Source organism: Leiobunum rupestre, chromosome 5 (assembly GCF_980474605.1).
Source record: "Leiobunum rupestre chromosome 5, qqLeiRupe1.1.hap1, whole genome shotgun sequence".
In the NCBI taxonomy this organism is placed as follows: Eukaryota; Metazoa; Arthropoda; class Arachnida; order Opiliones; family Sclerosomatidae; genus Leiobunum; species Leiobunum rupestre.
This window is the reverse complement of record NC_143388.1, coordinates 36,298,818-36,409,228: the sequence shown is the minus strand read 5'-3', so window position 1 is coordinate 36,409,228 and position 110,411 is coordinate 36,298,818. Positions and strand designations below refer to the sequence as shown.

The 110,411-nt window shown below is 35.8% G+C and overlaps 1 protein-coding gene and 1 long non-coding RNA gene across 2 annotated transcripts; one reads left to right on the top strand and one right to left on the bottom strand.

Moving 5' to 3' along the window:
- Positions 1 to 6,351: 6,351 nt before the first annotated feature.
- Fatp1 (Fatty acid transport protein 1) lies at positions 6,352 to 80,442 on the top strand. The gene is made up of 11 exons (XM_090174468.1): positions 6,352 to 6,890; positions 57,136 to 57,286; positions 58,111 to 58,348; positions 59,628 to 59,789; positions 59,849 to 59,918; positions 69,087 to 69,288; positions 75,999 to 76,191; positions 76,592 to 76,735; positions 78,432 to 78,569; positions 78,633 to 78,797; positions 79,676 to 80,442. Exons 1-11 carry the CDS (start codon positions 6,649 to 6,651, stop codon positions 79,984 to 79,986), a joined length of 2,016 nt encoding a protein of 671 aa, XP_090030594.1. The 5' UTR covers positions 6,352 to 6,648; the 3' UTR covers positions 79,987 to 80,442.
- Positions 80,443 to 97,957: 17,515 nt separating this feature from the next.
- LOC149944374 (uncharacterized) lies at positions 97,958 to 107,119 on the bottom strand. Its single transcript, XR_016480842.1, has 6 exons — positions 106,915 to 107,119; positions 105,896 to 106,001; positions 104,100 to 104,189; positions 101,026 to 101,074; positions 98,864 to 98,901; positions 97,958 to 98,114 (listed from the first exon to the last, which is right to left on the bottom strand). It is a non-coding gene; the product is annotated as an uncharacterized LOC149944374 (long non-coding RNA).
- Between the last annotated feature and the right edge of the window lie 3,292 nt (positions 107,120 to 110,411).

Below are 110,411 nucleotides of genomic sequence, written 5' to 3'. Positions count from 1 at the left end.
ATCAAAAAATCTTGTCTCTCAGATGGTTTTTTTGATGAGCATCGGATGCCCATCGTGACACAAATCGGAAAATGGTACGTGAAACAAATAAGCGCCCCTCTCGTAAACACGGCCAAAGTTGTGGGGCTCACAGCCGAAAATTTGATATGCATACCAATAGTTTGATAAATTGGGTTCAGATTTGACAAAATCAAAAAATCCAAATTTATAAATAGAATACTCAGATTTTTCAAATTAATTATTTGTTATTCTAGAATATTAATAACAAAAATTCGATTCGTTGGTGTGAATAGTAAACCTGAAATGCATCCAAATAATTTGTTCGAATTTAATAGGCTTTGAGCTTGGAAAATATAGCGCCATCTACCTTAATAGCTGTCAACTAAATGTGTGAAGAAAGAGCAGACGACTTTTGAATATTAATGTTCTTTAACTATTTCTCTTATATTTTAATAACACCTTTACATTTTAAAAGCGTCTTTATATTTTAAAAACGCCTTTATATTTTAAAAAAATTCCCCTATATTTACAAAAAAATATATATATCTATTTTTTTATTGAGTTTGTCCTGAACAGCGTGCCATAGGAACTCTTATTTATTTACATCTAGTTAAGTTAAATGGAACCACTTATGGACTGCATTGTAAAGGATGATGAAATTAGCGAATAAGTCGATTAGTCCATTATAAAAAGGGATAATAAACCCTAATAAAATTTTAAGAAATTTAAAAACTTACTAATAGCTCGTACCGAATAAAGCTAAACTATTAGATCCATGATGAAAGTTGGGGGGCCGAAAATTAACATTTTTACCTGGCAACTCATCATTTGGACGGAACATCCGTTTCCTTACTTCCGCCTGTATATTTCAATGGCGGTCACGTTGTTCAAAACGTCACAAAGGGGATGCTCAGCAGTGTTTCCACTTTGCGGCGAAAAGGGGCGTTTTCGGCGAAAACTGTCTTGGTGAGCACCAGAAATTTTAAAACCGGCGAAAACCGTTGAAAACGGCGAAATTTGCGGCGATAATATTTTCAGTCATAAAAACTTAAAAATCATCGTCTCTGTAGTCCCCCTACTGTGCCCATAGAAATCTCATAGGTAACTAGAATGCTGCCGTGTAATTGGTAAATGGGCCAAACGCCGTGGCAGACGATAGCCAGATCTCAGCCAATCAGAGCTCAAAGAGTGGTTCTGCCAAGAATTTAATGTCACCAGAGAGAATGACGTCACCTATCTCCCGCTTTAGTAGCGGATCCAAGGAGGATTATTATCCTCCTTGGCGGAACCACTCTACGGCCTCTCATTTGCTGAAGGTTCAAGGCGAACTGGCGTCAAGCTCGGCCGTAGGCGGCAGCATTCTAGTTACCTATGAGATTTCTATGACTGTGCCCATAATGGCAACTCATTCAATTTTTTGGCAGAGATAAACTTTATCTAAAATGTTTTTTTTATTTAAAAAACAAATAGTTTACTTTTGTAAAAAATAAATATATTGCCTAAATCTAAGATTAGAAATAAAGAGAAGAAATATATGCAGTAACAATAAAGGAAATTAAGGTAAAACTATGGGGGAAATCGTGGCGAAAACGGCGGCGAAAATCGACTATATAACCGGCGAAAACTGGTAAAATTTCCTCTAAAATAGGCGAAAATCTCAACCGCAGAGTGGAAACACTGATGCTCAGTCCAGAGGTCTCACTTAAGCCTCGTCTGCGGCCCCTCTTTTGTTATGGGTCTATTTTTCACTCGAAGATCTATTTGGTCCGAGTTTCGCGTCTTTTTGTTTGCTAGAAGACCTATCGGTACGAGCTATTAGTAAGTTTTTAAACTTCTTCTAAACTTCTACTGTAGCGTCTGCTTCATCCACGCACAGCTTTGCCATAAACTTGCCAATGGGTTTCGTTAAACCAGAGCCATAACCGCTAATTACCATTCCTTTAGGAGCTTCCTCAACATCTAACTCAAGTCGTTTAGCGTTAGTTTCTCTAATTAACACGCATTTGCTTCCTAAATCGACGTATGATTTAATTGATTTGCCGTTAATTTTCGCTTCCATAAAATACTTGAAATTTCGATCTGTCTTAAGGTCCTGCTCTTCTATGCAAAGATTCTCTTTGACGTCAGTCGATTTATTTGTGCATTTACTGGTTTCGTGTCCAACCCGCTTACAAGTGTCACATCTTGGTTTCTTTTGAGGTTTCGGGCACTCTTTTCCCATGTGCCCATACGTGGAGCAATTAAAACAAAGTGGCTCTCCCTTTTCGTTAAACTTGGGTTTCCTTGTCGACTTAGAGTGGTTAGAATTCTTAGACTGAGAACTTGCGCCTGACCCGGAACTTTGGGTTTCTTTCAGTTGACCTTCACTTGAATTCCGTGACGAGTGTTTTAATATGGACTAAATCCAAAAATAGTTCTCAAGTACAGAAATATTTATCACACAGGCATGTAAAATGATAAAACACCTTTCAATTAAATTATTAATACTAGTTAAGTGACACCTTTCAATATTTTTAACGCTTTTAATATTTCTCCAATCAACTTTATACGTTCAGTAATTATATAACGTAATGTGATGCCTTTAGATACAGTTGTTAACAATTATCCAATAGCAGTAATTAATCAAATTATAGATTTATAAAAAGGCGGACGCAGCTTGCCGGCCGAAGAGGAATGTTTACGGTCAGCAGCTCTCCCGCTCGGCTGTCTTCCCACCGCGGAGTTTCTGAGATACGCGACGCCTGTTTATTTTCGTTGTAGATCGTTCGCTGGATTCCAGCTACGTCACACACCGGGAAACACCGTGTTTTCCTCCCGTTTTTTCTCAGGCAGATATCTCTATTCCCGACCCCGCGTTATAAGCTAACCTTATTATACGCAGTATTTTTATTTTTACCAACCTTGGGAATATCCCACTTCGACGACTTGTTCCATTTTCAGAAAGTGATCTCTGAACCGAACCGTATTGGTCATTTTCCCCAAGTTTTCTTTTTCTAAACTACTCATTATTTAACTTCATCCGCACAAACCGTGCGAGTTTATAAATTTCAATAAAGCTACATTGGGCGGACTAGCGTTTTCCATTGGGATCGCTCGGAGACCGCTCGGGATTTTACGATGACGTCAGGACTCTTACTCCATAGAGATAGAAAATAAATAGATGGAAGATTAACGCGTTAAGGCACCCCTGTTTTTGACCGGGAAAATGCATCCCCCCGCGCATGTATGAAAGTGGAGATGGGCAGAATTTGCAACGCCATCTATCCTTCTTTTGTTTATATCAAATGAGAGATGATTTTCAAAAAGGCATAATATATTTCCAACATAGAGGAATAGCCCTGGAGTGGTTGGGCTAAGCACTGACATTCCTCTTCAGAAATCGCGTAAAGGGGGATGTAGAATCGGGGGGGTATGTCGAGGTAGACTTTTATCTATTCATACATTCCAACAAAGGCAGCGCGATCATGGTGCGATCTACCGGTTAGGGTTTGAATTCTTTAAAAAGTCTACCTCGACTTTCCCCTCTTTTTTTTCCCCGCCTCGAACTGGCACTATACGCTGTCGGATTTAGCGCCTTCTTTCCTTTCCCCTCCTCTACTATTCCTCCATGATTTCCAAGAATGTATTTATTTTCTAGGTATAAATAAATACATTCTTGGTATTTCATTTCACCGCGCGTCGATGGCGCCACGTAATCTGCCCATCTCATGGCTTCCTACATTGGCGAAAAGGGGGTCGGCACTCGCGGTCAACTTTGACAGATACAATAGTGCCTCTATTTCTTTTCTATCTCTATGTCTTACTCGGACCGACGCCAGTGGCGTAGCTAGGAAAATTTTAACTATGCAAACAATAGAAATTGCGCCCCTTCCCAGGTGGTCAGAATTATAGGAAATGGAATATAAGTGAAACCATAAGTGGATCATTCTCTCTAAGTATACAAATTCCGGGTCTCGGTCGGGTATCTTAGTCTGGGTTTCGTGACGTCAGAGCTTGTATAGGGAGCAAACTCCAGAGATTAATTTTTTGAAAATATTTCGGCGGTGGCGCCACCGAGTGGTCAAGACGGCAACTAAAGGGGCGTTTATTGAACAAAACTCTACACTTGGATCTGAAACTGACCTTGAACAAATATGGTACAGTTTTTTTGGGGGGAGAAATTCAAAGAGCCAACCCCGAAATTTCTCTCTCACGGGCACTCGAGGCACGTTTCAGACGTGAGACGTACCATAAGAGATGTATGAAACGTTAGATTCGGCAGTATAAAGAAGTTGAGGTGATACACAGTATAGGGTGGTTGTAAAGGGCTGCCAGACCGACCCTGACAAAGACTCTAGTCATAGGTAGCATAGCGTTTTGTCTACTTAGAGAGAATGATCCACTTATGGTGAAACTTTAGTTATTTTTTAATAACTATAATCTTTTATTGTACAATAAATATTGTGTAATTCGAAACCAACTTTATAGTGTTACCTTCCTTGCTTTGATTCACGAAAATTTGTCAATAATATCGTTTAAGTTGTTTTTTTCGTTTGTTCTCTCTCGATAACTTAGCAAAGCAAGTTCTCACAACCTTCCTTGGTCCCAGACATTTTTCCAGGAAGTAACCTGAATTTAATCTCAACTTAGAGATATATATAATGGAAATATAAACATTAAAAAAAACCTAAAACACAACACCAAAGCAGACCGCCAAAAAAATTTAAAACATAATTTGGCGCCCCCCGTCGAGTTGCGCCCATGGCACGCGCCATGACTGCCATACCCTAGATACGCCTCTGACCGACGCGAAATCCTTGTGAGAGCAAAAAAAGTTGCTCCGTAACATTGTTACTGAAGACAGACTTGTTTTGAGTGGTCCGCGAGCAAGTGATTCCGCCAATGGAGGACGTAACTCGCCCTCGGAGCAGGTTTTTTCTACCCAATGGAAGACGAAAAATAATTACGAGCAGTCCGCGATCGCTCGGAGCAGGCCAATGGAAAACGCTATAAAATTCCCACGCAAAAAATTCCTTCTCAATTTATAGGTTTTCCATTGGCTTAAATAAATATGTTAGTAGCCAATAGTGTGACTCCCAAAATTACTAGGATGAATAAAAAGGTTAAAATCTAACGTAATCCACCTTTTTAATGGTTGGTGGTGAAACAAACCGTTAGTGAAGATTTTTGAATGGAATAATTACTTATGAGTAATTATGTTACATATGGTCATACCATAGAAATCTCACAGGTAACTAGAATGCTGCCGCCTACGGCCGAGCCTGACGCCAGTTCGCCTTGAACCTTCAGCCAATGAGAGGCCGTAGAGTGGTTCCGCCAAGGAGGATAATAATCCTCCTTGGATCCGCTACTATAGCGGGAGATAGGTGACGTCATTCTCTCTGGTGACATTAAATTCTTGGCAGAACCACTCTTTGAGCTCTGATTGGCTGAGATCTGGCTATCGTCTGCCACGGCGTTTGGCCCATTTGCCAGTTACACGACAGCATTCTAGTTACCTATGAGATTTCTATGGGTCATACCATATAGCAAAGTTGAATGGGAAAGCAGACGAATTTAAGGTACAAAGGCTGCGAGGATGGGAACCCAAATCCTGTAGTCCAATATTCTTAGTAACTTCAATACATTCTTGGTATTATAAAATATTACATGAACAAGGCTTTAAAGCAAGTGTCGGCTCTATCGTTGCCCTCTGTATTTTTGATTGGGTCTATGTAACGAAGATGGCTATGATTGCTTAGATCGCCGGGAAGGTGCTTCCATCTATTATCGACTTTCAAAAACGTTTTGTCATTTATTTGAAAGTCGAAGATTACGTGATTGAAACACGTGGTTGTGGAAAAGCCAATCCAAGCTAAGTTAACTGCGCACGTGATTACGCAAAGCCAATTAAAGGAAGAGGTACGTCGAGGCACCTACTTTTGAGGGAATAATTTGCTTGCTCAACTTGTTTCAATTTCCACTAAACTCTACGTTAGTGACATCTTTCGCTCGCCAATGATACTAACCTTAAAATAGGAGCCGACACTTGCTTTAAGACTCGTGATGGGAGGATTCAAATGTACAGGACATTGAAAAATTCCCGCTTTTAAACAACGCAACTAGCGACATGTAGTAGATGAATTACTTGTGAACTTTCATACTGTCCAAACTTAAATTATAGGACTAGTTCAAAGAACCATCACTAGATTATGGTAAAATTATGTTAAATATTGAAAAGAAAATTTTAACAACAAATCTCATAGACTGCCGGCAGATGCCAGGTCTCACTGCAAGAAACTGAATCGCGGAGATAACCGCATCAGTGGGAAACTTTCCTTATTATCGGTCTAGCGCTTCGCTCGTACAAAGGTCGCCGTACCCGGCGTGTTAGCGGCGGAGAGCTTTTTTCCCGGGACAATATTTTACTTACTGGGCGTGAAACCCCGGAAGGTTTTATCCAATCACGCCGAAGAAGGACTCGTAAACTCTTGACTTCGTTTGTGAGTCAACCCCCTGCTTTTTGAAAGCTTAGATCGGCGGAATTTTTTGGACGAACGATTCGGATATAAGACCAGTTAGGCCTCTGCTCCCCCCGAAAGTTTTTTTGTAAACGGAAGTATTTCATTTCCCCCCTCTGTATAATAACCCAAAACAAGTTATATCAAAATGAAAATTAGGAAGGAGTCCGATTCAGCTCCAGATTCCGATCGATCTCCGGTCGCAACAGTACAAATAGTGAGCTGGTTTCTTGGTAGATTAGCAGTTATGGCCAAGTCGCTGTTCTGTAGCAGAATGTTTGTTAACATGGGACAAATATGCGTGAATATTGTGCTATCGATATGGACCTTTTTGAAAGACGTTTGGGAATATCTAGTGGTTGCGTATCTGACAGGAGATCGTGACATGAAGTGAGTTTTAAATTTTTTTTTATTTAAACCGCGCTATTTTTAGCAATACGATTTTGAAGGTTATTCACTCTGTAAGGAAAGTAGTTCAATATTTCTGTAATCAGCTGTGACACGCTGCAGTCCTGTTTACAGGACGTCGAAGTTTAAGTACAGCATTGTAGAACTAGCAAAAACCAACTTTACCACGAAGATTGTAGGTTAAAGTTGGGTGCGAAAATAGCTAGGAATATTTTTAAATAAAAAAATATTATTTGAGGTGCTTTTCCAATCATACAAGTTAATTAAGATACTATTTTAACCTTGATATTATGTCGTTATCGTGTAACGGGTTTATCGCCACATTTCGTTTGTCCGTTAATATTTATCGGTTATCTTTCTGTACTCCGCTGATTACATAATAATACGTATTTAATATGATTTTGTAACGGGTTTAATTGAGTTGTAATATAGGGTAGTCTTAATTGGCAAATACCAATTATGTTTCTGTCACAGATATATACTTAAGCAGAATATTTCATTTATGTTCAAGACGCTTATTTTAATAACAAATCTAACAGTTTCTGAACTTCTCACGTGACTTGGTACAAACTAATTTTAGGCAAATCGACGTAATAGGTTAAAACTATTAAGTCTTATCCTAAGCCTTCTGGTATTACACTACTACCAACTATCAGAGTAGTAGTCCCAGTAAAAGTGTCGCTCGAAATTGGCCACCGAAACCAAATAAAGAATTGTAGTCGGTAGAAACAGTAAGTTATTTAAAATAAAGGTCAATTTGAGCCAGAGATTCGAACAATAAACCGGTCCATTGTTGAAAGCTCCGACTGAAACTGTTTTTAGTGTTTCCTTAATGCATTAAAGTACATTGTATTATCATAAGTTTACAATTTATGTAAGTGTGTTAGCCCCTATCTTTCGCGTGTAAAACGTTTCCTGAGAGCCATTTCTATGACGACACATTTAAGGTGTTCTAGGCCTAATATGTGCTCTGTTCGAATCTTCATCGTCACAGTGAGCGCGTGCAGGAAGCCGTGCCAAGGCGTAAGCACAGTTTCGTGATAATTGGTTCTTTAGTTACTCATTTGTCTCGCTAGAGGCGCTTGTTCGTTTTTTTTAGTAAGAGTTTAATTTTCCGTGAATCGACACAAATATCAATAATTATTGTGACCAACTGACACACTTATGAAAGTGTATTATACGCTTATGGTAGTAGCTGATGTGAAAAAAATGAAATTTATGAATCGACCAGAGAATGAGGTATCAGGGCCCCCAGAGGTCCTTTAATTCCTATAAAATCCTATATTTTCAAAAAAGGCCTATAACATCCTATATTTTTAGCAAAATCCCCAAAAAGTCCTATAAAATCCTATATTTTCAAAAATGTCCTATAACATCCTATATTTTTAGCTAAATCCCCAAAAAGTCCTATAAAATCCTATAATGTATAGATGTTGTTTTTAAATGCATAAAGTTAGTAAATTAAATAACATATATAGTCCTATAAAATCCTATAATTTTGAAAAATAGTCCTATAAAGTCCTATATTTTTAGAAATATAATCCTATTTTCCCTATAAAAAAAATTGATAGATTTGAGTGATTATAGCTACCCTCAAATTTTTAATGATTTTGCCAAGAAACAAAATTAATAATATCAATAAAATCGAGAAATTCATTAAAGGGAATATAACCTCAGGTTTTTTGGTGTGGAACACCAACACTTCGTTCAATTCCCACTCCCTCCTATGGCTTCAGATATTTTTGGCGCTGGTTAGTGATTTCCCGCCAAAATTGTTAACATAAAAAACCTTAAAAAAGACTTGATGTTATATTCCCTTTAAATCAAATAAACAACAACCTAGCCACCAAAATCGTACCAAATTAGCTCAAAAATTTAAAATAAGCGAAACCTTTAAAGGTTAAACTTAATAATTCCTTAAAATTCTTCAGAAAATTATTACTGGGAGTTAGAAATAAAAATTTTCAGTATAAATTACCATGCTTTGCTTGCTTTAAGAAATGAAATACTGCCCAAAATCCGGGCGCCGCGAAATATTTCCAATCTCGACTAAAATTTATATGTTCGATTTTTAAAAAAAAATCCCTTATTTTTGGGGCTATTTTAAAACCACCCTCCTCCAATCAGATTTCCTCGCAAGAAATTCGTGTGTAATAATTTAGAGGTTACGTTTCGAAAGACGACTGGGACACGAAACCGCGAAGTGTAAAAGTGGTACTACTGAATCCCTTGCGATGTGGTTCACCTAGTTTGTGAAAACTAACGGTCGAATACGTGTAGGAAAAAAGTATTCCGGTTTTAGCGACTTTACCTACGCAAGATACTGTAGCTGTACGAGGCCGTTATTTTGAAATCATACAGAGGCAGAGCTCGACAACATAACGACGCATTCAACACCCAATTTTAAAACCATTTTATTTTAATATCATCAATTAAACAAGACATTAAACGGTTCGTCTAATATCCCGGCATTTTTAATGTTCAATTTATCGATAAAAAAATTCAACAGTTAGTCTAATAAAAAATTCAACAGTTCGTTTAATTTCCCGTCATTTATACTGTTTAATTTATCGATAAAAAGTTCAGTAGTTCGGGTAATTTCCCGATAATTTTAATATTAAATTTATCGAAACAAAATTATACTGCTCGACTAATATCCCGACATTTTTAATGTTAAATTTATCGATAAAAAAATTGAACAGTTCGTCTAATTTCCCGTCATTTTTACTGTTGAATTTATCGATAAAAAGTTCTGTAGTTAGGCTAATGTCCCGATAATTTTAATATTAAATTTATCGAAACAAAATTATACTGTTCGATTAATATCCCGACATTTTTAATGTTAAATTTAGCGATAAAAAATTCAACAGTTCGTCTAATTACCAGGCAATTTCAATATTAAATTTATCGAAACCAAATGATACTGTTCGACTAAAATTCCAATTTTAGTTTACATTATCGATAACATCAAATTACAAATTCTAGTCAAACAATTTTGGTACTTGTACAAAAATTAATAATCTGCTCAAGTTCATTTTTTTAAACAACATAATCAATTCATTTAATCTTAGATTTTTATGTTAATTAATTTTTAACCCTTTTCTGACGGTCTTGACAAATTGATAAATAATTTCCGTGTAGCGGTTATGTTTAGTAAAACTGAAATTAATCTTAGTTAAATTTAACAACTACTCGTAATTTATTCAGTTTTGAATTGGCATCGTATCGTGAAACCAACGAGTTTTTTAAATATAACTTTGTGAAAATCTTGTATGCAAGTAAAACATCCAATTAATTCTATTATTATTAGACAGGTTAGAGAGCTAGGATCATTGAGTTGGGAATATTAATCTAGAGATCCAATCAAATCTGCTCCCCGCGAAACAAGTTTTAGAAAATTACGAATGTGTCGTCTCCTCTAAAATGACGAGAAAACGGTATCATATGACCTTTGGCGCCATCCATTATTTTTGAAAAACAAAATCTTTTTGCCGGAAAACGCGTCTTATTTGAACGAACCATCGAGAGATAGACGGCGCCACGGGTAGAATGATAACGTTTTCTCGTCATTTGGGACGCCGATGGGAGCAGACGACAGTATTCTTATTTTTAAAAACTTGTTTCGCGAAATACTGAAATCCGACGTTTTGATTGGACCTCTAGATTAATATTCCCAACTCAATGGCTAGGATAAGGGGGTGGAATTTACCGGAAGAGGTTTTAACACGCACCGCTACACTCAGTTGTGGGAGCGACGCTATCAGTTTATCTACGTGTCACATAACAAGTCGTACAGTGAAAGAGTTTAGTAACCCATTTTCACTTGAATTTTGTCTTTCCAAATGACTGTAGAATTTTAGAGATTTTTTCCAGGGTATCTTAACAAAACCCGCTATGTTTAATTAGGACAGAAGAATTTTAATTATTATACCCAGTCGCGGGCTATCTATAATCGACTACAAGTTATTTTCTTTATTTTTGGGTCTTACCCGTTGAAGATTTTCCAATTTTTCCAAGGGGGCTCTCTTTCTACAAATACACGAAAATATATTATTTAAAACATTTACAATGAATAATTTTTGGCCGCGAATTTAACATTTATTTTTAAACACATTTTTATAAACTTATTTTGTACAATAATTAATTTTAATTATTATACTAATTTTTAAGTTTAAACTATTAATTAATTATATTTTAATTTAAATTCAAACGCGTTTTTCAACTTAGCTTTTTCGAGCATTTTTAATTAGAACTAATTCAAAATTAATAATGCTATTGGATACTTAATTTTTGAATATTAATACGAAATTAATACTGCTATGTAGGAAGATTAATTCGAAATTAATACTGCTATGTAGGAAGATTAATTCGAAATTAATACTTCTATATAGGAAGATAAATTCGAAATTAATACATATATAGGAAGGTTAATTCGAGATTAATACTGCTGTATAGGAATTTTAATTTTAGATTAATACTGCTGTATAGGAATTTTAATTTAATACTGTTGTCAGAAGATTAATTCCAAATTTAAATCTGGAGCCCGAAACTGAAGTGAACCGACGATATTTCGACATTGCTATTCTAAAAATCTATCAATAAAATTTCAAATAATCTTAAAGTGATGAAACGGCTATCTCCGCTGTTTGACCTCCGTTTTCAGTAAATAAATCTCTTCGTGAACGTACTTGAAAGGAAATGCTACTCGTGTTCCATGGCGTTAAAAATTAATAAGACACTTTCTAAGTTTCGAGTATTTTACTTAAAGGAAATTTACAAGAATTGTTTAAGGTAGAAAAAAATATAATTGAACCGTGTGGAATAAGGTTTTTCGACCTTGAATTTCTAGAAACAACAGGCAGGTATGAAAACGTTAAGATTAATTGGCGCTCTTCATTGGTATTAAAGTTATAATTGTTAGACGAGCAGCATCGTCCAGTTCCATCCGGTTTTACTCGTTTCAGTAGGGGCTTTATTCATTTTAATTAATTTTTAGTTCGATCGGATTTTTATTCATTTTAATTAATTTTTAGTTCGATCGGATTTTTATTCATTTTAATTAATTTTTAGTTCGATCGGATTTTTATTCATTTTAATTATTTTTTAGTTCGATCGGATTTTTATTCAATTATTTTTTTAGTTCGATCGGATTTTTATTCATTTTAATTATTTTTTATTTCGATCGGATTTTTATTCATTTTAATTATTTTTAGTTAGTTCGATCGGATTTTTATTCATTTTAATTATTTTTTAGTTAGTTCGATCGGATTTTTATTCATTTTAATTAATTTTTAGTTCGATCGGATTTTTATTCATTTTAATTAATTTTTAGTTTGATCGGATTTTTATTCATTTTAATTAATTTTTAGTTTGATCGGATTTTTATTCATTTTAATTAATTTTTAGTTTGATCGGATTTTTATTCATTTTAATTAATTTTTAGTTCGATCGCATTTTTATTCATTTTAATTATTTTTTAGTTAGTTCGATCGGATTTTTATTCATTTTAATTGTTAGTTCGATCGGATTTTTATTCATTTTAATTATTTTTTATTTAAAAGATCGGATTTGTTATTTTATTATTTTTTTGATATAAATAGTATATATTTTTTCAACTCCAATTATTAATTTTAATTGATTTTCTAATCTGAATTTTAGTTGATTTTGAAATTGATTATTAATTTTAGTTGATTATCAAATTGATTATTAATTTTAGTTGATTATCAAATTGATTATTAATTTTAGTTGATTATCAAATTGATTATTAATTTTAGTTGATTATCAAATTGATTGTTAATTTTAGTTGATTATCAAATTGATTGTTAATTTTAGTTGATTATCAAATTGATTGTTAATTTTAGTTGATTATCAAATTGATTATTAATTTTAGTTGATTATCAAATTGATTATTAATTTTAGTTGATTATCAAATTGATTATTAATTTTAGTTGATTATCAAATTGATTATTAATTTTAGTTGATTATCAAATTGATTATTAATTTTAGTTGATTATCAAATTTGATTATTAATTTTAGTTGATTTTGAAATTTGATTATTAATTTTAGTTGATTTTGAAATTTGATTATTAATTTTAGTTGATTTTGAAATTTGATTATTAATTTTAATTGATTTTGAAATTTGATTATTAATTTTAATTGATTTTGAAATTTGATTATTAATTTTAATTGATTTTGAAATTTTATTATTAATTTTAATTGATTTGGAAAGTTTATTATTAATTTTAATTGATTTGGAAAGTTTATTATTAATTTTAATTGATTTGGAAAGTTTATTATTAATTTTAATTGATTTGGAAAGTTTATTATTAATTTTAATTGATTTGGAAAGTTTATTATTAATTTTAATTGATTTGGAAAGTTTATTATTAATTTTAATTGATTTGGAAAGTTTATTATTAATTTTAATTGATTTGGAAAGTTTATTATTAATTTTAATTGATTTGGAAAGTTTATTATTAATTTTAATTGATTTGGAAAGTTTATTATTAATTTTAATTGATTTGGAAAGTTTATTATTAATTTTAATTGATTTGGAAAGTTTATTATTAATTTTAATTGATTTGGAAAGTTTATTATTAATTTTAATTGATTTGGAAAGTTTATTATTAATTTTAGTTGATTTGGAAAGTTTATTATTAATTTTAATTGATTTGGAAAGTTTATTATTAATTTTAATTGATTTGGAAAGTTTATTATTAATTTTAATTGATTTGGAAAGTTTATTATTAATTTTAATTGATTTGGAAAGTTTATTATTAATTTTAATTGATTTGGAAAGTTTATTATTAATTTTAATTGATTTGGAAAGTTTATTATTAATTTTAATTGATTTGGAAAGTTTATTATTAATTTTAATTGATTTGGAAAGTTTATTATTAATTTTAATTGATTTGGAAAGTTTATTATTAATTTTAATTGATTTGGAAAGTTTATTATTAATTTTAATTGATTTGGAAAGTTTATTATTAATTTTAATTGATTTGGAAAGTTTATTATTAATTTTAATTGATTTGGAAAGTTTATTATTAATCAAAGAGTCAAAGAAGTGTTAGTTCTTCAAGTATAGTCACAGAAAATAAAAAGTTAATCTTTTAATCTGGACATCTAATTTTGGTACTTTAATTTTTGTAACTCAAAATTAAATTTTAGTTAATTAGAAACAGTATGTATAGTTAAAAAGAATTAACACAAGCGAAAAACAGTTTAAAAAATAATATATAAACCAGTGTCTTAAAAAAACCTGGTTAAAACCGATTTTTCAACATTGTCATTATCCCTAAGTGTAAAGTAATATATTCTGGTTTCAAGGTAATATTAGCTTTAATATTTATGTGAACACAAATGTTTCGAATATTATCCGCTTCCTCTTATGGCTTTTGATATTATCGACGCTGCTTAGTGGTTTGTTGCGAAGATGTTGGGGGGTCTCTTTAAGTTGCGTAATTTTTCGGTAGAGGCACTCATGACGTTAATATTTTGTCTCTTCACGCAGTAATGATTTCAGCTAACTGTTATGGAGCCGAATAACATACTTATTCTAGCAGGTTTTGATTTTTACCAAACGAAATAAGGTTTAATAGTAAACAGTGTTCGTAAGGGGTAAATGGCAGGTGTCAAATATTGGTAAATATGTGACCAAATATACCTTTACTGGCTAATATCGCAAATCATTTTATCCCAAACGAATTGTGATTTAAAAAGAAACCAAGATTTGGGTTACTTTTGGCAAATATTTTTACGCGAGTTGCCAGAATATGGAATCCATACTTCTACTTGGAATGCTTATCCTACCGTATCGCGTATGGTAAGATCACTCTGACGGCTTTGGCCCACCTACGAGATAAACAAATCTCCTTCAGCTACTCTAATACCCAAGGCACCAACTTAGACCCAAGTCATCAAGCGACTTTTAAAACCATTAATTCAGGTGGCCGGGTTACAATGCGTAGGTTGGTGGTGGCAAGCCCTGCATGCCAACAGCTCCCTACACTATTACCGTTAACCTCAACAAGTTTTTATGGAAGGGGAAACCGAAGAGCTCTGGCGAAAACCCCTTAAACAAGTGGGGAGAGAAGTTCCAAACTCAACGCAGAAGGAGTTGTTCCGAGTTTTCACACCCACTTATTCTCGCTCTCCCTTCTCAGTCTCTCACGTAGTTGTTTGTTAAGTTAACAAAGTGACGTCAAAAAAACCGTCAGCCACATCGAGACGAAAATCTGTCGCTATAAGCATTCCAAGTATAGGTATGAATTCCTGACTACATGTATAGCTTAATCTAGGTATTTCCGGCTATTTTTAAAGAAATAACAATTTTTCTGGTTATTTGCATCATTTTAATGCAATATATTATTATTAACCACTATTTGCTGGTTAATTATTCTAAATTAATTAATTTAAATGCTAAAATGGTATTATAGCTTTTTGGTGGTCATTTTGAATTCAATGGTGACGTCAGTCTCCGGAAGTGGTCTTTGGTTGCTATAGCAACGTCATCCATTCAAAGGCAAATGTCCTTGTAAGCGTGATTCAATGAAAAGTTATTGAAGCATCAATGTTTCCATCCGTTTTCGAAGTTTTCGCTTTCTAATATTTGGGGAAATAATGTCAAGGTTGTATTTGTACAGTCGTTACGCAAATTTAAAAAATACTTTTTTTCCTTTTTCCCTATAAAAAGCACTCGACCTAATATTTTTTATATTTTCATTTTTCGTAAATTTATGTAATTGAAATTGGTTTTATTAGATTTAAATCGTAAAAAATTCATTTTATTGATTTTTAAATGTTAAATCTTTTTTCTAGACAAATGGTTTAATAATTGATGGTCAAATATATTTAATTAAGGTTAATTTAAATTTTAGTTAATTACTAATTTTGGTAATTTGGTTGGCTCCGAATTGGCATTGCTACAGACTCCTTTTTAATTAAAAATTTTTATTAAATTTTAATTTTGATTGAATTCATTTTTTAAATCATTCGATTGAAATACCAGATTTAAATTATCAATATCGAAATTCTTATTATTATTTTTAATAAATTTAACGAACCATAAATTATTTTACTTCGAATATTTTTTCGTAACATTCAATATAGAATTACTGTCATTGCAAGAAATTTCACTTCTGAAAAAGTGCCAAAAATTGAGCCTGAATTTTGGTTTTTGAATATCGTGATTTCGTAAAGTCATACGAAATGTATGTTGCGGTTTGGGAGAGCTAATTGTCTTTGAGAAAATGTATATATATCTCCACCGTACTGAAACAGTGGGTATATATAGGTAGTTGTTGCGGTCTTGAAGTGAAGGAAACGGTCTGGAAGCTAGGTGATGGTAATTGGTGATTGGTAACGTGTTAGTAGGTTAAATCATGCGTTGGAATTAGAAAATATGAAAACTGCATTTATTTACACGAAAAAATCAAAGTTTAAATTTGGAAGGAGAACTTCTCTGGTTAGCGGGCTCGAGAGATCTGCCCAGCGTAGGACCCTGGGGACCGTCGAAAGCTTTGTTCTCCCCCTTCTTACGCCCCCGGGTAGATCCCCCTTACAGCCATCCGTTGGCACGCGGCATCCCAAAGAAGTCAAATAGTTGATTTTATAAAATGTCTTTACGCTTGCCCAACTTGTTGAAATGTTGCCCTGGAATAGTTCAGCCAATGCCTAAGAATGAGTTCATAAGCTCTTTAGTGGGAGAGAAAACGGATCCACAGCTGAAGCGGGGAGGCAACATTTCAACAAGATGGCCAAGGTTTATTTTATAAAAAGGACTATTGCTTGAGAAGTGCTTTTTACGACTCTCGGGGATGGCGGGGATGGGACGGCGGACAATCAGAAAAACTATCCCTTTTCGCGAATTGGCGAGTTTCTTGGAAATTCGACCGTTGCCCCTGCCCTACACTTTATTGGCAATGGATCATCGGTAACGGCTCCCAAAGGTTGACAGTTCATTTCAGGAGGAAAGTTGGGAGAAAATACCCTTAAAAGCTTGGAATACAATAATACAATGAAATAGAAAGTAACACTGGTTATTTTTGGCGCGAAAACAGGTAGTTATATTTTTTAGAGTTAAGCTATACCATGGCTATACGTTATTTAAGGTACAAAATGAAAATTACAAGTTTAAATAGATTTCAAAGAAAAGCGCTTTATTTGTAATACGCTTTCGCAACACTGTATAACAATTCCATAATAACTATTTCGGCTAGGAGCAACAACACAAGGAGACAGGGGCGGATCCATAGGGGATGGGGGCGATCGCCCCCCTTAGAATACTTGAAAAATCATAACAATTTTTGAAGTTATTGAAATATATTTAGACACTAGAGTATACTAGACTTTCTAGTTGTAGAAAGTACTTCGTTTAAGCAAACGAAAATGAGAGCTCCACGTTACATTTTCACGCTCCATATTGGCTTCGAGCTTAGAAACGATAGCGCCATCTACTTTAATACCTGCCAACTAAATTTGTGAAGAAATAGCAGACGACTTTTGAATGCCCATGATCGCCCCCAGGGTTGGCCAAAAACCGGCTTTTTTTGAAATTGAAAAATCCAGTATGGTTAAAACTGGCTGTAACCGGTGGTTTAAACCGGTTAAAACCATTAATAAAAAATGATCAAATTGCTTAAATCAAGCCCTCATTGCTCAAATTTCCCGATTTAAAAATTACGTTTTTGCGCGTGACAGTACCTTTACATTGTGAGGTATAGCAGACTTATTTACCCGCTTTTATACCCTAACATGACAGCGTATTTTCACGCGCAAAATTAATTTTAAGATACCCTAATTGCTTATATGTTAGCTCTCATTACTTGCGACAAAAAGTGAAGGTTAAGTTTTGTCAATGTTTCTAATTAATTTCTCAATTTTTTTTTTATAAAAAAGTGGTTTTAACCATGGATTTTATTTGGTGGTTAAATCCGGCTTAAACCAGGGTGGTTTAATCTAGTCTGGCTGGCTTTTGCCAACCCTGATCGCCCCTCCTTACTTGATGGCCTGGATCCGCTCCTGCAAGGAGAACGCAGCTAGCCTTTAAACACGCTAACGCAGTGTCACAAGTGTACAAATTTCATTGGATGAACCTTCACGGTAAACGTTTTACGGAATGGGGGATGACAATTTCCGAATTTTCCCCTTTCGACGCGACGGCAGCAGGCGCTATTAAAACGTCTAACCAATTAAATATGTACGCAAGAAGATACACGACTTTTGACGGGTGCGGTCTCCTTGTGTGGGGTGCTATGTTTCTTGCTCTTAGATTTCAGCGGGACTAAAAATGAAAAATTCTTATTCCTCGTGCTATTGAAAAGGGTACTATGGAAACAAAATATCGTGGTCGCGAGGCACGAGCTCTGTATAGATCGTCGAAGCCAGCAATGCCCGAGGAATTCTCACAGCGATAAATTGGACGCGATTTTCGTCACTGAGTTGAAAGCGACGTTATTTACGTCATATCCAGTGAACAAGGTTTCATCATGGACCGAAAATTTGTGGGGGCTCACTTTTCCAGATATTTTGACATGGTAGGTGTGGCCTAAATCGGAAGGCTTACTGAGGTACATCAGCCGCTTCGAAGCGCCTCAAGAATTCTGTTGAACTATCACTGCGAGTTGAAATGAAATTGATTCGAATAATGCAAGCAGCAGGGAAATGCGAACGTTAAGGTTTGGGTTCGTGTGATAAATAAAAAAGGACTTTGTAAACAAATCGAGGTAACCAGCGTAAAAAAGTGAACTTAAACAGTATTTAATGTCCATGCTTGTCAGGGTTGGCAATTTTTTGATTTTTTAAAAAAAAATCAAATAAATCGATTTATTTGATTTAAATCAGATTTTTATTGATTTTTTTGATTTTTTGATTTTAATTAAAATTTCAAAGTTTTATATAATTAAGTATCATAATTTTACCTAAAACCACTGTTTTAATTTTTAAAGACTAAATCTATATATATGTATAATGAATTTTGGTACTTTACAAAAACAATTCGGCAGAATCTTCACCCACAGGTAGAATCCAATGCAACATTAGGGGGAAGTACAAGAAAGATGATATTTAAACCTAAATTATAGCAATTGGCCATGTTTTTCTTTTTCAAAAATACTATATAAAAATTGATTTAAATCAACGATTTTTTTGAAAAAAATCATTGATTAAAATCGCGATTTAAATCGTGATTTAAATCAAGTTGATTTAGATCGGCCAACCCTGATGCTTGTTGCAGCCTACTTCCAGGGGCTAGTAGGCCACACATTGAAGCTCTCTGGCGCTGTTTTAACGCATCGTAGGAGAATGGGGGGAAAACAGGCATACTTCTCAACTCGCCCACCAGCAGCGTTGCCAGATTTTTCTGCCCGAATTATTGTACAAAGAGTAAAAAATTAAAGTACAAAAATGGAAATAATGGTACCAATATAAAATAGTTTTAATTACTTTTAATTTAAAGTGTTTGTTGCATAACATGCGGATAACTGTTCTCGTGACGTTTCTTTGTGTGGAGTTGATGTAGTCAGTATCGACCATAGAAATCGGAATAACTAACTAGAACGATTTTTGAAATATTGCCGCGCGCGACGAGTAGAAATTCCGATTTCTATGGTATTGACTATCGAATGATCTGGCAACACTTGAATGTGGGCTTAATATTTAACTATACTTTTAATTAGTATAAAGTTACGTGGTTTTTGCTTTCAGGTGACGATTTTATGTATAGCTAATAAGAGATTCTTATTATTTTAGTAGTAGAAATAATGTAAATATCAAAATAGTACCATTGTAGTACAATAGGTTGGAAATATGGTACATTTTGGTACTATGTAGTACGCTCTCAAAATTATAGTACCATTTATAATATGATGCAAAATTATGTTATTTGTACCATAATTATAGTACGTATGGCAACGCTGGCCACCAGTGGCAAAGCCAGAAATTCGTCAAGGGGGGGGGGTCGAAGTACGTGAATGTTAAGAGGGGGTCGAAGGGGGTGGAAATTTAGTACAGTCAAAGGTAGGCCCAAGGGGGTCTAGACCACGACCCCCCCTTTGTCTACGCCACTATCACCCACTACAACTCCTTAAAATTTTTGCATAACCATTTGAAACACCCTGTATAATTCATAAATACCCGAGAATTTCTGAGGATAAATAACCTACTCGGACTCCGCTATATAGGCTATTTTATACAATACGGGAGGTTTATGTTAGTTTTATTGTACTTTTAAAGATATGAGTGCGTTATACGTTAAATTTAAGAGACCGCGTGCGAAATTGCGCGGGTAAATGTATATTAAAGAGTTGAACCACCGAGAGCACCACAGGAGCGATGAACCACGCTATTTGCGATAATGAGACGCTTAAGACGGCAGCGCAAAGCTAGTGTTGTTGTTCTTGGGCACGTTGGTCATCGACGTACTCCACTCGAATCCAACGCTGGTCGCGTGGATGGGGCCGTAGAGTACTCCAAGATTGGGAGGGGGAGGTCGTAGGTTCTAACGACTTCGTCGCCAAGGAGCAGTGGGACAAGTGTCGGCGGATGAAATCCAGGGCCCTAACGGTTTTGGGCAATGACGCGGTTGATGTGGTTGGACCAATCCAGGGTGTCTGTTAGGGTCACTCCGAGATATTATTGAGAGGAGATCGTGCGCGAGTCAGTGCCTTGAAGGACATGGTAGACCTTCGTGTACCTTGAAAGCTCCTAAAGGGAAAAGTTTCGTTGGCAGTGGCGGCGCCAGGAATTTTCGCAAACCAAATAAATGGGCCCCCGACCCGGGACCCCCTTTTCTCAACGAAATGCTTCAGTAAAATAAAGTAGTGATGTACATGACGAACAAAAAAGTTCTAACAACAGTAAAACCAATCCAAATATAACAGAACTGGGTTTATTTACTAGAAGATACCTAAAAAATTTCTAAATACATTATCGACAATTGTTTCATTGTTATTTATAAATAATTTTATCTCTTGGGACAATTTTGAGACCCTTTCTAGATCAATTTGGGGCCCCTTATAGGTTGATTTTGGGGCCCCTCAAAATTTTAAGGTAGGCAGTGGCCTACCTGGCCTACCCCCTAGCGCCGCCACTGTTCGTTGGCCATTCGTTTTGCCATAGCAACCAAAAATGTTTTTCACAACTCAAGTTTTAACTTTCTCCGTAAAATAGCATGGCAAAATCAGATTTCGCCTTTAACTATTTCCATATGAAAAATTTGTCTACTTCGGCGGAAAGACTTATGTTGAGGATTTAAAACTAGACCACGAAACACGTGAATCTTCTGAAAATAGTAATTTTCTCTAGTTATAAATAAATAGTATTGCGATAAATTAAGGTTGAACAGCTCTTTCGAAAAACGACAAAAATTTACGAATTGCTTAAATCGAGTTAACTGGTTTCGGAACCTACTTTTCACAACGTTACCTTAGTGTAAAAACATCGTAACGTGGCCTACATTGAAGCTAGCGTTAAGACGTTTTTACACCAAGGTAACGTTTACTAGCGAATTTTTACTTCCGCGTGCTGGCTCGTGCTCGTCGCCATGACAACAACGATTGTGTGGCAAGTGAAAAGTCTTAGAAATGAAAAGAAAAGTTTTCGTTCGTTTATTATAAAAAATTTCCCTGTTTTGATGGTGGCAAGCCGACCGTATTTCCAAACACAAAAGGTGCCATTTTTTGGGCTTTTCCGGAACTGAATTTCCTTGCTTTTCTCGGCGATTTAAGATCTGTAGACACGCTTCGATAAATTGGAAGAATTAAAGGCTGATAACGCGCCGATGTTGCTGCGGGTGTTAGTTGGTATGCCTGTGATGTTGACGACAGAACAGCTTTGCCAGGTCGCAAGCAAGAATCTAAAAATTATCTAAGACTTAAAAAATTGCGGTTAAATGTAAAATTTTGGGGAATATTTATGTAAAAATTTACACTAAACCATGTTTATGAGAAATTACATTTAATTAACATCTAAAATGAGTTTGACTTATTGAATTTTTCGTTAATAAAATGAAATATTGAGTTATTTATATACATAATGTTTAATTTTTGGTTTAATTAAATTTAAAGCATAAAATAACGAAATTTAATTAAAACAAATTAAATATTTAATATAAAAATAACGAAATTTAATTAAAACAATTGAAATATTTAATATAAAAATAACGAAATTTAATTAAAACAATTGAAATATTTAATATAAAAATAACGAAATTTAATTAAAACAATTGAAATATTTAATATAAAAATAACGAAATTTAATTAAAACAAATTAAATATTTAATATAAAAATAACGAAATTTAATTAAAACAATTGAAATATTTAATATAAAAATAACGAAATTTAATTAAAACAATTGAAATATTTAATATAAAAATAACGAAATTTAATTAAAACAAATGAAATATTTAATATAAAAATAACGAAATTTAATTAAAACAAATAAAAATAACAATTTTATTTTTACTTAAATTTTGATGCAGATATTAAATAATGTAAAAAAAAATAGTTTTGGTTTAATAATACTCAAGGTACCACCTTAGGCCCAAGTAATTTAGCGACTTCTACTGCCTTTCAATCAGGTGGCAAGGCTTTCTTTATTTTACTTTAATTTAATTAAATTTAAAGTATAAAAATAACTTTAATTTTAATTCAATTCAATTAATTTCAAATGGTGTTTATTGCCTTAAAATAACTTGTTTGCACACTTTTTACAACTTTACAGGTACGAAAGAAAAATATAAAACTACGTCAAAAACCAAAATACATTATTCAACAACATTGTCAGCCAAAATTAAAGAAAATACTAATGAGTCGGAATAAAATAAATTTATAAAATTTGTCGTCTCATTCTACAATTACTTTAGACAACGATTTTAACGAGATTTGACCTCTGGATTAATTTCATGACTTAAAACTTAAAATTAATTATATTACAGTTCTTATTTTGAACTCGTTTAACTAAGATTTACGGAATTTTAGTTGATTTGGTTCAAATATATCCAAATGTTTAGAGTTAAAGTTGAATGTTTTTTTGAGTTCTTTTAATGGGGTTATTACAAATATCAGGGACATGAAAAGTTTCCTTTGATCCTGTATTAGTATTGAGCACGCGGGAGAGCAGGTCCTTACATAATTTCATGGTAATTAGTTCGATTACATAATGTTGGTAGTTTACATTTTTCTATAATGGTTTTGTATCTGTTAATTTTGCACAGGATAGAAATTTAGAGAGTAAAGTCTGGCGAATTTGTTTTGAATGCCTTCTATAATATTACGGAGATATATGCTACAGCCAGATCAGACCTGGGAGCAATATTCAATTTTAAACCAAATTAATATGAATTATTTTCACATTTAATTTTTGTTTTAATTAAAATGTAAAAACAACTTCATATTAATTTTTGTTTTAATTAAAATGTAAAAACAACTTTATATTAATTTTTGTTTTAATTAAAATGTAAAAACATCTTAATGTTAATTTTTGTTTTAATTAAAATTTAAAAAAACCACTAAATATTAATTTTTGTTTTAATTAAAATTTAAAACCACTAAATATTAATTTTTGTTTTAATTAAAATGTAAAAAACAACTTAATATTAATTTTTGTTTTAATTAAAATGTAAAAAACAACTTAATATTAATTTTTGTTTTAATTAAAATGTAAAAAACAACTTAATGTTAATTTTTGTTTTAATTAAAATGTTAAAAACACTAAATATTAATTTTTGTTTTAATTAAAATGTGAAAAACAACTTAATATTAATTTTTGTTTTAATTAAAATGTAAAAAACAACTTAATATTAATTTTTGTTTTAATTAAAATGTAAAAAACAACTTAATATTAATTTTTGTTTTAATTAAAATGTAAAAAACAACTTAATGTTAATTTTTGTTTTAATTAAAATGTATAAAACAACTTAATGTTAATTTTTGTTTTAATTAAAATGTATAAAACATCTTAATGTTAATTTTTGTTTTAATTAAAATGTTAAAAACACTAAATATTAATTTTTGTTTTAATTAAAATGTGAAAAACAACTTAATATTAATTTTTGTTTTAATTAAAATGTAAAAAACATCTTAATATTAATTTTTGTTTTAATTAAAATGTGAAAAACAACTTAATATTAATTTTTGTTTTAAAATTAAGGGAAACTTCGCAGTTGCGCGTTTCAATCGCTGTCGAAAAGTAATTATTTTCGGCGTGACGTATTTCGCGAGGAGCCGCTAATCTCAAGCGCGTAGATCTCCAAAAAATGGTGTGGGTTTAAAGGAAATGCTTTAGCACGAATAAAGATATTTAACTTTCGGCCTTGGTGAATTTTTATTCGAGTAAAGTTGATTTCGTCATTTTAAGAAAGAGCGTTAAAAATATTATGAAAGTGCTAAAACGCAATTTTGAGAATTCGTCGTTTTGTGAAATAATTTCTGAAATTGTAAGAACCCCGTTTTAAACTAATTTTATTCGAGGTTTCATTTCCATTCCACTAAAGTTTTGTATTTTTCCAGCCCTGACAGAAATAAAAACGTTATATATTAAAAATAGAAAATTTGTCTTTAGTTAAATTTACGTGCAAAATTTTGGTCCATTTTTACTTATATTAAATTTTTGGTTAATTGAAAATGGGTTTTAATAACGACAATTAATTTAAAACAAAATTAAAATTTGACTATTATTAAAATAGTAAAATTCTCAAAGAACGTAAATAAATTTTGCAGGGGGATCGATATGTGAGATTTTTAAAAATTTTAACACTAGCAATTTAATTGTTTCTTCTCATTTATATTAGTATGATTAGTTTTCTAGGAATAAAACCATGAATAAATTGGACTTCATTTTGAAATAATTTTTTAATTTTCAGGTTTATGATCGTAATTTAAATAGTGTTTAAATATTTGTATACGGAATTTAGGTTTGGAGTCTTTCTAAAAGTTACTCCCCGTCAGTTTTTGCCTTTCTTTTTGACCAAAATCTGGTTGATTTCAATCCAACAAATAAGTAATTTTAGCCCTATAATTTATATTTTAGGGTAGGGCAGTAGTTTTTTTTTAATATTTGAAAAATTGTAAAAAATTATTTGATTTAAAAAGTATTTTAATGTCGAGCAGTCTACTTTCGTACATTTTCATAAATACTTCGATTTCAATCGCCTATTTTACTTAAATTTGTTTTTTAATCGCTTGATTTAAATCGAAATCAGACAACCCAGCTGTTAGAGACTATTGACTAGTCCTAGGAGGAAATGATTACCCCAAAATATTCAGTTTATCATCTCTATTGTAAATCATTCAATAGATAATTTAAATTGAATCTATTCAAGGTTTATTCATCTTTGACTATATATAGCAATAAGTGACTTCTCCATACGTTTCGTAAACTGCGAAACAACAAATGAAGTGTATTTTCCTTTTTATACAAATCGACGGAGAATAGCTCTTTCCCCCATCGGACCCTTTTAGAACTTCGCAATCTGACAAATGGGTTTGCTCTGTCGAAATAGGGAAAAATTCCACTGAACTAGATTGGTTTTCTCGCGCAGAGATGTATCTGAAATACCCTTGTATAAACAGGAGTTTATAATATATTTCTGGCGTGAGAAGTATGTCTAAAAAGTTTGGGATTGGTCAGTGAATTTTAGGAATTTCTAATAAGTCTTAACTTTCAGAAATTCGAAAAAGTCAGGGTAAGGAAGGCTCAGGCAATTTTAAGAATTTCGAAAAAGTCAGGGAATTGAATCTTGTCTTGAAACATTTTCAAAAGTAATTTTAATGTAGTTCTGTGACCTATTCTGCGATCCATATTTAGTTCCTTGAAAGCTCTGTTAATATTTGAACTGGGAAGAATTCGAATACAATCCCGGCAGAGATATCGTTACGTTTTCTGGAATTTCGAATTTGAGGGGCTAAAGTTTCTGATTATCAGTACCTCGACTCTTGTTATCTCGATTGTGCTGCATATTATTAAAAGTATATATTTTTTCAATTTGTACTAATGCTTGAAATCAAACTGAAGACTCTCATGGTATAAACAATTTTATTTATTGGATTTATCAAACCATTATTATCATCTAACGACTTAAAATGCTTTTAATTCAGGTGGCCGGGTTACATACAACGCGTACGTGGGTGGTGGGCAAGCGCATCGAGCCACGTGAGCCAACAGCTCCCTACACTTACTATTATCCATTAACTTCGACAAGTTTTTATGGAAGGGAAACCGAAGAACTCGGGGGGGGGGGACTCTTTAACCAGAGGGGAGATAACCTGTAAACTCAACCCGAGAGACAATAAAATTTATAAATGAATAATATTTCCACTAATTAGTCCAATTTTTTTTAAAAAAAACTCAACGCGAGAGGTGTTAGGATCGAACCCGGTTACTCAAGCTGCTAAGGGAAAATGCTATCCTATGACGTCATTTTACACCAATTCTGCGGTGGCGCATAGTTAGTTGGGTTAAACATTTTCCCTTTGGTCATTTTCGCAGAGAAATTCTGGATAAGCAAATGATTTCATTCTCTTAACTCTCGTTTTTGAGGAAGAGTAGAAGTTGTGGACCAAAGGTCGCTAGCTGACTAAGCCTAAGGTGGTTTCTTGGGTCTAGTCTAACCCAAGATAATATAAACCTCGTCAGAGGCGTACCGAGGGTATACGGCACCCGGTTCCAAAAAATTCGAAATGGTACCCCCTATATACAAAACAATTATTTTAAAGATAAGGGTTTTTGGCCCCTCCTTAAAGGAGTTTGGCGTCCGTTTCAAAAGTCATGGTCAAACTAGAGCTTAAAACACAGTTTAGGTCGGTTTGTATGCCAGTTTTGACCACCGGCGATAATTCTTGGTTCGCACGTGCGAAATCGCTTCACCCCGGTTCGTTTATAGACAAGGCTTAAGGCCATTTCAAATTATGACCAGAATTTTTAAAATACTATAGTGTATCCGAAAACAATTAGTTAATCATGTTTACTATACATACAGTAATATTATTTGACGTTATTTATAATTTTATTCCCATTATTTTTAAAAATACGAGCAATTTTACTTCCCCGCCTGGTCGTTTTGGAAGCGATTCTAAGCGAACCGACTTGGACAAGTTGCTTCCCGAACCAACACGAAGCGATTTCTCACGCTGGTTTTAAAAACCAGTTATCTAAACGAAGCGATTTTAGGGGTAAGTGTGAACCTGGCTAAAATGTACCCCATGAGCCCGGGTCGGTATGCCCCTGAACCTCTTAACCTAGATTCAAAATAACTGTCCCACGCGTAGTCAATAGCGTTTACCCACTTCCATCCGGAACTCCGGAAACATTACCTCCATAGTTACCATGGTCACCAACTATAGATAAGACCATGTCAGGTCAACTTCGATAGCGCTCTGTTGCGTGAATCGCGTCATCAAAGTTGACCGTGATAGGACTATGGCAGCCAGGGTTGGACATAAGGCATAAATGCTCTGACTACTAAAATTAATCGGAATCTGCGGGCTCACTAGTCAATTTGACTACTGAAAAATGTACCTAAATAAAAAAAAATAATCAGCCAAAGCCATGTAACTCAAGTGATAATAAATTCCTATTTTAATTCTGACGGGTAAAGCAAAATGTTGGCTGTCCTTCTGGTTTTATACCCCTATTTTAACCCCCACTAGTCAGTAACTACTATAGGATAAATATTCTTATGACCAACCCTGAAGGCAGCGACCCATGTGGGCCGAATTTTCGGAGGGCGGGCGCTGGAAGTGGGTAAACGCTTCGTTCCGAAACAGTCAATCATATAACTCCCTGAATTCGAATCTAAGGTCCGATTCATTTTGATGACTTCGAGGTGGTACGTCTCAATGAAGTATATGCGCTTGTGGCATTATTTAACGTCGATTTAGAATTCCTTTAGAAATTTACTGAGGTGGTAGTCTTTGCATCTAAAGCTATGATCTTAGCTGCCCCGTCTCGCGTAACCTTGATTATAAATTCACTAGCACGAATCGCTGACGATGTCTGGGTTTTTTCAAAGGATTTAACAAACGCTAATAAATTATTTCGTATTAGTCCTGTCAGACTTCAAATTAACGACTTTCTTACGTTTTCTTTCGTCAGCGTTTAGTTGTTTTTTTTTTGGTAAGATTTTTAGCGCATAGGCCTAAAGAAATATTTAAACGAAATTAAAAGTTTATCGCGAGTGCGCGTGTACTTGTAACCGTATATCTCCCATTGAAGAAGTTTGGCCGCAAGATAACACTCCCAGGGGATGGGCTGTGTGATCCAAATGCACTCGATGACCGTAGGAAGCTGTAGTTTTGAGAGCAGTGACCGAGAGGACATGATAAGAAACCTTCTGGAATTCTTCTAGATTGACGGCTGAGATATTGGTATTTATCGCGCGGCCAAAAGGTTCTCTCTGTGCCAATATCACTCTTGGGGCTTCGAGTTTCAATTGGAAAGTTACTATCTCGTCCTTCTTCTGCTCAGTTGGGATGGGCGATTGGAAAGGTCAAGGCCTTAGTTCCGACTTGTAACCATTCAGAGAAATGGTGGCGCCATCTGCTGAGACTTCGGGTATTTAAAAATGGGTCTCTCATGGCGGTACCCCTGTGAAAAGACCTCCTTTGTCAAAGCAGTGGGCGAATCCATTGTATAATGGTTTCCTCCGTGATATAAAACGGATTTGTACCCCAAAAGGAAGATAGATGGATAGATGGATAGATGGATAGATAAGTCAGTCGAAGATATTGGACATCTCCTAGTTGAATGCCCGAAATTCGAATACGTTGAAAAATAATAAATTTACGCGAACGAACTGGACAAGACGGTATGGTATCTCTTGGGCTTAGGATCGGGGAGTGCGGAATGGAAAGATCTGGTCGTGACGAATTCTGGGTTTAAATTTTTGTAGTTATTGCCAAATCTAAAATATTTTTCCCTCTTTCAAATGCATTCATAATTGAGCTGTACATATTGTAAATAACTTTATTAATTGTCCTATTCATCCTTTTATTTTATTCTTCTAAATTTCTATAGTTGTTTGCCAAACTTATTTTGTCGAAATTATTGTATATAATATGTTTTGGGCAATGGCCAATATATTTATGCAACTACGTAAGCTACCTTAGCTATATTTTGGAAATCGACCTTATGGGTGACGCTTCAGAATGTACCAATCAAATAGGAATGAGCATAAGCAAAGTTTTTAAACCAAGTTTAAAAATCTGATTTTGCTATCTGTTTGTATTTGGATTTTTCGCCATTTCTATCTGGGTTGAAAAGGAGCGAGTGGGCTCGAAAAGCTTCCCCAATATTCTTTTTAATAAAAGTTAATTTTAAACCATGAAGTATCTGTCTCTATAGTATATTACTTACTATTTACTAGTTTAAACTATCCATGGTTAAATTGTGCATTTATGATTAAAAATCTGATGTTTGTATGTTTGTTACCTTCTATGCACGCCCAAGATAATAGTCCAATTCGCACGAAATTTGGCCTGTGGCATTGTGGCCCCTGTCGTCAGGTTTAAGGGGCGTCTTGAGATTGCTAACCTTCGTAGTTTTTGACCACGGGACCAATAACCGGTGACCAGCGTTGCCAGATCAAAAATCTGAAATTATCGTATCTAGGCCAAGAAATTATCGATTTTCCTGGAAAATTATCGTACATTTCTTTTTGGCGATAAATTTTAATTCATACATAAATGCGTTGAATTTAGATGATTTTTTAAAGCACTACAGGAGTTTTATTTCAGGGAAATAAACAAAATGTCTATTATCATTATTAACTGAACTTAATGTTTAAAAATGCGGTAATAGCTAGGAGTAATAAACTCACACTCTGGACTACGCGTACAGAAAATGTATATCATTCATTTTAAGTAGAAAAGTTATATAAATTAATAATAAAATATAAATCGTTCGTAGGTTTTTAAAAAAATCTAAAGATTATCGTACATTATAGTACGTTGAGGAAGAATTATCGAAATAATGGTACGATATCGTACGCCATGAAAATTATAGTACGCCCTAAGAAGTTTGATTAAATTATCGCACTGTGCGATAATTATCGTACGTCTGGCAACGCTGCCGGTGACTCCAAGACCGAAACCCCTGACCTCGCGCTCTCAAGAGACGCTGTCATTCAGACGCTGTCTCGAAAGAGACACGTGAGTTTATCTCTCTCTGTTTGCCTCACTTAGCTGCTGCACGGCACGACCTTCGACCCTTTTCGCTTGCGTTCGTTCTCTTTTCGCAGCCCCCCCCCCCCCTCCCTCTCTCTCTCTCTATCTGTGTCACTTAAAAGTAAAACTGCGGGAATTAATTCAGAAAACCCATGCGAACGGAGAAACTAAAAATATTGTACAAAAACGCTTTATCGTAATTACATCTTAATCTAATCAAAGAAAACAAATATATGTTAATATTAATAGAGATGATATTTTGCACCGAGGGGTCGGACACTTGCCATTATTTTGTACGGGATTTCGGGATTTCATAGAGATTTTGGCGATTTTATCATTACTTTTTGAAGTGATTTTGGGATTTCAAGGTTAATTTACCATAGAGAGAGTTTAAAGATTTCGCGATTTTAGACAAAGTGTACGGGATTTTGGTAAATGTCCGACCCCTCGTTTTGCACTATTAAACGTTTGCAATTTAGTAGCTAGTAATAAATAAGTTAGCCAGTCCTACTGAAGTAGCGTTATGTTATCTTTGTGAAAGTGTTTGACCTGATTAGCTAGGAATTTATAGAAAAAAGGTCTATTGCGATATCTGTAGCATCAATCTAATTACACTAACTCATAAGTCATTTCGTTAATTAATTATTGTAAATATAATTTTTCGTTAATTTTTGTCTCAAAGTATAACGGATGAACCAAACGAATCGACGGTTCTTGGACTATCTTTTCATTTTCGTGTTCCGGGATTTATTCTGGCTTTGGCTTGTTTTGGAGTAGTATTTGTTCTGTTTTCACTCCTTAAAAGTGGGAGTACAGAGTAAAATAGTCTGCTTATCCAATGTTTATGTGCTAGAATGATCACAGGCAGCAATTTTGGAAAAATATTTTCCCCCGAAACAAAGTATTTGCCACCTCTATATCTGAATTAAATCCGGTTACTTTTCTTACCCTACTCCGAAGCTCAAGTAGACAACCCCGTGGTGTTAGCCAACCCGTTTTCGGTGTAGTTTCTACTTCCTTTAAACTAAAACTTGTTTTTAACTTAACTAGCGCCAATCACCCCTAGTGGCAATAGTTTGAAATATGTTGACCCACCACAAACATGCAATTTCATACTCTCCTTATAATCTTCGTAATGAACATATATTTCCATTCTCAATTATCCATTGTGTTTGAAGAATAAATATAAAAAAACCATATTTAAGAGGCACTGTTTGGGGTTGTCGTAAGTTAAATCTGTTTTTTATTACACATTTTGTTGAATGTTAAACCATCAAATGAAATATTTATATTTTCTTATATTTTTAACACAAAGCTTCGGAAATTAGTCATTAGAACTATTATTTCGAAACAGCAATCGTAAAAATGTTAATTTAAGATGTTGAATATACCGGTTTTGCGAGGTCTCGTGCTAAAATAAAACTAGAGGGTTTCGCCTGGACTGCGTAACCAATAAGTTATTAACTTAAACTTCTTAAATTTTCTTTGTTTGTGTTATGGTGTGTTAGGCGTATTATGAAACTACTAAAGTTAAATATACTTATACCGAGTTTAAAGGGAATTAAATTTTCAATGAATTTATTTACAGTATTTGGTAAGTCTATAATTACTGTTCATAAGTGTGCCAGTGATAATAAGCAATAATCTGCTAGGCTAATACCCTTGGCACCACCTTAGACCTAAGTCATAAAGCAACTTTTAAAGCCATTAATTCAGGTGGCCGGGTTACAATGCGTAGGAGGGTGGTGGCAAGCCCTGCAAGCCAGCAGCTAACTACACTAACTACTACCGTTAGCCTCAACAAGTTTTTATGGAAATGGAAACCGAAGAGCTGGGGAAAAAACTCCTGAAATAAGGGCGGAAAGAACTTGCAAACTCTTGCTGCGAGGTGAAAGTGCTAACCACTCCGCCACCCCACCATAACTGATAACTGATTTAGAAGTGACGTAGACTTGAGTGTCGAACCAAAGAATATAAAGCTTTATATTCTTTGGTCGAACGCAAAAGTATAACCCGTCCACCTACTGCTCGCTGACTTGTTATCTTAGCTGATTATTAGCATTATTTTTATTAGATAAGTGACTGTAGTACACAAATTACCAATCGGTTTTACACCTCGGCGTGGCGAGTAATGGCACTGTGACGTCCTAGTACGTCACCCATGTTCTTTCTTATAGATAAAAAATTCGCGACCAAAATGGCGGCCATGGCCAAAGCTACGGAGTGCTACTACTCTATATAGAATTTTAGTATTTTCTTCCAGGGTATCTAACAAAATCCACCGTACTTAATTAAATTACACTGAAGGGTTTTGATTATTACTAGGAAACTGTATCTATATATCAAGTCGCGTTCTATGTCTATCTATAACTATTTTTTGTCCCATACTATTGAATTTTAATTTTGCGTGGGTAAGAGATATATCCTCTTAATCAGCGTTATTGAATTCTTGGCCACTAGCATTATGTATAGGCTTGTTTCGAGAATTTTACGAGTTTTTAAAAATTAAAAGTTACTTTTAAAGATCAAACCACCAAAAATTGCCGTGGTAGAAGTCTATATTTAATTTATACAAAGGTGATTACAAACCTTTTTTGGGTTGAACATGAGCTCAAACTTGAAAATGTTAATTGGTTCAAATAATATTGACTATATGGTAAATTCTATTGACAGAATTATGTAAAATATGGTACGGTCTAATAAAATTATTGCAAAAAGTCGTACCGTATGGCACTCCAAATTCCTAACTAGAATTATTGAATTGTACCATAATCGTCTGGCAACGCTGCTCTTAAGGAGAGTTCCCTTCAAGGGGAGGTCTAAATTTGGTCTTTGGTATGTGAAAACTCTCATATTAAATGCTTTATAATTATTATTAAAAAAATTTGCTCGTGTAAAATTATAAAATAAATAAAACGCTTAATTTCATTCAAAGTTTAAACTGAATACTAAAATGTTAAATATAAATTTAAAACTAAATAAGATTGTATAAAGTTAAATGTAAATGCGTGTAATTGTGAAAATACGGTAAACCTATTTCAGTGTACAAAATATAAGGGGGAAACGATTGTAAAGAGAGAATGCTTAATCTTGAACGCCGTGCCCCTGGACACATTCCTTGACCCGAGGGGGTCCTAAGCTGGACGGGCTGTCGCTAACTTTCTTTCTGTATGCCCGTATATGGAAGATGGTGATTGGTCAAAGACTATTTCACCATCTATTGAAATTGGTATCGTTAATCCTGTCAAAGGAACTTTGAATGGGGTTTTTCGGCAGCAGCTATCGGTAGTTACTATCGACGCTTTCATAACAATGCGGACTTTTGGACCTCCGCAGCGCTCTGATGTTTTCATTGAAAGAAATTTCGGATTTCCCCAAACGGGAAAAACCCTGTTTTGGGTAAATCCCAACTAGTTACTTTGATGGCACCAGAGTTGGCTGATTTAAATCATAATTAAAATCAAGATTTTTTAAAAACATGGATTAAATATCAAGATTTAAATCTACCTTCTTTTTAAAAAAAACATTGATTAAATATCAAGATTTAAATCTACCTTCTTTTTAAAAAAAACATGGATTAAATATCGAGATTTAAATCGACCTTTTTTAAAAAAACATGGATTAAATATCGAAATTTAAATCGACCTTTTTTAAAAAACATGGATTAAATATCAAGATTTAAATCTACCTCCTTTTTTAAAAAAACATGGATTAAATATCAAGATTTAAATCTACCTTTTTTTTAAAAAAAACATTGATTAAATATCAAGATTTAAATCGACCTTTTTTTAAAAAAAAAACATTGATTAAATATCGAGATTTAAATCGACCTTTTTTAAAAAAAACATTGATTAAATATCGAGATTTAAATCGACCTTTTTTAAATAAAAAACATTTATTAAATATCAAGATTTAAATCGATTTAAAAAAAAACAAATATTAAATAGTAATTAATTTAATTTAGTTTTCATTTAATTACACAATATTAAAAACAATAAAATGCAAAAAATCCATTTGATTTTTATTAAAAAATAGTACCAAGACTCGTTATCATTGACATTGAGAATTCAGAATCGCCACGTAATTTATGGCCGTTCCCTTTCTCAAATCGGGAAATAAATGTTTCGTCTTGACATCAAATCACTTCAGCATCAAGGATGAATGAACTACCTTTGAAGGCTACTTCTTCTTCGTCATTTTCATCAGAATATTTCTTCCCGTTCCATTCGTAAAAACTGTGATCAAACTCGTTTGAAGTTTAACCTTTATTACCCAGATATATCTTTGTTTATATTGACGAGTAAGGTGTTATTTCTTAGATGTTTTTCTTATTTTATTTACTCGGCTGCATCCGATCAACGTTTTAACAATTGAGAGGTTCATCAAGGCACGCTCCACAATGGTTCCAAAATCTTCTCACAACCCTAAACAATTTTTTCGTGCGCGACCTTAGTAATATACTAATCTAAATGGACTTAACCTAACTTAAAAGCTAGTTTAACGTAACTTTACCTTACATAATGTAATCTTTACTTAACCTAACCTAACCTAATCTTATGTAATCTTAACGTAACCTACATGTAACCTTTGGTCATCTTAACGTAACCTAACCTAGTGTAAACCTAATCTTCAGTTCATTTTATTGTGATTAATCCTAACCTTAAGTTAACTTTTTATTTAACCTAACCAAACCTTTAATTTGTAATCGTTCGATATTATAGACATGATACTCACATTGTCAGTTTTAACCAGAACCTCTGAATAAATTCCCTGATAGCACTGGCAATTAGTTAGCTTGTCCCATTCTGCTCAATCCAGTCACAAGCTCTTTAGTGGCGGAGAGTAGCTGGGTTTGACTATTTATCTAGGCTCACTGATTAAATTTAATTGAATTATCTATTTAAACTTCACCAGTGCTGAGTCATTTAAGTCAAGTATATTTAAATTACGTAATGTACTCCAATGGAGAAATAATGTATAAAACATTTTTAATAACAATTAATTTAATTTTCGAATATTTAACCGACAGAAGCAAAACAATAACTAACCATACTGTAAAAGTCCATTAATAGTTAAAAAATAAATTCAATACTAATAAATATTGATTAGGGCATGCATAATGTGTTTGGTCACAGTTTGAATGATTGGTTTCGTTTTCGTGAAGAAATCTGTTAGTCCGGGTATCCAGAACGCTGTTTACCCGAAGCAGTGAGCCGATTTGAAATTCGTTTGGATTGATTTCCGTTTCAGGAAACAATTCGACGTGTTCATAATTCTCTTAATTTAACGCTTGTGCTCATATAACGCTTTTTAATTAAACTGGTTCGTAATTAAAATAATTATTTACTTGTGTCTCTCAGTATTCCAAACTGCTCTGCGGCCCTACGAAAGGCGAAACTATAAAGTAAATAGCCAACTTGTTAAAATGGGAAAACAAAATCACGTGACTACCATTTACAGCCAACTTGTCGTTTTCATAGTTGGCCGTGCGACGGAAAAGAAAAAAATTATTCCTTCCACATAATCCCGACAGCTACAAAATGTTTTAAATAATAATAATAATAATAATTATAAGATAATTTAGATGAATCGATCAAAATTTAAACCGCCATTAGCAAAATAAAATGAATAATAGTTCGTATTTCTTAGGATAGATGGCGCTGCAGTTCTCCACAAAGTCACGTGACTACCATCTTTTCATCCCCCCATAGACTTTATAGTTTCGCCTATTCCTATGAAATCCTGTATTGATGAACGTATCCTATTCTCCTTTAACTCTGGAAATGTCATTTGAAGTCCTATAAGTTGGAGTTATTTGCATTTCAAAGTGATTTTAGAAAGTAAAACATATTTTTTACTGATAATGGAGCGCCTAGATTTCAGGGTTTTCAAGTGGATTTTCAGATTTCTATAATCATTTGCTCTAGTGTACGGGATTTGAATTAATATCGGGACCCCTCCGAGTATGTTTCTGAAATATTTGTTTAGCTTCATCATTCATCGATTGCAGACGACAATTTAAAGGTCAGTTCCACCTATGCCCGTTTAGATCACTAAAATCACTTAATATAAATGTTTCTTAAATGAAGTATGAACTCCTTCTGCGTTGAGTTTGCAAGTTATCTCCCCACTGGTTAAGGGGTTCCCCACGAGTTCTTCGGTTTCCCCTTCCATAAAAACTTGCTGAGGTTAACGGTAATAGTTAGTGTAGGGAGTTGTTGGCTCGCGTGGCATGCCCACCTACGCATTGTAACCCGGCCACCTGAATTAATGGCTTTAAAAGTCGCTTGATGACTTAGGCCTAAGGTGGTGTCACGATGCTATAGACAAGGCCTGTGCAGTAGATTCGACGTACATGCGCACCTAGCGGGAATTTGCGGTGAATTTAAAAAAACAGTAAATGTTTTTTTTTTTTTTTCAAAGAATGCACGGGCCTTGATTAATTACGTAGGTAGTGAACAGAATCTAGAGATAATTAGTAATAGTTACCTTAACAACCAATTGTAGTGCGTGCGATGTAGTTCATACTCCCTTTAAATGTTATTGAAAGTATTATGGCGTTTTTAAACTAAATTATCCCTATAATAAATGATCCTATGGAAGTGTATGTTTTTTACCTGTACTATTTTATAAATGGTCAAAACATATCTTATTTTCCCTATAAGGAATTTAACTTTTTGGTTATTTTGGTGTAACGTTTGCGGATAATTCTGATTCTGTTGCACCAAGGATCCTATATGTTAACATATAGGATCCTTGATTCGTGTATATTTTAAATAGGAATAAAACTGACCTATTTCGATATGGGTATTTGTAACATAAATCTTACCTAAAGAAATGGGGAATTTAGAAAATGATATAGTATACCGAATGTGGTTGACCTAAGATGAATACTGTAGATTCTTATAGCGTACAAACATATATACAAACACTCGTCTTTATATATTAGTATTCAAGAAGTACGTAAGGGAATTTCACCAAAAACTATACAGCAAAGTAAAGTATGGCTAAAATTGGAACCTTTTTGGATGAATCTATCGCCAGTACTTGACACAAATATTTCCATCAGTTGGGTAAACATGTCGATGTGGGTAGAAAAGTAGGCTAAACCCCTGATCTCGATGCCCCGCGGACTTCCTGTCGCTTTTTTCATCTTCTTCCGGCCATTCTTCCGATCTCTTGTGGAAGGGGGTCACTCTAATCGAAAGCGCAACCTTCCGATGGGCCGACACCACTTTCTCCCCCTCCCCACACTTCGGGATATCAAACGCACTCACCGAAACTAAATGTGCCACTTCTCACTTGCGCGCCGTAATAAATTTAGGATGGAGCTATTGTTTTGCGCCATGTGTGGTTTGGCTGTTGTTGTCTTGGCCGCCGCCGCCGTAGTCCTAGGTTCCAATTAATTGGGTGCTTGCTCGAAGCGTTGTGACTAAGCCCCGCCTTTAAACGGCCGCCATGTCATTAATTTGACACGATCCTGCGAATAAATCACTTAACCACCAGGGGCGTCTTAATGTCGTGCCCGACCTATATGCGTTACCATGCCAACGAACACACACAAGCCACGCCCACAAGCAAGCTACGAAATGTTGGAAAAGTCGGATAATTTGGAAATATGCCTACTAAGTCAGCGAAGGGTTGGATTATTTTTAAAATTTGTAATACGTCAGGGGAATAGGTGTTTCTATAAAATACGGGAGGTCACGTATAAATGTTTTTTTCTACGTCACTAGCTATAGATATTGAAGATAATGAGCGCGCGCTCGAGTCCATAAAGATTTTGTAACTTTCACGTGCGAAACGCGCGCGCCAATAAAGTACTGAAAAGCTTAAGCTCGTGACGTAATGAAAAACATTTTATACATTAAATTTTAATTGTTTTATTTTATGGAAACACCTATTAAGTTGATCTTCAACTAATTTCATTAATTTCTAAAATATGTAAAATATGAATTTTGCAGGGTTGCTACACGTATGGGAAAAGTCGGGGAATTTAAAAATCTGCCTTTAAAGTCGGGGAAAGGTCATGAAATTTTAAGAATTTGTAAAAATAGAGGGGAAAGTCGGGGAATTAAATTTCATATCGACACTTAATGAAGGTAATTTTACTTGTTACGACAAATTCTGTGTTTATCTTTTATTTCCTTGAATGTTTGGCTACTTTTTCAACATTGCAATGACCTTTTTACTGAAATAAGTCCATTTTGGCCTTAAAAAGTCAGGGAAAATACCTTTGAATGGCCAGGGAATTTGAACCTCAAAATTTGGTGTCAACCCTGGACTAGAGCAGGATGCCTGCGCACAACTCAATATGGTCATTCTCTTGAATATAAATTAGTCTCCTGTGTGAATGTAAGATTGTGGCTGGGCCGGCTTGTTTTACCAGGTTCCCGTAATGAAAGTAGGAAGCAGGAAATGTTTTCGCATTGAGGACGCTATAATCAACCTTCTTTTTTTCTTTTCTCTAAAGTTGAATAAAAAAATGGAGAGCTCGTGCTCCTTCGCCTTTCGCACGCGCTCTCCATTTTATTCTAATGCAAATGCGCAGGTGGGATGTATTTACCGGCAAACAAGATGGCCGACGCCATATTGATCGCTTTACCTTACTTCATATTAATCATTTCAGCTTTGTTATAGAAAATATTTTCTAGTTTAACAAAAATTATAATTTAATCACTGTCGTATCCGTAAACTATTTTTCGATTTAGTTCAATGATGTTAAATCATTTTTTTTAATCCTCGATTTAAATTGACTATTATCCATCAGTGTATTTATAAAAATATTCTGTAGCAATAGCAACTGGAATAAATCTAAATTAATAAAAAGAAATTTAATTTAATTAAGATTAATTTAAATCAAAAAATATAAAATTAACTGAAATTTCAGTTGATTTTAAAAATTTCGAAGTATTTTAAAATTAGTACTTTTTAGTGCGCTGATTCGTTCATTTTATAATCAACTTTAATCTCAGGTTTTCCGGTCAAAAAGAGTTGTTGATTGTGTCTATTTTAAAAAATAGATTAAATTTTTCATTTAGATGGTTTTTATTATAGATTTTCATACTTCGTTTAACGGGAGTATAAATGTGATTGAAAAACAAGTTTTCTATCACGTATTACGACGTGTTTCTTTACTTAATTAGCGCCAATTAACACTAGCTTTTGTTACACTTGGTGGTAAACTGCTCTTTAGTAAATTATTAATGTTGGTTTGATTTGCCGAAACTTTTTATTTTAATTTGTAACCGTGACGTTCAACGCCGTACGAAGTTGAATGAACTCCTGATAACACAATACAACGCTAGATCGTTGCACATTCCTTAAACATTTCTCATAAACAAAGTATTTATTTATCTGCCTGCCTCTACTCAATAATGAATATTTATTAACTCGAAATCCCTTTTGAATCGGAGATGAACCATATTTCGTAAAGTTCGCGAGTTATTCAATATTCAAGATATTTAAAGGGGAACGGTCAAGCTTTAACCAGTTAGATAGCCTTATAGCCCATTAAAAACTAAAATTTATGGCGAAAACCGCATCAAAAAATATTGAGTGGTTAATTTTTAATAAAGAAATTTCGGGAAATCGAAAAGCGCGCGTCCGCCGCGACACCTGGTGAGAAACCGGTGAGACACTCCCGTCTCAATTAAAATTGATAAAAAAAAAAGCTCGCGCTGCTGTAGATGCGAAAGATTTTAGTTTTTTTTTAATTTGCACGCGCGGCGCTTTCCAGTTTTAAGAGACCTAAGCCTAAATTGAGCGATTTCAAAAGTTACGTTTCAACTTTTTGGGCCAAAAGCTATTTTTTCAAGACAAAAAAGGGTACGTGTTAGTATATTGAACGTCTTGTTGATCTTTTGATATGGAAATAAGGCCATATTTGGAAAAGCTTGGCCGTTCCTCTTTAATACTCGCATAAATAATGACGAAAAATATACAAGCACTTAAAAATTTAAAATAACCAATTTAAAATATAAAATTTAAAATCAAATTTCACAGGGCTAACGCCATTCGAGGACGATTTTTAAATACAAGAAATTTTACTAGATGGCGCTTACAGGCTGAAACGCGAAAACGCGGAAAATAGGAATATCAGTTTCGTAAAATATTGCTCTAAATATTATAATTTTATTTTTTGTAATAAATAATTTTTACTTGGAATTAGTTTAAAAGTCATTCAAAATGAAATGAACTCCATCTATTATGTAAAAGCATAAAAATGGAATTTCTAATGGCTTCTGAATGATTTGTTTTCCTGCGAGCAATCTCTTTCTCTTCTCGAGCCATCTTCCGGAAATTCGCGTTTTAAAAAAGATCCGGCGGAAATTGAAATGAAGGAGATTATCGGGTTAGTTGCCCTCGGGTCATCCAAGACTAGAAATCGTGGAAAGTGGTTCGTTTGTCGGTGTGCCAGACACTTCCGCTATACCGCATATCGATTGATTTTTTTTTGTTGACTCTCGGCGCTGTTCTGTTTGGAAAACCTGGAAATCTCCGATAATTAAATTGGCGACAGAGAAGACCAGGAAATTTCATTATTTTTACAGGAAGTATCCTAGACATTTTTGAAGGTTGAGAAAGTTTGCCCTAAAGAGTACGAATTTCAGTCAAAAAAATGTATTATTCAATATTAACCTTTATTGTTTCTCTTCTTATAATAATTATTTTAGATTAAAGGTCAATCACGAAATTAACCTCTTAGTAAAAAGATTGGTTAAGTTAGCCCTGACAAGGGGAGTTACACTACGTAAGTGCTGGCAATATTACCTCGATAAAAACTAAGGTTTTACCTTAGAACATTGCTTGCGAAGGGCACCTGAAATTAGGGATGCAGCCGATATAACGGCTATTCGTGACCGATAATATCGGCGGTAATATCAGCCGATATTAACAAAGTTACCTAAGATAGAGCTCTACGTAACAGATAAATTAACTGACAAAATTTAGATTAATTGAAAATATTTTGGCTAACTGTTTATTTATGGATAAACAACGATTTAACATTAGTGTATATGTTCAAATAATTGTAAAAAATGGTTCAGTGCACTGTCATACCCTTTTATTATAATTTTTCGTGTAAAAAAGTTTGTAAGAGCATATCCAAATGTTTCTTTTCATTTTACGTGATACATATTTTCTATCACAAATCAAATATCGTACTTATTATTGCTTTACACTCGTAACCCTTTGTCTTAATAAAAGGCACGATCTAGCTTCTGAAGTCTGGCGTCCGTGGCGCGGACAATCAAATAAAATATTATCATTAGTTAATCGAGAATTTTCTTATTTTTAAATGTTTTTCTAAAATATTTTTCTAATACCGGTATCGGCCAATATCGGCTTCGCTTAAGCCGATATATCGGTGCTTCCCTACCTGAAGTAAATTCAGAGAAACATCGGGGGGAAAATCTGGTGTAAATTTAGTTTAACATAAATCCTTACACTACATCATGAAGTGATAGTTTCAAGTTAACCATGACATGGGGAGTTAAACTATAGGTAAGTGGTAGCGACATTATATGATAAAACCTTAGTTTTTAATGAGGTTATCTGGGGAATATCAGATTACTAGAAAAGAGACCAGAACGGATTTCGAAAACAAGGTTAATAAATATATTGGCGTATTTAAGATAACCAACTAAACACTAACTTAACCCAATTCTTCATTAAGAACACTATTTCAATCACTCTGTCCTGCAAAATATCGCACTCACTTAACAGTAATTTTACCAAAAAGATAAACATATTGCAGAACTTCATCAAACACCTTGTCCATTAATTAGGAACAATATTTCAGTCATCTTATACATTTAATATAAGTAAGCTGTTTGCGAAGAAAAAATGTTTACGTCACTCTTTTATAATAACATGAATCCATACCTCTACTTGGAATGCTTATCGCGGCAGATTTTCTTCTCCATAAGGTTGACGGTTTTTTTGACATCACTGGCTGCGTTCAACAACTCTAAAAAAGCTCAGCGCTGCGCTAAACGGTCAGCGGTTTTTTGCTGAACGGTTTGACTTCCGGTTTTGACGTTACGTTGATCATTGGAAACATCGGCTGAGCGAGATGGTTTTTCCGTTGCTCATCGGTGTCGTGACGTCATTCGATAATGTTAAAGGAGGGGTAGCAGACGATATTTTGTTCGTTAAGTCGGAGAACTATAAATCGTACAACAACTTTTAGATTTTTGTGACGCAGGCACTATGTTAACTTAACAAAAAACAACGTGAGAAGGGGACGCGTGCAGAGGGGTTTTTTCTCTTGTAGGCGGGGCCAAAGCCGTCAGTGTTCTTACCATACGCGATACGCCAGGATAAGCATTCCAAGTAGAAGTATGGATTCCTGTAATATTAATAATCAGTTGGGCCTAAGGTGGTGCTTTTGGTATTAATGCCTTTTAACAGGTGCCCTGGTTTAACACTAACTTTCTAAAATGTTCTTGTTAGTGTTTTATTAAAATAATAATTAAGAGGCTGTTTAAGGCCCAACAATTGTTTTATGAAACTAGACTGGATGACGAGTCGCGAATCATTTAGTATTTTAATATACTAATCGGTAGTATCGTTCAATCAAATTTTTCATCTTCGTGTATCCTGGTTTATCACGCGAGTCAGGATGCGAGTTCCATGGTCAGAACTTACTTAGCAACCTGTTTTGTTACCATGGTGACAAAGTCGCAGCGCTTGTTAGAAGATCCGTTTTTCTTTTTAAAATATGCTCCTTTTCATGAGCTTCAATATCCGAAAAAGATTTCAATTTCAGACACCCAGCGCCATCTCTAAGCTAGAAATGACAATTTCCATTTTTTTAAACTAATGATTAAAAAAACTTTACATATATTTTCACTTAGTTCGATATACTTGACATGTTTCTAGAGGTAAACAAATCGTTAGACAAGTTTGCCAAAAGGCCAAATGTAGTCCGGCGCTTAAGTCACTAGACAACGTACATGGGTCAAGAATATTTTATGTAAATTTAATTTTCTCAGTTAATATTAATTTAATTTTCTCAGTTAATATTAATTTAATTTTCTCAGTTAATATTAATTTAATTTTCTCAGTTAATATTAATTTAATTTTCTCAGTTAATATTAATTTAATTTTCTCAGTTAATATTAATTTAATTTTCTCAGTTAATATTAATTTAATTTTCTCAGTTAATATTAATTTAATTTTCTCAGTTAATATTAATTTAATTTTCTCAGTTAATATTAATTTAATTTTCTCAGTTAATATTAATTTAATTTTCTCAGTTAATATTAATTTAATTTTCTCAGTTAATATTAATTTAATTTTCTCAGTTAATATTAATTTAATTTTCTCAGTTAATATTAATTTAATTTTCTCAGTTAATATTAATTTAATTTTCTCAGTTAATATTAATTTAATTTTCTCAGTTAATATTAATTTAATTTTCTCAGTTAATATTAATTTAATTTTCTCAGTTAATATTAATTTAATTTTCTCAGTTAATATTAATTTAATTTTCTCAGTTAATATTAATTTAATTTTCTCAGTTAATATTAATTTAATTTTCTCAGTTAATATTAATTTAATTTTCTCAGTTAATATTAATTTAATTTTCTCAGTTAATATTAATTTAATTTTCTCAGTTAATATTAATTTAATTTTGTCAGTTAATATTAATTTAATTTTGTCAGTTAATATTAATTTAATTTTGTCAGTTAATATTAATTTAATTTTGTCAGTTAATATTAATTTAATTTTGTCAGTTAATATTAATTTAATTTTGTCAGTTAATATTAATTTAATTTTGTCAGTTAATATTAATTTAATTTTGTCAGTTAATATTAATTTAATTTTGTCAGTTAATATTAATTTAATTTTGTCAGTTAATATTAATTTAATTTTGTCAGTTAATATTAATTTAATTTTGTCAGTTAATATTAATTTAATTTTGTCAGTTAATATTAATTTAATTTTGTCAGTTAATATTAATTTAATTTTGTCAGTTAATATTAATTTAATTTTGTCAGTTAATATTAATTTAATTTTCTCCGTTAATATTAATTTAATTTTCTCAGTTAATATTAATTTAATTTTCTCAGTTAATATTAATTTAATTTTCTCAGTTAATATTAATTTAATTTTCTCAGTTAATATTAATTTAATTTTCTCAGTTAATATTAATTTAATTTTCTCAGTTAATATTAATTTAATTTTCTCAGTTAATATTAATTTAATTTTCTCAGTTAATATTAATTTAATTTTCTCAGTTAATATTAATTTAATTTTCTCAGTTAATATTAATTTAATTTTCTCAGTTAATATTAATTTAATTTTGTCAGTTAATATTAATTTAATTTTGTCAGTTAATATTAATTTAATTTTGTCAGTTAATATTAATTTAATTTTGTCAGTTAATATTAATTTAATTTTGTCAGTTAATATTAATTTAATTTTGTCAGTTAATATTAATTTAATTTTGTCAGTTAATATTAATTTAATTTTGTCAGTTAATATTAATTTAATTTTGTCAGTTAATATTAATTTAATTTTGTCAGTTAATATTAATTTAATTTTGTCAGTTAATATTAATTTAATTTTGTCAGTTAATATTAATTTAATTTTGTCAGTTAATATTAATTTAATTTTGTCCGTTAATATTAATTTAATTTTCTCCGTTAATATTAATTTAATTTTCTCCGTTAATATTAATTTAATTTTCTCCGTTAATATTAATTTAATTTTCTCCGTTAATATTAATTTAATTTTCTCAGTTAATATTAATTTAATTTTCTCAGTTAATATTAATTTAATTTTCTCGGTTTATATTATTTTAAATTTTCTCGGTTTATATTATTTTAAATTTTCTCGGTTTATATTATTTTAAATTTTTTCGGTTTATATTATTTTAAATTTTCTCGGTTTATATTATTTTAAATTTTTTCGGTTTATATTATTTTAAATTTTTTCGGTTTATATTTTAAATTTTTTCGGTTTATATTAAACTATGAATATATTTTTTGTCAAGAGTATAATTCTGGCGGTATAAATGATGACGCTGCGCTTGGACGTTCGGTCGCAGCGGGCTGCGGAGGAGCAACGCTTTGTCGCTCTCGCCGGAATCGCGGCTTTCTATTTTGGCAACGCTTCACTGCTGCCAGTTGGAACTTAATTACCGTGTTTGAAAAGCAGGCCTGTCTACCACTACCGACGTCGAATGTTTTCTTTTTGTTGGAGCGTTGTCCGTGACGTGTTATCATACCACATTCTCTACGTTAAATCCATTGTTTTGCCTCAAATTTACATCATATTTTCCAAAAATTATAGAATATTATAATTTAAAAGAATTACGAGCGGTACATACCAAGAAATTAGTTCTTCGCGTCACCCGTAAATTTCTTAATAACCTGAGTTATATTGTGGCTGATAAAATTAGCGAATAAGTAGATTAGTCCTTTTTATAATGGACTAATCTACTTATTCGGTAATTTTATCTTCCTTTGCAAAGCAGTCCATAGGTGGTTCCTTTTAAATTTACATTTGGTATATACCAAAAGTAGCATGGGTCTTATGCTACTTTTGTATATACTTATGTCCACCACTCTACCCCTATTCGGCTTTCCGTTGCTCGCAACGCGTTTTGAAATTTTTAATGTTTAGGCTTAGTTTCTCTTTTCGGTGTTATAGTCGCGAGCCAGATTTCCCGCACGGTACTGACGAGTCCCAAATAGGACGAACCGATCTACCGTTGGATTTACTTGATTTAAATCACTTTTTTCTAAAAACATTTAATCTTGAAGCCCGTTTTTCTTGACAAATTGATAATTAATTTGAGCGCGACGATAGTTTTAAATTAATCTTTATTAAATTTAATTATTAATCAATAATAAAGTTGAATTGCAGTTCCTCTAAATTGAAATTTCTACAGTTTAATTTATCATAATACGTGATTTAAATCTAATGTTTTTTAAATTAAATTGATTTAAATCAGGCTCAGACAATCCTAATGGTTGCCACAGTACATGGGAAAACTGGAATTCCTGGAAATGTCTGAATTTTAATACGGGTTTAAAAGAAAGGGAATTTAAATTAATTTGTAATTAAGGGAAATGTCGAGGAATTTAATCTTGGACCAAGATGCCTGCGCCCGTATTGGGGGAAAGCATAGGGGAAACACTTTCTTCACTTCACTTTAATGTTAATAAAAGAGAAAATGTTAGAATTATGGTCTGTGTTCAATACATAAATTTCAATTTAGTTAGCTAAGCACATAAAATAATTTCCCTCAAAATTTCATATTTTGTTGACGGTCAAACGTCAATCAAACCCCTCTACGTCCAGTCGTATTTTCTTTTGCAACTTAAATGAGAATCATTCGTGGAGTACAACCGGTTTTTGCTCTAGTGGATACTTCAATTTGTTACCTTAAGCGTGTTTACAATGTATTCATTTCAACTTATCTTCTGCGCCCACGATCGAAGAAAAATTGCACTTTCTGTCAGGGTTTTGTGATTAAATCAAAGATGGATTTCTCGGTGATATTAAGCACGTACGAAATAACGTAAAGGAAAAACGTGTGTTCTTGTAGACGTCACTTTATCTTACACAGTGTGTGTACTATCAAAGGTATGTTAAATAGCGAAAAGTGTGTCATCTCCCAAATTATCATTACACACAGTACGTCTTCAACAATTAGGTCTAGAAGGGTCAGTGATATGGTAATCGAAAAAAAATATCAAGTACTCGCTAGCCCATTTTTAATATTCGAATCGGATCACAAGAAGTTTATAATTTTTCATTTTAGTGATTTTGGGCGATTTTAGACTTGAAATATACATTTTTTTTAATTCAAACTGACTTGGTTGACAATTATATTTTAAGTTCGTACCAATTATTTGTTAACTACGTTTTTGGTTGAATTAAAAAATTTTAATTTTAAGTGATATTTCTGGCAAATTTGCGGGACGAAACAACCCGCGTACGCACTATTGTGATATCTGAATTTCGTACCAATTGATACAGGCGCCATCTAACTCCCAAAATAAATTATTTCCGAAACTAGGCAACTCTAAAAATTTATTTTCGATCAAATTCCTCTAGGGTACATCAAGTTAATGTACAAGATGATTGGAAATTGGTTCAAATTTAAATTTAATATTTGAAATAATTTAATACATCGGGGGGGGGGGATTTTGTGTATTTAAAATGTCCGTGACATCTTGTTTCATTCAAAACCAATTTGTTTTTTAAACCTTCGTTTAAGCCGATATATCGGTGCATCCCAAGTTTTTACATTTTCATGGTTTACGTATAACGTAGGAAACATTATAATTTCTAATTTTAAGAAAATCGGCCTTTTTTTTGACCGAACCAACTTTATGGGTACGTGTTCAAGAATGATCTACAACTTTCATATCACCTAACGGTCAAAAAAGTAAATTGTTTAAAAAAGAAATCTATATTGAATTTTCTGAAAATTAGAAATTAGAATGTTCCCTACGTCATACGTAAACCGTGAAAATTTAAAAACTCTACCTATTATAGATTTTGAGAAAAATACGCTGTCAGAACAAAATCAGACACCCAGCATTTACGTTTAAAAAACCTCAACGAAATTAGTATTTTAAAAGTGTGCAGTTTTTGGTTAAAAATGTCGTTTTATACTATTTCTATAAAAAACCTGAACGTAATTTCTATTAAACAAGTGTGCCGTTTTGTGAAAGTTGGTGACGAAGCGTCCACCGGCAAAAGGCGGTTCTGGAAAAACCCCAGAAAGGATCATTGGCCGGGCAAGGCCACGAAGAATTGTAAGAGTTGAGAGACTGCGGCAGAGTTGCCAGACGTACGATAATTATCGTGCACGTCGATAATTTCGAGATAATTTTGGGGACCAACTTTCTATCCTCGTTTCTATCTCTAATGGTTCTCAAGATAAATTATTAATGACCCCCTGCACGTTCTAAATGTCCTGGAAATTTACAATTCCTAGGTAAAACACATTTTGAGTTATTGGCCCGGTATCGTTTTTTTAGTTAATACCCTGTATAGTACGCAATTTTAGATAACTCAGCTCACGCGTACGATAATGTACGATAACTTTTTCAATTGGCTGAAAACCAGTTAAAACTACGATTTCTAAACATAAGTTTTCAATCGGTCGAACTTTAAGGGTTATTAGAAATTTTGAGTTTAAGTTTAACGTTACTATTTCACACGCAATTTTGATCTACCACCAATTTTCACGTTACCACACTTGCCCGGTCATAAAGGCTGTCAAGAGTGTTTCAGTCCGCTTTGATAACTAATGCTAATAGTGCCGTTTTTAAGACCTTCTTGGCCCTAGGAACTCGAGGCTACTGGTGGGCACTAAGACCTTTGTAGATCTTATTTCTAAGAAGAAATTTTAATGGTGGGCACTAAGACCTTTGTAGGCCTTATTTCTAAGAAGAAATTTTACTGGTGGGCACTAAGACCTTTTGTAGGCCTTATTTCTAAGAAGAAATTTTACTGGTGGGCACTAAGACCTTTGTAGGCCTTATTTCTAAGAAATTTTACTGGTGGGCACTAAGACCTTTTGTGGGCCTTATTTCTAAGAAGAAATTTTACTGATGGGCACTAAGACCTTTTGTAGGCCTTATTTCTAAGAATAAATTTTACTGGTGGGCACTAAGACCTTTTGTAGGCCCTATTTCTAAGAATAAATTTAACTGGTGGGCACTAAGACCTTTTGTAGGCCTTATTTCTAAGAAGAAATTTTACTGGTGGGCACTAAGACCTTTGTAGGCCTTATTTCTAAGAAGAAATTTTAATGGTGGGCACTAAGACCTTTGTAGGCCTTATTTCTAAGAAGAAATTTTACTGGTGGGCACTAAGACCTTTTGTAGGCCTTATTTCTAAGAAGAAATTTTACTGGTGGGCACTAAGACCTTTGTAGGCCTTATTTCTAAGAAATTTTACTGGTGGGCACTAAGACCTTTTGTGGGCCTTATTTCTAAGAAGAAATTTTACTGATGGGCACTAAGACCTTTTGTAGGCCTTATTTCTAAGAATAAATTTTACTGGTGGACACTAAGACCTTTTGTAGGCCCTATTTCTAAGAATAAATTTAACTGGTGGGCACTAAGACCTTTTGTAGGCCCTATTTCTAAGAATAAATTTTACTGGTGGGCACTAAGACCTTTGTAGGCCTTATTTCTAAGAAGAAATTTTTTGCTTGAATTTTATACTCTTAAACTTTCGTAGGCCCTGGGCACATTGCCCATTGTGCCCATTGGATAAAACGGCCCTGCTAATAATCCAAGCTCTCCCAAAGTTTATCGCGCCAGTCGAGATGGTCGTCCAAGACTCAAAGCTAAAACGTTTCGTTAATTTCCCAATTCTTGGCGTTCACCCCACGCGGTTCCTTCTACGGTTTTTAATCTCTCTTGTATACGCCCTTGAAAGTAGCCCAATTTCCCAGATTACGCGGGTTAATTTCGAAAAATGTCCTTAAAAATACGGCTGTTATTAATCCGAAAAATCCTCGAAACTTGAAATAAGGTTACTCGTCTAATTGGATCGATGTTTCGAAATTCCAAATAACGCAACGCACTTACGCGTGTTAGGCTAGGCGCCCACTGGCTCTCCGTTTCGTATCCGTTCTGCCTTCCACAAGGCATTGTCTCCGTTACGAAGCAAAGGCTTGTGGAAGGTAGTACGTAGACGTTACGAAGAGCAGTGAGCGCTTGGCCTTAGACTCCCTTTCCCCACGCTTGACTAAATGTTACAGGTGGCAACGCAGATTTGTGACGTCACAATATCAATTATTTTCAGGTACGCTATAGCAATAGGTATTTCCATAAAAAAACGTTAATGTATAAAGTATTTTTATTGCGTCACGAGCTTAAGCTTTTGACTACTTTATTGGCACGCGCGTTTCGCACGTGGACTTCAAATTCCGAAATCTTTATCGAATCCGGCGCGTGCTCTCAATAATAAAAACTGGTCTAGGTTAACGGTAATAGTTAGTGTAGGGAGCTGTTGGCTCGATCTCGTGGCATGCAGGGCTTGCCACCACCCTCCTACGCATTGTAACCCGGCCACTTGAATTAAAAGGCTTCAAAAGTCGCATGATGACTTAGGCCTAAGGTGGTGCCTTGGGTATTAGCCTAGCTGATTATTAAGATTTATTATTTTATTATTAATCTTCAATAACTATAGCTAGTGACATTTACAACAGCCCTCCTGTATTTTATAAAAACACCTACTTAACACTTGTTTCCCATTCAATAAATTATTATAGCAAGAAAGAAATTAATTTAATAATTATTTAGAGACTATTTTGAGATGAGTCTAATTTTGCCCTTTGCTTGAGTGGGGAAAAGTCTACATTTGATTTTTACCACCGAAGTTGAAATCCCGATTTTCAGAAACAACCTTGACTCTAATTTTGACCTTCAGCGTGTGTCTACGAAAGGAACTTCATTGCCTGCAATTTCGTCCAGGTTTTCTTCGTTTTGACCCTTTACCCTTTAAATTTAGGTCGTAAAATCAACTTGGGAATTTTACGTTTTCGATGTGAAACTTGTATTACGGCTTGCGGTGGCGTATTTCGCGGGGGCAAAATTCGGAAAATTATTATTTATTTATTATTTTATATTTAACCCCGAACTTTAAGAAGATCAAAATTATAAAACAAAATATTTTCGACTTCAAAACGCATTTCACTTTAATCTGGAGGTCTTTTTAAAATAAACCCTGAAATAATTTTTACTCAGTAATAAAAATTACTTTTAAAGCCGTGAAAGCCAGGGACAAAGATTAACATGAAAATTCAATTTAGTAATGACTTGCTATTACCTGATATGGAATACATAATTTCGCCATATTTTTAATTCGTATGCGAGACAAAACTTTTACCGGTAATCGCATATTGTAAAATGGGACGGTAGATTTCATTAATAATTAAGTTACTTGTTTTTAAAAATATCATTATTACTTTTTAAAGCTAAGCTATTATTTATTTGTAAAATTTTATATTAACTCAAACTACGCTATATTTGAATAAAAGTTTATAATTGTAAATATCTTTAACTCTTCCTTATTTTATTTAATCTATTATAACTTGATTTTACGTGTTTTTGTAAGCAGGGTTCGAAAAACCCGGGATTTTTTCAAAAAGCCCAACCCAGTGGGTTTTTTCATTTGGGTGGGTTTCTTATTTCAGTATACTATTTCTAATATTTGTATTATACGATATGTAAAAGTATACAGATACTGAAAAGCTGAACCAAAACACTGGTAGAAGTAACAAGATATAAGTTTAACCAGCCAGTTAACTTGGTAAAGTTTGTTTTAAAATCTGAGATTTGAAACTGGGGTTTTTGAGTTGGGTGGGTCCAAAACAACCTACTAGGTTTTTTGTTTTCGAACCCTGTTTTTAAGTAAATAGAAATTGTTTATTATTTCTTTTAAACATTTAAAACGATTTTCAAAAATTAAATGGGGCGTGAGTCGTGAAAAGGCTTCGAAACTTCAACGTTGATGTTCTCAAGATTTTCGACTCCTTTTTTAAAGGGAATATAACACCAACGGTTGCAGGTTATATTCCCTTTAATGGTGTCCCGGGCGATTTTTGGAACATTTTCCCCAATCACGAAACGTACTTTTCCGTAAATTAAATTTTAAATAAAATCTTGCGCACAAGACAAAATCGTTGTCTAAACTCTCTTTAAGTGGGAATTTGAATATCGGTCTAAAAATAAGGGAAAAGTCGGGGAATTTAAAAATTAGTCTAAAAATAAGGGAAAAGTCGGGGAATTTAAAACTTAGTCTAAAAATAAGGGAAAAGTCGGGGAATTTAATTTCGGTTGCAAATAGGAAACATTTTCTAAAATATAGGTTAAAAAATAAAAAATATTTGCGCAAAAGGCAGGGAAAATCTTCGGAGATGGTTAGTTAAAACCTAGAAAAGTCAGACAATTTGATTGTGAAAAAACTGTGGCAACCCTGATATTCGAATATGCTCTTACATAAAAATTTCCATAAAAAAAATAGAATAAAATGGTATGACCGTGCACTGAACCGTCTTTTACAATGGTTTTATCATATACACTACTGTTATGATAGATAACTTTGTTAACATCGGCTGATATACCGTCCGATATTATCGGCCACGAATAGCCGATATATCGGCTGTACGGTCCTGTACCCATATCGGTGCATCCCTTAAACGTATTTTCGTACTACAAAATCCGAAACTTACTAAAAAATACAATTGTACCACCCGGAACACCACCCCAGCCTCTTATAGTAAGCACTAACCTCCACCCTAAACTATAGAGGGGTGGAGGAGTGGTTAGCACTTTCGTCTCGCAGCAAGAGGAGCCGGGTTCGATCCCAGCTTGTGGCACTGGATGAAGACTCGGAACAACTCCTTCTGCGTCGAGTTTGCAAGTTCTCTCCTCACTGATTTAAGGGGTTTTCCCCACGAGTTCTTCGGTTTCCCCTTCCATTAAAACTTGTAGAAGTTATCGGTAACAGTTAGTGTAGGGAGTTGTTGGCTCGCGTGGCATGCAGGGCTTGCCACCACCCTCCTACGCATTGTAACCCGGCCACCTGAATTAATGGCTTCAAAAGTCGCTCGATGACTTAGGCCTAAGGTGGTGCCTTGGGTACTAGACTAGAAAAAAAAAGAATCCAATGAGCCCGGTTTCCCATTGGCTACTTAAGTCGTACGATATTGAAGCACAGGCCTGTGACATTTTTCCATCCCCCCTCGTGCACGGGGAAATTTCGAACATGACGTCAGCGAATCATGGTAATAATAATCATTCTCCCTGACTATAAATAAATTTTTAGTAAAACAAATGAACGATTCTTTGTTTATTGAGGAAGAATATTTTATTATTTTAACAAACACGCGGGACAAGAAGGTTTCACTTTTAAGCACTTACTAAAAGGTTTAGTTCCAAGCTCACATTTAATGAGTAAACCCTGGGGCTTTGGGCGCTTGAATGTTTTTCGTAATAGAATTTTGAAAGCTTTAACGACGTGACCAGAATAATTAAAAGCTATTCTCAAAATTTCAATGTTAACTACTTCGAGATTAATTGGACTTTTTCCTCGAAACGTTTTGTCCTCGGGCCTATATTTCTATTTTAAAATCGAAAAGGTTATCGGAGTAAGCAATAAGCCGGCGTGAAAGGCTTCTACGAAAATTTATCTCATCCTTTTCAGCTCTGCAGGGTTGCATAATTACAATCCAGCGATTGGTTTTAAAAGAACACATTTTGTAAAAATTCCGGCTTATACTAATAATTTTTGGGTGGCTGTACATTTTGTGAGCAAATTCAGACCTAAATAATCGTAAGACGTTGTTTAAATGTTTTTTAGAGATATTTATGCGTAATTAACTCTTACCGAAATGGACTATTTTACTTTAAACCAATAATATAAAATTTTGATAAATAAGTGTTCGTACACGACCTGGAAAAGTCAGGGAATTTGAAAATAATTCCAAAAGGTCGGGGAGTTTGAAAATAATTCCAAAAGGTCGGGGAGTTTGAAAATAATTCCAAAAGGTCGGGGAATTTGAAAATAATTCCAAAAGGTCGGGGAGTTTGAAAATAATTCCAAAAGGTCGGGGAATTTGAAAATAATTCCAAAAGGTCGGGGAATTTGAAAATAATTCCAAAAGGTCGGGGAATTTGAAAATAATTCCAAAAGGTCGGGGAGTTTGAAAATAATTCCAAAAGGTCGGGGAGTTTGAAAATAATTCCAAAAGGTCGGGGAAAAGTCGAGGAGTTTGAAAATAATTCCAAAAGGTCGGGGAAAAGTCGAGGAGTTTGAAAATAATTCCAAAAGGTCGGGGAAAAGTCGAGGAGTTTGAAAATAATTCCAAAAGGTCGGGGAAAAGTCGAGGAGTTTGAAAATAATTCCAAAAGGTCGGGGAAAAGTCGAGGAGTTTGAAAATAATTCCAAAAGGTCGGGGAAAAGTCGAGGAGTTTGAAAATAATTCCAAAAGGTCGGGGAAAAGTCGAGGAGTTTGAAAATAATTCCAAAAGGTCGGGGAAAAGTCGAGGAATTTGAAAATAATTCCAAAAGGTCGGGGAAAAGTCGAGGAATTTGAAAATAATTTCAAAAGGTCGGGGAAAAGTCGAGGAATTTGAAAATAATTCCAAAAGGTCGGGGAAAAGTCGAGGAATTTGAAAATAATTCCAAAAGGTCGGGGAAAAGTCGAGGAATTTGAAAATAATTCCAAAAGGTCGGGGAAAAGTCGAGGAATTTGAAAATAATTCCAAAAGGTCGGGGAAAAGTCGAGGAATTTGAAAATAATTCCAAAAGGTCGGGGAAAAGTCGAGGAATTTGAAAATAATTCCAAAAGGTCGGGGAAAAGTCGAGGAATTTGAAAATAATTCCAAAAGGTCGGGGAAAAGTCGAGGAATTTGAAAATAATTCCAAAAGGTCGGGGAAAAGTCGAGGAATTTGAAAATAATTCCAAAAGGTCGGGGAAAAGTCGAGGAATTTGAAAATAATTCCAAAAGGTCGGGGAAAAGTCGAGGAATTTGAAAATAATTCCAAAAGGTCGGGGAAAAGTCGAGGAATTTGAAAATAATACCAAAAGGTCGGGGAAAAGTCGAGGAATTTGAAAATAATTCCAAAAGGTCGGGGAAAAGTCGAGGAATTTGAAAATAATTCCAAAAGGTCGGGGAAAAGTCGAGGAATTTGAAAATAATTCCAAAAGGTCGGGGAAAAGTCGAGGAATTTGAAAATAATTCCAAAAGGTCAGGGAAAAGTCGAGGAATTTGAAAATAATTCCAAAAGGTCAGGGAAAAGTCGAGGAATTTGAAAATAATTCCAAAAGGTCAGGGAAAAGTCGAGGAATTTGAAAATAATTCCAAAAGGTCAGGGAAAAGTCGAGGCATTTGAAAATAATTCCAAAAGGTCAGGGAAAAGTCGAGGAATTTGAAAATAATTCCAAAAGGTCAGGGAAAAGTCGAGGAATTTGAAAATAATTCCAAAAGGTCAGGGAAAAGTCGAGGAATTTGAAAATAATTCCAAAAGGTCAGGGAAAAGTCGAGGAATTTGAAAATAATTCCAAAAGGTCAGGGAAAAGTCGAGGAATTTGAAAATAATTCCAAAAGGTCAGGGAAAAGTCGAGGAATTTGAAAATAATTCCAAAAGGTCAGGGAAAAGTCGAGGAATTTGAAAATAATTCCAAAAGGTCAGGGAAAAGTCGAGGAATTTGAAAATAATTCCAAAAGGTCAGGGAAAAGTCGAGGAATTTGAAAATAATTCCAAAAGGTCAGGGAAAAGTCGAGGAATTTGAAAATAATTCCAAAAGGTCAGGGAATTTGAAAGTTATTCTAAAATTAACGTCAGGGAAAAGTCGAGGAATTTGTAAATGTTTCCAAAAGGTCAGGGAATTTGAAAGTTATTCTAAAATTAACGTCAGGGAAAAGTCGAGGAATTTGTAAATGTTTCCAAAAGGTCCAGGGAATTTGAAAATGATTCCAAAATTAAGATCAGGGAAAAGTCGAGGAATTTGAAAATGGTTCAAAAAAGTAAGGGAATTGTAAGGGAATTTGAAAATGGTTCAAAAAAGTAAGGGAATTGTAAGGGAATTTTAAAATGGTTCAAAAAAGTAAGGGAATTGTAAGGGAATTTTAAAATGGTTCAAAAAAGTAAGGGAATTGTAAGGGAATTTTAAAATGGTCCAAAAAAGTAAGGTAATTTTAAAATGGTCCAATAAAGTAAGGGAATTGTAAGGGAATTTTAAAATGGTCCAAAAAAGTAAGGGCATTTTAAAATGGTCCAAAAAAGGGAATTGTAAGGGAATTTTAAAATGGTCCAAAAAAGGGAATTGTAAGGGAATTTTAAAATGGTCCAAAAAAGGGAATTGTAAGGGAATTTTAAAATGGTCCAAAAAAGGGAATTGTAAGGGAATTTTAAAATGGTCCAAAAAAGGGAATTGTAAGGGAATTTTAAAATGGTCCAAAAAAGGGAATTGTAAGGGAATTTTAAAATGGTCCAAAAAAGGGAATTGTAAGGGAATTTTAAAATGACCCCTAAAAAAATCGGTCAAATCTTTGAAAGATGTATTAAAAATACATATGAAATATTTTTTAAAGATTTTACCTCAAACCATTCATTTATTCTACAAAAATGGGTTGGGAAAATTCGGCAAAAAGGTCAGGGAAAACCTGGAAATGTCAGGGAATTTAATTCCGGAAATTTTGTGTGAAACCTGATTTTTTTTATTAATCTCAAGGTTGGTTGAAAAAAAAAAGCATGGATTCCAATCATAATATAATCTCCCACTCTATGCAGGTTAACCACTTCCTACATTTTAATAATTTTTCCTAATTGTTTTTCGTACTTAACCGGTTGCAATAACGTGTTTTGCTATAGATGGCAATCTAAAATTACAAACGTAGGCGATAATTTTGTTCAGAATGTTTTCTAATGAAAAATCGGTGGTCCTTGAGCTAGTTACTAAACAAAATTTTGTGGTCAGCTTGCGTTACTTCACGACAATGACACTCACTAACCCCATCTCGTATTATCCACTAACTTTAAAACCAAGCAAATTTGGGCAAAATAAAATATGAAATAGTAATTAAATTTAAGTTAAAATTTTTTTAGATTAGTTAACGGTAGTGTTGTTAATTTTCCGGAAAAAATAAAATGCGGAAAATTTGATTCCGAAAACTTGGTACGCAGGGGCGGATTTAGGCATGGTCTTTAAGGGCTGCAGCCCAGGGCCCCGTTCAATCAAAGGACCCCCTTCGTGATCAGATATTAAATAAAAACCTTTTAAATTAAAAATTAAAAAGTGGTATAAAAATAATTTTTACCATGTCGAATGAATCGCCACAACTTGCCCAAAGTTGGGTAGGCCCCAAACATTGTTAGTCCAGGGCCCCCAAAGTTAACGGTCCGCCCCTGTTTGTACGAACCCTGTTATAGAAAGGCCTATTTTGGTACTCAATCTTCTGTACTGGTATCTACTGATATCGAAGGGAATTTTAAAATAGGGTTAACTAATTAATTTTAGAGTAAACGCGGATTAAAATGTATGATTTCTGACGTATTTGATTTTCCTTCGCAGGGGATTAACAAGGCTGCTGAAGTCCAAGTACTTAATTTGGCAATGCAAAAGGAATAATTATCGCATCAGCGACCTCTTCTCCATCAGAGCCAAGAAGCACCCCGACAAGTTGTGCCTCATCAACGACGACACGAAATGGACCTACGCTCAGGTATCACTCGAATCCGGAATCCACACCTCTACTTGGAATTTTTATCGCGGCAGATTTTTGTCTCTATGTTACTGACGGTTTTTTTGACATCACTATGTTAACTTAACAAACAACAACGTGAGAGGGGAGCGCACCAAAGCCGTCCGTGTGATCTTACCATACGCGATACGGCATAATAAACATTCCAAGTAGAGGTATGGATTCAGGCTCGAATAAATAAAATAGACCTGCGTGTAAATTCCTCAGCTAAACCGGCCCAACTCTTCGCAAAGGCTATATAGTGCTACCAAAAGCGACTTAGACCAATACTAATTATTGGAGTTTATTGTACAGGAAATACAAAGTGTACACTTATTGAACCCTGTGTCTGGTGCAATAATAAAATTTAAAACGAAAAAGTTAAGAATCGCTTGGAAATTCTCAGAAGAACTCCACTTTTAAAAGAATCAATGAAATTTGAAAATACTGCATATTGAATTTTTGATAAACAATCAAATTTGAGGAATTTCAAAATAATTGCATTTAAATTTCAACACGTGAGAAACCTAGAGCAATTTAATTTGAATTAAATTTCAAGAACCATTGTGTTCACCAGTTCTTATATTTGTCCAGACGCGCTTTAAAATTATCGATCGCTGACTTAGCTGTAATATTAGAGGTTAAAGAGTTCAACGCATCGACAATCGAGGATGCCCCCGGATCGTTTCTTTACATAGCAATTCGCCCTAAGTATAGAAATACATACATTGTTGGTCATTCTCCCTTAATAAATCCATTCTTGGTCTAGTCGAACAGTACTTATATCTGTGTTTTTTGTGGCGCAGGTCGAAGAATACTCGAATCGGGTGGCCAATTGCTTCTCGGAGCTGGGCTTCATGCCCGGCGAAGAAGTGGCCATCTTCATGGAAGGCCGTCCGGAGTACGTGGCCCTTTGGTTGGGGCTCTCCAAGTTGGGAGTCATCCCCGCTCTAGTCAACACCAACCAACGCCTCGAGCCTCTGGTGCACTCCATCACCGTCGTCAACAGCAAAGCCGTCATCTTCGGAAGCGAACTCACTGACGGCAAGTCTCATTTACAAATCTCTATCTGGGAGCGAAAGTAAAGCGACTCTTAAAACCCAATTTTCTAATCTACAATTATGACCCTATTGGTGACCCAAGTAAACTGTGGGGTCATCAATTGGTAACTCTCAATTTACTTTGATTAAATGGCGTATTATCGCGGTCTTTTTTATATTACCTACTTAACCGCCGCGCCGGTAACTTAAGTGCCGATTAATTATTAATTAATTAATCTTTTGTGTTTTTGACGTTGTTGTGTTACATCGTCATAATTGGGCGATAATCTCATACACGGTACGCGATAAAATACACTTGTCGATAAAAAATTTCGCAATAGAAAAGCTACAGCGATAAAGCCACCCGCGCTGAAATAGGTTGTCCTTACGGGTTAATTATCTTAGCTAAATGATGTACCTCAAGTGTTTTTGGTTCCACATTTCTCCGTGGTACGCTGTACCCAGCAGAAAGTGTTTTTCAAGAAATAACCTTGTTCGTAACCAAGGTGATGGTTCTGTTGAGACGGCTAGGTGGCGTTCGAATCATTAATCTAACGCTTTTCCGCATTGAAATGCATCCTTCAGCAAAGGTAGTTAACCAACCCATGTCTCGATCACTTTCAAATCCACTATTTATTTTGGATCTGAGAACTGGGACGTAAGTCCAGTACAGGGGTGTAGGAACTAAGAACTTTACCTATCTCAACAGGAATCCTTACCTCTACTTGGAATGCTTAACCTGCCGTATCGCCTATGGTAAGATCACTCTGACGGCTTTAGCCCCGCCTAAGAGGGAAAAAATCCCCCCTACGCGCGCTCCCCTCTCACGTTGTTGTCTGTTAAGTTAACATCGTGACTTCCAAAAAACCGCCTGCCAGTGCCACATCGAGAAGAAAATCTGCCGCGATAAGCATTCCAAGTAGAGGTATGGATTCCTGAGCTCAAAGATTTTGTGACAGGGCAAATTTTATTGCCCCACCCTCCAACGTTGTGAACTTTTGGTTGTCTTAAAACTTAAAACCTGACAATTGAAAAATCGTTACCTTAGTTTAAAAAACTCTTAAACTCTAACTTCATTATAGCCCAACAAAATATAGTTGTCTAAAAACATTTGTTATTGTAATTATAGAGAAATTATTTGAGCGGTAATTCGTGCTACTTTAAAAGTTTCTACCCCCTTTCTTGAATATTAGTTTTTAAAATGTGCCCCTTTCTTCGAAGAAGACAATGAGGCTTTTAGTAGTTGATGACAGTGTATTTACGTTATATTATTTGCTGGGCAGCCATGCGGGACGTCTTGCCTCTGATCAAAGAGAAATCGAACATCAAGTTCTTCTGCGTGGGCGATTTCGACGCGGCCGCCTTCCCCGTCCAATCGCTGGACCTGCTGCTCCAAGACTCGTCGTCCGACAAGCCGTGCAACGGACACGAGGGGAACTACACGGGTAAGACATCCACGAACCCATTTGGTGAGCCTTCATTGGATGTATTTTATCTCCCGCAGATCGACTGTTTTACGTGTACACATCCGGAACGACCGGCTTACCCAAAGCCGCCATCATTACTCAAAGCAGGTATGCGTTGAATTAGGAAATCTGTTTTTAAATGACTTGCATAAGCGCTCTTACTATTATGAGTACAACATTCGATATAACAATTGTAAGTGAATTAAATTCGATATAACAATTGGGTAATTCCACGTCAAATCGCCCGATTTTGGAAAAAGTTCCCCACGGCACCATAACCAATTTTGATGAAAATTTACAGGTTATTAACATATATAGTTTTGGTGGGAAAACTAAATTTTTAGCTCTTAATTCCTTGTAGTTTTTAAAATATGATTTTTTTAAAAAAAGCATGTGCAAGGAACGACAATTTTCTTTAATCGAAAAAGCCATATTTAGGTCTAAATAACTCGAAAACAAATAAAGACAGTCCCGTGAAGTTAACCACAGGTAAAACATATGTGATCGAGAGTCCTCGTGTGAAGTTTGAGCCAAAACAAATAAACAGGTAATTAATTATACAATTTTGAAAATGGAGATTTTCGCTCAATTTTAGTTTCGCGAGGTAAATTCCACGGTATGCGTTTCCAAAACTATTGATTAGACATAAGATATAGGATTATTTATGGGGTAAAACATACCCAATTAACACGAAAATACCAATAAAAATATCTTGAAAGGGTAGTTTCTGGGTTATAGTTGCGTGAATCGACCCGTTTTTGTGAAAAATTAGAATACATGGTACTATTTCAAGCGAAATTACGGTATGGCGCCAAATGATACTCATGTGAAACGTAATATAATTTAAAAGCTAATATTCCAAGCTACAATACGGATAAATAAAAAAGTTGAGTATGGAAGAGCCCCAACTTTAAAATTAAGATTGAATTTTACGAAACTTTGACGCTTTCTCTTCGACAATTGTGTAAGTGAGGTTTACTATACCTGCCTGTAGATGACGCCACGAGTCGTTCTGATGATTACTCACCTCTCCTTTTCTTGGTGTACCTCTGCTGTGATAGCCGACGAGTACAATATCTCTCGCTTCTCTTGGGTTAAGGGAACTTATGAACCACAAAGTTACTTATACGCGGGGGCTTATTTCCTGGGCTGAAAAACATCAATGTACGCTAGTTTCAAGCGAAGTTTATTACGGCGCCAAATGATAATTAAATTATACATATTATATTTTGAAAGCTTATATATTATATTTTATAATCTACAATATGGTAAATTAAAAAAGTGAGTATTAAGACTGATTCCCACTTAGCGCGAAATTTGATTTTCGTGAGACGAATTGAAGGTCGCGAATCAAATTTACTATAGAGCCAAGCTATACGGCGAAAACTAAATTCGTCGCGAAAATATCGAAAAAAAATTATCTCTAAAATGAAAATTGATCTTAAGGCATTTAACTGTTCATTTAATTGCTCAAACAAAACAAATACTTCTTAATTTTGGACAAAAATGTAATTATTTTCCAATCTAAAGTGCTGAGTATGTTTTTCCATCGGAAATAATATTCCGCAAAGGTACCCAACATAGGTCTTCTCTCCTGGGCTTATAGAGCTTTAAATGTTGTCTACGAAGAAAGCTAACGGAGACGTCTTTCTCCTCTTCGCGTCGTGCTACAATATTTCCTACGTACCATTCTTCATTGTATGTACACGTAATAAATGTACCTGGCACGCGCTCTTCCCAAACTAAACCTTCCATATTATTTGGTTGGAATAAAATCATTTTCGTCGAGAGTTGATCATCTGATACTCTCATTATATTACGTTCGTTTTCATTTTCGGGAATGTAAGAGTGGCGTGATCGAGTTCCAGCGATTGTTTTTATCCCGACATATCTCTCGTTTAGCGAATATATTTCGACGTGATTTCAACGTCTCTTTTAGCGATGTATCCAAAATCTATGTTTTTAATATTTTGTATACACCACGTATACATCTCCTCTGGTTTTTGTATTTGGGAAGTCTTGGCAGCCTACAAACTCGCTTTGGCCACGAGCTTTTCACAGTGCCACTAAGTCCATCGCGGGGACTTTTGCCATGTGAGTTGGCGAAAAAGTGCCATTCCGCTTTAATCTTAAAATCATTTTCGTGGGAGCATAAATTTACCATATTGTAGATTATAAAATATAATATATAAGCTTTCAAAATATAATATGTATAATTTAATTATCATTTGGCGCCGTAATAAATTTCGCTTGAAACTAGCGTACATTGATGTTTTTCAGCCCAGGAAATAAGCCCCCGCGTATAAGTAACTTTGTGGTTCATAAGTTCCCTTAACCCAAGAGAAGCGAGAGATATTGTACTCGTCGGCTATCACAGCAGAGGTACACCAAGAAAAGGAGAGGTGAGTAATCATCAGAACGACTCGTGGCGTCATCTACAGGCAGGTATAGTAAACCTCACTTACACAATTGTCGAAGAGAAAGCGTCAAAGTTTCGTAAAATTCAATCTTAATTTTAAAGTTGGGGCTCTTCCATACTCAACAATTGAAGTAAATTAGTTTGTCAATGGTGGTGGGAAGTTTTCGCATGATATCAGCAATCATTTTGGTCAAAAATGAATGAACTGTATTGGAGTTGTGTGCGAGACAATCCGAAATTAATTAGCTATAATGTTCAAGCGTCTCTTCTGATAATAAGGGTTTATAATACACGACGAATGGATGGTTGCCTGTGTATTGGTTCAGTGGTGACCTTGTATAGCGTCTTGAACAATGAAACTGAAGTTGAGACTCGTGGCGTCATCAACAGGTAGGTATAGTAAACCTCACTTACACAATTGTCGAAAAAGAAAGCGCCAAAGTTTCGTAAAATTCAATCTTAATTTTAAAGTTAGCGCTCTTCCATACTTTTTTATTTATTCGTATTGTAGCTTGGAATATTAGCTTTTAAATTATAGTACGTTTCAGATGAGTATCATTTGGCGCCATACCGCAATTTCGCTTGAAATAGTACCATGTATTCGAATTTTTCACAAAAACGGGTCGATTCACGCAACTATAACCCAGAAACTACACTTTCAAGATATTTTTTATTGGTATTTTCGTGTTAATTGGGTATGTTTTACCCCATAAATAATCCAATATCTTATGTCTAATCAATAGTTTTGGAAACGCATACCGTGGAATTTACCTCGCGAAACTAAAATTGAGCGAAAATCTCCATTTTCAAAATTGTATAATTAATTACCTGTTTATTTGTTTTGGCTCAAACTTCACACGAGGACTCTCGATCACATATGTTTTACCTGTGTTTAACTTCACGGGACTGTCTTTATTTTTTCTCGAGTTATTTAGACCTAAATATGGCTTTTTCGATTAAAGAAAATTGTCGTTCCTTGCACATGCTTTTTTTTAAAAAACATATTTTAAAAACTACAAGGAATTAAGAGCTAAAAATTTAGTTTTCCCACTAAAACTATATATGTTAATAACCTGTAAATTTTCATCAAAATTGGTTATGGTGCCGTGGGGAACTTTTTCCAAAATCGGGCGATTTGACGTGGAATTACCCAATTGTAAGTGAATCAAATTCGAGGGGTTCGGTGGGTTGGATCGGTTCCTAAGTGTTGAGTGGGTTTGTTTTTTCATTTTTGAAAAAGAACTCGAAACCTTTTCCCAGCCAATTTAATAATAATAATCAGCTAAGCCCAAGTCATCTTGGCGACTTTTTAATGACTATAAACAGGTGTCCGGGTTGCAATGCGTAGGAGGGTGGTGGCAAGCCCTTCATACCACGCGTTAATTAACCAAACGCGGTGGTCGAGGAATCTATGGGGATTCTCCACTCTAGCTCGAAAAGCACGGGGAAATTGAAAAGTAACTGCAAATCTTAGTTAATTTCGAACAATCTGGCAGTCGAGTTCCGAACAAGCTGGGGTAACTATAGTTAATTTCAATACTTTCGGAATCAACGAAACACGGTGAATGATACTTGGTTCAACGATAGCCTTAAAATACATAAATTCTTGTCGACTGGCCCGTGGAACTAATAAATAGCTACGCTGACTGGCCTATGATTTCTAATGCAAAACCCTATAGGAATTTGTATGTATTAAAGGGGAACGGCCAAGCTTTTCCAAATATGGCCTTATTTCCGTATCAAAAGATTAACAAGACGTTCAATATACTAACACGTGCCTTTTTTTGTCTAGCAAAAATAGCTTATCCCAATATCGTTTTCGGCTATCAGGGATTCAATACTTTGTCCTTTAACGATTTTAGTGTTTTTAGTATTTCTCGTTTACTAATCTATGTAGATTTAATAAAGTTTGATTTGAAGGAAAAATATATTTCGGCGCCGTTAAAACAAAACCACGTAACTTGAAATACGTGGTTTTGTCAAAATTGACATATTTAGATTCTACACCCCAATTTACGTATATAACATTAAAAACATTAATAGGTTGCAATTGAATTTCATTTTTTAAATCGAGAAAACATTTAAACGTATCTTTCATATTCACAACGCATTTCGCGCAAAAGCACGTATCTTGCTTATTTTCAGCTCCTACCTCGCTTCATGACGCAAAACCACGTATCTCTAAAAATTCCCCTTTAGCAAAATATTTTTAAATTAAAATCCTCGTAAATTCAAAATTGAAACGAAATTATTTAACTATAAAATTAACTCGCATGTAAAAACCTAACACGCGATTTCACAAGCCCCTGCAAAATTAAAAATCCATTTTTCTCAAAAAGGCCACTGAAAAGATACGTGGTTTTGTTTTACGGCGACGTTTTGTGGTTAAGCTTTGATACTTAAGACCCTATTTTCCCGATTATTTTTCTCGACATCCTGGATTGTGTGTACTCAAATGTCCGTGACATCTTGTTTGAGCTATCAGATATCGACGTGTCTTAATTGATATTTGGTTTTGACCAGTGGCAACCTTCAAAAGAGAAACCGCGTAGTTACCCCAATTGAAGCCTAATGTGGTTCCTTGGGTATTAGCCTTGCTGATAATTATTATTAACTCGAGCAAGTGCACTGATAAACAACACTAAAACCAGGCAAATTTCGCCAATAACACATTTACCTAAATTGGGAGTTGAATTTTTCTAAGGTTGCAAGTGGGTGTCGCCAGATTAAATGGATAATATTTCCTCCATCAACAAATCGTTCGGGAAAATGCGAATGATTCTCTCAGACTTTCCTTCTGTTAATAGCGTACGATATTCAAGGTTTCTCTTGACATATATACATCACCAGAGCACTAAGCCTTTCATCAAAATAACATTACCGCAGTAAATTAACGTTGTTTTCATACCTACACGCAATATCCTGTTAGACGGCATTCAAACATTAATTACGTTAGCACGAATTTACACGGGTATAATGATTAATAACTTTATGGTTTTAAATGGGAAAAGTGGTAGATAACGGTAAATTATAAATTTCCGTGAATTATTTCCAATGTTTTTAATTCAGATCTAGAACTGAAATGTTTTAAAACAGTGCAAAGTAAATAAAAGTTTAAGAACTTCAATGTTGATAGATTTTGTTTGTATAATTTTATCGATTTCACATATCTTACACTATAAACTAATATTTACCATAATTTATTATTTTCGTGGTAAGCACATTATTTGGAGAAGTGGCATTTTTGGGACGGAGTAACGATCACATATAATAATAATAATCAGCTAGGCTAAAATACCCAAGGCACCACTTTAGGTATAAGTTATCAAGCGACTTTTAAAGCCATTTACTCAGGTGGTCGGGTTACAATGCGTAGGAGGGTGGTGGCAAGCCCTGCATGCCACGCGAGCCAACAGCTCCCTACACTAACTATTACCCTTAACCTCGCCGCCTACCGACAGTTTTAAATTTAATACGTGAAAGCTGTCTGCTCGTTCAAAATTATCTCTACACAACAGCTGAAAGTTTGAACCGAAGAATATTGAAATTGAAAATTCGTCATTTAGTTGACAGATATTAAGGCAGATGGCGCTATATTTCCTAAGCGCCTATAGCCTTCCGTCAAGTGACTCGGACATACAGAATTACGCGTTTGGAAAGCAGGATCTTTTGAACGTAAATAGATCGACCGACAGCCTACATTTTAAATATCCATCCGTGATCTGAGATATTCGAGGGTAAAATTTCTACCATATTAATCTACGACCGTTACGAAAGAAAACTAGGTTTGCCAAAAGTGTGCGTAGAATGCATACGTTAATTTCCCTAGATTTAATGTAAATCTGACACGAGGCGTAAGACACTCTGCGAACTCGGTGTACACTGCCGTACCTTTGACAGTGCGAATTGGAACTCGCGAACTCTTGAAAATATGTACCTTTAACAGTGCTAAATGCACGAACTCTGTGTACAGATTATCTGAGACTGTCTTACCCCTCGATCTGACACGCATACTTTGGTTTTTATATCTGTTCCATTACGTGGAAAAGTGGTTTAGCGAATGATTCTTGATCGTCGAATATCTAGAGACAACCTAGCATCAAGGATCTAAACCCTGTTAAATTTTAAATGAAATAATTTTATTGCTGTAAAGCGACTTCATAACGAAAATGACAGTGTCCCTGCGCGTGAAATCGGTAATTAAAGCGTGTTTGCAAATCGAGCTTTCCAAGAACCCGGCCACCTGTTTAAAGGCTTTAGAAGTCGCTAGATGGCTTGGGCCTAAGGTAGTGCCTTGGGTATTAGCCTAGCTGATTATTATTATTATTATTATATTCTTAACGACATTATTCCTAAATTATCTAAAGGAAGTAAGCGCGTGGCAGGATTTACGGGCTTGAACACGCTTAGGAAAATATATACGCATACACTAATAGTAATTATCGCCAGACGGTAAATATTAAGTACTTTAATTTGACACCAAATATTATATGAATCGTGGACCAGTTTGACAGAAATGACTTTGTCTTCGAGTCTTATAATATTCCACTTATAGGTGTTTCAAAAATGACCGCTTCCCCCTATGGCTCATGAAATTAACTGCGCCGCTGAGTGGTTTGTTGCGGAGATAGTGTTATTGAAGGGTGTCCAAAAGTATGTTTTTTTAGGGAATCTGTCTTTCGAATCGCAGCAACAGGAGACAGGTTCGATCCCAGTTTCTGCCACTGGGTGCAAAACTCGGAGCTACTCCTCCCGCTTTGAGTTCGCATGTTCTCTCTACTGGATTTTCGGTTTCTCTTTCCTTAAATATTAGTTGATGTTAACGTTTAGTGAGTGTAGGGGCACATGGTATGAAGGGCTTTCCACCACCCTCCTACGCATTGTAACCCGGCCACCTGAATTAAAGTCAATAAAAGTTGCTAGATGACTTGGACCTGAGGTGGTGCCTTGGGAATTAGCCTAGCTGATTATTTCCAATTGTTTCTCTCGGTACGATTTTCCTAAAATGTCGAAGACCTCTAATTCCGTCACGCCATGAGTGGCGAAAGTTTCTTGAATTAAATATATAACCTCGTCAAATTACGCGAAAAGGTAGAAAAGGAACAAATAAAGCTAAACACTAAGCTAATCACTCACCGATTTATTAGTGTTTAGCTTTTTTGTCCCATTTTTATTATGGACATTTCTACCGTTTCGCCTAATTTAACTGCGTTATAGTCCAAAGGTGGTTTTTAACTTCAACTACTCAATGTCCATCAGGACATAATGATTGTAGACCATTGGACCGAAATCCCATTCGTCCGAATGTACCATTCAACCGAATTCCAATCGACCGAAAACCGCGTTTTGCGTGGTTTTCATTCAATATACCGTTAGTGATACATATTTATATATCGTAGGTTACGTGACGATAGTATATCTAATTTGGACTAAACTATGTCTTAAATATTTATTATTTCGTACCGACGTGTATTTTTAGACCTTTTTCCCTTGAAATTTGATATTTTCCGGGTTTAATTTTGGAAAATAACCTTGATAAGACCCGACATGAAATAGTTGCCTACCATATCTAACCTAACCGAACCCAACCCAACCTGAACTAACCTAACCTAACCCAACCGGAACTAACCTAACCCAACCTAACCCAACCTGAACTAACCTACCCGAAGTGAAAACGAACCAGATTTAAATTTCCCATTGAACTGAATCCCGCCATGTTGGGCTATAAACGAAAATACTTTTCGGTTCAATGGGATTCGGTCAAACGGGATTCGGTCCAATAGTATACAACCGGACATAATTATTATTCCATTACCTGTCTTGATAACAAATAAAAAATCAAATTAAATTTCAATTTTTTTATTAAATATTTCATTTGAAGTAACAATTGCTGTAGGGCTAAGTCATGTCTGACTTGTAAGCCCTTGCTTCTAATTCGGTGTTTTACAATACAAGCTCAATTAAGGAAGAAACAAATGAAATAGATTTTAAACGGAACCTTGGCTATTTTACTAATTATTTACGAATAAATTCGCAAGTTGACTAATTGTTCTTTGGCTTCATCGATTAGGTTTATTTAGAGGTCGGCGTTTGGATAAGAATTAATCAGTGTTGGGCATTTTCGTCAAAGAGCCGCTCACGCTTACGTCTTTTTGAGCGGTGATATTTTCGATCCTCCGCTCTTTTTTTTTGAGCGGTATAATTTTTGCTCTTCTCTTTCCACTCTTTTTGAGCGATAATATTAGCGCTCCTCTCCGCTCTTTTCTAGCATACAATTAATTTAAGTAGCTTTAACTACATCTTCATCTACTTTCTACACACAATCCCTAGTTATATAGGGCCCCTATAATAGGGATTGTCGTGTACTAGTTTAACGTATCGAAAACCCTCATCACCATTGTTAATTATTTTGAAATCGGACACCCAGAAGACAGAAGCTTGAGCGGCAAAATTTTCGCTCCTCTCTTTCCGCTCTTTTTTTTGAGCGGCAAAATTTTCGCTCCTCTTTCCGCTCTTTTTTGAGCGGTTAAATCGGCGCTCCTCTCTTTCCGCTCGTTTTTGAGCGGTAAAATCGGCGCTCCTCTCATTTTTGTTTTGCGCTCTTTTAAAAAGATATTTTACCGCTCATTTTCGCTCATAATAACAAATTCGCTCACAATGAGATGAGCGACGCCCAACCCTGGAATTAATAACTTTATCTTTTTTTATCCACAACCGACGATTATCCGAAAAATAAAATTATTTTTGGCATATTAAATCCCTTTCTATCCGTGGATAATATAAATAAACAATTAAACGCAATTTTTATGGTTAATCGATATTTTGGTAGTTAATTTATCTGTTTTGCCCACCTCTAGGTTTATTTGGATGGGCTCGGCTATTCACAACATGCTGGACATCCGGGACGACGACGTGCTGTACACCTGCCTGCCTCTGTACCACACGGCGGCCGGAATCCTGTCCGTCTGCCAGGCGCTCGTCTTCGGGAACACCCTGGCCATCCGGAAGAGGTTCTCAGCTTCCAAATTCTGGGAAGACTGCATCAAATACAACGCAACCGTGAGATAACAATTGACCCGACAATTATTGCATCTTGTTCGTTTTGTCCTCTTGGATTCGTTACGCCCTTTGTCCGTGGTCTTACCAAGAATGTATTTACTTATACCAGAAGTAGATAATATATCTCTTACGAGAGAAGTAGTTAACTACCTACCTTGTAACCCGGCCACCTGAATTAATGGCTTCAAAAGTCGCTTGATGACTTAGGCTTAAGGTGGTGCCTTGGGTATTAGCATAAGTGGATCATTCTCTCTACACAAATTCCGGGTCTCGGTCGGTTATCTCAGTCTGGGTTTCGTGACGTCAGAGCTTGTATAGAGAGCAAACTCCAGAGAGAAAACCTTTGCGGAGGCGCCACCGAGTGGTCAAGACAGTAACTAAAGGGGCGTTTATTGAACAAAACTCTACCCTTGTATTTGAAACTGACCTTGAACAAATATGGTATAGGTTTTTTGTGGGGGGGGGGGGAATTCGAGGAGCCAACCTCCAAAATTTATCTCTCTCGGCACTCGAGACACGTTTCAGACGTGAAACGTACCATAAGAGAGTGAAGTTGAGGTGAAACACAGTATAGAGCGGTTGTAAAGGGCAGCCAGACCGACCCCGACAAAGACTCTAGTCATAGGTAGCATAGCGTTTTGTCTACTTAGAGAGAATGATCCACTTATGGTATTAGCCTAGCTTATTATTATTATTATATTCGTTCAAAACTCGTACCTTCTCAGCCGGGGTGGATTTAGCCATGGTTATTCTGGTTATTTGGATAGGCAACATTTCATCGGTAAAACATGGTTCATTAATGCGTTATTATCCCTACGCAGTGTAATAGGTCTTTTTGTAAAGTAACATTGGCCTTCTTGTTTTGATGTTGCTGCTTCGTCACGGGTGACGTATCGATGAAGTTTTTTTACGAAAAGCCCTAGAAATAAGGGTACATTCGACGAGACACCCTGTTTTTAAGTCTAAACTGAACTGAATTTATTTCATGACGATTGAGCAGAGTTGAAAAAAATGGCTTTTATATGATTTAAACCGGTTGTGACTGGTTAAATAAACCGGTTAAATCAACTAATAAAAAAGTGCTCAAGCTGCTTATATTACTTCGAAAATGGTAAAATTCCGTAATTTCAAAATTGCGTTTTTGCGGGTGGCAGTACGTTTACGTTCTGAGGAATAGCAGGATTATTTACCTGCTTATATACCCTAACATGGCGGCGTAGCAGACGACAAAAAGTGAAGGTTAGTTTCGTTTTGAAATATAAAATGCAGAGTATTATATTGTTTTTTTTATTTGAATTAAATATTTTTAATAAAAAAATGGCTTAAACCATTGATTTTTTAACCACTGTGGTTTAAACCAGCCTGGCTGGTTCTAGTTAACCCTGCGAATGGGCTACGGAATGCGCCTAAATGAACTCTTCTCTCGAAAGAGAAACAGTACCTTTTACTTATGTAAGTTGAAATTGCCTGCAGTTATTTTCGTAAATAAGAAACTAAACAAATAAAGCGAAGTAACTATATAAAATAACTGAATTATTTTGATTTCCTCGGGAAATTCCCCCTAGTTTTTGTGTATGACAGAAGCGAGGCTGCGAACTTTGGAACTTTAAACCTACCGAAAAACTGGTAAAAGTAAACCGGTTTCTAAATATGAAACAAAAAATAAACTCAATTTCTAAATAAAAACTAATTTACTAAAATATTCATATTGTAATTTTTTTTTAAAAAGCCACAAAAATTTGGATTTTTTCAAGTGGCTATAATCGGTTTTAACCAGGTGGTTATATCCGGTATGGCTGGTTCTATGCCAACCCTGATTGGGAGAAACTTCATAAATCGCCTCAAAGTAGTCATTCTCCCAAAAGTATAAATAAATACTTTGGTGTTATGTTGAAGTTTGTTTCGCATATGTATGTCTTAAATGGTAGATCTGAATGAGCAAGTTTTCAGACATATTTGAAAGAAATAGTGCTTTACATAAAGTTCATACCATTGCGAATATTTGTGATAAAAGATTACGGTTTGTGAGGGCTAGCTTAACCTGCCATCAACTTATGAGAAGTTTCATAAATTTTTAAGTAATTTGCGCTGTCTCCAAAAGTTTTCCATGTTTTGTTTTTTTTTCTGAGCGTGTGATGTCAGGAAGTAAGGCTCACCTGTAAACATTTTCAGGGTTCGAAAAAACCCGGGTTTTTTCCAAAAAGCCCAACCCAGTGGGTTTTTCGTGGGTTTTTTTTATTCGGTGGGTTTTTATTTTAGTATACTATTTTCATAATTGTATTACATGATATGTCAAAAAAAGCCCCAAATCAAGAGAAATTAGAAATGTCTCACGTCGAGTCCTGCTAAAAAAGATTGTAGGGACTAGATATCGTCTGTTAGGTAGACTGCTTCACTTTTTTTGTGTCAGAAAAAGCTGAAAAGCTTGTAAAAGTGTACAGATACTGCAAAGGCAGCAAAGCTTAACCAAAGGACTGGTAGAAATCTGAAATCATTAGTCTCAGTCTCAACTATTAAGTTAACAAGCCGGTTAACTTTGTAAATTACTATATATATATATATATATATATTAAAGTGGTCATTGCACCTTGAAAAAATGCCTTTTCATTAAAATATGAAATTTCAAAGTGGGTTTTTCTCAGGTGGGTTTATAAAGTGGGTTTTTTGGGGTGGGTGGGTCCAAAAAACCCACCGGGTTTTTTGGGTCGGGTTTTTTGTTTTCTAACCCTGAACATTTTAGATTATCTTTGCTTGGACACATCAAAACTACAAATTAAAATCCGGCTTACCCTTTTTTGAGCGGTAATACCAGCATCTTTTTCGTTTTGAGCTCCCTTAAGAAGTTTAACCACTCAATTGTACTAAAAAAAACAAAACCCGCTCTAAATGAGAATATCTCACCCATTACTAATAACTACAAAGTGTTGCTAAAGATGAACGATTCCATTCACATTCAACAGGAAACTTTGGATGACCTGATATAGTTGAGGTCAAAATTAACGCGATAAATGTATCTGAGAATCTTATGAAATATTTACGTATAATATTCGCTTACAGCACTCATCGGTCAATGCCGTTAACTTCAATTGTATTTTAATTGTGTAACGTTACGTAATAACTCATTTGTATGTATGATTCAATGACACCTTGTTTCACACGGAACATGCAATCAATGGATTGGAAATTCTTATATTCCTGGCGCTATTGAAAAAGTTACCACGGGAACAAAATCTTGTGAGCACGAGGCAGAAATTCCGGGCGGTTTCAAAATCTTCCGTTTCCGATCTATAAAAGTGAATAACGGGTATTTCGTCAAGAGTCTGAAGTGATTTATTGAAACATTGTTCACGAGATGTCAGCCGATAAGGTTACATAGGGTTGAAGTGGACTGATTTGCCAGCTAATTTCATAAAATATGGGTCCGCTTACACCAAGAAGTCAAATGTTCATCGCGGTAAAAATTAGCTATGAAACATAATAGACCCATGTTGAAAGTTGGGGGGGGGGGGGCGAAAATTAACATTTTTACCTGGCAACTCAGCATTTGGACGGAACATCCGTTTCCTTACTTCCGCCTGTATATTTCAATGGCGGTCACGTGGTTGAAAACGTCACAAACAGGATGTTCCGTCCACAGGTCTCACTTAAGCCTCGTCTGCGGCCCCTCTTTTGTTATGGGTCTATACCATCCAATATATTTCATTTCACATTTTTTATCTATGAAATTTGACGTTAAGAGGGTAGTATAATTTTTATCGTGTAGATTTCGTTATTGACGTCATAGAGGACGTCTTGTGGAACACAATGGTTTTTTTCCTTATAAAACACAATTAACGCAGTCTCAATCGCAGACCATAAATCCCTCTAGAAATTCTGCTTTCTCCCTTTGAGTATGAAAGGACGAGGTTTCAGGCAAATTTCTTATATTTCCGTATAATTCTAAAATGGTCCTATAAAATCTAATAGACCGATATCCAATTTTTAACGGGCAAAGACGACTTTAAAGGGGTACAATTCATCTGAGGTAACGTGGTGATGGCCTTATTTGTTAGTAGATGGCGCTCTGATAGAAACATAACGTCATAATTTTGATTTTCAACGATTGGTTGAAAGTTTTCAGTTTTTAGTAGAGAACGGTTTTGTCGAGATTTGAAATACAAAATTATCTTCCCTGATTGGATAGTTTAAAATTGTATTATAGTGTCATCTATGGCGGAGAGTGTTAACTACTGTTAAAATTTATTGTTAATTTAAATTACATATTATTAATTATATATATATATAATTTTTTTTATTACGATTTTAAGGACTATAATTTAGTAATTAATAACTTTTTAAAAAAGTTTATTTTTCATAAATTTTATAGTGTCGCCATCTACCTCAAACATTATTAAATAGGAAGGTTCCTCCTTGGGTGGATTTCGCCCCTTTTTGCATGTTTCCCTGTAGGCAATATGTGAATGCGTCTATAATCCCAATATTTTTTGGATATAACTAAAGACCTTTTCACACGAGCCAACTTTTCAAATCAAAATGCTGTGTCAGCAAAAATGGATCAGTCATCCATTTTTTTCTCGCGTACTTTTTTGGTGGATCAACTCATCGAACTTTTATTCACACGAACCAACTAGGACTAAACTCAAGTTGCCTCATCTAGTTGTATCAAAAAGTTGACTCGTGTGAAAAGTCCTTTAGTTGATTTATGCGAGTAGAATATTTTGGAAAATATAAGAATATTATAAATTTATTTATAGTATAAACGCGAAGGTAGATTCGTTCCCCTAATGTTTGCAGCGCCCCCTTTTATCTAAAAAGATTTCAAGAACCTCAAAAGATAAAAACCAGTAACAGGAGCTTGCAGGGGTTCCGTGGAAGGGTTCCGAGAATTCGCAGCGCGGCCATCTTTGTTTTTGTCAAGAGTCCTTTAAGATAATAAAAAAAAGGGATTTGGAGTTCCGCCAGAATTAGGTGGATAATTTAGAGATCCAAAGCAAAAACAAATTGGGAACCGCTGATTTAGTGGGTAGAGGTCAGGCTTGGAAATAAGGCTTATTTCTAAACTGGTCTATTTGGCCAGTGACTCCCAACTCTTGAGTTGTTTAAGTGGTCACGTAGACCAGTTGGTTAATAATACGGTAGATAATTTTGAATTAATAAACTGTACACTGGGCCAGTGAACCCCTAGCTTTTGAATTAAAAAACTGGTCCGAGTAATTAATAAACTGGTCTTTGACCCAGTGACCACCGCTTATTTCCAAGCCTGGTAGAGGTTAGATTTTAATGCTTTCGTTTATAATAGGTGGTGCTAATTTAAACAGTTTGGTGGGAAGGGAATAAATATTTATTACAAAAATATCAGCAGCAAGAGGAGCCGGGTTCGATCCAAGCTTGTGGCACTGATACAAAATCATATAAACTGCTTCTGCGTAGAGTCTGCAAGTTCTCGTTTTACCCTTTCCATAAAAACTTGCGGAGGTTAACGATATTAGTTAAGCCACAGTTACACAAGAGCTTTAAACCCAGCTTAGGTCGGTTTAAATGGCAGGTTCGATCGCCGACGGTAATTCTTAGTTCACAAGTGCGCAATCGCTTCACCCCGGTTCGCTTATAGCCAAAGCTAAACGTTGTTTCAAATTATGAACAAAATTTCGAAAATATTAAATGTATTCAAATACCATTAGTTAATCATATTTACTATACATACCGTATTATTATTGAACATAATTTAGAATTTTATTCCCATTATTTTGGAAAATACGAGCAATTTTACTACCTCGCTTGGTCGGTTTGAAAGTGATTCTAAGCGAACCGACTTGAACGAATTGCTTCCCCAAAAAAACGACTTCTCACACTGGTTTTGAAAACTAGTTATCTAAAACGACGCGATTTTAGGGGTAAGTGTGAATCTGGCTTAGCGTAGGGCAGTGGTGCCGATCCCATGGGGGCGGCGGGGCCGAAGCCCCCATTGGTAAAACCGCCGATGTTATAGGCCGTTTACTTTTAAGCATCCCTAGCAAGAAAGTTTTGCCAGCAGCCTCATTCCAAGTTTATTAGTGAGCTTCGGCCCCCATTGGGAAAAAGCAATCGGTGCCACTGGCCTAGGGGGCTGTTGGCTCGCGTGGCATTAATGACTTGCCACTACCCTCCTACGCATTGTAACCCGGCCACCTGTTTAAAAGCAATAAATATCGCTAGATGACTTGGGCCTAGGGTGGTGCCTTGGGTATTAGCCTAGCTGATTTTTCCCCATTGTTTATATTAGTACGATTTCCAAAAATGTCGAAGATATCTAATTCGGTCACGCCACGATGGGGGGAAATGGCTTGAATGAAATAAAATATAACCCTAGCTGTGAAGGTCAAGTTTGTCACTACTTACCCGGCCACCCTAATTAAATGCAATTAAAGTTGCTAGATGACTTGGGCCTAAGGTGGTGCCTTGGGTATTTGCCTAGCTGATTATTATTATTATTGTAAGCAATATTTTATGTAAACATCTATAACTTAAAGTACAGTAATTTTATAATAAAGGCATGTATACAACTGAAAATAATTTGTAGATCGCGAGTCTTAGAATGATCTCGGAACTTCGTAACACAACGCGTTTTGTTTTAATTGTGACATTTGTTGGTACGCATTTTTGTCATTTGAACTGTTGTTTTACGCGCTAGTTAAGGAAATATGTAATTACTTTTAACAATTGATGTTTAGGTGTCTCAATACATCGGAGAAATTTGCCGTTACTTGTTGGCGACACCTTATTCTGACTTGGAGAAGAAACATCGGGTCCGGATGATGTTCGGCAACGGGTTGAGGAAGGAGATCTGGATGCCATTCGTGGAGCGCTTCAATATTAAGAATATCGGCGAACTTTATGGGTCCACCGAGGGCAACGCCAATGTCAGTAAGTGCTAGTCGTTTGCAAATAAGTCCGCAAATTTGTTCTTTTTTAGTGATAGTAATTTGCGTCATTCGTAAATTAGTATTTTGCTCCAGTAGTGAATTATTTCTAAACGAAAAATTATCGTCAATGGCCAAAACTAGAATATATCGCAACGAGGCTCTTCCGAAATGACATCAGAAATACGGATGTACTCACTCCTACAACAGGGCCTCACATTTTGGATGTTGCGCGGGGCCTCTCAAATGTTAAAACCACTACCGTGCCAGAAATATTTGTTACTTTTTAAGGACGGGGAGTCGCGGTGTCAAAAAACTAAATATTTTGTCGGTGGCTGAATTTCTGATTGTCCCCTTGAGCAACGTTTGTGCCCCTCTAATTGACTCGAATCTTTGCTTTGCAGTAAACGTCGACAACCGCGTGGGTTCCGTGGGCTTCATTTCTCGGATCGCTCCCAGCGTCTACCCAGTCAGTCTCATCAAAATGAATCCGGACACTGACGTACCCGTCAGGGGGAAAAACGGATTGTGCGTCGTCTGCAAACCGGGTATGATATTAGTGTTACCAAAATGACACTTCATTTTTTAAAAGTGTAGTCCTCTGGAAAATTGTGGCTTATGAAGAAATATTACGTGTGAAAGTTAAAAACAACAACTTTTACAGGGACTCCAGAGGTCCTTTAATTCCTGTAAAATCCTATATTTTAAAAAATGTCCTATAACATCCTATTTTTTTAGCAAAATCCCCCAAAAGCCCTATAAAATCCTATAATTTTGATATTTTGCCTCTTTCAAATCGAGCCACTCAGTTAAATTGCTAGATTTAGCTAAAGGATAAATTCCTATACAAAGTCATTCTAGTCTATACTTTTGTTATTGTTAACATGGTTAGCTACTAGTATATTTTTGTGATAAAATGGTTAAATAGTTTCGATTTTTTATGTGAAAATCAAAGATTTATTTCTCTAAATATAGATTTTGTTTTTAAATGCATAAAGTTAGTAAATTGAATAACATATATAGTCCTATAAAATCCTATAATTTTGTAAAAATAGTCCTATAAAGTCCTATATTTTTAGAAATATAACCCTATTTTTCCTATAAAAAAATTGAAGATTTGAGTGGGGGCCCTGCTATTATACTTAAATTAATATTAATATCCACTATTTTCCAACTGGATTTTTCCACCTTCGAACCCTGAAATTACAGTATGACACGATATCCATATAGTCGTATTTAAGAACCAGCTAACTTGCCCTATATGTGAGCACGACAATGAATGTTTTATCAGGGTTGCCAAAGGTCAGGGAAAACAGTGGAAAGTCTGGGAATTTGAAAGTCGACCTACAAAGTCAAAGAAATATCAGGGAATTTTAGAAAAGTTAAGCAATTTAAACTGTAACCCGAAGAGTCTCTTGCATTAAAATCAAAACTGAAGTAAAAATATTCAAATCTGATCAAAGTAAAATATATAGCTCATAAATGGAAAATATGGTCCTTAAAAGTGGTTAGAGAAAATGTATAAAAGTGGTTGGTATTTTTTCCTGAACGTCGGATTTCGACTAACTCTGAGCATACAAGCTATTTAATGAATAACGGCCATGCGTTAGCTGTGAAGACAGGGGCGTACCAAAGAGTAGCCAAATTCGGCGGAGAACACTTCATTTTTCCAACTCAACTTTCATTTTTCTCAGTCACTTGGCGTAATGTTTCTTCGAATGTTTCTTAAGCAAAATGGTCTCTAAAAAGGTCGTCGCAATAGGCGAAACTATAAAGTAAATTTGGTCTTAACCAACTTGTTTAAATGGGCAAACAAAATCACATGACTACCATATCACAGCAAACTTCGATTAGGTATTTCGTGTTAATAGTTGGGGCCGTGCGAGGGTAAAGAAAAAAATATTCCTTCCAGATACTGCAGACAGCTTATTAATTTACACCTTTCTATTACAAGATATTTTGAATAATGATAATAATAATTAGAAAATTTAGACGAATCGATCAAAATTTAAACCACTTTTAGCAAAATAAAATGATTAATAGTTCGTATTTCTTAAGATGGATGGCGCGGCAGTCCTCCACAGTCACGTCGAAGCTCCCCCTACTTTACTTATCATTAAACTGATCACATACATGCAGGGTATGCTAGTTGATGCGCCTCGAAAGGGCCAAACCAGTCTACAGTTGGAGTTTCTGCCAGAAACTTTCACGCTCTTTGTACTGACATGATTTTTGTATTTTTAGGCGAACCCGGTGAGTTTGTTGGCAAGATATTGCCATTTGATCCAGTCAGAGCATTCGACGGTTACGTTAACAATTCGGCCACGCAGAAGAAAGTCATCACGGATGTGTTCAGAAAAGGAGATTGCGCTTTCCTTTCTGGTAATTTTTCAGTGCCAAGAAAAAAATCTACCCGTTGCTAATATTTTTTTGTTGATTTTGAAGGTGATCTTTTGGTCATGGACAGAAAGGGTTATTTATTTTTCCTCGATAGAACTGGGGACACGTTCAGGTGGAAGGGAGAAAACGTGTCCACGAGTGAAGTGGAAGGTATCATTAGTAGAGTGCTACAAATGGCTGACAGCGTCGTGTTTGGTGTTGACGTTCCAGGTAAAGACCTTTTTTTTTTCATGTTGAAATCAAATAATATACACTAACTAAGAATTCAAAGTTGAATCTTATTGAACTGGGCACTCAGTTGACTTCCGGTAAAGAAATGAACCGGAAATAAGGATAATATCCTCTAAAGGGAACTTGAGTTAACATTCCTTGCGTGTGCATTCTTTGGGTATAGCCAGTGGCGTAGCTAGGCGGGGGCGTTTTGGGGGTGACACCTGACCGTGAAAAAAATAAAAACTAGAGAAATTCGAAAAAAAACTTTTTAACACGTTTTGACTAGTAAGTAGCACACCATGATATCCGCACCGGGTGCCACCCGTGCTAGCTACGCCACTGAGTATAGCGAAAATGAGAACTGTTGAACTAAAAACTCGGATAAATGAAAAATTACCAATGTCTGTCCTCCTAAAGAGCCACGGAAACATTTGAAAAATTCCGCTAGTAGAAGATCGAATGATAATTTAGCATTTTTGAAGCCCTATTTCCGAAATCAAACTATTCTGTAATACCAAGAACGTTGAACGATCAAATTGGCGCCTGGTGTCATAATGCAATCGGTTACAGAATAACACCCCCCAAAAAACCGTGTTCGGCGCGTGCTAAAGGTTAAAACCGTTTCTAGTTCAAGCGCGCGCTGCACGCGGATTTTAGGGCGGAGTTATTCTGAAACTGATTAAATCATGACCCAAGCGATGCCTTTTGTTCAACGTTCTCATACATATATATACGTTCTTGGTAATACTTAAATAAAGACCAGATCCCCTCCAAAATCATTGGTATTTTTTAATCTTTGCTTTTTTTACATTTTTCTTTGGGTTGAACAAAAAGTTTCAATAATTGCATTATTTAATTGCAAACATTTCATTTAGGTATGGAAGGTAAAGCCGGAATGTTGGTTTTACCAGAGTCTGAAGAGGTTACAAATATGGACCACAAGAAGTTCCTAGAAAGTTTAAAGAAGTCTTTGCCAGCTTATTCTATTCCTCTTTTTATTAGAATTGTTGATAAACTAGAATCAACAGGTACCTACAAATTCAAAAAAGTTGATTTGCAAAAAGAAGGCTTTAACCCTAACGTTGTCTCCGATGTCATGTTCTATTTGAACCCCAAAGAAGCCACCTATAAAAGGCTAGATTTAAACGCGTACGACGAAATCTTGCAAGGGAAAATTAGGTTTTAGTTCAAATCTTTCGGATTCGACATAATCCTTCTTATATTATTGGCACCCTTTGAGGGTTTTAAAATTCAGTATTTTAATTTTTGTCATTCATTTAATTACATGTTTATTATAAATGTATAACTAAAACTATACATTAGCAAAATTATTATTTTTATATCTTGACGCGCATTCCGATTTCTATGACTGTTGACAGTTTTTCCAAATCGGCCAGACAATGACCCCTAGTGCCACGAGTTTTTTTAAATTGAAAATGTTACGATTCTATGTTGCCTTTGTTTGTAAATATAAACACTTTTCGTATCGCAAATACTTCAAGTTTTCCAAAGACTTGGAATTGTCGTTAGTTCAAAATAGTTGATTAAATTTCTATATAATGAATTTGAAAATGTATGGAAGCGTATATGAAAAAAAAACATTTGTTTCGACAAAGCATGTAAATATTGTTGCTCAAATAAAACTTTAATTTGTATTAAATATTTCTTTTTGTTAGTTGGCAATATTTTATATCACGTGGTAGCTTTGGAAACTTGGAAATTATGTGTGCGTACACTTGGAACGTGGATGAATTACTGAAGGACACTTCCGGCAAAGTATAACTCGTGTTTCGGGACATTTTTTCTTCACGCTAGAGATGTCACGTGTCCAAGCCCGTTTTCAGGGGCAAGTCACGTGAGCTTTACGTCACCAACGAACGTGATAAATTATTGATAAGAGGTAACCGCTCCTAAAATTCAAAATGCTCTAAAACGTAGGCACGTGGAAATTCCCGCGTCACGTGACATTTTATTGGCCCCTGAAGTCAGAGCCAACACGCCTTGTAGATAAAATCGCTAACTAACCCCTTCTGAGCTGCTGCGCAACGTTAGCGTGAAGTGAAAAGCAGCCCAAGAAGTGTACTTCAGCAGTTCGTCCATGCTTGGAATGTCTAAGGAAGACTATAAAGGCCATGATGATTATTATTGAAACTAACGTGCTTTTATAGTGGATATTTCGCTCTCAAAGTGCTACGCTAAACTCTGGCTCCAAGTCACTATTGACCCTTGTCTCGAATAGAAGTTCAATCACCCCCTTCGCTCTTTTTAAACCATCTAAATACGTAATTTTACCGAAAACTTCTCCAAGATCTTCAGCGTCAGATCTAAACGCTTTAACAGCACGGTGCCAATGGACTTATTCCAAGCGTTTCATATGTAGTTTCCTGTTGTACTTAGCACTTATTGTGCTAAAGTGCTCTAGAGAGGACTATTTGGTTGTCTGTTAGGGTTTTATTTGAATTGGTGCCCATAGTCCTTTATGTTCCCGCCAGGGGTAAAAGGGTTACCGACGGAACTCAGGCGCGGGGAAAAGGACTATTCAGCGTTCAGGGTTTATGTAATAACTTCAGATAAAGGAAAAATAGATAAGTGAACCCTATCAAAGGTGACTGAGATGGGATATCCGTAAACAGTATGTTCTATGGCATTTTTCCGATTTAGGCCACCGTTTCGAAGGTTCGAAACAATTAATTACGACCCCTTAATTTAACATATCATTTTAATACCTTAACGTAAATTAGCTCTTTCATTCAAGACATCGGCACGTGCCGAATTAAAAAAATTAACTACAAAATCATTTTGTTGAGACGCGAACGCGCTATTTTTTGGTTACCATGGCGATTATTATAATAGGGTTAGAATAGTTTATTTTCACTTATTTTCTAAACGAAATAAATAATCGCGATGGTAACGAAAAAATAGCGCGTTCGCGTCCCAACAAAATGATTTTGTAGTGAGCGCGTGAATATTTCATTCGTCGTAAAAAGTTACGTTCGCCGAGAAAGATTTTATTTCGCCACGTGCCGATGTCCAGGAATGAAACAGCTAAGGGGTCGTCCATACATCGATTGGTTCCTAACTTCGAAATGGTGGCCCAAATCGGAAAAATTCCAAAGAACATTTTCGTCTTAAAATAATTTGTATAACCCGTCGACGCTCGGTCCTACCACCATTTAGGGAACACCCTGTATATTACGTCAAGGCTTAAGACACCATGTTTCTTTTAGTGTAATAATCAAATTATCGAGTAACACCATTTAACAATTATCTTAACTTCAAGCTATGGCTGCATTATATGGAGATTTTCCACCTGAGGTTGCAGCCAGGTATCAGTTTTATTCAGGCAACCATGTTACTGATGAGTCCGTTGCCGTTTTTGTGGCCAAGCTGGGTTGAAATCAATAATGTTGAAATTTTGGGACAACATTAGACTCCATGATAAAAGACCACATTGTGCTAGGCATCACCATCCCAAAGAAATTATTGTCTGAGCACACTTAAAATTTAGCGATATGTATCCAAATCGCCCAATCCATTGCATTTGTGGACAAAGAAGTACAGATGATTCAACGATAGGGCTGTGCGATTAGTGGCTTAAGGCAATCGAGTATGAAATTTTTTTTCATCGAGTATTCGAGTCTGTAACGTAATAATTGGTATATAACGTAAAATTAGGATTAAACACCGAACTTGGAAATTCTAGTTTTAACAAAGATTTGGAAATCGTTTCTAGAAGGAGTTTTTATCGCACGCCCTCCTTTACTTCACGCTCGTCACTATAATTGACAGTTCGCCGAGCTCCCCTCAAGCTTAATCCCTTCTTTATTGCCCGACAGTCGCCGGTCCGGTGCCTAAAAATAAAATGCCAGACCAAGGTCAAATTCAAGGTCGTCTTGACCCCCTCTTTTATTTTATTGTATTCATTCGGCGCGGCCGCCACGGCGACTATACTATATTGAACCCCGTTATATTCAAAAACTCGTAGGTAATCTCTAAGTGGGTCAGTCCGGCGCCAGTGACTCTTGTATTAGTAGATGAGAAACCGACACTGGCGCCAGTAGTCTGCAATTGTGACATTTTGTGTTGTATTGTATTTTGAAATAATTTGTTGTATTTTTGGGGTTTTCTTAGTTAGGATAGTTTAGAAGATGCTGCAGGGATTAGAGATGCCAGTGCCATCCTGCCTAAATGCCAGTGTAGATATCTGTCAATAGCAAAGTTTTGTGTTGTGCGCGTTTACCGGTGGTTTTAAATTTCTTACCCATTTGGACCATTAGTCGGGGACAACTCCACCTTCAGCCATGATTGGACCTAATAATGAAAAATTAAATTCACGTGACCCGTAGGTCACGTGGTCTATTGGTACAAAACCACGGAGCGCGCCCAGAGATAAAATCTTTTTCAAAAACTTCGTCTCTGAGGTTTGTCAGAACAACCTTTCGGTTGTCTACTGAACCACCGAGCTCGAATATGCTCTATGTCATTTCATCGGTCGGAAAATATTTATTCGGGTAGTAACTTAGTCGTTTTAGTCGACAAGAATAACGCTCACATAGTCATCAACATCCAGATGGCTTCGCTCCACGAATCTTCGACGTTTCTCGCTGGACGAAAAACTCTCAACTCTTCGAGCGTCGCCTTACCCACGACCACAACATATAGTCCCTTCACCGTAATGGGTTTGGCCACCCCTTCGATGGACTTCGTATCATAGTGAAAAGACCAGTGATAAGTAATAAGTTTAAACCGAAGATTTAATATCATGGCACATGGCACACAATTAGGTTCGGTGAAAATGGCATCTAAAAGTAGTTTTTAGTTTCGTCTCATTTAAGAGTATGCATGTTTTAACCATTTTTATGTCACGTAAGTGTTTAAAGTTATTTGTCTAGTAATAATTAAAATTGGTCTTTTGGTATGGCAAAATTTCCTTTCTACCCACAAATTAAAATAGTAGCGTACTCCAGGCAGTCGGTTATCGTAGATTCGCCGTAGTAGTAAAATAATAGTAACAATTGGCAACTGGTAGGCAGTAGTCTGCAATTGTGACATTTTGTGTTGTATTGTATTTTGAAATAATTTGTTGTATTTTTGGGGGTTTTCTTAGTTAGGATAGTTTAGAAGATGCTGCAGGGATTAGAGATGCCAGTGCCATCCTGCCTAAATGCCAGTGTAGATATCTGTCAATAGCAAAGTTTTGTGTTGTGCGCGTTTACCGGTGGTTTTAAATTTCTTACCCATTTGGACCATTAGTCGGGGACAACTCCACCTTCAGCCATGATTGGACCTAATAATGAAAAATTAAATTCACGTGACCCGTAGGTCACGTGGTCTATTGGTACAAAACCACGGAGCGCGCCCAGAGATAAAATCTTTTTCAAAAACTTCGTCTCTGAGGTTTGTCAGAACAACCTTTCGGTTGTCTACTGAACCACCGAGCTCGAATATGCTCTATGTCATTTCATCGGTCGGAAAATATTTATTCGGGTAGTAACTTAGTCGTTTTAGTCGACAAGAATAACGCTCACATAGTCATCAACATCCAGATGGCTTCGCTCCACGAATCTTCGACGTTTCTCGCTGGACGAAAAACTCTCAACTCTTCGAGCGTCGCCTTACCCACGACCACAACATATAGTCCCTTCACCGTAATGGGTTTGGCCACCCCTTCGATGGACTTCGTATCATAGTGAAAAGACCAGTGATAAGTAATAAGTTTAAACCGAAGATTTAATATCATGGCACATGGCACACAATTAGGTTCGGTGAAAATGGCATCTAAAAGTAGTTTTTAGTTTCGTCTCATTTAAGAGTATGCATGTTTTAACCATTTTTATGTCGCGTAAGTGTTTAAAGTTATTTGTCTAGTAATAATTAAAATTGGTCTTTTGGTATGGCAAAATTTCCTTTCTACCCACAAATTAAAATAGTAGCGTACTCCAGGCAGTCGGTTATCGTAGATTCGCCGTAGTAGTAAAATAATAGTAACAATTGGCAACTGGTAGGCCTACCCAGATCTAATAGAACGGTCAGGGGATAAAAATTGTTTTAAGTAGAGTAATATTGAAGTCGAGTCGAATAATCGAGTACTTGAATAAGGGGAAACTTTCTCTTATTCGAGTCGAGTAACTAAAAAAACCTCTAGTAATATATGTGACGAGTCGGGTTATCATTCATTAGAAGCTACTTTTATTCAAGAAATTATTAAATTTAAAAGGAGTATAAAGTAACTTTCAATGCTGAAAAATATTCCTTTAATTTAAATGAATCACAGTTTCCACAACTTTGTAAGTTTCGTTTATTGCCCCCCAAAAAGTTTTAAAAATTCCTCTTTGAACTTTGAAGAAAAACAAAAACTCGACGCGTTTAGAGAGCAGCTTATTCGAGTAATCGGGTACACAAATATGCGATTTTTTGGTACTCTGTAATCGACGAGTATTCTCTTATTACTTATTCGAGGTCGAGTAGTAATTGCCCTCCCTCCAAATTTTTGGTCGGTTAAAAACTACAAATTGAATTAATAAAAATATTAAAGACTCAATAGAGAGATCACTAACATACGGAATGCGGTCCTCATTTTTTTAAGAAACTTCGGTTTTGCATCATAATATACTGGAAAATTACTGAAATTGTTCCTATTTTTGTGTTAAAGATCGATTTAAATCCATGTATTAAATTTCGAAATACAAAAGATACTAAATCGTTTTCGTGATTTTCTTTTTAAAAATTGATTTACTGATCGCCAGGGGACTGCCGCCCCCAGACCCCAAGGTTTTAGCTACTTCACCCCTCCTAACTTCTCAAACGTTCCTACGCCACTGACACAAGTAACTACTGGATCGGCCAACAACAGAAAATCTGTTGGCGATCAAATGATATACAGAACCATGAATAGGAATCCCCACACATTGACATAAGTCATTTTCACCATATTAAAGGTCATTTATCCCGTGCCTGCAAGACGAAAGCCACAAATTTTCAAAGAGGGAGTTACGTACAACGATTGGGCTCTTTTTGAAGAAGAAAATTCGGGAGCCAATGACCAAGGAGTCCGTTTTCATCAAAGATTATATATACGCTTCGCTTACTAGACAGGCGTGTTCTATGGCTCAACTTGCATACCGATTGTGGCTCCATCTCGACGCTGGTCAACATTTTCCCCTAGGGCCCTAGCTTGAGCTGTGTTACAAGTGGCGCCTCTAGCCGTGGGTTAAAATATTACCCCCGCTTTTACAGTGCTACAGAGGTGTTAACAGGTTTTTCCTAGGAACACGCCTGTCTAGTAAGCGAAGCGTATGTATAGTCTTTGGTTTTCATTCTAACTTGAATTCTGGCACCTTATCATCAAACAACCAAAGGACCGATTTCTCTAATCGACGTACAAATTTCATTGTAGAATCTTCCAAAATGACGGAATCTCCCCGTCACAACCTCACATTCCGCGCTACAGCACATCCAGAATATCAATTATTCCATATCCAAAATAACTGAAGCCTAAGATAACCAACTACAAGTAACAGAGCCATTCAGCAGTGGCGGACTGGGTTTAATATTTTGGGCTGACAGAAGACAAAGAGCCCCAGCTTTAACAACTATAAAGCTATCATGTTTGAGGGGCCCACTTCATGAACGGTCCGTGGGGCCCACCTGCCATCGGGCAGGTTCACTCTATGGCCAGTCCGCCACTGCCACTCAGTACCTATCAAGGGCGAAGGTATAGTGACCGTTAACTATCAGGGTACTACATTGTCATTGCCAGTATATTTTTACAAGGGTCCCGGCCCTAATATATTGAGTGGCAGTTGGATTTTTTCTTCTTTCAAAATGTTACTACAACCATCAGACCGAATTCTACATATAAATTGCATGGTTCATGCTCGTTTGCAAGACATTCTGCAACCAAAGAGTATTTTTATACTCTTTGCTGCAACGGTACCCGCAACCGTTCGAAAGTGGTATGGGCCACATCAAAGACATCAAAGGTAAAGTTCTGATACGCCCACATGCCACTACTCCAGGACTTTACCATATCATTTGAAAGCTAAGGTTGAAACAGAGTTACGCCGCCTTCAGGAGAAAGGAATAATCAAACCAATTCCATATGCAGATTTACCAACAAATGAAGCATTAATCGCCAAATTAGCAGGATGTCAGGTGTGTGCGCGTTTGGACATGAAAAACGCATACAATCAGCTGCAGGAGCTAGACGAGCCATCTCGAAAACTAGTGGTCATCAATAGCTCCGAAGGCCTTTTCGAGTATACGCGACTGCCCTTGGGAATTTCATCTTCATTTGCTATTTTTCAACGCTACATGGAAACCTTACTACAGGATCATCCCAATTGTATTCCTTTTCAGAACTATATGTTACTGGGCCGCTCATCGGAAGATGATTTATAGGACCACCTAAAATGGTTAGTATTAAAAATTTACTGAAGGGAATCTCAAGTTGAAGAAATCAAACTGCCAATTCCGGCAGACAACAATTTACCTCCTGGGTTATTAATTTGTCAAACATGGTTTATACCCGCAGGAATGAAAATTGAAGGCCCATCGAGTGACCATCATTACCCATTTTATTGACGAATCGTGATAACATATAGGCCCTTTTAATTATTTTTCCAAGTTTATTCGCGACTCATCAACCCTACTATATCATTTAAATGACTTATTACATAAAGGCAACAACTGGAAATGGACAACACTACACACCGGAACCTTTGGTGCATATAGATATGGCTTGGGTGCCATGATTTTCCGGGATATCGCATAGCATAAACGGACCTGAACATCCCATATCTTTTGCATACCGTAAACTCTCTTCTGAGAAAAACTATAGCCAAATCGACTGACAAGTGAGAGTCTTTGGCCATTATATTTGGTGTCATGCGTTTTCGCAATTACTTACTCGGAAATAAGTTTTTACGTATCACGGACCACAAACCTCTGGTCACTATTTCCTCGGAAGAAAAGCCAGTTCCAGTCACAGCGGCCGCACGTTTGCAACATTGGGCTATAAAACTATCAGGATACAAAAAGTGGTTCTTTTAATAGCAACGCGGACGCTTTGAGCAGATTTCCTTTATCACTGCCAGACAATGAACCACCAATACCCCCCGAAACGGTGTTGTTACTCCAACAGGACTATCCTATTAAAAATTACAAACATGGCTGAATATAAATTATCTATGGTTCTACCTTATACCATTGAAGGCTGGCCAGCAAGCGCTAAGAAAATACCCGCTTTAAGACAATTCTTCCGGAAATATCTACCACGAGGGAATAATTTTAATACGTAACAAAGTCGTTGTACCACATGCTTTACAAAATAGCACCCGCGAAGAACTACACAGCACTCATCAGGGTGCGCACTCGATGAAGGAGTTAGCCCTTTCCAAGGTTTGGTGGCCTTCGATTAACAAAGATATTCACCTCATATGAAATCAATGTAAGTGTATGATGCATAGACCTTTTTGAAGAATTTGACTCTTTTTACAAATTTTTAATGACTTAATAATGAAATATATTATGGTGTAAAAATTTAAGAAAAATAATAAAACAAATGTATGAAAATTGTAAGTCATTTAAATATCCATAAAATTCGCCTAATACGTCCGTTAGACGTTTCTTTTACAATATTTTTAAGAAAAATAATGGAATTAGATATCTGTTGATCATCCCAAGCTCGACTCTAAAATATCTTTTGGATATCTAAATATCCTATTTTCGATATTACATGGATGATAATGGGATGTCTACACAATATCCAAATATCCAGCTTTGGATATTACGCAGACATTTTAGGGATGTCGAAAACTGAGACATTTGGATATCCATTATATGTCCTATTTTTGTAACTTGAAGTTATTCGGATATCCCCGAGATATTTAAATATCCAAACTAATTATCCCTCAGACATCTATATAATGTATTTGTGTTTGCTGGGATATCTCAAACTTGTCACAACTGCAATAGGAACGATTGGATACCGGAAACTGCACCATGGAGACGGGTACATATGGATTTGGCAGGCAAAATTACTGGCTGTTACCTCTTAATCACAATTGACTCTTATTCCACAGGGCCGTCACCAGGGGGGGGGCGGCAGGGCCCGGCCCTGCCTAGAAGTGGTTTGGCCCTACCTAAAATTTTTGTTTTCTTTCAAGGCTCCATGTAGGTATTATAAGCGAGCTCAGTTATTATAGACCTCAAAATGTGCCCTACCATGGCCCTACCTAATGTTTTGGGCTGCTGACGGCCCAGTTATTCCAAATGGATCGAAGTAGATATCCCGACAACAACTACCTCTAAAAGGTAATATCAGCTTTGCGCAGCCACATGTCCCGTGTTGAAACTTTTGAGTTTGTAGTAAATTTAAGCGTATAGAAACGAATTGTACACCTATTGTAAAAATTCCAACAGCCAAAAACATAGTAAGTACCACTTATAATATAAAAAATAGTAAAAATCAAAATAAAATTATCTCGATTTTTAAAAAAAATTGGTTGTTGCTGGGATAGCCGGATTGTATCCAATGGCTGTTGTGCTATGTAGATAACTTCAAGTTTCTTAGATTAAATAATGCAGCCGTTGGCCACTACACTGTCAAGTTATAATAAGCGCGTTAAAGTCTTTTTCAAATATGGCTGGAAAGAAGTCAGTATAAGATTGCGGCCCTTTTTTCCTAACCATAAATTTACCTCTCACAACCTTTAAGATGGCGCCACTATATCATTTTTTTTAACCCCACAGCGCGAGCGCCGCAGAGTTTAAATATCAATTTAAAGTTTATATATCAAATCAAAATCAGATAGGCACTTACGGTCGTTAGTTCTCCAGACTCTCAATGGCACCACTGTAAATTATAACACATTTTCGTCATTGTTTAATAGCATACCTGAACTTCTGAGCTCTCTTTGGAAATAGCTAAAGGAGAGAAATACTGAAATTTGGTGTATATTGAGCGGGGCGGAAAACTCTGGGACCAAAATATCTAGCTACGCCACTGACTTGCTCATTTTCATTTTATTTTCAGCTCGTTTAAAGGCCGAGAGAAGAGATTCTATTTTCTCGTGCGCGAATTTTGACCCCCGCAAAACTGAACTTGGCAATTTCTTGAGGTGTGACATCGTGGACAGCTTGACCGACGGCTCAGACTGTTTTTGAATAGAATATCGATACTGAGCATCATTCAATCTGTCAGAGCTGTCAAGTAAGTTGTCAGACCTGTCAAGAAAGTTGTCGGAATTGTCAATCAGTTGTCACTCGTCAAGAAATTAGAACATCATAAGAGGGGTGGAAATCCACTCTCCTCTTGGTATTTAAGCAATGCTCTCTATAAAAAACCATTTGTGCAATTCTCTGATTAGATAGATTGACTCTTCTGGCTCTTTGTAAAGTATCAGCTTTGCTGAAAAGACTTTCAACGCTGCCTGATGTAGCCAGTACCCCCGCCAGGAATTTTTAACACACAGGCCCGGTCTGATTTAAACCCCCCCCTATCTATATATTTTAATTTTGAAATGTCCGATAATAAAGAATTTTCTTGACTATAGTTAAAATTTTAAAATTATGACACTAATATGTTAATTTAAACGTTTTCTTAGGAAAGATAAAATTTTCTGCCCTCGCAATTTAATCAAAGAATGATACTGTTCGATTAGAGCTTTTAGCAAATTCGTCAACCACTAAATTAGGGTTTTCTTTTAAACAATTCGACTAATCCCGATTAATGGACAACGTAGCCAGATTTGAAAGTCTAAATTATCCCATAGTTGTTCGAAGACGTGTTTCTATTCTTTTCCGGGAACTGAAACTTCTTTCTGAGATGGTGTTTGCGACAGGAATGCATTGAACAACCTTATAGTACTTAACTTGGTCAGGGAAGCCATCTTCCATGGGCATTAAATAGTGGATCAAGCAGTCGCTTACGCTGTTAAATTTTTTGGGGATAATTAGATTTCTCAATTTTAATTTGACTTTTTAAGGAATCAAGGTCGAAATGAAACCTATCATATGTGTTACAATGTGTTAGGATATCGATTTCGTTTAATAAGTTCTCAGAGTTAGGGTCAGACGCCATTATACCATTATATAGACCATAGTTTTCTAATAGCCGGATTTTCATTTCAGAAATAAATTTGTCTATTAATTCGGAATAGGTGGACCTCATCTGGTCTATTAGGGTTTTTGCTTCAGTTTCCCTGGTCTCCGTTGTAATTGTTACCACACTATGTTTTAATCTCCTGTTAGGGATAATTTTACGTTTACGTAAAGCTAATGGTTCGCTGTTACGGTCAGTTACTGCAATAAAAGCCGATTCCGCGATTTTAGTAGCTTCTTCCCAAATATAATCAAAGCGTTCAGAGTTTCTACAATCTTCTAAGGTCTTGACAGTAGCTTGGCAAATGGCAACGCCTTCCGTAAAAATAACTTTGGAACTTTGTAAATATTCCGACAGGGAATTTGTTACGCCTAATACTTCGTCTAATGCAACGACTAATATTAAGTTGTTAAAGTTATGTAATTGGGATATATACCCACGACACTCAGCAGCCTCGTCGGGTTTTCCGTTTTCAATCAGATTCTCTAAAGTTAAAACTACGGAATCGAGTCTGTTTCTAAAATAGTGAATCCCTTTTTTTGCTCCACCATCGAGTGTCGCGGCTTTGTGGCATTTTCAGTATGTCGCACCCTAGATCTTTTTGAAAGTTTTCAAAATATTCACTTCTAATAACCGAATTGCTTTGAAAGTTGTAACTGGCTGGAACCAAACCAAGTAATTCCCTAACTGTCGATATTTTGGAGCAACAGTCAACTAAAACTAAATTTAAGCGGTGGGCGTAGCAATGAACGTACGGACAATGGCCACCTACTGCTTCTTCTACTTTAACCGTTACTCCTTTTACGTGTCCACTCATTAAACTAGCTCCATCATAAGTCTGTGCAACACAATTATCCAGTTTGAAACCACCCTCTTTTAAAAGATTTATAATTGCCAAGCTGATACTCTCAGAATCAAACTTGTGTAAATCTGTGAACCCTATAAATCGTTCTACGACACCTATTTCTGCTTTAGTATATCGAATACAAAGACTTAACTGCACTACTCCCGCGTTGTCTCGTGTTTCGTCAGCTATTACAGAGTAGAATCCACCGGATTCGTTGACCTCTTGAACAATAATTTTTCTCACTTAACTTGCACAAATGCCAATTATTTCGTTTTGTATGGTGCTGTGCAAATATTTGGCATTACTCGGCATATTATCGCACTTGGCTTTTAAATCAGGACATTTTCTTTTTAAAAGATCTAACATTGCAATAAAGTTTCCCCTATTCCCAATATTGTCGACGGATGTGTAAGTGTTCCCCTGAAGTGCTATATCTTGTTGGGCACATAAAATAATCACTTCCACGTGTGTAGATAGGACCTCTCTGTTTCTAATAACGTCTAGTCTATGGTGGTCGTTAACCTGGCAAACTATTGATCAACGGGATTTGGATTCCATGTAGTCTAAGTACATTTTGTAGGCTAGTTGGTGAGAAGATTTGTGGGAAGTGAAGTGTTCTTCGAATTGTCTCCCCATGTTTTTCCAATCCGAAAATCCCTTTAGAAATGCAGTGTTTCTACTGCCTAAAAAATGACGGCAACAAAAACAATACACTGCATCTTTTGCAACTGAATATTCAATCATTTGATATTTGTCATACCAAGAAGAATTGAAACCTCGATTTTTACCGCCAATTAATCTTTTAGGAAAAGGATTTAGTTTAGGCTGAACTAGAAGGCAATCTTTATCTAGACTAATATCCAAGTTATTCAACGCGTGTAAGCCAATTTCTTTTGAATTGGACCAAAGATAATCTAGACTACGTACCCTAGATTGGAAATGCGGCGAGATTCCTACGGGCTCCAGCCTAACCACGCGATTCCCTAGTTGCGGGGGGGCAATGTAATAGCGTGGGGGTAAAAAGTCTGAAAAATTCAGTTCGGTTCAGTTTTAAATCTCGTATCCGCGGTCGGTGCTGGCTGCTGGCAGTCTAACTACATCGAACAAGGTCCGGATACCGAAGCAGACGAACCCGCTGAAACTTTTCAGACTAAACTTCCACCCCCACCTCTCCCACTAGGGAATCGCATGAGACAACGCATTTCGCATACGTTTCTACCCCCTGGATTGGACACGTTGTTTGATGTATTTTGTGCATGGTTAGAGTTGGGGTTTGCAATTACTTCTGCAATTTCTCCTTCATGAGTTAGTTCCATTTCCATATCAGTACTGACGTTTGGAAGAACTTCAGCAGTATTATTAAAACAGTGACTGTTATCAGTCCCCAAGGATTCTAAACCCTTTCCCAATTCTTTGACTAGGTTTTTCTCAGAACTATAGTTATGGCTTTGCGCCGACGATTTCAAAAAACGTGCCATTGCACCTTTCTGACTACTAACGAAACTATCTTCCCTTTTCCGTTTTTCTCGTTTTTGGGACCCAGATAAAAAATTTCTGGTACTCATATTTCAAAATGCTACTATTATATACTAATAGCGAAATAACCTTAAAAAGGTTTAAGAAAATAAAGCTTAATTAAAGCTATCTAGTCTTCAAACAGACCTTTTAATAATACCAGCTATATCAAAGCCCTGAAAAAAGCTGTTTGAATATTTTTTCTAGAATAGCTAATTAACCTTGAAAAAGGCTTTTTGAATAATTTAGCTAGAATAGCTAATTAGCTTTGAAAAAGGCTGTTTAAAAATTAGCTTAAAACAGCTAAATAGTCTTTAAAAAGGCTGTTTGGCAAAGTTAGTCTCGGAAGAGACTTTGAAAAAATTTGACTGGGAGAGAATCGAAATTGAGAACTACCTGTTTGTTCTGGAGCAGAAAACGAAATGAAGATTGAAGAAACGCGCTCGTTATCTGGGACAAGTCCGACCACCGAAGGTCTAGGTCCTTTCTCTACGATCAGTGGTCACTGATATCACGTGATTTCGCAAAAGGGACAAAGTGTAAAAAAGAAAAAACCCTAATCCCCAGGACATTCTCTATTCAAAGTAGTGAATATTCCTCGATGCTAGTACGATGCTTTACGCTTCGACTTCAGCTCCGCGGGGATTTCCCTTCGTTTAAGCTAGGAGCAACAAACACAAGGAGAACGCAACCCGTCAAAAGTCGTGGATTTTCTTGTGTACGTTTTTCATTGGCTAGACGCTTTAGCGCCTGCTGCCGTCGGAAGGGGAATATTCGGAAATTGTCTTCCCCCCCGCCCATAAAACGTTCAGCATAAAGGCTCGTGACGCTCGTCCAATGAAATTCGTACACAACCCTTCGTTAGCGTGTTTAAAGGCTAGCTGCGTTCTCCTTGTGTTTGTTGCTCCTAGGTTTCACCCAGGTGGTGTGCATTAATTTATTTATTTATTTTGTAATGAAATAGTTAACTTTCTTCTGATCAATATTTCTATTCATTGGTGTTATGCCCCCTTTTGTAGAATTCCTAGAAACTAAGCTTATGTTTATTTTGTTGGTTGGAGCTAAGTTATCACTGAGGCGAACAGGTGGTTTTTTTTGCTGCTTTCCTTGCACGACGGCCGCCCCCTTCCCGGGCCAGTCTTTTGTCATATACTCTATATCAATGTTAACAGAGTACACTACCAAAAGCAGAAACCACAGAGTTCGCTGCCTTTGGTTGTGTACTCAAGTAATATTGATTTCGAGTATAGGTGGTTCAAAAGAGAACGTTTTGTTAGGGCCATTTAGGACTCTTGGAAATTGGAATTGAATGGGAGTTCTAGGGAGCTAGATGACCAATTTTAAAAATAAATAACATTTAAAAATCACATTTGGAGGCCCCAGAGGCAATTTTTTCAAACTTTTAGAGGCCCCTAAAATAGGCCTAAAATTTTTGAACATAGGCACGTGCCTACTTGTGCCTACTGCTGGCGGGGGCACTGAATGTAGCAGGTATTGCCAAATAGATTTTCGCTAGCTGGGATAATCTAAGTAATATTTTAAATATGAACAAACAAGAATAGGCATATGTCTTATAAATATAATTATATTTAAATTTTTACCTGCATGTGAAATTTATTCTGTTTTTTTAAACCAGTAAATTAAAGGATCATCATCTAAATACAAATTCTACACCATTGTAATTCAAGTAATGAGCGACAATTGCTATAAGTAGTAAGTTTAAGCTACTGAAAATCATTTTTACCTTTAAATAAAAATATCAAATTTGAAACACGTCAAACGACACAAAATAATCACAGCTTGAGGACCACGCACGGGACGCACCCTAATCCACCATAATAATGTACGGTTCGGTTTTACTTGTACTTTACTCCGGCCTAAAGCCCTAAGCCTCTCCGAAAGAAATTTCTAGAATTTGTGTTTATACACTAGAATTCCTTGAAGTCGCAATCTTGTTTCATTTGTTTTCTGGAGATGGCGACTCATGATCAATCAAATTTTTGTTACAATTAAAATGTGGAATCACAATCAATCAATTTTTATTTACAATATTCTGAAACATTTCAAATTCAATTTTTCTTTGTATATAATTTTTTAGGTTAAAAATCGTATCAAAATTGATAGAATGATGTGGAATATTTCGTAAATCGATCAAAAATAGTATCAGATTCAAAAAAGATATGATATAGTGCCCATCTTTGGTCAGCTATCACAAGGTACACAAGAGGAGCAGTTACATGAAACAAGTGAGAAATTTTCAAGAGATACTGTGACCCTTTTAGTCCCTTTAATTTTGGTCGAATTTCTACCCTAAATATTATTTAATTTTCCCCTAAAAATTCGCATCAAACAGTAACTTAATTTCTGTTGGAAAGTAGGTGGATAAATCAAACATGATTTACTTAAACTGGTTTATTATTGTATTTAATTAAGGTTAAAGTTTAAAAATACTATACATATTTACAAGTGTCATTTAGTGACCACTAAGGCCTATGTTCTAGGTAATTTACTTGGGAAAGCTAATTCATAACAGTGTTATGATAACACCCTGTCAGCTCAAATTCTGCTTGACAACTAACACACTTGTAAAAGGAGCATTAGTCATCTCTAATGTGAAAATGTCGCCACTATATGGCGCCACCATAGGTTTAATGATTATGGGGTTGAAAGGTCATAGCAATGAGTAATTAATCAATTAAGAAATTAGTACACTATTTTCAAAAACATTTTGTATCTTTGAAATTCCCAAGTCGCATTTCAAATAAGCATTAAATGGTGTACATTTATAAGAAGCTGTTGGAGTAACGATTTTAATGCGTATTGTTAATACGCGATGGCTTCAAAATTATTTTCAACAAAATTTTACGGAAAATTATGAAAAAAAATTGGTCATATAAATAAACTCTAATAGCTTTTTATGACAAATTTGAAAATTGTAAATTTCACCTAGGAGTTACAAACACAACACCCCACACAAGGAGTACGCAACCCGTCAAAAGTCGTGGATTTTCTTGCGTACATTTTTCATTGGCTAGACGCTTTAGCGCCTGCTGCCGTCGGAAGGGGAAAATACGGAAATTGTCTCCCCCCCCCCGCCCGTAAAACGTTCAGCGTAAAGGTTCGTGACGCTCGTCCAATGAAATTCGTACACAACCCTTCGTTAGCGTGTTTAAAGGCTAGCTGCGGTCTCCTTGTGTTTGTTGCTCCTAGGTTTCACCCAGGTGGTGTGCATTAATTTATTTATTTATTTTGTAATGAAATAGTTAACTTTCTTCTGATCAATATTTCTATTCATTGGTGTTTATGTTATATAGTTGTATATAGATTTAAGGTTGTGATTTACACTAAATTAGGATAGTGCTCAGTAAATGTCACCTATAAATTGATTAAAACAAATAATGATTTACCTATGACAAGATAAAAAGGGAAATTATTGTAAGCTGAGACATCTTGACTGTTCATAGATGGCGTAAGTCATTTGTCGTTGTTTGTGCAGAGCTATTTTGAAAAATTAGCATCTGCACACACGAAAAACGATTTCACAGCTAACGAACTTCGTACTCAAACTCACAATGAAAAATTAACGTGTTAATGTAAATTAAGAGTTTTCTGTTCAATCGTTTCCATATTCTTTTAAAACAGGGTTGGCTTGTTGTTTATGTAAAATCGGATGCAACGACTATAGTTACGCGGTCAAAGTGTTACTTTAAATTTATTTTTAAATTCGAAAATATCTTCATAAAAATATAAAATTTTGCAAGTCATACTGGTCACAGATGACTAAGCCAAAGACCACACGATCTTACGATGCAAATAATCACGTGACCAATTGTCGGCTCAACGTAAAGTATCTCTTTTTTTCAAAAGATGCCGCTAACGTCGAAATCAAAACAAGATGGTTAAGCTACATTTTGATCGAAAAAGTGGGACCTCTACTTGGAATGCGTCTCCTGCCGGATCGCGTATGGTAAGATCACTTTTATGGCTTTGGCTCCGCTTACCAGTGACGTAAATAGCGCCCCCGCAGACTCCGCGGCGCGGGGGGGGGGGCGAGAACTAGGGGACCCCCAAACGTTTATGATTAAACTCGGTGCTATTTAAAAGGGCTCCGAGTCGTTTTTCGCGGGGGGGGGGCGGAGTTACTAGTTACGCCACTGCCGCTTACGATAAAAAAAGTCCCCTCTGCGCGTGCTTCCCTCTCACGTAGTTGTTTGTTAAGTTAACATAATTAGGTCAAAAACACCGTCAGCCACATCGAGACGAAAATCTGCTGCGATAACCATTCCAAGTAGAGGTTTCGATTCCTGGCGGGACATAAAACTACCCCTCGCTCGTTTTTAAATTTGACAATAACTTAAATTAATAGTAATTTTTTTAACAATATATTTCATATGGGATATACAATTTAGGTTAAATTCCACTAGGTAGAGTGTAAATTGCCTAATTATAATACTCAAAAATGGCTCTCTGGCGACGTTATTGTTTCGCTGTTTTCAAGTTGAACTTCGTTGTTTTTGCGTAGAACCCGATAGATTCATTTCCATCTCTAATAACAATTAGGGCCTTATCATAATGCAGGTGGCCATATTAGAGCCGACAATTCCTTTAATGTCATGGAGAACCAGAACTTGTTGCTTTGACAAAGAAAACAGGCCAAACCCACGAGTGTTCTACGAATAATGTTTTATCGCGTTACGTTGGACTCAATCAAATCCGTTAATTTTAATAAAAAGAACATGAATAATAATCCTATTTACAATCAACAAAAGCTCTATTTAAGGAACTCAATAACAAAAGTTTATTTCGAAGGTTTTTGATTGTTGTTGACTGTTCCTACATTTCCGGATACCTAAAAAGAAATTTTCAAATTAACGGTTATAATTCTGTTGTACCAAGAATATATTTATTTCAACTTGAGGAGAATGACTGGTCGTTGGTTGTTAATTAGACGATTGGTGTTTTTTAATTTTACGATTTCAATCGATTCTCTAATTAATATTAAGTTTGATGGGACTACTTTCTTTTACACGAATTTGGCTACATTAATATCAATGCCCAAAAATATATTCCACCGTTTTATTGTAAAGCTTTACTGAATGGCAATTTCTAGAATAACCACACATTTTTGGTGAACTTCATTCTAACAGTTGTAAGTGATTAGGCTTTGTGGCCAAGAAAAGATCAGGAACTGAGAGAGCAAACCTTTATTTGGTTTAGCCAATACATAGATTCAAAGCTAATATTAATTTTCTTAGGATAAATATAATTTCTATCCTATCCAGTGGCGGCTTAAGAAGGCTGGGTCCCCGGGGCGGCGGCAGTGTTTTGTGACACCCCCCAGGACCGTGCAGAAGTTTTCACGGGTCCGTCTTCTTCAAGTTTAATCGTTCTGATTGGCACCCCCCCCCCTCGAGCTTCTCCGATGACACCCCCTGCTGCCCTGGTACCTGGGGCGGACCGCCCCCCCCCTTTAGGCCGCCACTGATCCTATCATATCAATCTTTTTGTAACATATATCCTTCTGTTCTCGCTTAGTTTTCTTTGGTGGTTACCCTCAAGGTGCAACATTAATAAAATAAGATTTATCATTATTCTTACCGTTCCAATGACAAAACCCTGATTGACTACAGACTTATCTGAAAGAAAAACGTGTAATACGTTATGTTATATATATCATAAACAAAATTTCATATATAAGTGAGTATGGAATAAATATGTATCGGTCGACAGCTGTTTATCATGGTCGTATTAAAATTTTTGTAAAGTCTTGTAACTGCTGTGAAGCTAGTAGCTACCTTATAAAAAGGGAAAATATTTGTCATCGGAGTAGCTAGGTTGACCAATTTTAACATGACCAGATCTAGCGATTAGCTATGTCGTACCGGAACCCAAATAAAAAAATTCCACCTGTGGTCTGAGATATTTGAGGTTAAAGTTCCGTGTAAATACTAAATACACTCTTTTTCGCGGTATTTTCCTGGGCGCGACCATGTTTGGTTTTCCCCTTTCAGCACCATCCATCATTACGGGAGCCCAAAGAGTGGATGCAAGACTCCCCACTGAGGGCAGAGGCAATGGCCGATAAGCGGGAGGCAAGTAAGAGGTGTAAAATAAAGGCGCGAAAAATAGTGTATAAGATAACTAACAATGTAGTACGTACAATCAAATAAACACATAATGTATTAAAAGTTAACAAAACTGGCTTGAGGCAAAACTACGTGGCTCAAACAGCTCCGTGGCACTGAAACTAGTACCTTTGACGTTGTACTGCAGAGCCAAAGGCGGACTTTCTCTAAACTAGATCATGCCCAGGGTGGGAAATAAGGAATTTTAATAAGTGGACATATGACCAGCAGCCCCCGTTTCCTGGAATAAATAAACTGGTCAGGTATCGGAGGGCACGTAGTCTGCTAAACTTAAATCTTAAGGCCAATTAGAATAAATTAAGTGGTCCAGTGGACCACTGACCCCCCTCCGATTTAATTAATAAACTGGTCCAGGCAATTTTTAAACTGGTCATTTGCCCACTGCCACCGCCTTATTTCGCACGCTGATCATGCCACATTTCCCCTTTCGCCAGAGTCACGGTGCAGCTTCAGCAGATTTTGTCATTTAGTTTTCCCATAGAAATTAGAGAGGAACGGAACGTCGGTCGCATTTCCGACTTCAAGTAGATTAGTCCTACTCTCTTCCGGTTTAAGTTTGTGACGTAACACGGTCATTTCTTCTGTTGTCAGCTACAACTTCGCATAGATCTAGCTCGGTTAGTAAATTTCTAAATTCTAAAGTCTCACAATTTCATTTTTATTGGAAATTATCGATTAATATTATACTTTTAATTTGTTCCAATGGACGATAAATAATTTATCGTTGATTGGAACAAATTAAATGTATAAATAGGATGCAATGGAGACTAGAAAAGGTAAATATTTTTTTGCGTCAAACTCTAAGGCCCAAGCTTTAAGATTTGGTAAATGTGTTTTCTGTTTGACGAAAACCATTACTTATAAATAATAATAAATATCTAATAAAATTAATTTAATGTAAATACTCTCATCAACATCCCGCGAAATTCTGATTCCCGGCTCAATGATTACGAAATAAGAATTTTATTCAGCCAATGAGAGTGTAGAAAACGAGGGGCTGATCACTCCGCGTAATCGGTGTACAGAGCCGTACTTTTGACTGTACTAATGGGATTACGCGTAATCTTTGAAGTCCGTGCCTTTGGCAGTGCTAATCTAAGTGTAATCCGGTGTACAGATTTTCTAAGAGTGGTTAGCCCCTCGGTAGAAAATGAAATTATTTTCCTTTCTCGATCAGCCAATAGAAAGCCGGAACGCAACCGGAAGTAAATGGGCCTAGCGCGTAGCTTTGAGACGCGAGGATTATTTTTATGCCTTGTAGAGGCTACACTTTCCGTTCTTCTCTCTAATTTCTATGGCTTTCCTCGATTACGCCTCTTTAGTTGCCGTTTAACGTTTAAGAATAAATAAACGTTCATTCAAAAATTCAGCCCGATTGCAAATTTGCGGCTTTGAAGCCTTGAAGGCAACAGTGGCGTAGCCAGAAATTCGTCAAGGGGGGGGGGGCGAAGTACGTGAATGTTAAGAGGGGGGTCGAGATGGGGTGGAAATTTAGTACAGTCAAAGGAAGGCCCAAGGGGGGGGGGGTCTGGACCCGGAACCCCCCCCCCCCCCCCTTGTCTATGCCACTGGAAGGCAATAACGCTACAATAACGATATTTATTTACTACTTACAATATCCATTTGGGGACGCATTGTACGTGTTAAAACTTCCACCGAAGTTCTGAAATGTAATGTTACACAACAATTACGAAGGTGATTTGAATAAAATATTATTTCGAGGTTAAATCTTATCGGCAGCTATCAGATTACATTGGTGTAATCGTCTTGAAATATTTGCTTGCGTAGTGAAAGTCACCGAGTTTGTTAGGTAAAAGACAAGAATGTATTTATATCTAATGAGGGAGAGATGATCCACAACGAAATATTTAAAAAAAATATTAAAATGTTAGATTCTAGTTACGATTTGCAACAAAGATTGCTATTTTCAGCGATTTTAGAAATATTTTTGAACGACTTCGAGTTCAAAATAACACCAACTGGGACACTTTTCCTTCTTCATGACTCCGGGGCCAGCGATAAAGAACGAATCCTCATATTTGGTGGATATACAACTTTAAATGCCCTTAAAAACTCAACTCATTGGTTTGGTGACGGTACTTTTAAAGTGTATCCTCTTTTGTTTTTCCAACTGTATAGTTTACATTGTAAAGTGAACGATTCAGTTGTGGCATGTATTTTTATTCTTATGGTGAACAAGAAGAAAAACACTTATAAACGTGTCTTTTGGGAAATCCGCAACTTAATTCCTTCAGTGACTCCGCAAATTATGATGATGGATTTCGAAATGGCTTCAATTAAAGCGTTTCAAGAAGTTTTCACTGTGACCATCGTCAAAGGCTGTTTCTTTGACCTGAGTCAAAGTGTATACAGGAAAGCGCAAGCGGTAGGACTTCAAGAGAGTTATTCCAATGACGTACTTATAGCTGAACAGCTAGCGTTAATTCCAGCTTTAGCTATAGTACCGGAAAATCGCATAGAAGAAGCCTTCGACAAGATACAGTTACTAATTGACAGTTCTATTCAACCTGTTTTAGACTATTTCGAGGACCAATGTTTCCTATACAATTGTGGAATCACAACGAAACTGCAGCTAAGGGTGGACAAAAAACCAACAATTACTTGGAAGGTTGGCTTTGGGGATTTCAAGCCCAAATAGCCTGCCATCACCCAACCTTGTGGAAATTTCTGAAAGCATTGCAAAGGGAAGAGGCTATTTCGGTAACGAGGATATTACAATTGCGAACGGGCTTAGTTGAACCAGAGAATACCGCCTACAAGATAAGTTCTGAACGTTTGCAAAGATTGATAAACCGATTTGAAGACACGTCGTGTGTCGAAATTTTTCTACGTGGTGTGGCACACCGTGTTTCTTTTTGAAATTTTAGAAACAAAAAAATTAGAAATAAATAAAGTTTTTAGAAATTGTGAAATATTAATTTCTTTTGAGACACCAAGTTTTCCGTGCACCGAATTTTCTCCACACCGACTTTTCGCAGCACCGAATGTTCCGCCAGCCAATGTTCCGCCAGCCAATTTTCCAGCACCGAACTTTCCGCATCCCCGATTTTCCAACTGTCTAACGTCGCGGCTATATTTCACTGTAATCAGGGAGTTCTGTCATGTGAAACCTTCCTTAGTCTATGGTTCTGTACTCCCTGCTGAAATGCGGATAAGTAGTAAAACATTCGTAAGGGCTACAAAGCGACCCCACCGAAATCTATATTCGTCACTGAATTCATTAAATCTATACCATGGAAAAACATCGGTTAACCATCTCTCTAAAATCTACTACTTTTTAATATTTAAAATAAAATAGTCATTCAGGACCGTATTAACCCTTCAGTAGGCCTCATCTCTCTCATTTACCGTCTTTTCGGACCTTCATAGGTCATATTATATGGAATCGTATACCCTAATTTATCCTAAATTTTCGTAGGCCCTAGGCACTTTGCCTAGGCTGCCTTATGGATAAGGCGGCCTTGAGCTGAACACAGACTTCCAACAACGCTTTCGCAAACCAAAGTTATTATAGTACCCCTTACCTCTAGTGCTTCTAATGGCTAACTAACCAGATTCAGTTATCTGACTTATACCAGGAAACTATATAGGTATACACTGGGAATGTCTAAGGAAGATTTTTACGGCCGTGATGAAAATCATGAGCTCGTAGAAACGGGCGTATCTTAAAGCGGTAAAGCTCACGAGAAAAACTCACGCGCCTCGCTACCCGAATTCGAAGAAAACTCGTCATTAAACCTAGTCATGGTTATTATATTATTAGCTTACCTGATTATCTCTTTTATAACCATACAAATACCTGAAATTAGTTATCACTACACTTCTTTCGCGAAGAACATTATAATTACTTCAAAATATTAAGTACGATAACAAATTGAGGTTTTTAAATCCATTGTTTTATAAGCCTTTTTTGCGCGGGAAGATCGCCTATTTGTTACCATGACGACGCATTCTTTTCACGTCAAACCTCGAGCCGATGAATTTGAAATGCCGTGTTACGTCTTACACTTCACGTAGTTAAAGGGGCTCCAAATTTCGGTGGCAAAATGTGTATAAAGTCAGTAAAGTGCGAAAGTTACGGTTGACTCTGCTCGCCTCTGCCAAGGCCGAGTGAGGGGTGGGGGGTAAGGAAAAGCATGCTCAATTTTCTCTTTTTTTTTGCCACCGAACTTTGAAGCCCCTTTAAGCCCCGCCTTTTTCTCGACGCGCTTTCGTATCACCGTCGCAATGGAACCTTAGACATTCCAAGTGTATAATACCTCTATAGTTTCCTGCTTATACTTATATCTGATATCTGATACGTCGTCATTATCTGCTCACGTCAGATAACGCAAGGGTTTTCTGATAATCGGTGTGGAAGCACTACTTATATCGAACACTTTTTAATAATAGTAGTTAAAGGGCAACGCAGGTGAGCTGGCATTTGTGTGAATATGTATGCAAAGTGCGAAATTTACGGTAAACTCTGCGTGGTCTCGTTACTTTTTCTTTATTTTGCCACAGAGCTTGCGTTGCCCTTTAAGATTTTCCAATAAGAAAAACCTTATATTCATAAGCTTAAAAGTAAATCAAAAAGTATAACATCAAAATATTTGTTCCAATTAGCCCCCCCCCCGGGACAATCCTAGCCACGCCACTGATTCACTTATTATGCCTTTGTAACTTACTCCGGTGTTGCTTTGATTTTCGGCCTGAAAATTGAAACCACTGGAAGAACTAGCCGGACTTCCAAATGGTGACGGTGTACTAGGTGAATTCTAAAAGAATTGTAACGTGATAATAACTCCTTGCTTGGTTAAGAAATACTGAAATAGGTGAACCAAAATATAGGATGTGTAATTTCTGTTAGTTTGTAGTTCATTTTTTATAAAATAACTAACTGGGTAGCGATCTACGACTGGGCCCAGTTAGACGAGTTGATTTATATTCCACTGCGAACCGATTGAATTCCACCCGATTCGACTCGGGAGGCACTCGCAGGCGCTCTTTATTGGTTACAGGAGTCAAAATTAATTTTCTAATAGAAATGAAAGCTTCACTCACATTTCTTCTAAACTAAATTATTCTTTGGAAAAAGTAAATACATGATCAACTTCATTTTAAAAAATTACTACTTATTCAAATATTGAATATTTACACTTTATGTAAGCACATTATGTTTTTTGAACGGAAACAGGGTATGTGACATTCGTGCATACATGTGGCATACTTCGAGCATACACGTGGCGTACTTCGTACATGCATGTGGCATACTTCGAGCATACACGTGGTGTACTTCGTACATGCACATGGCATACTTCGAGCATACACGTGGCGTACTTCGTACATGCACATGGCATACTTCGTACATTCACATGGCGTACTTCGTACATGCACGTTGCATATTTCGTACATGCACACGGCATACTTCGTACATGCACACGGCATACTTTGTGCATAAACATGGAATACGTTTTTAATACGCAACATAGTTCGTGCATACACATTGTAAAGCCTACATTGACATTCGCAAATGTAGGTTTTGTCCCTAACAGCCTTTCCCTTTACTTCAGAGAGTTATCTCGTTGTTTTGGGCCAACGCTGCTGGGGAAGGTAGGGATGACTCATCCTTCTCGCGTCGTCCACCTTCGGAATTCTCTGAAAGTGATGACTTCTGACCGGAAAGGTCAAGAGCGTGTTAAAGTTACCGGTGACGCTTACTATTGCGCCACAGTGAGTCCGCAAATATTTCTTGGTGGACTTACTTCTCCAGCCAATTAGGTTGGAGACCAGTAGCGACATCCGAGGGGCCCACTATATAAGAGGGGTCGGGACACTGGACACTTTCTCTTTGGTTCCGGAGTGTGACCTAGCTTGTCGAATATTTTTCGAAGCTCTCTTATATATATTTAATGCAGTCCATAGGTGGTTCCTTATAACTGAACATTTTGTATGTACTATTATCCACCACTCTCCCCCTATTCGGCTTTCCGTTGCTACGCAACGCGTTTTGAAATTTTTAATGTTTAGGCTTAGTTTCTCTTTTCGATGTAACAGTCGCGAGTCAGATTTCCCGCACGGTACTGACGAGTCCCAAAAAGGACGAAACCGGTCTACCGTTGGAAATTCTGGCTATTTTATTTAATTTAATTTAGTCCTAGTTTCGCGTCTTTTTTTTTGCTATTTTTAAGTTTTTAAATTTCTTGAAATTTGTTTAGGGCTTAGCTTTTTATATCCCTTTTCATAATGGACTTTATAGTTTTCAGCATGTTTACCAGGGGCCACTATTGTCAACAAGTCTACCAGTCGCTTTTTAAAAAATCTACTTAGTGGCCTCTCCTTGCTATCCTCCTTGGTGTTAGAGAGCCATATTAAAAATCGTTTCCACGTGGTCATTTTCCGGAGTAGAAAATAATTCATTTTTGATGCAATATGAAGAAATGTAATTGTAACATAAGGTAAAGAAAACTTAAATTGTTCTTACCATTTTTCTTGAATTGTCCTCCCAAAGAAGTTATCACAGACAGATATCTTATAAAATAATATTTTTCTTGAATTGTCCTCCCAAAGAAGTTGTCACAGACAGATATCTTATAAAATAATATATAAGGTAATCAAATAGTAACAGTCTGAAGCAATTTTACGTTGTCTAGAAACCGTGAAAAGTAGTCTTTACACACAATTTGTTGAGGTTAAACATTACAGTAAGTGTAGGGAGCTGGAGGCTCGCGTGGAATGAAGGGCTTGCCACCACCCTCCTACGCACGGACACCTGATATAAAGGCATTTAAAATTCTCTTGTGGAATTAGTTACCTAATAATTCGTGTTAACTCCTAATTTAATTCGTCCACTTTAATAAAAGCTGAACTTAACGTTTTAAATATGAATATTGAAAAGCGAAATAGTTATATTATAATTATTGTATCAAAAGTAAATATTGTAAGTTGCCGACAGAGGGCCTAGGTTGTATTTGCTTCTGTAATAAGGTGGACTCGTTCCTTATCAATAAGGTCATAAGTCTATAATATTGTTCCATAAGTTTGTCACTTTGGGGAATATTTTACTGAGAGCTAGTAACGGAATGACGTCAAAGGCTTCGTGTGACGCGTTAGCAAGCGGACGCTAAACGGCGACGAAGCCCGTAATGCAGTGTGTCTTGTGAATAGCTCTCAGTAAAACTTTTGCATGTGAAGAATAGGAAGTGTCACACTTATGTAACAATATTATTTACTTATGCCTAGATGCGTTCTCGCTTTGCTTAACTCAAATTTGATTTTAGCTTTAACAGATCTATGATGAAAAAGATATTTCATTGTTTTCGATTGAGCAATGCATGTTAGCATGGACATTTTGTACTTGTTCTATTGAATTTTTCCTGATTTATTAAATTGTAAAATTTAAAATCAGTTCATTCGTAACATGACAGTAAAATGTTTATTTCTATGTTTCGTTACCAAGGTGATGATAATTTTACAATAATAGAAACTAATATAACAACAAACCTTGCTAGCCGCTGTACGTCCAACGATGTCCCAACCAGATTTGAGTAGAATTTCAAAATAGATTAAGCATCCTTGTAGCATTTACTTTTTAAGATTGAAATTATCTCGAACAGGAAATAAAATTTAATTTTGTCACGTAGGTCGAGTTAAATCGGATCACCTTATTTGTCGTTATCAGCACGGACTCTAAGCAAATGTGATAAAACTAAATATTATTATTTTCGAGAAAGATCAAAGAGTTTTAAATAATATTCCCCTCAAAATTGATTACACAACACAACACAACCCAACGATGTCAATGCTTGGTGTACTTATGGGTATTTTACCATTTATAAATATCAGCAAGAATTTATTCGGGTGAACAGAGAATATGAGGGCTTTGTCTTGTCTGCCTCGTGATAACCGGAAGAAAAACCACGCCCTTCCACCTTTCTTCGTGTACTCTTTCCTCTTCCTCCCGGTACACTGGGAAGACACTCCGGAAGGAGAATATCTCTAGGGAATCATGAAAACCGAAGCTGAAGTTGAGGTTACATATTCTGTGTGGCCAAATAAATTCTTGATAGTGTACAGTTTATAGATATTAGATTGCAACAACTAACTTCCAAAGGTTGAGGATAATCTAAACTTTCGTTTTGATAAAATTTATCAAAGAGTTAAGTGAGTGAGAAACAGTCCTGGTAAAGTCTATGGCTCCAACGACCTTCTCAGACAATTTGTCAGGATAACTTGTCAGTGCTCTCGACGCTTTTCCAAGAACTGCTTTAATTACTTCGTTTATAGATAGTGCAACGTTAGATAACGCGAAAGATGAGCATACGTAAACGTTTTTTATGTGTTTATTATTTTAAACACTTTCCTAAAATGTATATTTAAAATAAGTGTATTATAAATTTGAATTTCGTTTTGGGATGTAAACACTTTAAACAAAACATATAAATTACTTCTCAGTGTTGTTAAATCAATAAATAAAGGATTAGGTGTAAGCCTACCGTCAAAAAAGTACTATGAACTAAATTCAATAATCGTCTGCCAACACGTGCTACGACTGGTTTTTAACTCAACTAGCGCCAATCATCCCAGCTTCTGTTAATCATGATAGCAGAAATGTTAAATTCGTTGATATGGTAAGATCATATTCCCTTTAAGATATCCTAGTAGTTTAATACTAATTTTTAAAATTGTGAATCAATGAAATTTTTAATTCCCAAAAGTCCATTTAAGTTAAAATATCTAGAACGTATAAGTTGAATCTATCATTTATGCAAGCGACTATTGAAATCACCTACTTTGGTCGTATGGGCCTCTGTGGAGAAACACTGTGATTTTTAAAGGTATGATAGTACTTCAGAAAAAGTGTTGTGAAGGTGACCAAGTCGCTCATAAGTTACTTTCTTAGAAGTATTAATTATAAAAAAATCGCCGTCTAGGTACATGTATGTCACAAAACTGTAGAATGTGTACACTTTGTCGATGTGTACAGTGAAACAGTTTCGTTTTCACACAACGTTCGTGTGCAAAAATCCTTAAGATGTCCATTAACTTTGACACGGAGACTATAAATGTTCGTTCACAAATAACCTAACGAAAATTACTACAACTTGTTAACGTTACTAGCGCCAATCTACCCTAGCTTCTGTTAAACATGCTAGCAGAAATCTTAAATTCACACAACACAAACATGCTACAAACTAGAATACTACGATAGGTGTTTTCACCAAGTCTAGGCAATGAATTGTAAGCAGAATGTTCTTTACAAACCATCTTCCACTCAGCTCAGAGGACGATCCGTGGGAAAGGCGGTAGAAATAGGAACAAACTGTCACCCTAGAAGTCAACAGCGCCCCCCTAGCGGGAAAAAAGTGAAATTCTACAATCCAACGCTCTACTTTATACTTTCTTTAAATATCTTCTTTACTCTTTGTCATGAAGCACGATATATTAAACCGCTGATTGGACCCTTATTTGCTCCATGGTTTCTAAAAGCACGTCCTTTACCTTTGGCCGTCGTTCAGCTAGCTATTGAGCGGGGGTTGAAGCACCTTCAAAAGCCGGGCGTTCTCATTCTTGTTAAAGTTTTGGAGTGAGCAACACCCACAGTACGCGTGATGAAGAAGAACGGGGATATCCATATCTGCACCGACTTCAAGGTGACGCTGAATCCGAATTAATTGGTTGAGCAGTATCATTTACCGACGTGACCTGAGCTGTTCAGTTAGATTGTGAGTGGTACGAACTTCACGAAGCTAGACCAGTAACACGCGTATGCTCAGATCATTGTGGATAAATAATCGAAGAAGATTCGTACCATCAGTACCTATCTAGGATGATTTCGGTTTTCTGGGAGAGGTCCAAGTGACGGAGGGAAGTGTCAAGAGGCCGGTCGCTTTCCTATCAAAAACGTTGTCGAAGGCGGAAGTAAAGTATTCCCAAATTGACAAGGAGGCATTGAAGAAGTTTCACGAGTATATATTTGGTCGACATTTCACGCTGTGGACCGATCATCGACCTTTGCTGACCCTGTTTAAGAATAACGCACCCATACCATCGACACTTTCGTTGCTTATGCCGCGTTGGGTGTTATTCCTGACGGGTTACATGTGCAACATCAATTTCGTGAAGACCATCGATAACGTCATTGCAGATATGCTCTCTCAAGTCTGGATATTCAGTTCCCTGCCAGTGACCACAATGTCCATAGCCCAGCAATCTCGGCGAGATTCAATACTGGCTTACAACCTTATTTCGACAAACAAGTGGAATTGACGGTTCAAGCCAACTGTTTGCTTTCGGGCACCCGAGTTATTATTTTTCCACGTCTGCCCGCGCTACTTTTAGATGAGCTAGACAAATGGCATCTGGGTAAGAGCCGGATAAAGCACTTGGATCGACAGCATGAATGGTGGCCTAACTTAGATAGAGCCGTCAAGGAATTTGTCCAGAGCTGCAGTACTTGTCAGGACGTAAAGATCAATCCATCACGAGTGACGTTACATCCATGGGACTGGCCAGAGAAGCGTTGGGTCCGCATTCACGCGGATTTTCTGGGGTCAATCAACGATTCGATGTATCTACTGTAAAGCCCGCATTTGCATCCGCAAATGTAGGCTTTGTCCTTAACAGTCTTTCCCTTTACTTCAGAGAGTTCTCTCGTTGTTTTGGGCCATCGCTGCTGGGGAAGGTAGGGATGACTCATCCTCGCTCGCGTCGTTAACCTTTGGAATTCTCCGAAAGTGGCGACCTCTGACCCGAAGGGTTAAGAGCGGGGTAAAGTTACTGGTGACGCTTACTATTGCACCACAGTGAGTTCGCAAAGATTTCTTGGCGGGCTTTCTCCTCCAGCCAATTAGGTTGGAGACTGGTAGCGTCATCCGAGGGGCCCGCTATATAAGGGACGTCGGGACAATGGATTTACTCTCTTGGTTACGGACTCCGACCTAACCAGTCATATCTTTTTTATTCTCTCTTCCAGAGAAAGTTTAGTGCCATGCCTTGTA

What these genes read in the sequence shown, in the direction of transcription:
- Fatp1 (XM_090174468.1), top strand. Translation starts at nt 6,649, where the DNA reads ATGAAAATTAGGAAGGAGTCCGATTCAGCTCCAGATTCCGATCGATCT. An exon ending in GCCATCATTACTCAAAGCAG is followed by an intron (nt 59,919 to 69,086) that starts GTATGCGTTGAA and finishes GCCCACCTCTAG; the next exon opens with GTTTATTTGGATGGGCTCGG. An exon ending in GTGCGTCGTCTGCAAACCGG is followed by an intron (nt 76,736 to 78,431) that starts GTATGATATTAG and finishes TTGTATTTTTAG; the next exon opens with GCGAACCCGGTGAGTTTGTT.